Below are 144,179 nucleotides of genomic sequence, written 5' to 3' on the forward strand. Positions count from 1 at the left end.
GAGTTTATCTCATGATTTTTAAAATTAAATCTCTTGAGATTTAAATTTCATTGACTATAATTTTCCCCAGAATTTTTATTGGCAATTTTTTAATACCCAATTATTCTTGCTTTTTTTCTGCCTATTTTGTATTTATGATTTCTTTTTTCTCTAATGCAATTACTTATTTGTCTTTTTAAACATGATTAGAACACTCAGTGTTTTTTTCTTTTTTTGTGCAATTTCATCAAATGCCATGGCACAGAAATAACATGAAAGGACTGTGAGAGTTTGGTCAATGGGAATCTCAGTGAGAATCAGTGGAGACTAGAAATCTGAAGCTTCCTGAAATATTTAGCTCTGAGTAAAATCTCTGGTTCCTTTTTTAGCCTGGCATGGAGGCAGGAATCAGACTGGGGGGAAGGCATTAGCAGGCATTTAGTAATGCCTGAGATTGACTTTCCTACTAATCCAGTGGAGCAGGGTTTACAGTCAGATTTATTTTCATAAACAAAATAGAGAAATGAGTTATATCTTGAGAAAATGAAATTATGGTTGTCACTTTGTACCTGCTCTATGTGCCTTCTCTAAGAAAACAAAAATGAAAGGGTAATTTACATACCTTTTATAACCTGCCATTTCCACTGCTTCTTTCCATCCTTACATATTTTCTTTTGCTTTTGTTAACTTTTAAAAATTAAAATATAGTTGATTTACAATGTTGTGTTAGTGGGTTCTTTATACCATCTGAGCCACCAGGAAAGTCTGTACATATACTCAGTTGCTTTAGTCATGTCCGACTCTTTGTGACCCCATGAATTATAGCCCACCAGGCTCCTCTGTCCATGTGATTTTCCAGGCAAGAATATTGGAGTGGGTTGCTATTTCCTTCTCCAGGTGATCTTCCTGACCCAAGGATCGAACCCACGTCTCCTGCGTTGGCGGGTGGGCCCTTTACCACTGAGTCACCAGGGAAGCCCATATATATATATATATATTTTTTTTTTTCAGATTCTTTTCCATTATAGTTTGTTGCAAGATATTGAATATGGTTCCCTGTGCTATACGGTAAATCCTTGTTGTTTATCTATTTTATGTATAGTAGTCTGTATATGCTAATTCAAAACTCCCAATTTATCCCTCCCCACTCTTTCTTTCCCCTTTGTTAACCATGAATTTGTTTCCTATGAGTCTGTTTCTGTTTTGTAAATAAGTTCATTTGTATCATTTTTTAGATTCCACATATAAGTGATATCATATGGTATTTGTCTTTCTCTGTCTGACTTACTTCACCTAGTATGATAATTTCTAGGTCCACATGTTAATTTTATTCTTTTATTTTGCTCTTTGTTCAGATCAGTTGCTCCTTTATTTCCCCATTTTCTTTTTATCCAATTATCTTTGTTTCATTGGTGAACTACTTGTGGGCACCCTAATTTTGTCCTGTGGAGAAAAGATGGAGAGTGTGCTCCTTCAGGCCTGTCTGTTGTCAAGGAGACAGAGACCAGGAGATGCTGGGGGGTGTTGTCAAGTGGAGTCAGTGCCAGCCAGGGTGGCAGAGGAAACTATGGCTTGCAAGAAACGATTCTAAAGCTGTCAGATTGTCTGAGTTCCTAGAATACTCCTCAAAGCTGGCTTGCATTCAGGAAAGGGCTGACTGTCTTCTCCTGGGCAGTGACAAAACAAGTGGAAAAGCTTGGGGCATTCTGTCTCACACACTGGAGAGCAATGTGGAAGAATGTCTGGGCCAGGTCAGGGGGGAAGCTCATACAAGAGGAAAAAGACAAATTTTCTCTCCCAACTTGGCTCCATCACAACAACCAAGGCGAACTTCCTTGAAGTAGCTTTACTGGCAGTGGACAGTAACGTGGGATTGTTGGAGCAATAGAGGAAGAATATGATGATTCCAGATGGTGACTGATGCTGACAGATTTATCAACACATGAGGACCGATTTGGGGGCTTCCAAAGTTACCTGGAGGAGGGGTCTGAGGAAAGGGAAGCTGAGATTGTGCTCTCAAGCAGGCGATAGTTCAAAGCGTTATGATCTGGCCATTAATGTAGATGTACCATTTTTTATACTTATACATGGAGTTCATTTGGGGGCCTTCACCTGGGGTTATTTTAAACCCTAGTGAATCTGTAGCACATCTGTACAAATTAATTACCTAAGAATATGATACAAGGGGCACTTGCTAAGGGAATATGTTATGGCCACTCAGAAAAAAATAGTATGGATCCCAATCCCAAATTTGATTGGGATGTTGAAACTGATGATGCCACAGACAGATCAGAAAGGCATGAAAGCACTTCCCTGGTGGTCTAGTGACTAAGACTCTGCACACTCAATGCAAGGGACCTGGGTTCAATCCCTGGTCAAGGAACTAGATCCCACATGCCACATGTCAGATGTTGCAATGAAGATCAAGTGCAGCCAAATAAATAAATAAAAAATTTTTAAAGGGAGCATGAATAGGTTTATTACTCACTGGGGAGAATAGGGTGGCTGTTAAACAGGTCTGAATAGCTGAGAGAGCAGGGAAAAGAGACTGGCATGAGGGTACTCTAATGTTTGGAAGTAAGGCCAAGGTAAGGATTCTGTATGTGTTTGAACTTCCTGCTGGTAGCAAAATGGGGAGCACCAGACTCATGAGCGAGATGTGAGACTTAAAAGCTGTCAGAGAACTTAAAAAAAAAAAACAAAAAACCAAAAAAACAGGAGTCAAGCTGTTTATTACAGTATATGACCTTGTTAACAGTTATCTTGCTGCCAGCTAGTTGAAGCTGATGTTGATGTTTTGCCATAATATACTTTCATGCAGACAAAATAAACCACTAGAGTTGTCTTTTTAAAAAGGGGGCTGAAATGCTGATGAGACCGTGGAGCAGCTGGAGCTTTCATCTGTTGACATGGGCAATGAAAATAGTATAGTGACCTTAACATTTGGTAGCTTTTTATGAAGGTAAACATATGTATGATTGGGCTTCTCTGGTGGCTTAACTGGTGAAGAATCGCCTGCAATGCGGGAAACTGGGTTTGATCTCTGGGTTAGGAAGATCCCCTGGAGAAGGGAATGGCAGTCCATTCCAGCATTCTTGCCTGCAAAATCCCATGGACAGAGGAACCTGTCAGGCTACAGTCCATGGGATCGCAAAAGAGTTGGCCATGACTAAGCGACTAAACCACCACCACGATATATGCTTACTGTAGAACCTAGCATTCCTACTCCCAGGTTTACCTAGTGAAAGGAGAGTTTATGTCCCTTTTTAAAGGTAATTTTATTCATTTATTTTATTTTTGGTTGTGCTGGGTCTTTGCTTTGGGCAGGCTTACGCTGGTTGCTGTGAGCAGGGGCTACCCTCTCGTTGCCGTGTGTGGTTTTCTTATTGCCATGGCTTCTCTTGTTGCTGCGTTGCTCTGCAGTAGGTTTGATCTCGGACTAGGGATCAGACCTCAACCCCCTACATTGGCAGGCAGATTCTTATCCACTGTACCACCAAGGAAGTTCTCGATTTCTTTTTTTTTGTAAACAGCTTTCAGTTCAGTTCAGTTGCTCAGTCGTGTCTGACTCTTTGCAACCCCATGAATCACAGCACGCCAGGCCTCCCTATCCATCACCAACTCCCAGAGTTTACTCAAACCCATGTCCACGGAGTTGGTGATGTCGTCCAGCCATCTCATCCTCTGTCTTCCCCTTCTCTTCCTGCCCCCAATCCCTCCCAGCATCAGGGTCTTTTCCAATGAGTCAACTCATTGCATGAGGTGGCCAAAGTATTGGAGTTTCAGCTTCAACATCAGTCCTTCCAATGAACACCCAGGACTGATCTCCCATAGGATGGACTGGTTGGATCTCCTTGCAGTCCAAGGGACTCTCAAGAGTCTTCTCCAACACCACAGTTCAAAAGCACCAATTTTTCAGCACTCAGCTTTCTTCACAGTCCAACTCTCACATCCATACATGACCACTGGAAAAACCAGTCTAGCCTTGCCTAGACGGACCTTTGTTGACAAAGTAATGTTTCTGGTTTTCAATATGCTGTCTAGGTTGGTCATAACTTTCCTTCCAAGGAGTAAGCGTCTTTTAATTTCATGGCTGCAGTCACAATCTGCAGTGATTTTGGAGCCCCCCAAAATAAAATCTGACACTGTTTCCACTGTTTCCCCATCTATTTCTCATGAAGTGATGGGACCAGATGCCATGATCTTAGTTTTCTGAATGTTGAGCTTTAAGCCAACCTTTTCACTCTCCTGTTTCACTTTCATCAAGAGGCTCTTTAGTTCCTCTTCACTTTCTGCCATAAGGGTGGTGTCATCTGCACATCTGAGGTTAATAAACAGCTTTATTGAGATATAATTCACAAACCATATAATTTACCTCTTAAGGTGTACAATTCAGTGGATTTTAATACATCTGCAGAGTTGTGTAACTATTAATGACAATCAATTTTAATCCTTTTTAAAAAAATCACTCCAAAAAGAAACCCCAGATCTATTAGCAGTCACTTTCCTTTCCCTCCCCCAACTCTGGGCAATCACTAATATGCTTTTTATGTCTGTAGATTTTTTTCATGTAACATAATGTTTTTGAGGTTTATTTGTGTTGTAGCATGTATTAGTACTTCATTTCCTTTTATGGGCAAATAAGATTCCATTGTATGGTTATATCAAATTTTGTTTATTCAGTCATCACTTGGACATTTGGGTTGTTTCCACCGTTGTGCAATTATTAACAATGCTGCTATGAACATTTCTGTACAAATATTTCTGTGGATATATGCTTTCATTTGGTTTGGGTATAGACCTAGTAGTGGAATTGTTGGGTCATATGGTAACTCCACATTTAACTTTTTTAGGAATTGAAAAACTGTTTTCCAAAGTAGCTACACCATTTTACATTCCTATTAGCAATGTATGAGTATTCCAGTTTCTTCACATCCTTGTCAATACCTACTCTTTTTTATTACTATAGCTATCCTAGGGGCTGTGAAGTGGTATCTCATAGTGGTATTTCATTTACATTTCCATAATGATATAACAGAAACTTGTGTGCACCAGGACCCGGGAGAAAGGAGCAGTGACCCCACAAGAGACTGACCCAGACTTGCCTGGAGTGTCCAGGAGTCTCCAGCCGAGGCATGGGGCGGTGGTGGCCTGCTGCAGGGTTGGGGGCACTGAGTGTAGCAGTATATGCATGGGATCTTTGAGGGAGGTCGCCATTATCTTCAGTACCTCCACCATAGTTTGGCCCCAGGTAAATAGCAGGAAGGGAACACACAAAAACAGAAAAAAAAGGGGGGGGGGCTGAACCATAAACACTAAAGAACACCCCACTCTATCCCACTGCATCCCTGAGCCTCACTTCATCCTGTAATTTTTTTCCTTTTGATCATCTCCAGGAAGTTGCTCCTGCTGCTGCCTCCAGCAACAACAATAATGATGCCACCGTGATGGACAGTAGGTTATCAATTGTGTCTCTGGATTGGGAGGCCAGGGAAGCAGGGCAGCATGCACAAAACTGCATACAAGGTGTGTTAAATAAGAAAATGCTTCACTATGCATGAATTAATGTGATAGTCACATCTAGTTGAGATTGCAAAAAAATTTTGCTCACAAAAGCCATTTATTCCACTTTGATAAGATTCAACCAAACAGGGACTTCCCTGGAGGTCCAATGGTCAGGACTTCAGCTTCCAATGCAAGGGATGCAGTTTGATTCTTGGTCAGAGAGCTGAGATTCTACATGCCTCAAGGCCAGAAAACTATAACATGAAAAACAGAAGCAATATTGTAACAAACTCAAAAAAGACTTTTAAAAGGGCCCACATTAAAAAAAAAAAGATTCAGCCAAATAAAATCATTCATTACTGGCTCAAGCAAGCTTCACAGGGCTGACAACAGACAATGTTGGCCCAGGGAAGATTCTACCTGAGTGGAATGAAGACCTTCATGGAAGTCATATTGCTCAAATTCTTAATGCTGCTCTTCTTGCTTATGTAAATATTGAGCAGGGAAATTATTTTCTTTTTTTTTTTTAAATACCCATTCACTTCATTTCTTTAATATCCAAACGCTGAGCAGGGAAATTCTTAAAGCTCTATCTACATTTTCCAATGATGCTTATCAGGATCCTCAAAGGCAGTGAAAACTGCCAAAAATGAAGCAATGAAAAAATAATCTCATGAAGGAGAGGCCAGAACCACTGTTAGGACCAGCAAAACCACGGACTTGACTTCAGTGGTTATTCGAGAGGGCCACAGAGTGTCAGGGGAAGATGTCTCACACGGCGGAGCACTGCTGACCTCCCTGAGAACCTCGTCCTGGGGAATCACCAAGCGCTTCAGCCAGGAGTCAACAGTTTCCCATTCCCAAGAGGAAATTCTGAGAAGAACATTCAGAGGGTGTATGAAGAGTTTACACTGGCTTCTCTGATGGCGCAAACTGTAAAGAATCTTCCTGCCAATGCAGGAGACGTAAGAGATGCACATTTGATCCCTAGGTCGGGACGATCCCATGGAGAAGGGCATGGCTCCAGTATTCTTACGTGGAGAATCCCATGGACAAAGGAGCCTAGCAGGCTATAGTTCATGGGGTCTCACGGAGTCTGACACGACTGAACACCAGGTACATAGAGAGTTTACAGGAGGGAGACTAGATACAGTGGTCTCTTGGCTGGCAAAGGCTGAGCTGTGAGATGTGTGAGGGGAATCTGCCCAGATATTTCTCTCTCTCTGGGCGTCCATTCTCCATATGCACCTGTGTAGACACCAGCCAGGTCAAGAAATAGAATATTACCTCACTCCCCTTCCAGTCACAACCTCCCACTGCCATGACTAATAAAGCTGCAGATGACTTCTGCCTGTTTTGTATTGGAGTTTGGCTTCTTTCGTGGAACAGCATGGGATGAGAGTCATTCACTCTGTTGTGCATAGCAGTAGGTGCGTTCACTCTCAGTGTTGTAAGTCTGACTACGTAACTGAAAGTGGGGTCTGGCTGCTCGCTGCTCAAAAGCAGATAAAAGGCAAGGCTGGTGGGAAGGCAAGTTTGCTTTATTTTGGATTCTGGGAACCAAGGGTGTAGGGTGAGGAAGGGTGGACTCTTGTCCAAAGGCCTACTCCCCCCATCCCCACCCCACCGCTGACAACCACTGGGCAAGAGCTTTTATAAATGGAAGAAGGTGGCTACATGTGGAAATAGCACAGCCAGCTCCGACAGTCATCTTGAAACTGGGCATGTCATCTTGATTGTTTTAAGTACAGTTAATCTTCAGTTCTAGGGTTGGTTTGTTCCCATTTTCTTGAGGAGAGTTCCCAGAATTCTGGCAGCTTATGTCATGGCTACCGTCTGGTCATTACGTAGTTAACTTCTTCTACCTGGTGGGAGGTTTCAGCATCCACAAGCCAGCTCACAGGAGACAGCTCAGATTATTATCTATGGCCCTTGAAGAGGAACTGAAGATTTTTTACTATACTTAGTGACTAAACTGTTATTATTTAGTCTTGTTGGACTGTTTTTCTTTGTTTCTGCGTTTTCTCACTTCTCTGATTAAACTTATTTTTTGGCTAACTTTTTCCACAGCAAAAGGCAGGTAGAGGACATGGTGGGAAGGACCATGGGGTCCTATTCCATTTCAAATACACCACAATTTATTTCTCTCTCCTGAGGCTCATGGACATTTGGGTTATTGACAGTTGGGATATTATGAATAGTGTTGCTAAGAACCTTCCTGTATAGCCTTACATGTATTCAGGAAACATGTATGCGCATTTATGTTGGGCATCTATCCAGGAATGCACTTACTAGGCCACAACATATGTGTATGTTCAGCTTACATAGATGACATCAAAGGATTTTCCCAAGTGGATTATGAGAGTTCTAGTTGCTCCACATCATTGGCAGAATTTGATATTATTAGTCGTATTCTAGTTGACATTTTTAATGTGTATTTCTCTGATAACTAATAAGGCTGAATACTTTGTTATATGTTTATTGTTCATTTGAATATCATTTAGGAAGTTCAAACTTTTGCCCATTTTTCTTTTGGGTTGTCTGACTATTCAAAAATTGATTTTTAGGAGTTGTTTATATATTCTGAATATAAGTCCTGTATCATATTTCATATATTGCAAGCATCTTCTCTGACTCTGGTTAATTTTTTTTACTCTCTTAATGGTATCCTTTGATGAACAGAACTTCTTAATTTTAATGTGGTCCAACTTATCAAGTTTTTCTTGATGATTAAAGCTTTTAATGCCCTAAACTCAACAAATAGCATTCTAAATATTCACTAGAAGCTTAATAATTTTACCTTTTACATTTAGGTCTATGATGCATCTTGAAATGATACTTCTATGCAGTGTGATATTAATTTTATTTTATACATTGATATCTCCATAAATGTGTTTATAGGTCCTTGGACAAGAGTAAAATGAAGATAGGCATATCATGTGTCTAAATATTTACCAGTTATAAACCAACCTGACAAACTGTTAAAGGAAATATAATCTATTCTTCTACTTTGACAGAGCAAACTTCCTAATGTCAAAATTGAAAAATATATTCATAATCATGTTTTTATGTGACTGACGTTTAGTGAAATACCAAAGATGACTAAATTCAATTATTGAGCATATCTGGATGTTCTGTTGGGTTGGTGATGTTTGTATGAGCAATAAAGTAATACATTCATAATTCATAAATTATTGTATTTTGTTCATAAAGATCCCTCCCCGCCTTGTGGCTCAACTGGTAAAGAATCTGGCTGCAATGCGGGAGACCTGGGTTTGATCCCTGGGCTGGGAAGATCCCCTGGAGAAGGGAAAGGCTACCCACTCCAATATTCTGGCCTGGAGAATGCCATGGACTGTATAGTCCATGGGGTCGCAAAGAGTCAGACACGACTGAGTGACTTTCACTTCACTTCACTTTGTTCATAAAGATATTTAAAAACTTTATTTTAACTAAATCACTAATTTTATTGTCATAATGAATCTTTTTACATAATTTTTCTTCTGTTGACAGTAATGATCAAGAGTTAAAAGTAATGTGTAGCTTTAGCCAAAATGAACAAATTTTGAACATATTTTTATTGAATGTTTCTGGTGTTTTTTAAAAGCTAATTCTTTGAAAACATTCAATATCACTTATTAAAGTTAAAAATAAAACAAAACTCTGTTTAGTAAACATAAAATTTGTTAATTTATTTAAATAAACTGGCAATTCTAAATTTGATTTTTGGGGATGAATTAATGGACCCTAATGCTGGGAAAGATTGAAGGTGGGAGCGGGAGGGGACTACAGAGGATGAGATGGTTGGATGGCATCACTGACTCAATGGACATGAGTTTGAGGAAACTCCGGGAGTTGGTGATGGACAGGGAGGCCTGGCATGCTGCAGTCCATGGGATTACAAAGAATTGGACACAACTGAGCGACTGAACTGAACTGAATGGAATATAATTTAATACTTTCATACAAACAATATTCTTCACAGTTCTAACATTCACTGCTAATTAGCATCACATTTCGCCCATGTGAGTCTAAATCCACATAGGTAGAAATGTAACTTAATTAATTTAATTTAATAATTTAAATTTAAATTAATATTTAATTTAAATTAATGTTGCAAAAATATTTTAAGCTGCTATGAGCAAATGGCTGCAAATAGCTTACCAATTCCTGGTGCTTCAAAATGATATTTGAAACATAAAGAGAAGCAAGAAAATGGATGCCTGGGACTACTGAGAAGTGATATTTTGTTATGCAAGAATTTATTGCATTCCTGCCACCTAAAAGGAAGAATTTGAGAGGTAATAAATGTGTCTTATCTGATACCCAAGCTTGCTACTACTTAAGCCCTCCCAGCACTTGTAAGCTTTGCGTCTCTGATGCTGGCAATGACAACCCACAAATCTCATTGCTTTGGCACCCAGCCACCTTTGTACACTGAAATGTGTTATGTGCTAAATTTTAACACATTGAAAACTAATGTTTATTCATGTGGCCAACTTAACTTGCTTTGTGTAAACCTCAGAATAAGAAGTTCAGTCATTACCCACAAAGGGCATGGTCTCTAGGGTCAAGGAAAAGTTCTGCAGGTTGTGCCCTGAACAACGCTAGGTATCTTCTAGTCACAGGGTAGTCAGTTTTAACATTTCAAAATGATAGTTTTCCAGCAGATGGCAGTAAATTATTTGGAAGAAAAGAAGCTTAAAAAAAAAAAATTCTCACAAAGGTGTTACATGGACCGGCAGCAGTGTTGGGTCATTCTCCTCAGGGGTAGCGTCTGTTTGAAGTTTGAGGCTGCCCTTCTAGACCATACATCAATATCTATATCTATATATAAAATTAAACAGTTGATCTAAGAAAGAAATGGGAAATTTTCATTCAAGCCAAATCTGAGGACTAGAACCCTGGAAGAACATCTCAGAAATCTCTGAGAACTATTCCCCTATCAGGGCACATGGGACTTTCATGGTGGTCCAGTGGTAAAGAATCTGCTTTCCAGTGCAAGGGATGTGGATTCGATCCCTGGCCTGGAAATTAAGATGCCACATGCTGTGGGGCAACTAAGACCATGCTCCGCAGCTAGAGAAGCCTGTGTACCACAGCAGCATATATATACATATACATACATATACATATACATATACATATACATATATATATATATGTCAGGGCACAGTTATACAAATATTTTGAGACAAAGGACTATACATTAAATGATGCATATTATGGATGGTTTACACATCTTGATCTAAGCCCCTAATGATATCTGGAAGGAACGTTATCTTTTAAGGAGTTGTCTTGTTGAAGTAGGAGAATGTCCAAAAAATGGGGCAGATTAGTCTATGCATAACGCAGACACACACTGCACAAAAGGGGAGAGAGAGGAATCCAAAGGGCAGAGATTTTTTATGTTAAACTTTTTTTATGTCTTGCCATAAAATATGAATTTTACCACACACTAAGTAATATTTATGAAGCTCTTTTTTATTCTGTTGCAGAACTGGGCTAAGTTATTTATATATTTTATCTCCTAGTTCTAACCTTGTAGGGTGGATCCTATTTCACAGATAGGAAAATTGAGGTTGGGAGAGATCAAATGATTTGCCTGAGGTCAGTTGGCTACCAAGTAAGAGCTTTAGAATTAGAACTGAATCTTTGACTCTGGAGCCCTAACCACTGCACTCTACTATCTCGACATGGCTATTGGCTGTAATGCACCCATGATCCAGAAGTAGTGCCACAGATGTAAAATAAAGGCTACCATAAGTGCAGACAGGAACCTCTAACTGCTTCATCCAAGACGACGGACTTCTCCACTGGCTCTTTGGTTGAGGTTGGTGGTAATTACACCATACTGCAAAGGTGATTCAAAGGCCTAGAAGTTAGATGACTCAGGCCTGGATTCATGTCCAGGATATGCTCAGTAATGGTACACTTTGTTTCTGGCCAGTTTTAACCAACAAATTTGTTATTTTTAGTTTGTAATAATGAAGTAAAATCTGCCATTAAAACCAATGCTTTTATTTATTTATTTGGCTGCATTGGGTCTCAGGTGTGGGATCTTTAATTGTGGCATGCAAATTCTCAGTTATGGCATGTGGGAGAACCCAGACTCCCAGCACTGGGAACTTGAATTAATTTCCTGACCTGATGCTATTTCCCTCGTAATTCAAATTTCCAGAAGAGTCTGATTAGCTCACTTGGGTCTCAGATCCTGCCTCCCCTACCACCCTTGATTGACAGTTCCACCAAGACTGTGCATTTCCTGCAAGAGGAAGTCTGGTGGTGAGATAGTTCACTTGCAAGTGATAAATGAGTAGCAGGACCAGTCATTCTGGTATAAACTATAACCATAGGGCAACCACTCATTGTTGTTCAGTCGCTCAGGTGTCTGACTTTTTGTGACCCCATGGACTGCAGCACACCAGGCTTCCTCGTTAATCACCATCTCCTGGAACTTGCTCAAACTCATGCCCATTGAGTCGGTGATGCAATCCAACTATCTTGTCCTCTGTTGTTCCCTTCTCCTCCTGACTTCAATCTTTCCCAGCGTCAGAGTCTTTTCCAATGAGTTAGCTCTTTGCATCAGGTGGCCAAAGTATTGATTGAATCCTCAGCTGCAGCATCAGTCTTTCCAATGAATATTCAGGGTTGATTTCCTTCAGGATTGACTGGTTTGATCTCTTGGCAGTCCAAGGAACTCTCAAGACTCCTCTCCAAGCTCTTATTATTTACAAATACTTCTCAGCATAGAGTAGAATTTTCTCAGTATTGAGCAATCGAATAGAGAAATAAATTGGATATTGACCCTGATAGGAGACTCCAAGAGTCATTCACAAACTTTTGATTTTGGTATTCAGCAAAGCAACTTCTGGGAGTCATTGATTTTTTTTTTTTTAATGATAAACTGCTGCTCCTGCTAAGTCGCTTCAGTCGTGTCCGATTCTGTGTGACCCATAGATGGCAGCCCACCAGGCTCCCCCGTCCCTGGGATTCTCCAGGCAAGAACACTGGAGTGGGTTGCCGTTTCCTTCTCCAGTGCATGAAGGTGAAAAGTGAAAGTGAAGTCGCTCAGTCATGTCCGACTTTTCACGACCCCATGGACTGCAGCCTACCAGGCTCCTCCGTCCATTGGATTTTCCAGGCAAGAGTACTGGAGTGGGGTCCCATTGCCTTCTTCGTATGATAAACTAATGTTACAAAATTGAATTCTTCTCATAAATGTATAGTAACGAAATACTGGTTTCACTAGTTTATAAATGAGGTTCTTGTGAAGAAAATATCCTGTTGCTGAAAATATCCTGTTGCTAAAAATATTTGAAAACTACTTAATCAGGCCACTGTAAATGATGCCAAAAACTCAGCCTCTGCACCAGCGCCAAATCGAATCTCAGAGACAGAGCTTTGGGTGAAGTAGAAAAGAATAGTTTTATTGATTTGCCAGGCAAATGGGAACACAAAGGGTTTGTGCCTCAAAGACCCAAACTGGGAGGATTTGGTGAGGAGTTCTATAGCAATGGTTCAAGAGTGGAGTTGCAAATAAGGATCTTGGTGTTTGCAGGGCCTGCCCTCCTTCAATCTGGCCTCAGGTCATCTCTTTTCATGTCTCAGCATATCCTCTCTTCCCTGATTAGCAACTGTTCCAATCTACCCTTTGAAACTCAAAGAAGGTCTTGGAGGCTGGAGTCTATTCCCTGCAAACAAGAAAAACAGAGGCTACAGGAACGAGTCCCACAGGGTCCAGCTTAGTTTAATAAGGAGGCTATTGCTGGACTTTGTGCTGAGGGTTTACACACGATAATGGGAAAGCAGAAGGTAACACCAAGATCTAACTGAGAAGAAATGTATAGGACTTGGACCTGAGTGAATCAGGGGACGGGAGTGGGTCAAAGGTAATGGCAAAGTTAGTAGGTCTGGGGTGTTAACTGAGAGAACAGTAGTCAATAAACACATAAGGAAGATGGAGGAGTGAGTAGATGGAGAAGTCTAAACCCCTTTACCTTACAAGTAAGTAAGCAGTCTCAAAACTTTTTTCTAGCCTTTTTTGGGGGGGACGGATGCATAAGAGAGGTCTTTTGAAAAAACACATTAGATTGATTATGATGAAATACAAGCTCATATTCTAAGGCAAGTTAAGGAAAATTTAAACATAAAAAAATTTCTCTGGCCTTTGGCCTTCTTTTCCCACTCTACTGTGCATTGTGTATCTGCGTTATACATTGACCAGACCTCCCCAGCAGCAAAAATGCCTACTCAATCATAAAGAATAACATTCTCCTAGCACCAAGAAGACAACTCCTTAAAGATAACATTCCTTCTTAATCTTGTAAGGCGCCATGATGACCCACTACTTGGTACTTGCAGAGACAGATTGTGCAAACTATTATTAGTTCATTTAAGGTACAGCCCTCTGTCTCAAAAACCTGTGTAACTATGCTTTGACCTCTAATGGGTGGAACAGTTCTCTGAGTTTCCTGAGAGGCTGTTTCCAGGTTATAATCCTCAATTTGGCACTAATAAAAGTTTCCATTTCTTTCTTAGATTGACTGATTAATTTTCCATTAACAATAGTCAAGAGAAATTATGTTTATTCACATTAATCAGTATGTCTTCATATTATTGAAAAAAGATGGTGTAAAATGAGAAATCAAAATCCAAATTATTTGTTTAAATTATTTTGCTCACATCTCTTTATTAATTGTTTGATGAATGCTAAGACCATCTTTTTTACAGAATGAATATGTACCATGACAGTGTTTCTCAAGAAGGCAGGACCATTCATGTAAATTTTGGATAGTATAGAACAACTGTATTGTATCAGTTAATTATAACTGCAGAAGATCAAGTCCAGGCAAATTCTATTTTTACTGTCTTTGCATTTTGCAATTTTCCCAGGAGACAGATGGACTCTGTCTTCTTATTGATTCTTGAGTTAGAGGTAGGTGACACAGTTGGCTTTCCTTAATATGTCTAACTAAGGGCATTTGGAGATGGAAGAAATTAGAGAAGAGGATCGTGTTGTAAACAGTTATAATAATAAAAATTTATTGAGCACTTACTATGTTCTAGAGCAGTTCAGGAGCTTTACCTGAAATATTTCACTTAACCCCCACAACAACCCTACGAGGCTGGTGCTATTATTATCATCTCTCTTTTTTTTTTTTTCAGATGGTAAGACGAAGCCCAGAAAGTTTCATTATCCCAGGATCACATAGTGAGAGGTGATAAAGTTGGGGTCTGAATCAGTTAACTTGACCCTAGAAGCCAGAGTTGAGGTAGGATTGGGATTGGCAAGAGGATTTCTTCTTAATAGCAATTTTGTGGTTATTTTATTAGCATCCTAGGATTTCTTAAGAATCAGAGAGTCCAGTTTCTTACCTGATAGTATAACAAAAAGTCACAATCTAAAAACGTGGTGGTCACTTAGCCCAGTCCCCTGGATTCAGGTTGTATATTACAATTCTTAAACTAGAAACACCACCAAGTAGCTACCCTGATAGAGTGTGTTAAAATCCATTATTGCTTTATTCTATTTTGAATTTTTTTCATATTCTTCCTTTCTGTGGAAGTCAGATATTTAAATGACTCCTGTAGACTCTCCAAAGGTTTTTTATTTTATTTTTTAATGCTCTGCCCACATTGTAAAATCATGCTCTTGTTGATAATAAACGTAGAAATATTTTAATTCTGCAGAATCTCTTAGGATCTTAGACACATACTGCATTTTGTTTTCTAGTCAATGCTTTGTGCAGCATAGGGAAAATAAATAAAAAAAGACAATTTAACTTGATTTTCAGAAGTGATCATATTTACATTTACTTGTGTGTTATAGCTGGGTTGCAATTTTAGGAAATTAAATACAAGTGATCCAAGATTCAGCAATGAATCATTAGGATCCAAGGTGTTAAGACACAACATTGTAGATTTAGAAGTTTTCTTAAGTTAAGCCAATTTGAGTGTGGAATATAGACTTGGATATTTTCAGGTAAGTCTGGAATGGCCTGAATGATCAACAGGGCTGGCTGTGTCTAGTGGGAAAATTTGTGTTTAAATTATGAAATGTTAGTTTTCATTCCAATCCCAAAGAAAGGCAATGCCAAAGATGCTCAAACTACTGCACAATTGCACTCATCTCACACGCTAGTAAAGTAATGCTCAAAATTCTCCAAGCCAGGCTTCAGCAATACGTGAACCATGAACTTCCAGATGTTCAAGCCGGTTTTAGAAAAGGCAGAGGAACCAAAGATCAAATTGCCAACATCTGCTGGATCATCTAAAAAGCAAGAGAGTTCCAGAAAAACATCTATTTGTGCTTTATTGATTACGCCAAAGCCTTCGACTGTGTGGATCACAATAAACTGTGGAAAATTCTGAAAGAGATGGGAATACCAGAGCACCTGACCTGCCTCTTGAGAAACCTGTATGCAGGTCAGGAAGCAACAGTTAGAACTGGACATGGAACAACAGACTGGTTCCAAATAGGAAAAGGAGTATGTCAAGGCTGTATATTGTTACCCTGCTTATTTAACTTATATGCAGAGTACATCATGAGAAATGCTGGGCTGGAAGAAGCACAAGCTGGAATCAAGATTGCCGGGAGAAATATCAATAACCTCAGATATGCAGATGACACCACCCTTATGGCAGAAAGTGAAGAGGAACTAAAAAGCCTCTTGATGAAAGTGAAACAGGAGAGTGAAAAAGTTGGCTTAAAGCTCAACATTCAGAAAACTAAGATCATGGCATCTGGTCCCATCACTTCATGGGAAATAGATGGGGAAACAGTGGAAACAGTGTCAGACTTTATTTTTTTGGGCTCCAAAATCACTGCAGATGGTGATCGCAGCCATGAAATTAAAAAACGCTTACTCCTTGGAAGGAAAGTTATGAGCAACCTAGATAGCATATTAAAAAGCAGAGACATTACTTTGCCAACAAAGGTCCATCTAGTCAAGGCTATGGTTTTTCAAGTGGTAATGTATGGATGTGAGAGTTGGACTGTGAGGAAAGTTGAGCACCGAAAAATTGATGAGTTTGAACTGTGGTGTTGGAGAAGACTCTTGAGAGTCCCTTGGACTGCAAGGAGATCCAACCAGTCCATCCTAAAGGAGATCAGTCGTGGATGTTCATTAGAAGGACTGATGCTGAAGCTGAAACTCCAATACTTTGGCCACCTCATGCGAAGAGTTGACTCATTGGAAAAGACCCTGATGCTGGGAGGGATTGGGGGCAGGAGGAGAAGGGGATGACAGAGGATGAAATGGCTGGATGGCATCACCGAAGTGATGGGCATGAGTTGGAGTAAACTCCGGGAGTTTGTGATGGACAGGGAGGCCTGGCATCCTGGAATTCACTGGGTCACAAAGAGCTGGACACGACTGAGCGACTGAACTGAACTGAACTGAACCAAGACTCCTATTACAAGAAAGAAAATAGGCCCAGAATGGAGTCACTTACGGTGAACACTTACAGGGTGTACTAAGTTGCTTCAGTCATGTCCGACTCTTTGCTACCCCATGGACTGTAGCCCACCAGGCTCCCCTGCTCATGGGACTCTCCAGGCAAGAAAACTGGAGTGGGTTGCCATGCCCTCCTCCAGGGGACCTTTTCAACCCAGGCATCTGACCTGCTCTCTTATGTCTTCTGAATTGGCAGTTGGGTTCTTTACCATTATGGGCATCTGATGAGACATCACAAAACGGGAACTCAGTATCAACCTGGTCAGCAGTGTGACTGTCTCTCTGATAGACCCCTATCTTCTCCTAGAGAAAAGTGATCTTGCCATGACCAATCCGATTTTTGCTAGGATGCCTTCCTTGTCTCCCCACCTTATGTCTGTAAGAGCCTTTTATTTTGTACAACTCCTTAGCGCTTCTTCCTATCTGCTAAATTGGATGCCTACTAGTCATGAATCTTTGAATAAAACCAGTAAAATCTTTAACATTTGCTCAATGGATTTTTTTTTAAACACTGCCTTTGTTATTCTTTCATGTAGTCATCCATTAGCGGTTTAAGTGATTATTGCGGCTTTCCACGAGAACAAGTGGGTCAGATGCAACCCAAAATGTCACTTGGAAAACGGTTTACTGATTCAGCCACCTTGACAGACCTCATTTCTTTCCCCCCAGGATGTCTTGTGAAAAAATTCAAACATACAGAAAAGCTGAAAGAATTTTTCAGTAAACACCCATATGCCCACCACCTAGGTTCTACCATTGACATTGTACCATTATCAGTCCATAACTCTTCCCATTCAACCATCCTCTCCATAAGTAACTAAGGGGGCGGGGAGGGGTTTGCAAGCTCCTGGTGGCTCTCAAGTGGCGCCCCCCAGCGGCCGCACAGCTCTCCCCAGCCCGGGGGCAGAGGAGAGCTTCCAGGTCCGTGGCAGGGAGGGGCAGGCCCCGCGGGGCCGTACCTGGGTTGGGCGGTGCGGTGGCCGCGAGAGCGGGCGTGGAGCGCGGGCGCGGGGCCGCTACGTGCACGGGGAGCGCGGGGCTGCGCTCGTGTGCGCTCCTAGGCGCTCGCCGCCGCCGCCGCGCCTTTGAGTCAGCAAACTCCGCCACCCGCTGGCCCGCTGGTCCTGCTCTGCCCGGCTCTGCCTGGAGGTGCCGCCCGTAAGTGACAGGCAATCTGCCGGGAAGGCCTCCCCCGCGCCGCCGGGTGGGGATCGCGACCAGGGACGAGCCGGCCGCCCTTTCCTTTCCTTCGCGGAGGCTTGGGGCCCTTTCCTCTGCGCCCAGGTGCCTCTCCCTACGGGCTGGGAAGATGCTTGGGTCTCCTGGGGCTGGAGCCGGGCGTTGCCTCCTTTCCTGCCGGGGAAGAGGAATCGGTCGGCTGGTTTGCCAGGGGAGGGCACGGATCGAATTGATCCGGCTAAAAAGACACTCCGGGGAGAAGGTGGGGCAGAGGTGGAATCCTGGACGCCGGCGGGGGGGGCGGAGGGGGGGCGGGGCGCGGGAAATGTGCTGAGACACCTTACACCAGGCCGGGTTGGGGTGGGCATTTTTAATTCACAAAAGGATGGCTTTGAGTTTAGAAACTGGGAGGGGTAGGCAGGGGGTTTTCGTGGGATTGTGGGATTGAGGGAAAAGGCCCGAGTGAAAATCCACGTTTGACTGATTATTAGGTCTGGTGCCACAGGAAAGCAACAGCCTGTTTTTCAGTTCTGATGTATCATACTTGGGTAAGATGGTCCGCGGGGGATTGAGGGGAAGGGTCAGGGGGACGTAGAACCACAAGTCCTGCTTGCCAGTAAGGGCTTCTATTTCTGCAGGACACGTTTATGTATCAGAATAATGGATTTAGAAATTTAGATCAGGCAGGAGGCTTTCATGTGATCTCCTTCAAACCTCTCATTTTAAGGCTGGGAAACTAAGGCCCCAGGGAGCAGAGTCATCCAGCTAGTGAGAGCGGAAACAGGCCTAGACTGTGGTGGACTTCTGACTCCCTCCGTCCGCAGCCTTCTCCACACCTCTAGGGGCATGGGAGTGGGGGTAGGCTGGGAATGCATAAAGTCCCTCTTCGCCCCTGGAAGTGGGCTGGGTGGAAGGGATGAATGCAGCCACAGGGGGGAACTGGCTACTCCATCCGATGGACCAAGCTCCAAGGATGCAGTGGAATGAGATGCTTCTGCTGTTTCCACCATCCCTTCCAGTGATCAGTGATGCCTAGTTCTAAGCACTGCACCCCCCCCTCCTTTTTTTTAAAGGCATGGTAGATTTAAGATTGACTAATGGGACTGTTTTGAAAAAAGTCAAAAAATACAATACACCCAGAAGTAAATATATAGAAGATGTGAAGAAAGGTGATTAGCACTGACCTGTATTTCAGTGGACCACCCTGTTTCTCCCACTGGTCTATTTCATTCTCATTTCCGAGGTGACTATATCACTAGGGAGGAAACTGGTGTTGGAGGAGTGGGGTGACTCTCAGGTGACACCACCCTTCACCAGGGGTCTCTTGACTGACTGGAGAGTCTGCTTCTCCTCCTGCAACAGTGGGCTGTGGTGGGAACTTCCTCTTATTTTACTTAGGGGAAGGCCTCCTGGAGCTTGCTATTGGCAACAGACGTAAACACCTTCATTCCTGCCTGCATAGAAGTTTGTTGTTTAAAAAAAAAAAAAGTTTGTTGTTTAAAGACTAATGTTGTGTTCTACTGCGGCATTTCTATGTCATTTTGGAGCATTCTTAATAATACTTTTCCAAGCCTTAGGGTCTCTACTTGCATTTTAGAGAACTCAGTTTGTTTGTTCAGCTATTATGGGAAATGGCTTCTTTTTCCTCTTTTGATGTGAGGGCTGTGGTTTAACAACCACTTGCCAGGGGTTTGAAATCTATGAGACCAGGGTCCAGCCTTTCCAGGCTTCCATTTCTAAGAGTAGCAAATGAGGGCTTTTGGCCAGTCATGACTGACCTCCCTGGAAAATAAATACCCTGCATTTTGGATAAAAGACTCTTATCACCAACAGCCCCCCCCCCCCCCCGTTAAAATTAGTAGGTATGAATCAGCTTTTCTGTTCTCTAAGCCCTGTTCAAATTAAGGGGTTGTGTGTGATAGTGGTTACAACTTCTGGTTTCAGATTCGTTGGAGTTGGAATTTGGGGATAATCATTTACTAACTGAAGTACTGTCAGTAGAACGCTTAAATTTCTGATTTATCCTTTCTTCAGAACTAAAAAAAGCTACTGATAATCCTTGCCTCCCAGAATTGTTCATAACAATAGCTGACATTTACTGAGCACTGATTATGTGCTAGTCATTGTGAAAAGAGTTTTTAACATGGCAGGCTCATTTATAACAAACCTCTGAAGCAGATTTCTGTTTCCATCTGAGGGAAAATGAGTTATCAAGATATCTATGGCTTCCTTAAACTCTTCAGCTCAAGATCTTAACCACCCAGCAAATGTGTTCCAGATTTCTATAATGTGGAATTGTTATTTAGGGCTTAGTGTCTGGCAGGCTTGATTTCAAGTACCGTATGTATATTAACAGTCCTTGAGATATGTATTGTTTTTTGTCTGCCCTATTTTTTCTTTTTTTTTCTTCCCTTCTCTCCTTTTCAATAACAGAAGAAGAAACAGGCACAAAGCCTAAGTCAATTAATAAACGATGGAGCTGAGATTTGAACAAGGCAGCCTGGCTCTGGAATGGGTTCTCTCAGCCAGCCCTCTGTGAATGTAGGTAAAGGGCCTAGCCAGACCTCAATCAAGGGCAGCCCTTAATTGGCATTTTCATTTATTTTACCCTAAGAAACCACTTCCTCCTCTCAGTCTCTGAGGAGGAGAAGATGCTTTTAGTTCTGGAAATGATTCAACTTTGCTTAAGGTTTTCTGATTCTACATACATTTCTGTTGTATTCTGTGTTATTTTTTAGAACTTTGTGGTAGGTCTCAGTGATCTTGACCCTGGGAATACAGAGATAGGCTTTAGGGAGTCTGTAAACTCCCTGAAAACATATGATTTCATACTCTTGTACAAGAGTATATTATTCTAGAGGTGAGAATCCAAAGCTTACTTTAGATTCTCTTTTTTAAAAATACTTTTTCATTTATTTATTCTCTTTTTGGCTGCATGGGATATGGGATCCTAGTTCCCTGACCAGGGATCTAACCTGTGCCCCCTACAGTGAAAGTGCAGAGTCTTAACCACTGGGCCACCAGGGAGGTCCTTACTTTAGATTCTTAAAGGGTCATTCATGGTAGAAAGAAAATTTGGTAATGACTATTCTACTATTCTATTCCTATAATCTAATTTTACAAATAAGGGAATAGCTTAATCTGAGCTATGCAGCTACTTAGAAGTAGAAAGGGGACTATAAAACTCAGGTTTCCTAACTTCCAGTCTCATATTCTTTCCATCACACCCCAGTATTTCCCTTTGAAATGAGTGGTGCCAGGTGAGTGAATTACAAAAAGCCAAAAGACTCCCAGATTTCCCATCCTCTTCCCCAGTGTGGGAGAGGCCAACAAAGTTTCCTGGAAGCACTATTAAAATACATCATCTTTTGGCATGTCATCTTGTTAGCTGAACCACTCTGCAGTGATTTAAGATGGGAATCTACAACACTGTACGATAAGAGCCAGGAGGATAAAACTTGTTTTGAGAGAAAGCAAGGAAGGAGTCAGAACATGTATTGGTTAAGGCACAAGGATGCTGTTCAGGCCTCTTGATCGAATTGTAGTGTTGGACAGTTATTGCTGAGGGATTTGTAAATTCAAGTGAAATTCCACGAAGTCTGAGATTTCCATGTAGGGTGTGAATCACTGGGAAGTCAGGCCAAAGCTCGATGCTCCAGTGACTAAATAAGACTAATAGGTCATGAACCTGCTGTTAGTTTAGACCAGCACTTTAAAGTCACTTAATTTTTACAAATTGATAAAGTTTTCCTGGGATAATATCAATACATTGTACTACTAGGCAATATATTCTGAAATGTATTGTTCAACTGGACATCAAAATATGTTACTTCAGACCAGGAGTAGCAAGTCAGAACTAGTTCCCTTGTCAAGATAGGAATTCATCATGTGATTAAATTTACTGTAGTAAAGTTTATTGGGACCGTTATCGGTCCAGTTAGGAAAAAATGAGATCCAAGCCTCACACCATTCAGAAAAGTAAATGCCACTTAGAATAAAGATTGAATGTCAAAACCAAAATTATAGATATTAAAATATATATACACATACTTGAGATTTTTAAAAAAATATTTGTTTGCACTGGGTTTTCGTTGCGACACGTTGGATCTTCTAATTGTGACATGTGGGAATCAATAGTTGTTCATTGTGAACTCTTAGTTGTGGCATGTGGGCTCTAGTCCCCTGACCAGGGATCGAACCCGGGGCCCCTGCATTGGGAGCTCAGAGTCTTACCCACTGGACCGCCAGAGAAGTCCAAGCCCATTTCTCCATATTGATGGGGAAGTCTTTGACTGATTGAGAAATGTACCCCACCATGTGCTCTGCTGGTTCAGAAGACCTTACTCGGCGAGTAGAGCCGTCACTGTGGGCCCCCTGATCTTCCACCGTCCCCTGGGTCCCTCTCTTGGTCTCTCAGCCCTGCCCCTCACCCTGCTCCCTGACCCAGGAGCTGCAGGGCCTGCTCTTTATCTTTATGACTAAGGATGCTCTCTGGTTCCTCTCAGACTTACAAACCCTAAGGGCTCAAAGTGCAGAACAGAACAGGGGGCATTGTATGTAGGGACCTGCTGCTCTTCAGAGATTATGAATGCAGCACGCAGGAAGGAGGTTTCTATGACTGATCATTATCCTCCCCTGCCTCACTGACACCACAGCCCTGTTTACTGTACACTGGCATTTGGGACCGCGGAGGAGGAGGCAGGTGTTCCCACAGCCCTAGATTCTAGATTCTAGTGTCAAAGCAGGGGATGTGGAGCCTTTCTGTCGGCTCTGTACGTGATCGGACCCTGAGAACTGGGACTGCTTCTGCCCAGGTGCACCTGAAAATTCCTACGCCGGAAGATCAGCTTTACCTTTTATGGGGAAGTGCAGACCCGATGCTGGCTTTTTGTAGCCAGCACTTTTCCCTGATGGTTGGGAAACCTTGAAAAAATGTGACCTCTGTTTGAGGTGAGACCTTTGCCAGACTTAATCTGTGGACAGATCTTAGTCAGATGCTTTGGATTGCAGTCAGTGCTTTGGGCATCTAGTTTAAGGAATATTATTTTTGGCATTTTACCCACTATTAACAGTTATTAACACATAATAACTTTATGTGTTATCTCATTCTTCTTGGGCCAAGGCCAGTGCCAGGAAACTGTGGGTAAGTTTGTGCCACAGGCAAGGGCCAAGGTGTGCACTTCATTGTGTAGGCTGTTTCAGAGCATATAGACTTCAAATGTTCTGCTTCTGTAAATATTCCTGTCCCATCTCACAAACCAGATACTTGAAGGGGATATTTTTAAAAAGGCACAGTTGCTCTGTGATAATCAGGAAGAGACCTCAGCATTTTCTCCCTCAGGGGTCTTAGAAAACTCTAGAAAGTAATGATCAGTGACAGTAGCTGATGCAGTAGCTGAGCTCCACATTTACTCATGTGATCGTTACAGCTGATGCATGAAACAGGCCATTATCCCCATTTCACAGATGATAAAACTGAGGCACAGAGATGTGAAACAATCTCCCCAGGCAAGGGGCAGAATAAGGTTGGGAGTCAGGCAGTTTGGCATTCACACTGTCCTTCCTCCTCTTGATAGGGGGTCATGCGTGCTAAGTTGCTTCAGTCATGTCTGATACCCTGTGTGATGATATGGACTGCAGCCCATCAGGCTCCTCTGTCCATGGGATTTCCCAGGCAAGAATACTGGAGTGGGTTGCCATTTCCTTCTCCAGGGGATCTTCCCGACCCAGGGATCAAACCCAGGTCTCTTAGGTCTACCTGCATTGGCAGGTGGGTTCTTTACCACCTGGTGCCACCTGGAAAACCTTGTTAGGGGGACACTGTTTGCTTAAAAGTGAAATCTCCCTCTTTCTCTCCCTCAGATGACTTCCCATCTGGACTGATGTCACTTTGGGCAGAGTTGAAAGTGACTAGTGTATCACAACCCCTGGTGCTGCTGTATTCCTTTGTAGATAAACTTGCCTTCTCAGCAAGAGTTCTTTGCGACAGAGTGGCAAGTGGGAAGACTATTTCCTGTGTGTTGCAATGATTTTCCTTTTTGAAAGACAATTTATCACTTTAAAAGAGGAACATGCTCCAACTAATAAAAATAAATGGGGAAAAAAAATAAAAGAGGAACATGTAGTGCTTACTTTTGTTTCCGGTTTGCATGCTCTACCCTTTTCTTGCCTGAGCCCCAAACTGTTCTTCAGGTGCCTGAAGGCTGTTCTGTGTGGATGTCCGCCATCATCCTGGCTTGTTCCCAGCTGAACTCATCTTTGTTCTCACCTCTAAAAACAGACCTCCTTTCCAGCTTCCCCATTCCGCCTGTGACCCCAGTCTTCTTCCAGTCACCTGGCTGGTGAATCACTCTTGATGCCCTTCTTCCATCATGCTGTCTCCAAGTTATTCTTGTTATATACATCTTTTTTTAAAAAAAAATTATTTCACTGTGCCGTGCCTTCCTTGCAACATGCAGAACCTTCAGTTCGGCCTATGGAATCTAGTTCCCTGACTATGAATGGAATCTGGGCCCCCTGCTTTGGGAGCTCAGAGTCTTAGCCATTGGACCACCAGGGAATTCCCCATACATCTTTTTTAATAAACCTGTTTTTTTGGGGAGGGGGGGTATGCAGCTTGTGGGGTATTATTTCCCTGACTGGGGATTGAACTGGGACCCCCTCCAGTGGAAGCACGGAGTCCTAACTACTGTACTGCCAGGGAAGTCCTAATAGATTTGATTTTTAAGAGCAGTTTTAGGTTCACAGCAAAACTGATGGAAAGTACAGAGATATCCTATGTATTACCTGCCTCCCCTCTCCTGTTATCAGCCTTGGCATCAGAGTGGTACGTATGTCATTATAGTCCATGAACCTGTATTGACACATTGTCACCCAAAGTCTGTACTTTCCATTGAGGTTCACTTAATTCTTAGTGTGGTATACTCCAGGTTTTGACAAGTATATGATGTGTCCACCATTGTAGTATCACACAAAATGATTTCACCCCTCCCCAACAAATCCTCAGGGTTCTGCTTCTTGTTATTTTCAAATGTGCCTGGCCATCTCCTGCCCACCTTGAGTCCATGATCTCTTCTGTTGGTTGGTACATTCCAGCAGCTCTCTGATGAAGCTCACAGCCTATCAATCCATCCTCCATTGCATCCCCAGATAAGTCATCACCATCATGGCAGGCTTCCGAGTACTACATCCCTGCCTTCTAAGAGAAGTCAGCGTTCCTGCTCTCATCATTCAGGACTTCCCCATTCTAGGATGCCCATTAGAGCTCTTCCCAGCTTACCTCCTCATGATAATCTGTCAATGCAGGCCCTCCACTGCTGGGGGTGCTGAACACTTAGGTCTACTGAAAGTGATGCTGTTGCTTCTATTTTTTTTGGCCACACATCACAGTTGGTAGGATTGTAGTTCCCCGACCAGGGATTGAACCTGTGCTCCCTGCAATGGAAGCATGGAGTCCTAACCACTGGACCACTAGGGAATTCCCAAGTGGTGCTACTTCTTAATCCCCCCAGGCTGGTCCTGTTTTCCCTGCTTGTCCTGAGGCAAGTGTTGAGGCCTCGTCAGGTCCTACCATCCTTCATGAAGCTTCTCCCTTTGCACTCTCCTCCTTCCTGTAACCCTGTTACCAGTGCTATTTCTTTTGGCACATAGAGTGAAGTTTGCATTACAAGTAGACTGTTTCACGTCTGTATCTGGACATCTTTACATCTTAGAACTCAGGGCGTGTGCCTTAACCATTAAAAACAGCCCTTGTCAGGACCAAACCTAGAACTCTCACATAGTGGGTTTCAGTAATTGCTCATTGAATTGGATCCTTGCTGCCCTGTAGTTATTCTCAGGGGTCCTCTTTTATAGTTAATGACCCTATAAGAGGTCTTTCAGAGGAAGACACTACACTTGTCTCAATATTACTTCCTTTCTGGGAATGAAAAAATCATTTCTAGAAGTATGGCTGTGAACTTTCCCAGTTCATGTACAGACAGAACCCTGCCCCCAATCTCCACATCCCTGAAGCATTTGACACATAAGTAAGTCTATTTATTGGTTAGTATTCTCCTCTCATTGCTCTCTTTTTAGCATTTATTTCTAAATATGTAACTTGGATGCTGTGTTAGATATAGGGGATACTGTGTGGGGAGGACGAGGCTTTCCTGGGTCTGGCTAGCTGGGTTTGGGTCCTGGCTCCTTCACTTACTAGCTCTATGACCTTGCACACTTTTTCATTATTTGTAAAACTGAGGTTAGTGAGACTTGCCTGGGGGCTATCTTGAGCGTTAGATGAGATGATTCATATTGCGTTCTTCACACAGTGTCTGGCCCCATCATTAACAGTCAGTTATTTTTAGTTGGTGAATAGTGTGACTTTAACACCATTCTCCTGTCTCATCTGCCACAGTCCAGTGGAATTAGACCAGAAGGAAAAAGAGAAAACAATGGAGGAAGGCGTGTGATCTTCAAGGCATTCCACCCTAGTCAGTTGCTTGCTAAATTGCTTTCTTTTTTCCCAAAATGATTGAGGAATCATGAGCAGAGATGGCCAACGGGAGGGGCTGGGCAAGTTGTCCAATGTCCATCCTCCCAGCCCATGTGGTTGGGGCTGCTTAAAAACTTGATGGTGATGCAGAAATGGAGAGAATTAGCTAGGACTAATTCAGTCAAGTGTAACTGACCCATATTTTAACGGGCACTTATATGCCAGAAGTGTTGCTCCATGCTAGGCTTATGGAGTGTAAATGACATGGACAAGGTCCCTGCCCTTGTGGGACTTTTGAGAGGACAGACAATAAACAAGGAAATAAATTAATAGATAAAAATAATACAGACTGACACGTTCTAAGGAGAAAATAAAACGATGGAGCGTTACTGGGGGGAATTTGCTTTAGTGGGCGGTCAGGAAAGCCTCCTGAGGAGGTAGCATTTAAACCAATACCTGCAGCGTGGGAAGGAGCCGTCTTGGTGGGCTGGGGAGGGAAGGTGGTGAGGCGGGTGTCAGAGGAAACAAAAGGTACTAAGGACCTGAGGGGGGAATTTCAGAACTGACCTGATTAGGGCAGCTGGACACTATGGCAGAAGAGTCCAGGCTGGTGGGAGAACCAAGGCCGTGTGGTAGATAGGAACTATGCAGATACAGACCCTGTGCTCTGGACAGTGGTTTTCAAAAGTTTTCTACCATCAGTACACTTGAGGGGGCAAGTGATATGCTCCTGGGGGGGATACCCTTGGGGGGGATGGGTGATGAGAAGGCTGGGATATGTATCATTTGAAAAGAGCCCTCCATAGCTTAAGTATAACTCACCACAAAATGAGAAGCGCTGCTCTTGATGATCCACTCAGAAGCCTTGGGATCTGGGGACATTTACATCTCTTAATTTTCATTAAATTTTGCAGGGTTATATAGGCACACTGTAGGAACACGGAATTCTGCCTGTTCTTGATAACACTGGCATGGGCATTTGAGGATGAGTCACTGTTGAATTGGATCACTGTGTGGCCCATTTAAATAATACTGTAGGTTGTTTTTTTTTTTTAAGTCCTTGGCATGGCATTCAAGGCCTTTAAAAAATTTTTATTTTATATTTTGGCTGTGCGGGGTCTTCTTTGCTTTGTGTGGGCTTCCTCTAGTTGTGGCGAGTGGGGGCTTCTCTTCGTCGCAGTGCACAGGCTTCTAGGTGTGTGGGCTTCAGTACTTGCAGCCCCTGGGCTCGGTCGTTGCCGCTCACGGGCTTTGGAGCACAGGCTCCATAGCGGTGGCTCACGAGCGTCCTCGCTCCTGGCATGTCGAACCTGTATCCCCTGAGTTGGCAGGCAGATTCTTATCCACTGCGCCTCTGGGGAAGTCCAGTGCTGTCTTTTAAATAGAAAAGTTGTTCACATTCTTTTGAAGTTATTTAGAAATGCCTTTGGCGATGTCTTTTAAGATTTTAGTGAGTATAGACGTCCTTTTCTAAAGAGAGGCAGTGGAGGGGAGAGGAGAGAAGAGCTTCCGGAGTCCTCGGTGTGAGTCTGGACCATACTGTGTGGATGTGGATGGGAGATTAACCTCTTTGGGTGTTGGCTTGGGAAGCTATCTTCTATAAAACAAGACAGATAAGTCTTGCACTGCCTGTCTCACTGACTGTCGTGGGACAGTGCTTTTATAAACGGCAGAGTATCAGAATACAAATTTACCTTATAAAATTAAAATTTGTTTGCATATGGTATGGCCAGAAGCACATGATAGCCAGGGTGTAAATCCATGACCATAGAAAAGAACTTTTCACTGCTCATAGGTGACTGATCTCTAGAATAATCCAAAGGAGAATATTTTTATGACTTTTCAGTAGGAATGGGCTTTCTAAGTGTGCTGCAAAACTTAGAAGCCATAAGGAAAAAATTGATACAATTCATTACTTAAAAACAGCATAGCAAAACCCCTGTAAGCAAAACTAAAGACAGATTACATAATGGAAAAATATGTGTTTCATATTATGCATTAAGGGTTAATTTCCCTAATACATAAAGAATTACAAATTAATAAGGAAAAGAACAGACCGGTGTAGGAAAATGGTCGAAGGATATGAACAAAAAATCCATATAAAGTAGTTTAATGACTCCTAAACACATGAAGAATGCTTGACCTCACACAATTTTAAAAATAATTGAAATGCATTGAAACATGCTACACTTCACCTACGTGGGGTTGGCAAAAGTAAAAAATTTTGATAACCATCCATGTTAGGGAGGATGTGGGAAAACAGAACTCATACATAAACACTCTGTGAATGTGTATTAGTTCCCTGCAGAGGGCATCTGCCAGAACCTGTCAGAGTTAATTGTTCACATTGCCTTGCTTGATTCAGTTCACTTATAGAAATTTATCCTTCAGGCAAATTCACACAAACTTTCTGAGCACCGTTTCTAATAGCAAAAGAGTATCTGTCAGTGTGGGGGCTGGTGAGCTGAATTTGCTCTGGCTGCACAGTGGAATGGTACCCAGAAGAGAACCAGGATGCCCTGTGGGCAGCTGCGGAGCAGTCTGTGTTGTGAAGAGTGAGGCATGGGAAGGACTGTAAGTGATGTTAGCATTTACAGAAAAGGGAGTAGGGGGTAGGAAATAAATAGGAATATATCCTACTTGCAGATGCATAAAATGTCCCTGGAAGGATACCAAAAAATGACTAAGAGGCAGAAAAGAGAGAAGGAGACTGTTTATTCTTGACCTTTTGGCATTATTTACATTTTGAAACAAGTGTTAAGCTCTAAAAAATAATAAAAGTAAAATACAGAGCAAAAAATAAAAAAATAGTGGTTGAGGTAGGAATTGATGAACTGAATGCAGTAAACTCCTTAGCAGTGTGTTTGATCCCCAGATTATCAGACATCTTGATGTGTCCACCATGTATTATCACTAATCTCTGTTTGGGGGTACTCCTCCAAAGGGTTCTTGGTGGATTTGGCAGGTACAGAACTAATGTCCACCTCAATCAGAGGCCATGGAAGGGCCATATAATCCAGCCTGTGGGGATTGGTGCAGCTCCTGAAGTTCAGTGGGGCCACTGTGTTCAAGGTTTCTGTACAAAGAGTGTGGTAGGTAGAATAACAGCCTCCACACTGGTCTACATTCTAACCCTTGGAGCTGGTGAACATTTTTCCTTGCATGCCAAAAGGAACTTTGCCGGTATAATTAAGTTAAGGTCCTTGATCAATGAGGAGATTATCCTGGGTCATCCAAGTGAGCCTGATACAGTCACGCGAGTCCTTAAAAGCAGAGAACCTTTCCCGGCTGTGTTCAGAGGGAGATGTGACTACAGAAGAAGGGTCAGAGAGATGATATGTTGTGGGCTTTGAAGATGGAGTAAGGTGCCGTGAGCCAAGCCTGGGGAACCGGGAGAAGGCCAGGAAATAGATCCTCCCCTAGGCTTCCAGGAGGAACACAGGCCGAGGACGCCTTGATTTCAACCTGAAGAGATCTGTGTTGGACTTCTGACCTACAAAATTAAGGTCATAAATTTGTGTGGTTTCAAGCCACTAAGTCGATGGCAGTTTGTTTCAGCAGCAACAAGAAACTAATACAAAGATGATGTAGAAATACCCCAAGGCCTTTGTCAGGGGCTTTTTAGTCTAAGAGGGGAGAGAAGACAAGAACCTAGCCAGTCCTCACACCAGCCAGTGTGGAAGGTGGTCTGGAGATTTGCAAGGAGCTCTGCACGAGGTGTCTGGGGAGGCCAGGGGAGACCTGGGGAGGAGGTGGCAGTCAGAGTTGTGTTGTAAGAGGCACTGCAGCTCCCCCGTTGGGAGCAGGGACTCGGGTGCTGCCTGTGGGGCCTTGAGACAGTCATGTCATCTCTTTGTGCCTCAGTGTTCTAATCTGTAAAGTGGGGATACTAATAATGCCTCCTGAAGGGACTCTCATGTTGAGGAAAGGAGTGGATGTCTGTAAAGGACTTGGACTAGTTCCTGGCATTTCCAAGGGCTGTGGGAGTGTTTGCAGGTGATATTTTGTCCTAATGAGGGGAGAGTAGGGCGGGGCCAGGCAGAGAGAGGTGGGGGAGCATCTGGGGACAGCAGGCCTCTTGCTGGGGAGACGAGGAGGGGGCTCTCACCTCAGTGGTGGGAACACTGGTGAGGGGGGAGCAGAAAATGAGGCGTTGAGGAGTGTGAAGCTGGAAGACGGTGGCCTTGGAAGCTGGGCTGAGGCGACCACCTAGTGCCTAAGGGTTTCAGTAGGAAGGGTGACAGTGGGTACAGTTAGGGCGCTGGTCAGGTTTCTTTAAGAGGGGAGGCTGGCTTCGGTTCTGAGCCCTGACTTCAGAATCTGCTTCCCCCGCTCCCTTGTCGTCTGTCTCCTTACCCTGAACAGCCTGACCTCTAACCATGGTGATCACACGGCATCCCCTGGCTGACCACTGGGCCACCCTGGAGGTGTATCTGGATCAGGGGCTATTACCTAGTACCTGGGCTGGTGGTGGTGTTTAGGCCCTCCGTCCTGCTCAACTCTTGGAGCCCCATGGACTGTAGCCCGCCAGGCTCCTCTGTCCGTGGGATTTCCCAGGCAGGAATACTGGAGTGGGTAGCCATTCCCTTCTCCAGGGGATCTTCCTGAACCAGGGATTGAATTCACATCTTGTGCATTGCAGACACAGGGGAAGCCCTGGTACCTGGTACCAGACCCAGGACTTGGTGTCTGGAGAGAGAACACCCTGGTGTCTGCAGTGGCTCTCCTGGGTCCCTGCAGAGAGAGGAGCAGAAACCCCAGCTGTGTGGCTTCGCAGGTCCCCAGGGGCTGATGGCTGGTTGTCTTTCAGACTCCCTTCCGGCCTTAGCCATTTGGGGGCTGTGGCCTCTCAGCATGTAGAATGGCTTCTTGAGCAGAAGAGTCACAGGCTGTCTTGTGGAGACAGATAGCAAACAGGAAATAAAAGCGTATGTGATTTTGACTCACAGGTACATGGTAATGTCTGTGACAGGGCTGAGTTGTGATTTGAAATGGTGGTCTTTGGTTGACCAGGACCAAGGCCTCCCTGTGAAGCTGCGGCCTGGGCTGATGGTCTCCTTGGTCCTGGGTGGTGGTGAATGGGCGGTTGAGAGCCCTGTCTCTTCCTTTCCCTCAGTTGGTTTCTCCGTCTGGAGCACAGGATGTCGCATGGTTTCTGTTTGAGTCGTGTGTGTACCATGTGTGAAGTGCCTGGAATGGGTTGCCTAGTCCTTGACCACTGGAAGACGATCTATGAGGGTTCTCTCCCTCCGCCAGGGCTGACAGGTGACAGGTGAGCCTGATGCTCAGCTGTGCCCCCTGGATGTGGGGCTGCTTCCCAGGCAGAGGGGCTCAGCTTCGCAGCAAATAGCAGAGACTTTGGGCATGGTTGACTTCATATTAGACTTAACAGGAGGAGAAAGTGGAGATGTTGCTGTTGTTCAGTTGCTTCGTCGTGTGCGACTCTTTGAGACCCCATAGACTATACACTCTAAGGAATTCTTCAGGCCCGAATACTGGAATGGATAGCCATTCCCTTCTGCAGGGAATCTTCCCAACCCAGGGATCCAAGCCAGGTCTCCCCCATTGCAGGCAGATTCTCTACCAGCTGAGCCACCAGAGAAGCCCAAGAATGCTGAGGTGGGCAGCCTATCCCTTCTCCAGGGACCTTCCCGACCCAGGAATCAACCTGGGGTCTCCTGCTCTAGCAGGTGGTTTCTTTACCAGCTGAGCTACCAGGGAAGCCCCGTTCATCTAAGAGATCCGTGATCTTGTTAGTAAAGAGTAAGTAGAGTCGCTCAGTCACGTCCGACTCTTTGTGACCCCACGGACTGTAGCCTACCAGGCGCCTCTGTTCATGGGATTTTCCAGGCAAGAGTACTGGAGTGGGTTGCCTTTTCCTTCTCCAGGGGATCTTCCCGACCCAGGGAACGAACCTGGGTCTCCAACATTGCAGTCAGACGCTTTACCTTCTGAGCCACCAGGGAAGCCGATCTTGTTAGATCCTGTAAATGAATTCTTTCCTCCCCAAGGCTATAGTGTCACTCACCTGAGGCACTTTTCTTGGTTGGAGGTTGCTTAACTGGACTTTTCAAGATTGTTTGGCCTGTCTTGTGGGACCTGCTATATCTCTAAATCTCTGAAAAAAAATGTGCAGAGGAATTACATGCCTACTGAAAAGGGGCAGATAGTTTAGGCCTTATGTGAATTTAGGGCTCTGCCAAACCAATGTGGCTAAGTTCGTAGTTTTCCCTTTTTTCCTGAACATTCATGTAGCAAAACTCCATCTGCTTTTCTCCACTTTTTCTCACCTCTTAAAGTTTGTTGTTCACTCGTGGTAAAAAAAATGAAAACATTGTGAAATCAAGCCTATTGTTGAGTGATAATCAAAATCCTGAAACCCTGAGAACCTCACTCTTTGACAAGTAACAAATATACTTTTCTTTTTAAAATCTTTTTAGACTAAAATAGCTTGCCTGTGGATGTTTTCCTTTCTCATAAAGAACTTATTGCTTCTACTGGTTTAGTATTTTTACATTAGGAGTGAGTGTAATGTGGGATGGTGCTGTATGACTTGCTTAAAAATACAATATTCTGAAACACTTGGGCTTTTCCTTGTGACAGTGACTTGTGGAGAAGTACAGAGATTTGGTAACTTTGTGTGTGTGTATATGTGTGTATATATAGTTTCCTTTATTTCAGTTGTTTTCAGTTTCACAATTGAGTGTTAAGATCCTAATCTGTGAATGACATGTGATTCTGCTTAAAGTATTTTAAGAAAAAAGATATTCAAGGAAGGGATTGGAAAGCTAATTAAACTAGCAGGAAAAATAAAACAGAAGGCCTGTGTAGTGAAAAAATCACTCGGAAGAATCAGAAAAGCAGTTTATTGTTAATAATGTGTTAACCGGGCTGATGAAGAGTCCATACCTCACACTGCCCTCCTTCACCTGCGAGGATGCTGCCGTGTCCATCTCACCTCTGTGAGGCTTTGTACCTGAGATCCTGTCCAGTTCCGAAGAAGACCTTGGTCTCAAGTATTACGATGCCCATATGTCCGTGAACACTGGGCGGCCTGTGCTTCCTTCGTGGGGTGCCCGAGTGGCTGAGTGATTTCTGAGCACTGTTTTCTCCCTTTTATTTCTTCAATCAGTATAAATGTATGTAGAGAACCCATTACGTGCCTGGTCCTTTAAGGCAGAGATCTCCCTTTAGGCCAGAGATCCTATATAAAGAGCAGTGAGAGCTGTGTTGTCACTGAGCCTACAGTTTGGTGGGGAGATAGACGTTAACTCAATGCCTAAATGAATAAGGGTAAGAATCTCGCTGAGATCAGAACCACAGAGGAAGAGCTTGGTGCAGGGGAAGTATAACGAGGGGGATTTGACTCTGCTGGAGGGAGTTAGGGGAAGCTCCCCAGAGGTAGTGAGACGGGAACAGAGATCTGAAAAGGGAGTAGCAGTCATCTAGTGACAGATGGGTTTGAATTGCAGCATTGCCCCTGAGCAAGTGGGTGACCTTGTGGTGGTTACTTTGAGCAAGTTACTTCCTCTTTCTAAGGCTTAGTATCTTCATCTGTGAATTGGACGGTTGTGAGAATTAAATGAGACAGTGCACAGAACATACTCAGCATGCTGCCAGCATGCAGTTGACACTCATAATGAGAGCTGTTTTATTTCTCTCTGTGCTTTCTGTTCATTTTTCTGGACACTTTGAAAAGACACTTAAATCTTACCTTGTTCTGGTTAGCAGGAGCTACTAAATAACTCCAGAATAGTTAACTTGGAAAATGGAAGCTAAGAGAGATTTAATGATGGTTTACAAATAGGCCAAGTGTCCTCAGCTTTGAAGATAGGGGAAAGGCTTTTTATAGAGTCATTGGTGTGAAGTCACATTCAGGATGGGGCTACTTTGGAAGCCTTTGAATATACCAGGATTTTAAGATACATGAATTATTAGATCACATCTCCTCCATTTCTCATGGCAGTCAACCATGAATAGCTAGGCTAATGTATGTTTTCTGTTCTAATACTGTATTCTATTTGTATTCTATTTGTCCAGTAATTGTTGCCAAGATGTTTGTAGTTATTTATGGGTATTTCTTATAGCTAAATGTGCAAGGGCCTGCCTGCATCCTTTGAGAGAGGCAAGTCTTACTTTTTCTCTGATCTTTGGAGACCCACATGTATGTACATATATCCAATCTAGCTTTTTACTCAAGTAATGCAATTTTTTGCACTTTCCATTGTTTTTACAAATATTTTGAAAAAAAAAAAAAAAGGTACTAAGAATTTAGCCAGTGATCAAACTTAATTTTTATTGCACATTCTCTCAGTGCTTGAATTACCTAAATAGTTCTCACAGTACCCTTATGAAATAGGCACTATTAAGAATGCTTTCCGCCTCTTCTATAAGAACATGTAGGCTCAGAGAGGTTAAGTAGCTTATCCGAGGTCATACAGCCATCAGTGGCATAGTTGGGGTTTGAATCCAGATGTGAGTGGCTTCAAACCTGAGCTCTAAACACTTTGTTGCTGCCTTTCAAGCTAAGCTTTTGGAGATGATCTAACTGCTGTGTCAGCAAGGTAGGTATGTGTCAAAAGATTTATTATACACTATATAGTTATGAGGAAGGCTTATGAAAAATGTTAGTGGCCTCTGAAGAGCATTGAGGAAGCTTACTGAATTTAGATTTATTCAGTGAATCAGAAGTGGATATTCTGCCCCACATGCATGTGCATATGCAATGTCTTTCTAGGTTATTTTCCTGATAGTTGTAAACTTTGCTTTTGCAGTACAGGCTTTGAGGAGCATTAGTGCATAGCAACCAAAAATTAAATATGCTTATGAGTGGTAGGACTTTATACTTCAAATAACATTTTCACTTTTCCCTCATTCTTACCTCAATTCCTATGTTAATAACTTTATTGTCGTTAGATCAGCTATTGTTTGCTGCCTTAAATCTATTGGAGAACTACTTCACATTCATTTGGAAGCAAAAGGAGGATGCATTATAAATAAAAAATATAGGGAATTCCCCAGTAGTCCAGTGATTAGGACATCGAGCTTTCACTACCAAGGGCCTGGATTCAATTCCTGGTCAAGGAACTAAGATCCCACAAACCGTCTGATGTGGCCCCCTCAAAAAAAATTCAGAGATGGGTGTAGACTCTGGGTGGAGTCAGACAGGTGTATCAAGGAGACATTCGGCCACAAAGCTACTGGCTGTCAGAGCCTGATACTGCTGCAGACTGGGCAGAGCTCACTTCTGAACCGATTTGTTCTGCACTTCTTATTTTGTTCTCTGCTAGTGCAAATCCTGCTTCAAAAAGTATGTGTGGTTCTTGATCAGAACTAAATAAAAATACAACCTGATGTGTCAGCTAAGGGAGGGAGAAATACCCAGCAGCTGGTGGAGAAGGGGGGCAAGCTGGAGCGGTCCCATCTCCAGTCTTGCTTTCCATCCTAGTGACTGGTTTTTCCTGATTCAGCAAGAGGAATAACGATGACTGGGGTGGTGGGGCTCTTGTTTATTTTATATATGCTTTATGTCCTTACAGGTTTATTCGATCTATAGTTTCAAATCACAAAGGCAATATATTAAAAAAAAAAAGTTATCAACAGTCCAGGAGTGTATAAAGTAAAAAATAAGAAAAATGGGTCCTTCTCCCCTGCCCCACATGCATGTGTATATATGCATGCATATGCTTTGGCGTGTATCCTTCTGGAATCTTTTTCTGTGCATCCCCATGCATATCGGTGTGTGTATACACGTTTATGTCCATACTTAAACAGTGGAATCACCCTGCCTGCTGTTCTGCAGTTTGTTGTTTCCCCTTGGGTTGTCATGGACACACCCCCTCCCCTCAGTACTTCCAGGTTCCCCTGTGTTTTGAACAACAAGGTTTTTGTGAATGGGTTCACTTTGTTTAATCGCTCCCTTAGGAATGGACATTTGGGTGGTCTCAACTTTTTTAGCAATAAACACGGCCACAGTGAGCAGACTCAGATGTGTGGCTTTGCACATGGGTGCTGGTCCTTCTCGAGGATCCCTTCCCAGATGTAGGGGTGCCAGGTCGAAGGGTGTGTGATTACTGGCTTTGGAGCCAGTAATCCTGTGTTCTGGACCAGGTGGAGTGTGAGCTCTGGCCTGACTCGGATAGAATCCCGTCTTGGTTTCCACCAAGGCAGGCAAAGTGGCGGCACCTGGAGCCCCTGAGCCTGGACAGAGCTAGTTAATGAGCATGATGCTTCTGCCTGCTGTTTCACCCTTTTCCAAACTTTATGCGGGTAACAGTTTTCAAATCTTGACTTCTGCCTCACTCCAGGATGCCCAGTCTGCCAGTCATGGTTTTCTTTCCCACTCCCCAGCTGCCTGCATTTTGTTTTCCTTCTTGGTGTTTTGTTAACCTTTGGACTTCTAAAAATTGCTGACAAGATCACAAGATTAGCCTTCTTTGAAACCAATTCCCACTGCCTTAATTTGGTCAGTTTTGTGATGCCTTGCCCCAAGCTCATTCCTGGCCAGACTACCTTGGTCGTGAATTCACCATGGCCTTTGAATTCACGGCTGCCACACTGACAGCTTCCCACGATTTTGGTCACATGCCGGGACGCAGCGAAGGAGGCCGGCCGACCACTGGGCATACTCGTGACTTCATTGTCCTCACTTCTCTGGGGTCAACAACAACTTCTGTTAAGGGGCTAGACAAGTCACTTAAATTTTTCACTTATGATTTTCCAGGTAGTTTTTATATTATTTGCTTGTTGTTTAGTCCCTCAGTTGTGCCTGACGCTTTGCGACTCTTTTTACTGTAGTCCGCCAGGTTCCTCTGTCTATGGGATTTCCCAGGTAAGAATACTAGAATGGGTTGCCATTTCTTTCTCCAGGGGATTTTCCTGACCCAGGGATTGAACCCCCGTCTCCTGCATTGCAGGTGGGTTCTTTACTACCGGGCCACCAGGGAAGTGTGGTTTTAATATTAGGCAGGGGTTATTTTTCTGGATGCATTGTGCATGCCAGTCTCCCTCAACTCCATCTCCCATCTCCTGCCCAGCCTTCTCCCTACCATGATAGATGTCACTCATTGATTGAATGATTGATCCTGCCCTTTCACCGTAGAGCCCGGGGCCCCCTGGCGCTGCAGAATTAGAGCCAGTACAGAGATGGGAATACCAGACCACCTGACCTGCCTCTTGAGAAGCTTGTATGCAGGTCAGGAGGCAACAGTTAGAACTGGCCACGGAACAACAGACTGGTTCCAAATAGGAAAAGGAGTACGTCAAGGCTGTATATTGTCACCCTGCTTACTTAACTTATATGCATCATGAGAAACGCTGGGCTGGAGGAAGCACAAGCTAGAATCAAGATTGCCGGGAGAAATATCAATAACCTCAGATATGCAGATGACACCACCCTTATGGCAGAAAGCCAAAAAGAGCCTCTTGATGAAAGTGAAAGAGGAGAGTGAAAAAGTTGACTTAAAGCTCAGCATTCAGAAAACTAAGATCATGGCATCTGATCCCATCACTTCATGGCAAATAGGTGGGGAAACAGTGGAAACAGTGGCTGACTTTATTTTTCTGGGCTCCAAAATCACTGTAGATGGTGATTGCAGCCATGGAATTAAAAGACGCTTACTCCTTGGACGGAGAAGGCAATGGCACCCCACTCCAGTACTCTTGCCTGGAAAATCCCATGGATGGAGGAGCCTGGTAGGCTGCAGTCCATGGGGTCGCGAAGAGTCGGACACGATTGAGCAACTTCACTTTCACTGCTCACTTTTATGCATTGGAGAAGGAAATGGCAACCCACTCCAGTGTTCTTGCCTGGAGAATCCCAGGGATGGGGTTGCACAGAGTCGGACACGACTGAAGTGACTTAGCAGTACTCCTTGGAAGGAAAGTTATGACCAACCTAGACAGCATATTAAAAAGCAGAGACATTACTTTGTCAACAAAGGTCTGTCTAGTCAAGGCTGTGGTTTTTCCAGTGGTCATGTATGGATGTGAGAGTTGGACTGTGAAGAAAGCTGAGCACCGAAGAATTGATGCTTTTGAACTGTGGTGTTGGAGAAGACTCTTGAGAGTCCCTTGGACTACAAGGAGATCTAACCAGTCCATCCTAAAGGAGATCAGTCCTGGGTGTTCATTGGAAGGACTGATGTTGAAGCTGAAACTCCAATACTTTGGCCACCTGATGAGAAGAGCTGACTCATTTGAAAAGACCCTGATGCTGGGAAAGATTGAGGGCAGGAGGAGAAGGGGCGACAGAGGATGAGATGGTTGGATGGCATCACCGACTTGATGAACATGGGTTTGGGTGGACTCCGGGAGTTGGTGATGGAGAGGGAGGCCTGGCATGCTTCGGTTCATGGGGTCGCAAAGAGTTGAATATGATTGAATGACTGAACTGAACAACTGTGGGCTTAGTAAAACCTCCAAGGGCCGCAGTTGAGAAAGAGTATGGGGAATGCAGAGATGAATGATACCCAGTTGTGCGGAGTTCTTGGGTTTCTAAAATGATAGAAGAAAGTTACGGCCTAGCACAGGATCGCCAACTTTTTGCTTTTTACATAAAGGGCATAAAAACCTCCTCAAAACATATCAGATACAATTATTGTTTTCTTATAAAAGAGAGGCTTATTTTGATACTCCAAAAGTAGGAAAGACATAATCTAAAAATAAAGCAGAATACTTTACAGAGAAAGATTTTAGCTTTCTAGAAATTCAGTGCATTGTTTTCTTTTTCCCATTTTACTGTGGACCATTAAAAACTTGGTCATGGACCTAAATGCCATTTAGAGACCCCTGTTATTTCAGACTGCTGGAGGTTTTCTTTTTTATATTTTGGTGGAGGGTACTACAAAGCAAAAATTTAATTCCTTTAATCCAGGTAATATTGTATATTGGTGTTGATGTGTTCTCAGATGAACATTTTATTTCATTAATTTCACTATTTCTGCATAATAGTACTGGTTGATCATTTTGCAGAACAACGTACTTTGCAAATTGAATAGGTACGTGTTCTCATGGTGACTCTCTATCCACTGTCATTCATTCTTTCTAGTTATATGCTCTCCATCTGCTATTATGGGCTGGCTCTGGGGTGCAGCAGTGAACTAGCCAGAGTCTCTGCCCTCTTGGAGCCCACATCACAGGGACAGATACACCTATAAACAAATAACATAGATTCAGGTTGTGTTGAGTGCCATAAGGAAAATAAAGTAGTGTTAATTGGAAAGAGAATGACTTTGGGAGGAAACTTTTGGTTAAGGTGTTGCAGCAAAGATTACTCTGGTGACATTTGAGCTGAGGACACAATCAGAAAAGATCTAGAGAAAAATGTTCTAGAAAGAAGGACTAGTAGGTATAGAAGCCCTGGGATGGAATGAAGTTGGTACATATAAGAGATGGAGAGAAGGGCAGAGAGTAAAGGAGAGAGAAGTAGGTAGAGTAGGAATGCAGGCTGGGATCAGCCCACAGGGTCTGTAAGTCGGGGTCGGGGGGCTTGTAAGTCATGGTCTGAGATTTGCAGTTTATTCTCACTGCAGTGGCCAGTGTGGGTGGACTTGAGGCAGTAGAGGCATTTGATCTGAATTTTGTATTGAGAGGTTCGTTCTGTGTGTGTGGAGCATGGGTTGTAATGGGCACAAATGGAAGAATCACACAGGCATGCTGGAATTGAATCCGGCAGCCCTTTATCAGGGAAGAATGAAGAAATTGCTTGGTCTAGAGGCAAACAGGGGACTCCCCTGTTCATAAAATTGGAATTAGTGAAATTCCTCCTAATTACTATTTTGTTTGACTCTTCCTCACTTAGGTTGAAAGTTCTCTTGAGATTTATCCATTGGCCCTCTAAGTACCCCACAAATTCATTTCCTTTAAAGCTATCTTGCAGCCACCTAAATGTTCAACAGGGGAAGAAAGGTAACATTTACTCAGTGGAATGCCGTGACTTACTATCTAAGAACATAGAATGCTGTTTTTTTTGCAGTGAAAATTGGAAAGATTCAGGTTTGTGAAAACACTTGATTATGATGATGAAAAAAATGCACGTAAGAAGAAGTCAGCAAAGAAATATACCAAAACTGTGATGATTCTTTTTAACAGTGGATTATGCTGAAGCTGAAACTCCAATACTTTGGCCACCTCATGTGAAGAGTTGACTCATTGGAAAAGACCCTGATGCTGGGAGGGATTGGGGGCAGGAGGAGAAGGGGATGACAGAGGATGAGATGGCTGGATGGCATCACCGACTCAATGGACATGAGTTTGAGTAAACTCTGGGAGTTGGTGATGGACAGGGAGGCCTGGTGTGTTGCGATTCATGGGGTTGCAAAGAGTCGGACATGACTGAGCGACTGAATTGAACTGAATTGATGCTAGGGTGACCAGAAATAACTTACCATTTAAACCACAATGCTTTTGAGCACTCTTAAAATGTGTGTGTATGTGTGTGCATGCTATTAATAATTACAGACTGGCCCGTATAAGCCAGTACTGATTTGACTAACCCAGGCCATATGGTCATCCTAAGTATGGGTGGTAATTTTACGTCTCTGTTTTTCAAACTTCCTGAATTATACCACTTTAAATTTAATTTGAACCAAAAAATGCAAAATAGTTCTTTTGCTTTAGAATATTTACTTTTAGAGGTCAGAGAGCATTTCTTTGGGCTCTTTTACTTAGTCTGTCCTCCCGACCATGGGGAAGGACCATTTTGGTCTCTTTCAAGCTGGGAGGCTTTGATGCTGTGATCATTTTCCCCCCTGAAATTTTCAGGAAAGAAGGAACTAGAATAGCACTTACAGATTCCAAGATGACCTTTTCCTGTGATTGATGGATTACGACCCCAGTAGGCTCAATAATGACCCAAGGACTTGTTTGGATTATTTGGCAGACCTGGTCTTCTTTATTTTTTTAGTTTCCCAAAACAGGTTTCAAATTAAAAGTTAGTTTTGGGGATCTTCCTTTTAGTTTTTTCTACTAAAGTGTTCCTAATAGAAATTTGTATTTGACCGACTTGTGTATAACCTCATAATAGTGAGGTGTAAGGGCTTCCCTGATAACTCAACTGGTAAAGAATCCATCTGCAATACAGGAGACCTTGGTTCGATTCCTGGGTCAAGAAGATCCCCTGGAGGAGGGTATGGCAACTCACTCCAGTATTCTTGCCTGGAGAATCCCATGGACAGAGGAGCCTGGTGGGCTACAGTCCATGGGGTGGCAAATAGCTGGACACAGCTGAGCGACCAAGCACAGCACAGCACAATGAGGTGTAAAGATGACAATGTATTGGACACTTATAGTACCAGGAAATAAAATCAGAGAGGGATTTTTTAAAATAGAGTAGTCTTTTCAAACTAAATATGTATTAGGAATCAGTGCCACAGCTTCCCTGGTGGCTCAGTGGTAAAAATCTGCCTGCTAATGTAGGAGACATGGGTTTGATTCCTGATCCAGGAAGATTCCACATGCCATGGAACGACTAAGCCTGTGCACCACAAGTATTGAGACTGTGTGCTAGAGCCTGGGAACTGCAGCTACTGAAGCCTGCGTGCCCTAGAGCCCGTGCTCCACGACAAGAAAAGCCACCACAGTGAGATGCCCACACAGTTCAGCGGGAGAGTAGCCCCTTCTCTCTCTGCAACTAGAGAAAAGCCCACGCAGCAATGAAGACCCAGCACAGCCAAAAATAAATAAAATTATTTTACATAATTAAAAAAATCAATGCCAAGGGATCATGGCACTGATATTTATCTCCATGGACTATGGGAGAGGTTGTGCTGTCTAGTTAATGGTAAAACCTTGAATGAATCAGTTATTCCTTTGCCTTTTCCACGTTCAGATGCAAGAAAATGAAATACCTTGGTTAAGAAAATGGTGAATGTCCTCCTCCAGCTGCTCACTACCTTGTGGAGGAGGGAGGAACTTGATCAGACAAGACAGGCCAGCACCCTGGACCAGGTGATAGGAAACCGCCTGTCCGGTCCCACCTTTCCCTGGAGTCTCACTTTGCACCACCTCTTGATCCCAGCCACAATGAGCCACTTCCTGTTCCCCAAAGTCATTTGTAACTTCTTGCTTCCCTGGGTAATCAGACCATTCCTCCCACCTGGAACCCACCTCTGGCATCTCACCTCCGTCATTAGGGCAACGTAACGTAAGGTTAAAGGAATGAGCAGCATGGACATGGCTGCAAGACCACTTGGGCTCAAGTCTCAATTCTTTTGCTTAGTAGCTGTATGACATTTGACAAATTACTTGTTACCTTCTTGGTACTTATGTTTTCTTAAGTCTAAAATGGCACTAATATTCACATCTATTTTTTAGGAGGATACATGTAAAGTGCTTAGCACAGTGACTGTTGGCAGAAGGACTCTCTGGGTGTTGATTATTATCATTATCTTTTGAAGTCTGGCCCTTCCTATAAGCCTGTGCCCATTAACCAACATGGGATTTAAGGACTGCTGACCTAGTTTTGAGTCTGAGCCCTGCACCTATGTGTTGGATGGCCTTGGGTGGTTATCTTTCAATAACTTCTTTGAATGTCGGTTTCCCCATCTGGAGCACAGTATATCACATGGTTTCTGGGTGAATCATGTGTGAAGCACGTGTGAAGTGCCCAATTTCATCCTTGACACCTGGAAGACAATCTCTATATTTTCCATCCCTCCCCCGCTATAGCACTATGTCACCTGATACCTTGTACCTGTTTGGTTGCATTTCTTCCACTCTTATATCTTTTTTAGTTTTCTTTGTTTCTACACAGCAGTCATTGATTCTTTTATTTGGTTTCCTCACTCATCTGTTCACTCAGTCATTTTCTTTATTTATGCATTCTCTTTCATTTGTTCAAAAATCATTTATAAGCACTTGCTAAGGGTGACCAGCCCAGGAATCTACCATTGTTCCAGCTCGAGTCCAGGAGAGAAGTGTTGAGAGCCTGAATTAGGCTGGAGACATTGGAGGCTGTGAGAAGGGAATGGGCTTAGGTGGCATTTAGAGAGAGAGAAGATGGTCAGGGCTTGTTGACCAGCTGGATTTGTAAAGTGAGGGAAAGGAAGCAATCAAAGATGGTCTCTGGGATTCTTGCTTGAGTCAGTGTGTGGATGCTGACACCATTAACTAAGATGGATAGCATAGGAGGAGGGAGAACCAGCTGCGTTTTGAGGGGGGGCAGGAAGAGGTTGCTTGCGACAGCCAGCCTGGATGGGACACAGTCAGTTTGAGGTGCCTGAAGGATGTCTGGACAGGGACGAGCACAAGGAGGTTCTGACTGTGGCCTCCTTTGGGTGTGAGATGGGGGTGGTGGCTGAGACAGAGAACAAGTGTGGAGCAGCAGAGACGAGGCCGTGGTGACCCTTTGGGAATTGCCCTGATTAAAGCGGAAGGTGAGTGTGAGTCTGTGGCTTCTGCTGGGAAGCCATGCATAGTGCCTCACCACGAAAACTGCTCAGGTCCCCCACCAAGCACAGGCCACTCACCATCTGCAAGTTAAGACCAGCCTCTGGTGTTAGTGTGGAGGTGGGGAGCCTTAGAACACCCTCTTCCCCACAAGGACCTCACTCATCACCTGCAGGGCCTGAGCTACCGTGAGTGTCTGTCTGTCTTCTTCCCCCGCAGCATGTCTCACAGAACCCTTCTCTTTAAAAAAAAAAAAAAACTTTATTTATTTATTTTAAAATGCGTTTATCTATTTTGGCTTCACAGCATGTGGGATCTTAGTTCCTTGATTAGGGATTGAATATGTGCACCCTGCCTTGGGAGCGCAGACCACCAAGAAGTCTTGAACCTTTCTGGAATAGATAGATGCCGTGGTCCTTTTCTCCTAGCAGCCGCGGGTCGTTGCTTACTCTCTTGTCCAGCTGGATATGCACAAAGGAGGAAGAACACCAACAGCGCTTCCGTTCATACCTCTCTCTGCTGCTGCGCTGTGTCTGGGCCACCACCACCTGTGGGCTGTACCATGTCAGTAGCCTCCCAACAGAGCTTCCTGCTTCTGCTCTGGCCCCTGATAGTCTGTAAGTCAGATTATGTCTCTCACCTGCTGGAAATGCCCGCAGAGTTTCCAGATTCTTCACTAAGGTCCACAGGGCACCTGCCTCCCTTTCTGAGCCCCTCTCTGTCTCCCACCAACTCCATCCCCATGGCTTCCTTGGCTCCAGGTAAGCCAGGCTTGTTCTGCCTTGGGACTTCCGCACACGGTGATTGCTTCTCTTGGAGTATTTAAAAATGGAAGTACAGTTGATGTACAATATTATATGTGACAAGTGTGCAATGTAGATTCACAGTTTTTAAAAGTTATGCTCCATTTATAGTTATTATAAAACATTGATTATATTGCCTGTGTTGTACAGTATATCCCTGTGGCTTTTATATTTTGTACCTAATGGTTTGTACCTCTGAATCCTCCTCTCCTGACCTTCTCCCTTTCCTCTCTCTAGTGATAACCATTCATTTGTTCTTTATATCTGTGATTCTGTTTCTTTTTTCTTATTTTCACCGTGCTGTGCTAAGTCACTTCAGTTGACTGGCTCTGCCACTCTCTGGACTATAGCCCGCCAGGCTCCTCTGTCCGTGGGATTCACTGGGCAAGAATACTGGAGTGAGTTGCCTTTCCTTCTCCAGGGGATCTTCCTGACCCACAGGTCGAACCCATGTCTTTTGTCTCCTGCATTGGCAGGCGGGTTCTTTGCCACTAGCGCCACCTGGGGAGTCTGTTATATTCACTGGTTTTGTGTTTTTTAGATTCTGTGTATAAGTGATATCATACAGTATTTGTCTTTCTCTGTCTGACTTATTTCACTAAGCATAATATCCTCTGAATCCATCCATGTTTTGCAGATGGCAAACTTTCATTCTTTTTTATGGATGAGTTGTCCATTTATTGGATAACTCTCCTTCTCCCACTCTGATGTAAGTAAACCCAGGACCTGGTCATTGTCCCATCTCTGATGTCTTCCACAGTGCCGGGTCTTTCCTAGATTGATGGACTAGCTAGGGCTGCCATTCTACACTGGAGTGAGAAGATCCTGAGCTTGCTTGTTGGGGAAGGAGAAGGGACTAGTGAAAAGAAAGCTGGAGTTACTAAGGAGGTGGGATAATTGATGGACTGACGTATTGAAGAAGGTAGGGAAGATAAGATCATGAAGACAGGGAAGAGTTTTATGTTTTTCTTTTGAGACTAAGGGAAGTGGGTGAATGTATGGGTAGATTTCAAGGTAGCAGGACCAAGATGAAGAGTATAAACCCGATGGTCTTACTCTTTGATGAAGTGGGAGGAACAGTTATCCGATGACAGAGAAGTAGGCCAGGAGGAGGCAGGAGGCTGCTGGATGAGATATAATGGTCTGAAGCTGCTGGATGAGTGGAGGGACTCCTGAACCCTGGAGGATCCCTCCTAGGCTGGAACTCAGAACCTCTAGATGGAGCCTGTCACAGAAATGACTGGATTTTTCTTTGATAGTGAACAGGACAAGAAAGAAGTGGAGGAGACAGAGGCTATGTTGATCCATGTTTGGGGGACTGGCAGATAAAAGGGGCTGTATGTCAATGGAACAGGAAAACAAGGATGCTGGAGGGAAGAAAACTTGAATGGTAAGAAAGTGAAGTCCAGAGCAGGAATAAGAGGTAGGATCAAAACTTCTGGTGGCTTTTCATTCAAGTGGAAGAGCAAATTGCATGACAATGAGAAAGTGAGAAAAGGAAGGGTTGGCTGTGATGATCAGAGACTTTTAGTGTTCTGTTTCAAAGAACAGTTCCTGGTTGGGGTGTGGCCACATGATTGATAAATTATTGATAAACAAAGGATTAAGTTACAGGAATGAAGAGGAACAGGCTAATAAGGTGAGATCAGGGAACATTAGGTCATACTGTGAATGATGTCCTCCTTGGAGGGATCAGGAAAAAGTGGTGGGGAACTCACAGAGGAGGTCTCTAAAAATGTAGAGATGAGGAGCAGGAGTCTGGGGAGAAGGAAATGATGCTAGGAAGTGAGGAGAAGGGAGTTGGATCCCATGCCTAGATTCTGGGTGCTTCTTGGTAGTTATTGTCTGGAGATGACAGTGACCAGGGAAATTTGGTTTCTCCTCATCTTGAGAAATGGGAGTGCTGAGGTAATGAGCAGCCTCAACTTGGGAGGGTTACAGGGAAGAAGAGAGTGGAGAAGCCAGGACTAAGCTAAGCTAAAGCTGCTGAGATAATGCAAGTGTGAGACATTTGCTGGCTTGAGGACTGAGGGTTCCTGGGGCATGGTGGAAGGCAGGGTTAGAAGAGATGGCAAAGGTGGCAGGGGGTCAGAACCAGGTAGGGATGGGGGAACCACAAGGGCTGGGGAGAGATGATGCCTGGAGGGCCTTTCTCTTGGCAGATGTGGTTTGCAGGATGATTGTCACTAGGGGTATGAATGAAGGGTTTTAGATTGTACTCTTTTTTTTTTTTTTAATGGCTTTGCTGTGATATCTGCATACTGTACAATTTCCCAATTAAAATATACAATTCAGTGGTTTTTAGTGTCTTCATAGATAGGTGCAGCCATCACCACAGTCAATTTTAGAATATTTTCATTACCTCATTTCATTGTCTTTTAGCTATCACCCTCTGTAACCCCAATCTCTATTCTTTCACTGATTGTCCCCCGCCCCAAGCCCTAAGCAGCCCCAAATCTCTTCTGTCTTTATAAAGTTCTCTATTCTGGATTTTCATGTGAATGGAAGTTGTATAATATGTGGACTTTTGTTACTGGCTTCTTTTCACGTACCATGATGTTTTCAAGGTTTATCTCTGTTGTAGCTTGTGTCAGTATTTCATTCTTCTCCACATTATTGCCAACATTTCTTATTATCTGACTTTTTTATTCTAGCCAGGCTAATGGAAATGAAGTGGTATCTCACTGTGGTTTTGATTTGCTTTCCCCAGTGATTAATGACATCTAGCATCTTTTCATACGTTTATTGTCCATTCGTATATCTTCCTTGGAGGAATGTCTATTCAGGATCCTTTGCCCATTTTTGAAGTAAGTCTTTTTAGTATTTTTTTTAACAGCTTTATGGAGGTGCAGTTGACAAATTTTTAAAATGTACAATATGGTGGTATATGTATACATTGTGAGAGGATTCCCCCATTGAGTTAATTAACACACCCATCATCTCACCTATTTACCTTTTATTTTTTGGTGAGAACATTTAAATTCTATTCTCTTAGAAAATTTCATTTATACAATGCCTGTTTTACTTTAGATCCTTAAGTCTTTTTATTACTGAGTTGTAAGAGTTCTTTATATATTCTGAATACAAGTTCCTTATCAGAGAAATGACGTGCAGATATTTTTTCATTCTATGCTTTGACTTTCACTTTATTGATGGTATCCTTTGAAGCACAAAACTTTAATTTTCATGAAGTCTGTTTTTTTCTTTCGTTGCTCATACTTTTGGTATTATATCTAAGAATCCTTTGCTAAATCTGAGGCCATGAATATTTACCTGTTTTCGTCCAAGAGTTCATAGTTTTTGCTCTTAACATTTAGGTCTTTGGTCCATTTTGAGTTAGCTTTTATATACAGTATAATGTAGGGGTCCAACTTAATTCTTGGCTAGCCTCTTGTCCCAGGAGTATTTATGAAAAAGGCTGTTCTTTCCCCATTGAATGGTTTTGGCACCCTTGATGTAATCAGTTGATCAAAGAGGTATGGGTTTATTTCCGGACTCTCAGTTCTGTTCTGTGGATTTATTTGTTTATCCTTGTGCCAGTCCCACACTGTCTTGAGTACCACTGCTTTGTAACAAGTTTTGAAATCAGGAAATAAGAGTCTCCCTACTTTTTTCTTCTTTTTCAGGGTTGTTTTGGCTGTTCTGAGTTCCTTGCAATTAGATAGGAATTTTAGAATTGGTTTGTCAGTTTTTACCAAGAATTCATCTGGGATTCTGATATAGATCGAAGTGAATCTGTCGAATAGTTTGGGGAGAATTGACATCTTAACAATATGGAATTTTCCAATCCCTGAACATGGGATGTTTTTCCATTTATTTAGATCTTTAATTTCTTTGAATAGTATGTTGTAGTTTTCAGAGTATATTTTGCACTTTTGATACATTTAATTCTAGGCATTTTATTCTTTAAAAAAAAAATTTACTTATTTGTTTGCCTGTGCCAGGTCTTAGCTGCAGCACAAAGGATCCCGGGTCCCCTGCATTGGGGAGTGCAGAGTCTTAGCCACTGGACCACCAGGTATTTTTTCTTTTGATGCTACCAGACCACCAGGTATTTTTTCTTTTGATGCTGCCTGTCAGGTAGTATTTTGATGGGAAGTCCTCTTATCAAGTGAAGGGGTAGTGAGTGGAGAGTTGAAAAAATGCCTCTCCAATTGTTGACAGGAGCAAAGAGCAGGGCATTTTCTATTGTTCTTCAGGAGGCTGTGTGCTTAGGTCTTTCATGGTCCTGTGGCAGGGCACCAAGGGATACATCAGCCTGGAAAGAAGTCCATATAACCAAGAGCGCATGGTTTTGTGCTGTGGGGGATGGGAGTGAGTATCTGAAGACTGATCGCTCTTGGTTAATATAAATGCAGTCCAATTGGACTAACTCACATTAAATATTTAAATTACTAATACCCCTCCCCGAACTTCTGAGATTTATCAGCTTTTTGTAAAAGGGGAAAATGAGTAGCCCAGATGAATCACTAATTAGGAGAAACTTAGTAGCATTAAAAAGGAAGGAGACCATTTGGGAAGTGTGAAAAGTATTTTTGGATTTGATCTGGGAAGTTAGGGTTGTTTTGAAGAGAGAGGATGTCACAGCACAAGTTAGTAAGTATTACCTGCTTGTCTGCTCTAGTGGTCACCTCCTCTCTCCTTCATCTACTTTATATGGCTTTCCCCCTTGAATTCTGTTTATCCAGGTTGTTTTGCTATCCCCAGTGATTCTCCTTAGCATGTATATGAAGGCAAGGGGAGGTCATGCACATGCTTGTGTCTGGAGCATCCGTAAGTCGAAGGTAGCACTTGTCCTAAAGGCCTCCAAAATAGTTGTGAGGCTAAAATGTTATATGTATGTATATTTTTTCTTGTTTCTGGATTTCAGACCCTAAATTTGGCCTAGTGTCATTCTTATGACCATAAATGGAACCCATTGTAGAGATTATGTCTTAGAGATTAGCAACTTAGTAGTTTCATTATTTTATGTGTTATGAACCAGTACTTTTTTTAGACTGCTCATTCTCTTTAGACTCATTAGAAAAGACTCTGATGCTAGGAAAGATTGAGGACAGGAGGAGAAGGGGGTGACAGAGGATGAGATGGTTGGATGGCATCAACAGCTCAATGGGCATGAGTTTGAGCAACTTCTGGGAGATGGTGAAGGACAAGGAAGCCTAGCGTGCTGCAGTCCATGGGGTTGCAAAGAGTCGAACATGACTTAGCGACTGAACAGCAACCCTTTTTAATATATTTGTGAGTATTTGTGTGATGAGTACTGGGAAAATTTAATGGGTAATTTTGTCTTTCCAGACCAAAAATGATAATTTTTGACTTTAACTGAATTTCACATTTCATCTTATTTTTCCATTTGAGTTTTGCCTTTATAAATAAAGCTCTAAGATCAGACTGAGGAAGAACAACATGGGTCTGGTTTACGGATGGCTATGCACACCTTGCTGGCCCTCCTCAAAAGTGCATGGACGCCCCACTTCTGTCCATTCTCATGTTTTGGTGCAGCTCTTTTTTTCTTCTTTGTTGAGCTCTTTTGGTTACATGAATTGGTATCTCCCTCAAGCTCGAGCACGTGGTTGTTTATCGTAAGGATGCTGTGCGTGGGAGCCCAGGAGACGCTGGGCACTTAAGCCACTGGGGAAGTAAGTCCTCTGAGTCACGGTGCCAGCAGCCGCTGAAGCTGGCTTCGGCAACCCGGCTTTTCTGGTGGCCAGTTTCTGTCATATCTCAAGAGATGTTTTATCTCCATCATGACTTCTGTTTAAGCATAAGCTCTGGTCTGCAGAACTACAGTTAAAGCTCTGTTCTCTCTCCATGTTCTCACCATCATTTCTGAGCTTCAGGACCCAGAGAGCTGCCAAGTCTTGGTCCAAGTCCTAGTCCAGATGCTGAGAGGAAGCTGATGCCAGCCCTCCCTGCTTTTCATGCCAGGCCACACCTCTGGCACCTGGCTAACCTAGGGATGGGCTTCTCTGGAGTCCGATGCCCATCCCTGATGCTGTTTTCTGTATCTGAGGAGGGCCCCCCCAGGTGACAGAAAACAGGATACCTGTAGAGCCACCCCCTGAAGCAAGACCCTGGCCAAGAACTTCCCCCAGAGGAAGGGAGGACTGTGCCCTCCAGCCCTGCCCCCACCCGCAGTCCCCACCACAGGCCTGCAAAGGATGCCAGTAGGTGCCAACGAGAGTTGCTCTGGGAAAAACTGGCACTATATTGAACCTTTCATTTTAAATAACCCCACTGATGGTGTATCCTTAAATAGATGAAAGTAAGAAGTCAGTGATTTTTTTTTTTGTTAATTTGAATAGAAAACTTGCTGAACATTGTAGGAGGAAATGAAACAAACACAGAAAGTGAAATTAACTGAGCTGTTGTGTTCCCCCCCACCCAAGGGGAAATAATAAAAGTAATTGAATACATTGTTTTATTTTCTTTTTAAAAGTATATAATTTTCTTTTTTCGTCCCACTTTATTGATGTGTAATGTGTTATAAAGGTAGCATCTCTTCCTATATTTGAATCTGTTATTTATTTAACATGAAGTGACAACTTCTATAATTTGTGTTTGAGTCATTATTTCTTCTGTAGAATAACAAAAATGCAACCAAGTATTGATAGATTTTACAGATCTAATTTGCATATTGAACGATTCATGAATCTGTCAGCATTCCATCCAGCGAGCAGAGAGGAGCTCCAGAGGCTTGCAGAGAGGGAGAGGTTTTCAAAGGCAAGACAAAGAAGCTATAAACAAACAAAAGGATTATTTCTGGTTTAGGTAACCTCCCTGTGGGGGACAGAAGGGATTACCTCATCTTCCTTTGGGGGATCAAAAGAGTGACCTCATTGGTGCTAACTAGAAAATTCCACACTGATTAGGATTGCAATCTTGGGAAAGGTTGTAATGGCATGGACTGTACCCCGCCAGGCTCCTCTGTCCATGGGATTCTCCAGGCAAGAATTCTGGAGTGAGTTGCCATTTACTCCTTCAGGGGATCTTCCTGACCCAGGGATCAAACCCGAGTCTCCTGTGTCTCCTGCATTGGCAGGCGGGTTTGTTTTTTTTTTACCATTAGCAGCACCTGGGCAGCCTTGTAATGGCAGACTGGTTAGGAATTAAGTCTTGGTTTGAGCACAAGTGTCTCCATGTTGGGCCTGTCATCTCTTTTTTTAACACTTCTGATAGAATTATAGTGTTTATTTTTAAATGACTATTACTTCATAAAGTGTAAAATTATGGAAAAATTCAAACAATATGAAAGTGTATCAGTGGAAAATAAAGCTCTTTGCCCTTCTAACCCCACCCCCATCCCACTATCCAGATTTAAAATATTGAAGCTTGACCATGTGTTCTCTGTGATGTTTTGGAACAGGTTTAAACTTCTCAGCTTCCTGTTTTTACAGTTTGACTCCAGTGCCCCATGGGAATTGCAGAGTCCCTCTGCCTTGGCTGGGAGAGGTTGGAAAACTCAAGTCCTTTGGAGAGAATTAAATTAAGACCCAAACTTTGAACCATTTGTCTGCATCACACAGTTATGAAGGCAGCCTTGGGCAATGGATTTGCCGTCTCTCCCTTCCTTTGTGACCCGGGGCAAGTTAATCCCTCTGATCTTCTGTTTTCTTACCTGTAAAGTGTGTGCTTAGTCGTTCATCCATGTCCAGCTCTATGTGACCCCATGGACTGTAGCCCACCAGGCTTCTCTGTCCATGGGATTCTCCAGGCAAGAATACTGGATTGGATTGCGATTTCCCTCTCCAGGGGAATCTCCCCAACCCAGGTCTCCTTCATCGCAGGCAGATTCTTTACCCTCTGAGCCACCAGGGAAGCCCTGTAAAGTAAGGACATTTAAAGCTCGTTCACAGGCTAGCTGTGAAGTTTACACAAGGAAACACAGAATGCTTTGTTGGAGAAATTCGGTCAGTTGGGGAGACAGAGAATATAAAAAGGTTGTGATGCAAATGAGTTAATGCCAGCAGGGAATCGCATAACTCACTGTGTAATGGGGGCCAAGAGCTGGGGCAAGAGCTGGTAGGTGATTTCTGAGCAGCATTGTGAAAGAGGAGTGGGACTTGGCAGGAGGATCTGGAAGGGGTCAAGAACCCGCCCAGTCATTGTTTCAGCCAAATCCCCAGATGGATGCAACCCATGGCCTACTTCTCAGGTGATGCAGAGATTCTTTCAATAACTGGAACTCTTGGAGCTGCTCCTCCTTCCAGCCTCTGCCCCTTTGCTTGTCCCAGTCCCTCTGCTTAAAATGCCTTTTTTCTGTTTCCTTCTGGGCTAAATCACACCACCCTTTCGGCCTCAGCTTCAGTACTTTCTCAGTAAAACCTTCCCAGGCAGCACTCGCCTACCTCCCCATTTAGGTTTGCTCTCCTCCTGCGGGAGCTCTTTCCGCTGCCTGCTCTGGGTTCTCTCCTCCCCAGCACCACGTGGGACTGGAGGCCAGAGCTGGTGTTCTTGCTTCCTTGTACTCCCTAGGGTTCCAGGGACGTTTTTAGAGATTCAGGAAATACTTGTGGATGATAATCATCTGGAAAAATAAGGTCAGACGTACTTTATCAAAATAAAGGCAAATTGTGACTTTGTAGTCATAGCCACCTTTCCTTTGTAAGGTACATGTGCATGTCTATAGCCAGGGGATTTAATTTTTTGGGAGGGATGCGGGAGGGGGCAGGGAGTAGGTGTTAACTCCAATGAGCTGTTGTAATAAATGAAGGTTTAAGGAATAATAGACAATTCTTGGGACCTGCAGGGTCTGGAATCAGCCGATAGGCTACCTGCATCGACTGTGGGTCAGAGTCAAGGTTCCAACCTTTGTCCTTCTTGAGGCCACACCACACCAGGTTCTCTTATCTGAACTCTGGAGTAGTTTAAATGTCAAAGGAGTGGGCTGTTGCTAGTGATACTGGGTTGACAGTGAAACCGTCAGGGCCATTCTCAGTGGGGATCTCTGGGTGTCTTTTTCATCCTCTCCATCTCGGTGCTAACCAGCATGCCCTGCTGTGCCTCACGGCCCCTCTGCTCCCTGGCATCACCAGCCCCTCTGACTGTCCCAAGATTTCGACTCTGGCCTGACTCTGCCTGATCTTCAGTTTGAAGGCCTGCCATCATCCAGCTGCCTTGGTCTTGCCGTGTCCCAAACTCCCAATCCCCAGGTGGACTGATCTTCATTCTGGTGTGGTCTGCAGGGGATGGGGTCAGGGAGGAGGCAGAGGTACGCTTTGCAGAGACCCAGAGGGCAGGTTCTCAGTGAGAGTTTGAGGGCCCCATCTACTCCTGTATGGGGGTTCCAAATCACCGAGTGTTGTATCTTATTTTTCAGATTGATCGTGTTCTGTGTTGAAGATGTTTCCGGAACAGCAGAAAGAGGTATGTCTTAGGAAATCAGAAAATAAAGACTTCACGTGCTTTGACTCACTCCAGCTTAGTTCTTCGTTCTCTAACCGTAAATCTGTAGAGGAAAGTCAAGATACCATAGGGCATCATAGACGGGAGCTAGTGAAAGAACAAAGCATTTGTCTTCCTGCACCCCACCCCCTCTCCCCAGCATTGCTGCAGCCATCTTGGCCCTTATTCTTTGGTTCCAGTGGCTGAGCTTTCTCTCTGCTCACTCCCATCCACTGCTTCCGAAAGTATCGTTTTCCATGACTCAGAATTCTTCCAGGCTCTGCTCCCCACTTTGCTTTGACCAGCCTCCCTTTGGCCTGCTGTCTCGGGTTTTCTGCTCCGTTGCTTAATTCTGAATTCCCCCATCTTTGGTAACCGCCCGGGGTAGCTGTCTGCCACTAGTTTCAGTTTTGTCCTGAGTTGTGCCTCTTAGATCTCTGGGATTGGTTTCACATAATATGGGGAAGGCTGTCCCTTCCCCACCCCAGCCTGGCCTCCCAGGCTTCCAACTGCAGCTTCCCGAGTTGCTGTCTGGCTGGGAGTTGGGTAGGAGGATAACCAGCACACCAGCCCTGGGTTGAGCGGTCTCCCTTGGAAGAACCTGTTTGTCCGCCCTGCTGATTGTTGTGGTACACACGTCGTTACCAGGTGAGCTGAATGAAACTCAGTCGTTTCGTTGGACCTTTCCAGGTTCAGTCACGTGTACACACAACCGTTCCGTGTATACACACATAGTCGCAGACACAGTCAAACACGGCTGCATGGTCCTTAGTTTGCTTTGCCCAAATGTAAAACCCTAAACAATCCATTTCAGAGAATCCTCCCAGGAAACTTCTTTGCTAGATCTCTCATTCGTTCTTTCAGTCCCATGTGTGAGTTCAGGGTCTCTTCAGGAGTCCAGCCCACTTCCACACTTGTAGTCCAGGCTGCCCCCCACCCATTTTCAAAGGCAGTGTTTTTGTTTTCTAGCTTTTAAAAATTGGTATAACACATGTAAATTGTACCTTATCTTATGTATGCAGCTCAGTAGGTTTTCACTTATGTGTACAACTGTGTAACCACCACTCAGCTCAAGGTATGGATGCTTCCAGCACCCCAGAAGGTACCTGTATCCCTTTCCAGTCAGTCTCCCTGACATCCTCACAGAGTGAGCTCCACACAATGCCGTGACCAGGGATGCTTTTTACTTGTCCTTGTATTAAACAGTACTGGGACCAAGCTGCTTGCTTCAGGAAACACCTCTGTGAAGCTGGCCAAACTGAAGTCCTCACACTGCTGTCTGTCACTTCCAGTAGTGATTTCACGTTCAGGGGTTCCCCAGACCAGCTTCAGTTTTGATTATTCACAAGAAAGATTCACAGAACTCACTAAGGGCAGTTATATTCACGGTTATAGTTTATTACAGAGCAAGGATACCAGTTAGGATCAGCTGAACAGAGGCTCAGGCTGGGGAGGGGTCCACACGCAGAGCTGCTGGGTGTGACAGTAGCTCTTCTCTGTATGATGATGCCTAAGAGAAGCTCCCCGGAGGCTTTGGTGTCCAGCGATCTCTCTTAGGCTGCTCCTGCCTGCTGGAGAAGACTCTTGAGAGTCCCTTGGACTGCAAGGAGATCAAACCAGGATATTCAGATATTGATCTCAATCCTAAAGGAGATCAACCCTGAATATTCCTTGGAAGGACTGATGCTGAAGCTCCAATACTTTGGCCACCTGATTCAGAGAGCCAACTCATTGGAAAAGACCCTGATGCTGGGAAAGATTGAAGGCAGGAGAAGAGGGCGGCAGAGGGTGAGATGGTTAGGTAGTATCACTGACTTAATGGACATGGACTTGCACAAACTCCAGGAGATAGTGGAGGACAGGGAGGCCTGGCGTGCTACAGTCCATGGGGTCCCAGAGTCAGACACGACTTAGCAACTGAACAACAACAACGACATCCTGCCTGCGTGGCCAGTCTTTAGTGTCCAGTCCTCCTGGGATCAGGCTAATACCTTTAGTCTCCAGTTTCTCCAGAGGTCATAGCTCATAGAGCGTGACCTTAAGCCTCCTCCAATATATTCACATTGTTAGACTGTTCAATGGTCAAAGCCCAGGCAAAAAAAGATACTCTTGTCAGTCAGGACATTCTGGGGGCCTAGAGATCACCTCCCAGTAGTCAGAGGCAGAGGCCAGACCTCCCTTCAGGTAAGCTGAATGCTTCACTACACACCTGTATCGGCCTGAGCCCTGGGCAGGCTATGCCAAGGGAGCAGGGCTGTGTTGACAGCCAGCGTCATTCCAATGGCACATTTTAAAAATTAATCTCTTGGGGGGCAAAGCTCCCCATGAAAGCAACAGAGACTTTTTTTTTTCCAATTAGAAGAAGCGTTTCTTTTTCTTTTTGACTTGGCTGGTTTAATCACTTGATGTTAATTTTTAGTTCATTTCAATTCATAAAAACTAGACACAAATTTTAACCAACTACACAAAGAAAGCATTTTATTGACCTTGTGAAAGTCCTTTATTATAAATAATCATGTCATATTATAACATTAAGGTTATATAACATAACCTTAGTGATATTATAACATTAATGTTTCTCTGGTGGCTCAGTCAGTGAAGAGACCACTTGTAATTCAGGAGACCTGGGTTCAGTCCCTGGGTCGGGAAGATTCCCTGGAGAAGGAAAATGCAACCCACTCCAGTATTCTTGCCTGGAGAATTCCATGGCCAGAGGAGCCTGGTGGGCTACAGTCCATGGGGTTACAAAGGGTTGGACATGACTGAGCATGTAGCACACAGAATGTTAGTGCATAACGTTAAAGAATTCTAAACTGGAAAGTCCTTCAACTGAAAAGGAAAATACCCATAAGGAGAAAGAGGTATAATGTCTAAAAATTTACTTTGGCCTCTGTCAGCAAGAAACCAGCACAGCAAAGCGAGATTCTCAATGTGCTATAGCACATACATGTTCATCACATATCAGTTCATTTTCTGCATGTGGTCAGAATGACTTCCTGGTTTCTAACATGTTGCTCTTAGAATGAAGTGCACATTCCTCAATGTGGTTTCTAAGGCCCCAGATGATCTTACCCTGCTTCTTTCCCCAGGCTCGTCTCCCATCCTTCCTCCACCCAGCGCCCATCTCAGTCCTTATTTCAGAGACTTTACTGCTCTACCAGCCCTGGGCTTCTGCGCTTTCACAGATGTTTTTCCCACTGCCTTCACACCACCTTAGCCGGCTGACTCCTCCTTATTTTCCAGGCCTCAGCTGATAAGTCAAGAAGAGGCTTTCCTCAAGCCTCAGTTACCAAGGTATTTTTATGTCAGCACCTACCCAGCAGCACCCTGGAGTTAGTGCCAGTTAGCACTGGAGGAGGTTTTGGTGGAGACTTTAAATATCCTAGTGGCTGGTGGCTGTTTAGTGGAAAAGAATTCAATTCCCCCACAACTGGGTATGTGAGGGCTGAGTGCAGTATCCCTAATTATTCTAGAATCCGGACCCAGGGGGCAGTGTGTGTATAAGCACTTTGTACTCAGTGCCCACAGGAGATGTTGCTAATTAATCATGAGGTTGGCACATGAATTGAGACCTAGTTACCATCCTTGTTCAAGATGCACACTGGAGAACTCCCTGGAAGTACAGTGGTTTGAACTCCATGCTTTCACTGCTAGGGCCTGGGTTCGATCCCTGGTTGGGGACCTAAGATCCCACAAGCCATGCAGTGTGGTAAAAAGAAAAAAGAAAGTTTAAGAGGCAGACGGCCCCAGACTGACATCTTGGTTCCACCTAACTGATAGTGCCAGCCTAGAAGTTTGGTAAATTTTTCTTTTAAAGATGGTTGGGGGGAAGTGGGGAGTCAATTGCACTCTCTCGTTAAAATAGCTTTATTACTGCAATAAATCTAGAGAGAGGAGAGCAGGGAGGGAGAGGCTCCCTTGTTAGTTAAACATGTTCCATTTGCACATTGGTTTGAATTCCCACGAGAGCAGTATCTGTGCTGATGGATCTTCCCCATAAAAAGGCCTTGGCACTGGGCCATTGTAAAATTAAAATGAATTCAGATTCATTCATGCATGCAGCTTTAATTTACAATTAAAATATTATGGTTACATATTTTAATAAGAATAATTAGATGGACCCAACTGAATCAACTCTTCTGTTTAATGAGACAGAACCCAGAACCCTTATGAAAAGGCAGGTGGCTGTGACAGGAAACACGTTTCAGACGGTGTCTTTTGTGGAGTCAGGCATTTTTGGTCTCTGTATATTCTAATGTCCAGAATGAACAGTTTGAGTTTTCTACATTACTAAGGCCCTTTGGCTCCAGGTACATGGAGCTCATCTTATGTGATATGTAAATAAGCAGTTTACAGTCTTTCATTGAGCCTGACATTCTAGCCCCTCCAAGGAACTGGGTTTGTTCCTCTGCCCAGGGCTTTCTTGGTTTAAGTGAGACAGTCTTGTGTATGTGATGTGACAGGAAGGGTGTGCTGAGACCTGTTTTTGTGTGTGTGTGTGTCTCCCAGCTCTCCTGAATCGTGATGACTGAGTTAAACTTCTAGAGATTCATGCCTTTTGGATAAGAGTTTTTATCCCTTCAAAATGTGCATACTTTATGTTGGATATAATGTCAGTTACCGTTTATTAGGGCTTCGCTGGTGGCTTAGATGGTAAAGAATCTGCCTGCAGTTCAGGTTCGTTCCCCAGTTGAGAAGATCCCCTGGAGAAGGGAATGGCTACCCACTCCAGTATTCTTGCCTGGAGGATTCTGTGGACAGAGGAGCCTGAGGCTACAGTGTGTGCTGTCACAGAGAGTCAGACACAGCTGAGCGACTAACACTTTCCACTTCACTTCTCCGTTTATTGACACTTGAGTGACAATAAATCCACTAGCTCTGTGGCAGGAGGTTCCCTGAGCAGAGCAGAACCAAAGTGTGTCTGGGAAAGTTCCAGGCACCATGAGGACCCAGACACTCAGGCCCCTACAGGGGGAGTTAGGAGGGAAGTGCTGCTATTTTGGATGTTTTGGCTCTGAGCTTGAAACTTAGGTGTCCAGGATACACTTAGGCTGATTGATGGTAACGTTTTGGGCTTGCTCTAGGAAAGCATTTTTTAATGTTGATTTCTGATTGGAAACTGACTAAGCTGGAACCCATGAATAATATTAAAGAATATCCACAAGCAAGGCCTCTACCTGGTGTCCTGCGATGCTGGGGACTTTTGAGGGGAAGTGACAAAACAAGACATGACCCTTTCCCAATCGCCAGAAATCAATTTGTTTTTCCTTCCTCCTTTCCTCCCTATATATGTGATATGGTGTAATAATCGGGGAAACTGGTTGTATAGTTTCCATATATCCTGTATAGGATATATGGGAATTCTCTGTTATCTTTGAATAGTTTTCCTGTATGTTTAAAACTGTACTAAAATAAACAATTTGTTTTAAAACAAATAACATTGAGTTTTATGTGCTCACACATAAAGATTTCTAAAAGATTGTACAATGAATAAACCAAGGTACAGTGTGCTCCCATTTGCATTAAAAATTATATATTCATGTATATATACATACAGGTGGCTTCCCAGGTGGTGCTGGTAGTAAAAAGCCTGCTTGTCAGTGCAGGAGATGTAAGAGACTCAGGTTCAATCCTGGGTCGGGAAGATCCCTTGGAGAAGGAAATGGCAACCCTCTCCAGTATTCTTGCCTGGAAAATTCCATAGACACAGGAGCCTGGAGGTCCACAGTCCATGGGGTTGCAAAGAGTTGGACACAAATGAGCACATACAAATATAGACACATAGATATGCTACTTATGTATATAATATTATATATATGTGGCATATATATATATGCTATATCCATATATATGCCAGTTATATATATATAATATTAAAAATATGTAAAAGTCCTATATAGGTGGCAGAGAAGGCAATGGCAACCCACTCCAGTACTCTTGCTGGAATCTCACATGGATGGAGGAGCCTGGTAGGCTGCAGTTCATGGGGTCGTGAAGAGTCAGACACAACTGAGCGACTTCACTTTCACTTTTCCCTTTCATGCATTGGAGAAGGAAATGGCAACCCACTCCAGTGTTCTTGCCTGGAGAATCCCAGGGACGGTGGAGCCTGGTAGGCTGCAGTTCATGGGGTCATGAAGAGTCAGACACGACTGAGCGACTTCACTTTCACTTTTCCCTTTCATGCATTGGAGAAGGAAATGGCAACCCACTCCAGTGTTCTTGCCTGGAGAATCCCAGGGACGGTGGAGCCTGGTGGGTTGCCGTTGGGGTCGCACAGAGTCGGACACGACTGAAGTGACTTAGCAGCAGCAGCAGCATATAGGTGGACAAGAAACTGGGAGTACAGTTCGAGGGAGACTTCATTTTCATGGTGTTATCATCTGAATTTGCAATTGTATCTCTCTCTAATTACATAATATTTTACTTTTATAATAATGAAAAAATCTTATTTTCTAAAAGTAAATAAGTATTAGGATGTCATTATGTTAATGGTGTCAGTACAGGCTGAACTCATGGTTAGCTCTTTTAGATTCACATTTCTGACTTACTTTCACTTTCAGATGCCATATGTCTCTCTTCGTAAAGCAGTCTTCTTGAGATGAGTTCCATCCCTTTTCCTCTTCCTCTCTTGCTTCGCTTCTTTTACTGGTTTTAACTTTTCATTATAAAATTTAAACATATACAAAGTAGAAAAATATAATGAACCCTTATATGCTTAAAGGTTCAACAATTAACATATTATTAATTCATGACCAAGCCCCACCTCCACCCATTTCCTTCTGCTACCACCCGATGAATTATCTGAAATGAATTTTAGGCATAGTATAATTTCATCTGTAAATATTTCAGTATGCATTTCTAACAAATGACCCTTCTTAGAAACACACCATATTATCACACCTTAAATAACTAACATTAATTCCTTTATACCATCAAATATTCAGTGTTCAAGTCTCCCTGATGATGTTGAAAAAAATTTTGTATATTCGGTTATTCTAATCCTGATGCAAATAAGGAATACACATGCCATTTGGTTAATATATTGCTTAAAACCTCTTATTCTGCCCTTTTCCCCCCTTGTGCAATTTATTTGTTGAAGAAACTGCATCTTTTGACCTGTAGACATTTTCATATTCTGGATTTTGCTGATCTTTAATGTTCTTGTGGTGTAGTTTAACACAGGTTGGCAATTATTTCTTGTTGTAAAAGGTGAGTCTTTTTCCACTGGACTTTTCCTAATGTCTTATGAGATGCATAAAGGTAACTATACTTAATTCTGGACGCTGCTTCTGTAGAGAAACTTGTAAAATCACAAATTATTATAATTCATGTAAAAGGCAAAGCTCACCCACAGTTATATATCCTGAAGTAATAAAAGCTTTCTTAAAAGTCATCATTCAAAACTGCCAGAGCATGGCATTTAAACCTACTTCAAGCTATAAAGTGGCAAGTAACATCCCTTGTAGTATGTCTTTTAGGTTATTTATTGTAATTGTTATCAGGAAATAAAGGAAGGTTACTTGGTACATTTCTTCTGCCTTTCAAGCATGTTATTTGTAAAAGAATGTGGTTTGTGTGAAACGGGCTAAATTTTAGTTCTGAGATTGTTATGTGGGAATCCTGGCTAGAACCCTGGTGAATAAGACGTTGGGTTAAAGTCTGTTCTTTGCTGGCACTGAGCCAGGGCTCAACACATTTTAATCGAATGAATGAGTCTTCCAGTTCAAATACGTGAACATATAAAATGGTATATACTTTGGAATAGGAAAAAGATGTTCTGAGAAAGGGAGTACAAAATGAAACAAGTTTTCATTTTTGTGATAGAAAATTCTCATAAAGGCTATAAAAAACTGAAACTCACTAGCACCTAACACCTTCTGCTTTGGGTATTAGCTTTTGTCTGTATTCATCTTTTTGTAATCTGAATAAATGTTTTTTCAGTTAACACAGTTATGTTTACTGTACTATAAAGATTAAAGCTAGACTACAGTAAAGATTTAAAAAGTATACCTGTCAAGATGGCTAAAATAAAAAGTGATAATACTGTTAGAAACTGTGATAGGTATGTAGTGACATATCATTGTGGTATTAATTTGCATTTCCCTAATGGCTTCCTGGGTAGCTCAAATGGTAGACTCTGCCTGCAATGCGGGAGACCTGGGTTCGATCCCTGGGTCGGGAAGATCCCCTGGAGAAGGGCATGGCAGCCCACTCCAGTATTCTTGCTTGGAGAATCCCCATGGACAGAGGAGCCTGGCGGGCTGCAGTTCATGGGGCCGCAAAGGGTTGGACACGACGAGTGACTAACACACACGCACAATGGCTGATGATGTTGAACGTCTTTCCATGTGCTTCTTTATTGTCTGTGTGTCCTCCTTAGTGAAATGTCTTCATGTGTTTTGCCCATTTTCTAGTTGAACTCTTTGTTGTTTTTTTTTAAAATGTTGGGTTTTGAGAATTCTTTGTATATTTTAACTACAAATCCTTTGAGGAATGAGTGTTGCAGATATGTTCTTCCAGTCTGTAATTTGTCTTCGCAGCCTCTTTGCAGGAGGTACAGAGCAAAGGCTTTTAATTTTGGTGAGGTAGAATTTAGCTCTCTTTCCTTTTTTTCTTTTTAAATTTTAAAGGATTTATTTATTGTATTTTATTTTTCTGTCTGAAGTGTGTGGCATGCAAGATCTTAGTTTTAGTTCCCTGACCAGGGGTCGAACCTGTGTCCCCTTCACTGGGAGTGCTGAGTCTTAACCACTGGGTCACCAGGAAAGTCCTTAGCTCTCTTACCTTGTATGAATTATACTCTTGGTGTCAAATCTAAGAGCTTTTGGTCTAACTGTAGGTTGTAAAAATTTTCTCCTATAATTCTTTTCTAAAAGTTTTATTATTCATTCAGTCACTGACTCATGTCCAACTCTTTGCGACCCCGTGGACTGCAGCACGCCAGGCTTCCCTGTCCATCACCAACTTCCAGAACTTGCTCAAACTCATGTCCATTGAGTCGGTGTTGCCAGCCAACCATCCAATCCATAAATATATACAAAGAAGTATATACTTCTTTGATTTTTTTTCAACAGCATCTTATAATTTTCAGCATATAGAACCTATACATCCTTTGTTTTTGAATCTTCTAGGATATCAATTGGTTAATTAATTCTCAAGCATTTCATGAGCACTTACTAATGGGTGCCAGTACTGTGCTTGATGCTAGAAATATGAAAATAAAATATAAGGCCTTTGAGAGGCTAGTGGGACAGAATTTCAGAAGAGCATGCTGCTTGAACTGATGCTGTAGCTAATAGCAGAGAAAATAATTTTTTCCACTCCAGAGTAATGCACTTATATGGGATTGAAAATACAGTGAAATTGGAGATTTATTATTTATTGCTTAAGAACCACCAGATAGAATGTGTTTAAGGCACAGGCTTTGGAGCAAGGCAGACCAGAGTTTGAAACCTAGCTGAGCCTATTGGCCATTTGACTTTGAGCCAGTTGTTTAAGCTTTAGAAGCCAATTTTTAAATTTTTTTTAGTCTGTAAAATGGGGTAATAATATTACTGACCTCTTAGGATTGTTGTAAAGATTAAAGGAAAACATATGTAAAACACCACAGTGCATGACCCATATGCATGCTCTGTTCAGTACGATGATTTTTACTGTTGATTTCATCTCATGTAAGGACTATGGGAAAAAAGACAAGGTAGATGGATACATGGATAAACGTTGAACCTGGAATGGGGCTGGGAGAGGGAATGGGGTGCACTGAAACCAAGGCGTGGTTATTATAAGACGACATAGGAATTAGACTTTCAAACAGTGCAGCAGTCTTTCTTCAGAAGCCTGTTTTCACATGGAGAACAGTAGGGATCAGTTAGCTTAAATTTTTAATTTTACTCTGCCTGACTTCTTCCTTCATACTGGAAATAATCATTAGGCCCAAGAAGTCATTAAAGTGTTTAATAAGGTTATTAAATTGACTAACTGCTCCTGCAAAAGCAATTTTCATAGGAAATCCATATGATTCTAGGTATGGAACTTGGGGCTGTCCTTTGTGGCTGACAGGCTGTCAACATTCCCTTGAAGGATGGTGGGCAGGATCATGAGGGATGCGTCTAATTAAGAGATTATAGGTGAACCTTGGCTTCCTGGGTGTGCTGTTCATAGCTGGAAGTATCCTGAAACTTCACTAATTCCTACTAATTGTGGAGTGGGGGAGGGGAGGCCCATCTGAATTATGGAATATTTTTAAATAAATGTACTTTTATTACTTTCAAGTACGTATTTTAACTCCAACTAGGCAAACAAATTGTCGTCTGGTAGAAGTCTTAGGGGACTCCGGTTATTGGAGCTCTCAGGATGATTTTCAATTATTTCTATGTAAATAGGTGCTTCTGGAGTTCTTTAGGGTGCTCGAAAAACAGTTGATTCTCATAGATCTTAAACATTATTCTTGTAGCCATGTGCTGTTAATTGGCACACCCTTAGACGAGGGGGTTTGTTAAATTCAGATAAACTTTAGACCAGCTGCTAAATAACTTATCATTAATTCATGAAGTCCAAGAACCCAAGTGGATGAGGTTTTTATTTCAGTTGAAGTTTGATCTCATCTTTATTTTTCCCCCTGAAGGCAGTTCATTTACTCCTACAGGCATTCATTTATTCATTAAGTGATATTAATGGACTGCTTTGGATGTACCAGGCACTCAAGTTATACTGCAAAGCCTAAGCTACCCTAAAGGAGCTTAGCATCTAGTGAAGGAGGCCGGCAGGTAAGTACAGTGCAACAAGGCACGGTGAAAAGAGAGGATGCCCAAGGTCTGCTCGGAGGCAGTAGGGGCTTGGAGAAGAGTCAAATTAATCAGACTGAATGAATCTGAGGATTTCCAGAGGAATTCCAGAAGGATTTCTAGAGACTGAGTTACATTTTGAAAATGGATTTGAGTTAGCAAAAAATAAAAGAAAGAACCAGATGATGACGATAAAGGAAAAAGCAGAAAGCGGCATGAGGACAGCAGTCCAGGTAGAGAGAACAGCGTGTTCAAAGGCACGCAGGTGTGAAATGACCTGCTATGTATGGTGACCCAAGCTTCGCCTTTGGAGATAGGTAGAGTGAAAATCATGAAAGGCTGTATTGTGCTAGCTACAGAGTTTGAACTTGATCTTGAAGGTCATGGGACAGGTTTGGTAGGATTTTCAGCAGGAAAATGACATCATCAGATGTGTGCTTTGGAACTGTTCTTGTTTTAGTATGGGGGATGAATTGGATACAGGCCCAGAGATCAATTAGCAGCACTTGCATTAACATTGGGCATGCTATCCGTCCTTGGGTCAGAGCACTCACAGAGGGAATAGAGTGGTGGGTGGATCAAAGGAGGGTGAAACTGCAGGACTTGGTCAATGAGTCAAAGACAGAAGTCTGGGGACTCTGGATTTTTGGCTGGGGCTGCTGAGGATGAGATGAGGAGGAGGATGTGGGAAGGGTGTGGACTCTGTGCACTAGTGGGATTTTCAAGTGAGCCTTCTAGGTAGGAGGCTGGATATGTGGGGAGATGCCTGGACTGAGATGCAGAGAGAATCATCAGTTCGTGCTGAGTGCTTGAAACCATATGTTTGGATGAGGTCACCCCGGAATGGTAACAGGATGTGAAGAACAGCAGCTTGGGATGGCTGTCAGGGCCACAGAGGCATGGAAGGGAATGAGAAGGAAGGAAGCTTACCATTCAGCACTTCAGCCAAGTTAAAGATTTTCAGGACTGAGAAAGTATTTGGAGACTTAGCACCATAGTTAATTTTGAGTGTGCATTTAAAGTCCATTGCTCTGTTCTTAGGAGATTTTTTTTTTTCCCAGCATAGTTTTAGAATCTGTTTTCAACATATCCTTCCCTACATAAAGATTAGACGTAATGAGTATTAATAAAGGTAGAATCTGAGAATTCTAGCCCATTAAGATGAGGAAACTAGGTTCCTTACTGTAATTTGTCATTATGATATTCATTCCTTCTACAAATATTATGAGGGGCCTGCTCCAAGCGAGTCCTGTGAAGTCTCTAGGTCTCTGTGCCTTTTACTGAAAAATTACAGTATTAAAGTATTTGCTACTAGGTTCTTAAATTAATAAATTTGTACTTAAAAAAGATAATCGGGTTAGCTTTTCTGAAATGCTTATTACCAAGGTCTATGGAAAGACCTTCATGCTTTGGGTTTATAAGCACTTTCCTTTCTATGTAATATTTGACTTCATGTAGCACAATAAAAATTTTCCTGGCGCTTTCACAGGTATTTTGTAATTTGGTTCTCTTAATGAACAGCTGAGATAGGTTGGATAGGCATCATTCCTATTTTCCTGATGTAGAAACAGAAGCTCAGTGAATAAGCACATAATTTAGGAAGTAAGTGAACAAGAATTTACCCCTGGTCTTGTGACCATAATTTCAGTGTTCTTTCCATGAAAAGGGACATATTACTCAAAGTTTAGATGTTAGTAGTTGAGCAATAACAAACAGGCGAGAAAAGTTCCGATTTTTTTGAGAAATATTTGTTATTACTACCATCTTCAATTAATACTATGTTGAGTGGTAAAGGAGTGGTGATGCTGTAGTAACTGGATTCTAGAATTTTAGTCCAGAAACCCTTTTTAAAATGACAGGTTTGTAGAAAGTTGACAAATGCATTTGTTTGTCTTTTTGTTTTTGTTTAACCTGGGTAAAGGCTCACTATTTCAGTAATGGGTACGGGTCTTCTACTGTTAATATGGAACACTGAACTGTTGGAAATATTTAATTTCTCCTGTGGGATTTTCAATAACTTCTGCTTCTCCAGTGGAAAAGTGGAGCTGCCAGCACCCTGTGAGGGAGTGTGGCTTACATGTGACTGGATGACTGGGAGCCTTCTCCCTTAGTTGGGCTGAACAGGGGGCAGGATAACCTTCTTAGCCCTTGTCAATATTCTGTCTTGCCCTGAGTGTGTGGGGACAATGTAGAGGGTTAGATGTGGTCTACCCTGGACTCTGGTCTTCTCTCGTATTCTTAACCTATTTGTCCTTCTGTTTATTGATTCACTGATGATTGATTCATTCCTTCTAAGAACTACGGGTGTGTGAAAAGCACTGCGGGAAAATGAGTTATGTCCACACACTCTGGTAGGAGATGGAAGTGAAATGTGTACTCAGGGCAGGGTGCCTGGTTTCTGTTTCATTTCTGCCCCTGGTCAGGATCCGCTTTACACTGAACCAGTCACACTTTATGTAAGAGGGGCTCTTATCAAGAATTGTTTTTATAATCCTTCTTATAATTAAAAATGTGCATTTAAGAAATAATGGCCAAAATGTTTAGAACATTGCTGTATTGTTGTCTTGTTTTTATTGTCTGTCTTCCAAACGATTTAAAAATACATAATGAAAAGATTTGAAAATAAGTCTTTTTGGAGCATTAACTCATCACCTCTGTATGCATATTGAGGACAAGCAGTAGGGCAGAAATCTCCAGTGCAAGAACAAAGTATTACTTTAGAAGGTGAGACTTACAGGTAGCAAAAGCTATTTAAGGGAATGTGGACTGTTTTTCTCCTTTTCTGTTAATTTTCTGTCTTGCAAACTCTCATTTTATTATCTGCATAACAGAATGGAGGTTCTTTGTCCAGAAAACGTCATAATATTTCTTCTTCTTCTGCTCTGGAGGATTGACATCCTGCTTCACAGATGTGCCAAAGCAAAGCAGTAGAAAGGCCTACAGTTTCAGTCCTGAAGTCTTTTTTTCTTTTTTTCAAAACAAAAGGTTAAAAATATTTAAAGTGAAATTGAGTTAACAAGTTTATAATCAACAAAGAATAAATGATACTTTCAAAGATTATCATGCCAAACATAGCACTTTTTTGTTGTACATGTTTTCATATTTTAAAATTAAGCTGATGTAGTGAAGAACACTTTAAAAAAAAGTGTTTTAAATTTGACTCTGTATTTCCTGTTCTTATTATCTTTAAAAAGGAATAAAATGATCTACTCTGTATTTTTTTAACTTCTCTAACTTTTACCTATAACGTGAGGCTGTTATGAAGAAGTTGTTTACTACATGGGAAAGTATATTTTAAAAATAGAGATGTATGTCAAAAGTACCCATCTTTCTGTTCATATTACTAAGTTAGTATTGCTTATTCTCAGGGCATCGGGGTGCACAAAAGTCATTTTCAACTCTCCTTGCTTGCTTTTGACATGACCTTTGTTACTCTTTCATATTAGTGTTCTAGCAAGTAACTTATCAGGCAGGGCCTGTAGTTTTAATGCAGAGAAATGAAGAAAGTATGAAATGACCTTTTTTAAAACTTGATAAAAATGTGAACCTATTTTTCATGATTAAAAATTGAAAATCTGTTTCAGAATACTGTGTTCTTATTGTCTTCATATAACCTGTAAAACCAAATCATGCCCAGCTTGGTTTTGCGTTATTGTAAAATTCCATTTGTGGCAATAGTGTTTCTTGGACTTCCTGTGGTGCTTGATTCATTAACTTCTTGTTTTTTTAAAGGATTACAACCACATCAGTTAAAGCTCCTTCCAGTTTTGTTCTAGTACAGTCATTTCTCTCAGCCCTCCCGAGCCCTACTTGCAATTCTGAAACATATTTCTTTGTGATGCCCTTACAGGAATTTGTAAGTGTCTGGGTTCGAGATCCTAGGATTCAGAAGGAGGACTTCTGGCACTCTTATATCGACTATGAGATATGTATTCATGTAAGTATGCCATCAATAGTACATAGAAATCATAGTAATTTTTAGGTAGCATACATTTGATGGATACTACAATATAAGTGAAATTTATAAAAATGTTTCTAATTCAAAGAACTGAAGTTGAATGATTGCAACTAATGCTTGTCTCTTAAATGAAGTAGTATGATGGTTCCTAAAGTTGAAAAATTGACTTATTTGAATTCCTCATTGTACCTTTGTTAATATTAATATTTTAATGTTTATTGCCTTCATGTTGAAGATGTAAAACATCTAAAATTCACAAAGAGTTTTTATAGTTCATTAATGGTATTTCTTTATGATCTGTTATGGCATATTTCTGCAGACTATATTACCTGATAAATCTTAAGTTCTGAGAGGATGTAGAGTTCTCTGGAAAAGAGATGTGCAGTGTTTTATATGTAGAACAGAAAAGTGGGAAATGAATATGTGCAACTATTTTTGCCTTGGTCTCAATGCTGAGTAATTAAGAGAAGTAATTAACTAGAAATGACTTATTTTATTTGGAAATAATACTGTATCATAATCTTTTGAGGAGTATTGTGTGTTGTGTGGCCTCCTATAATTATCTTGAATAAGGGTCAGCTATCTTTTTCTGTAAAGGGCCTGGTAGTAAAAATCTTTGGCTTTGTGGGCCATACAGACTCTCAGAATCACTGAAAACAGCCTTAAACAATACATAAGTGAATGAGTATAATTGTGTTCCAATAAAAATTTATTTGTGAAGACAAGTGGTGTCTGGATTTGGCCCACAGGTGTATATAGTTTATTGGCCCTTGATCATGAAGATAATCACTTCTTTTGTCTGATTTAGTCCAGACTTCTCTTGAGAGCATAGAAATGGGCTCAGATTTTATCTGTGACTGTGTAGTATTATACAAGTGAGATAAAATTTAGCCACTCTTTACTCTTCCCATTGTTAATAGCTAAATTGTTATATTGGGCACCTCAATGCCACTAAACTCTTTTTTCCCCTTTCTTCCCTTTTTCTTTCAAACTTCCTCAACTTCGAAAATACAGTAAAAACTCAGAATGCTTTTTTTAGATGATGGTGTTGAAGGCCATTATCAGGGTATGCCTTGTATTTTGATTTTGTTTTGGTTTTACTCATAAGGTCACACTAGATATGCATTCTGTGTGGAAAATTATAACACGAGTATATAAGACTGAGCATTTGAAAATGAAATTCTTTAGTTGCCTTTTGACTTCCTCTAAAAAATTTGTGGGTCAAATTTTGACATATTTATTGACACACTTTATAGTAGGTATGAAATTTAATTATCCTCAGGGAGTTAATGAAAGTATAGATCCTTCTTTTCTACATAGATGATGATGTGAGTTCAGAAATGTCCATTAAAAGCCAGAAATAATGGGTTCCACAAGTACTATTTGGTGATGCTCCGGCATTTTTCTGTGGTGGTAGTGGTTGGCCTTTCTCTGAGATGCTAATAAATTGACAATAAATACATGTTCTTGGCTTGGTAGATAGCAGAAACCAGCAACTAGATTTAGAGGAACTTAATAAATTAGTGATCTCAGTGTAACCTGATCCTGAAGAGGCTTCCATCTGCTATATGATTAGGAATGGGTGGGGAGCCTGGATAGTTCTAGTTAGCCTCGCTTAGACACTGCATCCATAGACCCATAGAGCTTTGCAGGTAGAGGAGCTGGTGTTTAACCCATTTAAATTAGCCTCAAGGGAAATAATACCAGAAAACTCTGAAGTCGTAGCGTTTACCTGGAATTTTAAACTAATGTATGGTCAAGGTGAGTAGCCCTTCATGTGTTCTCTCCTGAGCTTGTCCTTCAAATGAAGGACTTATAGAGAGACCTTTGTCTGGTGCGGGCACGACGTGGATCTCCAGTTATTCCATCCACTGTGGTTCTGAGCAGAGAAATGAAGGGAGCTGCCCTGGACCCCACCTACGCCCGAGGCTCAGGAGGGTCTGCAGTGGCCTGGTCCTCTCCAGGGAGAGAGCACTGAAGGATGCCCACCAGACCTCACTAGGGCACGGATCCTGATGTAAATAGCCTGCTGGCTGAGACCCCAAGGGTCACATTAGAGGGAGGCCCACACACACAATGTTGTTATTGTCCCACAAACTCCGTCTAGCGCATTTTGCTGCCGAATTGTCCACAGTGAGATTTAGACCAATAACTACTTTGTGGACAAGTTTCTTAACCTCTCTGCATCCTGAGACTCTTTGAATTTTATAAAGCTCAGGAATACCAGGAACTGTGCTGTATATCTAACGGGGACCGTTAGGAACTAATCCTGCTATCACTGGCACTTCCCAGAGAAAACAGCCTTTGGGTGCATATTAAGCAAGTTGATAACAGTTTTTGAAGTAATATCAATCTCCGGGGTAAAAAAGTTTCTCCTTTGGCAGTATAAAGAGTATGAAATAAAATGTTGAAATTAATAGGCAGAATAGAGCTCTTCTTACAAAACCAATCCCTTGTTTTACACAAAGGAGAAACAGCCTTGGGTAAAACCCACAGGAGAAGCATCGAGGTTTTGCCTCAGGTAGGGACTCAGGGTGGCTTTTCCTAAATCTGCCTTAAGGTAGCAGAAAGTACCAGTTATATCTAGTAACTAATGATAATATTAAGAGAGAACATTTGCCATTGCATATTGTCAATCCTGACATTGACCCTGGGAAGCAGGAATGTGCTATTTCATCCCCATTTTCCCATCCAAGGAACTGGAGTTCAAGTCACTTGCCTTACGGCAGAGCCAGTACTGGACTCTGGGTCCTCCACACACATACTTGTCCTGTGCACCTCATGCCTCTTTCCCTCGATCACACTCTCTTGCATACCTAGTAGAGATGGGGAATGCTGATCTCTTGTTTAAAGGTGATTTCAGGATCCCAGGTGATTTGTGTGGTCTGTGGTGATGGCCGTATCAAGGACGTGGCCTTCTACAATGTCATGTTGAGGACCACGAGAAGGTGTCTCTAATCCCCAAAGGCTTCTCCATGGATGGATGGCTGGGGTTAAATGCAGTGGATGACCCCGAGCTTTTACTGATCATTTATGCTTCAGGATTTTGTCTAATGTTTAGGATTTGTCTCTTAAAGGAGTGCTATAGATGAGCAGGAAGCTATGTCAGGACTCAGGGAAAGTCAGGTTCATGCCTTTCCCCAGGACATCACTGCTCATTAATGTCACCCCAGCTGTTTTCATGGATGCTATGTTGGTGGGTTATATGCAAGATTTGAGTCTGGAATAAATGCAAATCGATTTTTGATTTTTAAAATCCTACTTTAAATGAATATTGGGGCATATAGAGTGTTATAGATACAAGAAAAGCATGTTTTCCTCAAGTGAGGCTTATGCTTTTTGTTTTCTTTAAACAGACCAATAGCATGTGCTTTACAATGAAAACATCCTGTGTGAGAAGAAGGTATAGAGAATTTGTGTGGCTGAGGCAGAGACTCCAGAGTAATGCATTACTGGTGTAAGTGATTTAAAGAGTATATTGAGAAGACTTTATTATTATATTCAGTATTTAAATATTTAACACAGTACTGTATGTAAAATAAGCAACAATGATTTACTGAACAGCACAGGGAACTATATTTAATATCTTGTAATAACATGGATAGCAATCTGAAAAACAGTGGAAAACTCCTGAAACTAACATAATAATATAAACAATATACATCAATTAAAAAATTGACATGTATTGATATATATAAAGGATTTTGTAGGCTTTCTTCTTGATTGCAATATATAGCTTTATTTTTTTGGCTGTTGCCTCTGAATTCAAAATTTACCACTTGAATTATACTAATTTATATGAGTATTGATCATGAAAGACCTCAAAAATGTTTAAAAATATTTTTTCTTTAAGTTAACTGATTTTTTCATACCCTTATTGTATAATGTAACTATAAAATATGTGTATAATTATATAATAGTTGTGTGATAATTATCATGCATGATTTGCTTTCATTTTGAGGGATTTCTGTAACTAAATCACCTTGATTTGATGATTAAAAAAAAATTTTTTTTTCTTTCTCATAAGACAACTGCCAGAACTTCCATCTAAAAACCTATTTTTCAACATGAACAATCGCCAGCATGTAGATCAGCGCCGTCAGGGTTTGGAAGATTTCCTCAGAAAGTAAGTGTGCAGACGCTCTGGTGGCCAGATGGGAGATGTGAGCACAAGGCTCTGTAAGAATTGAGGGTCCTGTGGTCAAGCTGGAGAGAGTGCTCCTGTTTCTAAAATGCTGATAATCTGCTTTGGAGGGATGCTCAGTAATTCATTTCTTATATTGTTAGTCATTCAGTCGTGTCTGACTCTTTGCGATCCCATGGACTTTAGCCCACCAGTCTTCTCTGTCCAAGGGATTCTCCAGGCAAGAATACTGAAGTGGATTACCATTCCCTTCTCCAGGGTATCTTCTCAACCTAGGGATTGAACTTGGATCTCCTGCGTTATAGGCAGAATCTAGGCAGATTCTGAACCACCAGGGAAGCTAGTTTAATCCCTGCCTCCATCCTCACATGTCTTTCTTTTCTCTGTGTCTCAGATTTCCTTTTCTTTCTCTCAAAATAACGTCAATCATTGGATTTAGAGCCCACCCTAAATCCAGGATCATCTGTTTTGAGATCCTTAATTTAATTACACCTGCTAAAACCTTATTCCAAATAAGGTCATCATCATAGGTTACTGGGATTTAAGAAGAACATCTCTCTCAAGGAGACAATGCAATCCTCTACAGTAACTTTCAGGTATAGGCCAATAGAAGCCAATGCTAATCCTCCTCAGAACTGTAAATCCATTAGTGCGCTGTATGCTGCGCTCATTCATTTCCTATATTAGAGCGCCATCTTGTGGCTCACCTCACACGGTGCATATTCAGGACCAAGCCTTCCAGAAAGAAAACAATGAACTAATTGAATCAGATAATAAATATATACTCCCTTAAGCTATAAAGCAGAGCCAAATTGCTTTGAGAGTTTAGCTGACAAGAGTAAAATTTTCCGGGAAACAAATGTACCTTATTAAAAGGCACTTCTTAGAAACTCTCTTTATTTACAACGTTTAGGATCAACATACCAACATCAGCTCTACGGTGGGCTGCTAACACTGCTCTGAGCTCCTTTAAGTGAATAACTTGTTGCTGCTCTTTGGAGGGAATGTTTATAAGGGAGTATTTATTGGTGTTTGAATAGTCTTAGTGGGTTATTAGGGCTTCCCAGGTGGTGCTAGTGATAAAGAATCTGCCTTCCAGTGCAGGAGATGATGTAAGAGACATGGGTTTAATTCCTGTGTCAGGAAGATCTGCTGGAGAAGGGAATGGCTACCCACTCCAGCATTCTTGCCTGGAGAAGCCCACGGACAGAAAAGCCTGGTGGCGTTGCAAAGAGTTGAACACAACTGATTGTCTTAACACACACGCACACAGTGGGTTATTAACTCTGGAGCACTTGGTAATGGTTGGTACTGCAGTGAAAGTGACTTGAATTCACACTGCTATGATTACCCCCCCCCCCGCCTTTTTCCCACTCTGTAATACACACTGATCTGCACACAGACTCTGAGGTCAGACTGCCTGGGTTCAAATCCTGCTTCTGCTACTTATTAGCTGGGAATTTAGGCAAGCCTTTTACCTCCTCTGTGCTTGTGTTTGCCCACCTATAAAATGGGGTAATAATAGTATCTACTTCATAAGGCTGTCAAGAGGATTAAATCAGTTAAGGAATGTAAAGCACTCACAACAGACTGAAATATAATGTGCGATATCCAAGTATCAGCCATTATTTTAATGCACTTAGACATGAAATAGCTTTGAGCTAATTTTTCTATCTTCCTATTTATAGATAAGGGAATAGGCTGAGTCCGATGACTACTAGTTAGTGGCAGGGCCCAGTCTCCTGAACTCTTTCTGCTAGCTTCAGGATCTGAAGCCATCTTTTGAGTTTTCTACTCGACACCTTCGAGCTAGCCTGAAATAATATACTGCCCTCTGGCTGTCTCTCTCTCTATGGCTCACTCATCAAAGGCTTGGGTATTAAGTATCCACATGAATATTAATATTTATTTCTATTAGATTGGTATCATGCTTTTCCTTTGAAGGGGTCATGGAGACAGAGAAACAGCCAAGGTTATAAATTGAGGGAGGGCTGGAAGAGAAAAAGAAAACAGAGGAATAAAAATGACAAGAGAACAGAAGAATCTAACTGAGCCAAGTCCTCAGAAATCCTCACAGTGGTGTTCTTTGGAGTCTCATAGGCATGACAGAACAAAGACCTGCTCAAGTTTTTCCTGCCCTTTCCCTTTGGGGATAGCTCCAATTTTAATTGTCTATATGAGACCCAGGTGGTTGATGGCCTCTCCCTAAAGACCTGATCCCCGCAGACAAGTTTGCAGAGTGGCCTGTCACTCCAGATGCTGCTGGGGGATGCTGCAGACTGGCCATCGCCAGTGAGTCCCAGACAGGGCTAGTCGTATCCTGCAGTCTCCATAAGCATTTGGGGAGCTGTGTGTTTTCTGTAGAGAAGTATCCTTATTTGAGATCAAAGGACACCATGTGTCTCTTTGCTTATGTGGCTTGTTAAGCACAAGGCATGTGTTTTTTGACCAGGAATTACTTCATTGTTTTGAACATGACCTCTCCTTGCACAATTGGGCAACCAAATGCATGCCGGTGTGTCTCTAGGCTGTTGAGGGGTTGAGCTCACTTACTGTAGGTTATTCTCGCATGCTGTATTGTTTGGCAGCTTGCTGGTGGAATTTTATGCAGAGGTCATAATGGAAAGTGTCCTGGGTCAGGAGCTCCAGGGATTGGGTTCCAAGTCTCCTGTGAATCTTGGTTCCTGGTTGTTTTCTGGCTCTGTAACCTCAGAAAAGTCATTCATTCCTGTGAGCCTTGGTTTGCTGGAAAGTGCAATAATGTAATACACACATCACGACCTCATGGGTAGTTGTGTCATTCAGAGGAGGGTTGGGAAAGGACTCAGTGAGCCAATACATGAAGTGACTGCTTTTGACCACGCTGGGTACTGAGGATATAGGACTGCACGAGACGGACACATATCCCTGTCCTCTTGAAGCTTCCATTCTAGCGGGGAGGCAACTGCATGCTTATCAGGGATGTCTTGATTCACTAAAGTCAAGACAAATCTTGATGTCATCCAGAAGTCAAATCATGGAGCAGACACCATTGTGATGTTATTTGTCCCATTATGGTCTGTGCACATAATCTCCAAAAGATGAATTTCACATGAAAAATGGAAGCTGGTGCTTCTATGTGGTCTGCTCCTGAAGGAAACAAGGAGTCTAATACCACACTGTTGGATTCAGTCCTCACCTAAATGCCCTAAATGCTGTGGCCCCTGCTATCCTCCCCACCGTCTTTTCTGTGCCCCTCAAACCTGATACGTAGTCCAGTGTGTGTAGAAATAGCAGCCTTGCATGTCTTTGCCTCTCGTGGACCCCTCTGTCTCCCCAGCCTAAGCCCACTTTGGGAAATGATGCAACGTGCATCTCAGCCATCTGTGTCCTGACCCCACCTTGATGTCCTCTGAGGCCCGTTGGTTACCCATTAAATGAGGCCACTGTCGGTAGCCTGTTCCTTGTTTGTAGAGCACTTTTGGAATTTAAGGAAAAAACACCACAATATTAAAGTACAAAATATGCCTGTGTATAATAGATTTTTAGCATGTATTTTTAATTATTGTTGGCTGCACCACACAGCATGCAGGATCCTAGTTCCCTGACCAGGGATTGAACCTGCACCCCCTGCGGTGGAAGCACAGAGTCCCAACCACGGAACTGCCAGGGAATTCCCTTTTTAGCATGTATTTTTAAGACTTGGTTTTTAAACTGGTGATGATGAATGGGAATGAAATTAGGGGGCTTCCCAATAAGTGCCCCAAATAAACATGTTGCTTTTTGAATTCTTAAAAGACTTGGTTTTTATATAAATTTTGAAGTTATAAACCAAGAGTGTTGTATATGTTCAACCTCTTTGAAACAAAACTACTGCTGTTTCTGTGCATAGGTATGTGTCTATAATATAAATATGTATTTTTTCCATTTTAAGGTTATCTGTGAAGTAATACATATTTGATAGCAATGTATATAGCCTGGCAGTCTTCATAGAGAAACTAGAAAGTTGTTCCTTTGCTGAGGTACCAAATAAGAGGAATTTATACCATTTTATCAGAGAAGGCAATGGCAACCCACTCCAATACTCTTGCCTGGAAAATCCCATGGATGGAGGAGCCTGTTGGGCTGTGGTCCATGGGGTCGCTAAGAGTTGGACACGACTGAGCGACTTCACTTTCACTTTTCACTTTCATGCATTGGAGAAGGAAATGGCAACCCACTCCAGTGTTCTTGCCTGGAGAATCCCAGGGACGGCGGAGCCTGGTGGGCTGCCGTCTATGGGGTCGCACAGAGTCGGACACGACTGAAGTGACTTAGCAGCAGCAGCATACCATTTTATTGAAGACTGGCTATGTTTAGCTTTTTACATGTTTTATCTCAATACCTATGACAATATTAGGAGTCAAGTTTCATCTCAGTTTTATAGATAAGGAAATTATAAGCAAGGTGGAGGCACTATATTAATCCCAGGAACTGGCAGCTTTATATTTGGAACTCTTAAATGCTAGCTAAATTAGTTAGTATGATTGTGAAATTTTTCAAATATATTCATTTTTTCTCTGTCTTGGGCATAATCTCCCTTTGGGATTTCCTCCCTGGCTAATTTTAAATTGTAAGTCACTTTTACGAATAGTTATGAACAAAGAAGTTATAGACTAAATTATAAGCTCTGTTGGTAAGTCTCCAGCTATGAAACTGGCATTCCTACTATTTTTTTGCACTTTGCTATCACAAGTGGGCGCCAACTTTTCTTCTTTACTGAATTCATCCCATTAATATAACTACACATACCTTACAAGGTAGACTTTCATATAACAGTTCTGTATGTCTTAAAAATTTAATGAATTTATATAAAAATTTTTTATGAAAGGATATCATGGAAACACTACAGCTAGTTTTATACACACACACACACACACACACACACACACACACGCACTTTTTATAAGTCTTTATGTTCAATAGAGGGCACCACAGCACAGATCATGAATATCTTCAATGAAGATTTGTAGGTTTTATTTTTTTCTCATGGTAAGCGGTAAACAGGCTGAATTAATTTTTTCCCCTACATCAAACTGGTAAACTTCCACCCGCTATACAGATGTGTATGTATATCATTATATTGGGTTCTGTAGACTCAGGGCATCCTTAGTTAGGGTTACATGGTTTGCATAGCTATATATATTCTCAGCTGAAGCAATATAGAATACACCTAATAAACTCATGTTGAGGAAAACCAGATTTTCAAATGTGTTTAATTCAAGGAAAAACAGGTTTTGCTTTGTTTAAAGTTATTAATGGAGAAAGGAATAACTTTTGACTCATGTAATAAATAGCTTGTGCTTAAAATTCCTTTAAAATTCTAGAGGCTATTTTTTTTGTTCCTTTTATAAGGGCTTGAAAATTATATGTTTATTTTTATGGAGACTTACAAAGGTGACATTTTACTGACTGTTTTACAAAGTACTCTTTTAAGTTTGAAGTTGATTTTATGCTATTAAATTTGTGGAAAATGTGGTACAAGTATGACTAGGGTAAAAATAGGATTTAATATTATGATGGCAGTCACAATACTCTGACATATAGTAAATCGGATATTACTTAAAATGAACTAATTTTGCTTACTGAACCAGATGGGAAAATACTGTGAAAATTTTGTATTTTTAATTTTGGAATGAAACACTTGACTGAAAATAAAAATCATAAATATGATTTAAAAATTATTTTTGCTTATTTAAACATTATCCATGGAGTATGGTGGCATAAATTTAGCCAGCCAGACAGAGGAAATTCACAAAACCTAAAATGGGCAGATGTTTTTGCACTCAAGAGCCTGTATGGTTCTTCAGAAGTTCCCAGCCACATCCTTCTCCCCTTTCAGAATTGCGAACTAGGTGTGCTAAGCTCCCTCTGACTGTTCACCTGTGTGTCCTCCAGATGGCAGTATTAAGCAGAAAAGACAAGACTGGGAAATAATGAGTCTAATGTACAGTAAAATTGGAAATTGAATTATAGTTCAAGAAAAAAGACAGTAGCCTCGAGGTCCTGATCAACCTGGACTCTGATCACTTTTGTTTGCTGTACCCATGTGTTAGGTTACTAGCAAGTTAATAACAGTGTGTGACCAGTTCAAGGCTCAATAGAATTGCTTTAGACATGAAATAAAGCTAAAATGAATTTGTGTCCAATATCATTGGCATTAGTGCTCATTACTTTCGCGGTGTAATGCCTCGAAGCATCCAAAATCAATTTTAAAGATTACCCATTATTTTATAAAGAAAATAAAACACATTTCCAACAGAAACAAAGCAGTAAGTATAATCCCATGAACAGTTACTTGTAACATCGTGGGCAGGAAACCGCTGACAAAAGGACACAGGAAACACTCAGTTCAAACTTCACAGTGACTGCAAGTTAATATTAATGTGTCGTTGCTATATAAATCTTCTCTTGATTTGAAGCATTTAAAACAAGAGTGGTAAACATTTATAAATGTAGAAAATAAATCTCAAAGAGTAGTAAAAAGGATTTACTACTTTACTCCTTGTACTTGGTAAATTAATCTTTATCATGTGATATGGTCATTTACTGAGGGAACTCAGGGCAGAGGACATGGAAGAGTGGAAATATTTAGCTATTTTGCTTGAGGCTTTGCCTTTTAAAAACGCACCAAGGTTTTACTTTTCATGTTAGTAGGTCAGTAAAGAATGTTTGCTCAAAAACCATTTGTAAACCTATCTGAAGCAAAGAGGACAGCCAGATTTTGGTTTTGATACTGTGTATTTCTCGATGCTTGCCTTCTTTAAGAAATAACTGTCTTATTTGAAAGAGAAGGAAATATTCCAGTGACCTTGATTTTTAAGTAAATTGATATGAATGATCAAAAGAGATTTGCTTTTCTAATTAACTTGTTTACTTTTCTAATTAACTTGTTTTCTGCATCTAAGAATGCAGAATATAAGGTAAGTTTTGTTGGTCTGAAATACTCTGTTTCTCATAGATCTCCATATGAAAAATCTGTATTGAACAGAATCACACTTGAGTTTCAATGTTTCAGGTTTGTCCCCAACATCTGGTCTTAGTGGCTTGTGTTATATCATTGTTGAACTATTAACAGAGACTAAGTTATCATATGTCAAAATCGTTCCTAAATAGAGAAAACCAGTTTTTATTTAAACATAAGGGTGTTCTTTGATATGCATTTCAGAAAAGACACATTAACTGATTAGATGAATTTGAGCATGTGTACCTTTTGCTACAGGGCACTTTTTCATTCTCCATGTAGTTTCATTCTGCATGATGTACTAGCTGAAATCTGTTCTCCCTTTGTAAACTTTGATCTTGGAATGTGGGAAGGCTAGTATGTACTTATTACAGACTTATCATACTTTAATTACATAAATGGTAAAACTGGCTGGGAGCAATTTTTATTTAGTGACTCATTTAAAAATACATACACTGCTGAAGATTTTGGAGAAATTTCTAGTCAATCTTAAGTATTCAAAAAACACTCCCTCTCAATTGAGCCCTTGTGTACCTGTATATAAGCATCTTTGTAAAGTTTGAAAATGTAAGACATGCTGAGAAATGTATTGACTTTTTAATATAGTTTTTAATAGTCATTGAAAGTTTTGATGTTTCATGACAGCCTAACCAATAAAGATCACAGAACTGACATGATGGTTGGCAGTAAATTTTTTAAAGGCAGAATAAATTTCTCTGACTATCTCAGCAAAATATTTCCATAATTAATCCACATGGTCATAACAGATGGTTAAATTGAAGAAATGTCCTTGAAGTTATTCTTTTAACAGATGTTCTTAACTATTAGCTTCATGTTTTTACTCACCTAAATTTCCAAATAATTGAATAAAAGTTAACATATGCTTTCATCCTTTTAATAGGGAGACTCTGTAATTGATGCCGAGTTTGCCATAGTAGAGAAATCACTTCAGTGGCATATTTCTAATGTTTTTCTCTCTCCCACCCTATAATTGTCCCTTCCTGCACGCTGATCGTGTCTTCTTTTTTCGTTTACATAGGGTTCTACAGAATGCACTTCTACTTTCAGATAGCAGCCTTCACCTCTTCCTGCAAAGTCATCTGAATTCAGAAGACATCGAGGCGTGTGTTTCTGGGCAGACTAAGTACTCTGTAGAAGAAGCAATTCACAAGTTTGCCTTGATGAACAGACGTTTCCCTGAAGAAGAAGAAGAAGGAAAAAAAGAAAACGATATAGATTATGATTCAGAAAGGTATTTCCTTGCATTTTGATTTAACGTATACGTATTTATATAACACATCGTACACATATGCGTGTGTATAGACATATACACACACTCCACTTTTTGTTGATGTAATACTAAGATAATGAAAAAATTAATTGACTGAGATTTTATTGAGCTGTGACAGCTCATCATAGTAGTCTTCACACACACCTCCACACTGAATTAATGAATGCAGTAGAAATTCAATTATCTGCATTCTGATTATGTGACTTTCATTTAGTCAGACTTGAATTATTCGCGTTTAAATTATCTAGCTAAAAAAATATCCAACTGCACTCCAAATGGCTAATTAAAAGTCCAAATTTCCTGTCTCTCTTTGTGACTGGAGATAATTAAAGTTCTCCTCTGTTACTCAGGCTTTGAGTGTGTTGTGAAAACCAATTTCCTCTTTTTATTATTTTCCCCCCTCTCTTCTTTTCCAGTTCATCCTCTGGGTTTGGACATAGTAGTGATGACAGCAGTTCGCACGGATGTAAAATGAGCACAGCTCCACAGGAATCCTGAAAAATAATTCTAATGTTACCATTTTAGGAATAGCAAATTGTGTCCAGTCATAGAGAATAAAGCTTGCGAATAATATATTCTTACCTAAAGCTAACTGTCATATTAAGTATTTAAATTCGTAAAGATGTTGTGTTGTTTATTAGTGGTATTTTTATGTTGTCTTATTTTGGCTAAGCTTCTGTGAAAAGCTAAAAGCCTGTGAATGCAGCACTCTCCTTGATCAGCGCACGCTATTGGTAAAATGAGATCCTGCCCTCAGATGAAATGATTTATATGTTTAAACAAAATCTAGTTGGCTTTATTGCATTTTAAAAGATAGGTAAATAGGTAGCATTTCAAATCCAGATGGAGCATTTCTCCTTGTATTACTGGGGCAGTGTTAGCATAAACACAGCAGGTATGTGTATGACTTACGGCACAGACCAGAATGCCTCTTTCAGACAGGCAGCTGGAATTTTGTGGGTACCTCCTCTGCACTGGAAAAACACTGAGCTTTGGAATGGTTGATTGAAATATTTTAAGAGTGTTTAACCTTTTCATTATTCTGTTTCACACTTAGATGGAAAATGTATCTTACGAATAGAAACATGTTAAAACAATGTCTACATCTTTAAAAATAAAAAGCCCAGAAATAGCTCTAGTCATTTTGCTTATATTTGCAATATATAGAGGGCTTCCCTGGTGGCTTAGCAGTAAAGAATCTGCAATATATAGATTCAGAAATACATTTTCATTGTCCAAAATCAGCTTTAACACATGGTTTCTGGGAACAAACCATTTGTTTTCATTATCTGTGTGTAATTAGAATTAGAGGTTCATGATTTATTTTCTGACTTAATGTGCAATTTCTTATCACTAGATAACTTTCAGTATCAGTGACAGTTGCTTGTTACTTTAAGTTAAAAGTAGGATCTTATACAAATTAATAAAATTTGCCAGTAAATATTCCCATAATATAGAAAAGGATATGAACTTGCTAATTTCAGAATTATTCATTTTTTTAAAAGTCCTTTCTTTTAAGGCATCTGCCTAAGGATTGGTATAATTTAACAAAATGTCTTTTTCTATAGTGGTCAAAGATAAAATATCTTAGATAAACTACATTGAACGTCAAATTTCAGATGAGGCAGCATTTTCTTGAGATAACTTCATATTTCTTTCTTGTTGAATGGTATGAAATATCTCTGAAATTAACAAGAAGATATCTTTATATAAGAGGGATAACTTGTTGCTTTAATTAAATGTTACTTCACCCTCATTTTAACTAGGAGTTTATTAAAAGTTAATGTATTATTTTAAAAAGTCTGTGAAATGCTTGTAACTGAGACTCAACAGAAAAAAATTAAATTTAGGATACGAATGATTTCCTTAATTTTGCCATTTTGTTTTCTGTTTGGTCTAAAAGGTTATTGAACTTTTTGTAAATATTTTTATTTAATGTATCTTGGATCTTACTACTTTTATCATCTACGACTCATTATTTTAATACTGGAGAAAAAAGTCTTATCAATTTCTTTTTATCTTGCTGACATGTGAAGTTTGCCATTAAGTCACTTCAGTGTGGTCACCAGCTCCTTGGCAACATGTATTTGTATTCATGTTCTGTTTTACAGTAGTTTTGAAAAGCATATATTGTGCCACCAATTGTAATGTAATTCTTAGATGATGAGACTATAGCTGTCAAAATTGATATTAAGTAATGTGTAATACTGTGGTATGTAAACTTCATGAGAGCATCATTTTCACATTAAACATGAAAAAAACAACTTGTTTGTTGCTTATTTTGTACAATATATTTCTTCTGACTTAGATCTAAATTCAGTATATTTCTGAATCATCAGTAATTTTTAATGGATAATTTTGGTAAAATTTGATTTCATATTCACTGTAGTTGTATACATTTAAGGCGTTTAGCCTTGGTTTGGTTGTTTTGATATCTAAGTACTGGCTTCTTAAAACTGATTTCCCAACAGCTGAGAGATTTAAATGAACTTCAACCCCTAGTGGCTTTCTTGCTTTGTTCAAGTCTCTTATTATTCTCTGGCATATTTTTATAAAGCTTTCTTTAGAGAAAGAAAACAGTTACTTACATAACTAAATAAAATAGATGTTTATTTAAAACTATTGAAAATGTAACAAATTTAAAGAATTCTTATCCTGGATGCTTTATGATTTGTATACAGCAAAACTATATTTCTCTGGCTAATTCTGAAAGGGCATGCTATTCACCTATTAAACTAGTTTATGTGTTCTGTTTCAGAACTGATTTTATGTGTAATCCCAAAGTGTCAACAATGAAAGTCAACAACCTGTTACTTAGGGCTTCTTTCAAAGTCTCACTTGGAAGAAAGTGATTAAAGAAACTGAGTTAAAATTTCAAGTTTTAAAAATTACTAAGGAGAAACAGAAATGCTACTCTTGAGTTATGTACCTTAAGATAATAAATACCCTGCAGGAGCTTTTAAACTCTAGTTCACATTTTACTAAATAATTAAATACAAACAAGTGATATGCAATAACCTTACTATAGTAAGACAAAAAAAATTCTCTTATGGCTGTTAAGAATTTAAACAAATTCATTTCGCTTAGCCACAATTACCATTATATCCCAACATTAAATTGAATGTTGTTTTGAACTCAGTTTGTTTTTTGGTGCCTTGAGGATTCATCATTATTGAGCAGCTGTGGTACAGATAAGGTTTTCAATATTTCAGCCATAAAGGAAGACCCTTTTCCATGAAAGGCTTCTAAAATTTTAAGACAAAAATAGCAAAAGCTTATTCTATTTCTAAGTAAGTTTTCTTCTTAATATTTAAGTCACTTAGTTGATATCCTGTGAATATAATGCAGCATCTTTTCAACAGAGGGACAATTTATTTCAATACAATTTTCTGCTTTTGTTTGGAATATAGACCTTTATTATATATATAACATGTATATACAGATATTTTCAAATACACAAAGCTGTCTGAAATTAGTTATTGTAATTAGACATTCAAAGCATAGGTACAATTTCCTTTGCACATAAAGGTCATACGAAATTAATACATTTTAGTAGAATAGAATTCAAAAATTTTAGGATGTACATAAGCAACAATTTCTTTAAATTTGAAATATTTACAAAGGAATCTGGCTTTCTTCTTTGCCATATGCAGCTCACAAACGAGTCACCATTGTTCCTTTAAGTCAAACACAATTGCTCTTCACTCTTGATGGAAACTTTTCTAGATCATTGTTAGGAACGGTGCACTGGACGCTAATTTATTTTAGCTGCGCAAACTGGTAGTTGACCCCTTTTCTCCAAAATTCCAAAGACTTCCTTTTAAAATAATAGGAAACGAGAAAAAAAATTAAGCTACAATTTTTCTGCGGAATTTAAACTCTCAAGACACTACGCACATGGTTTATGCTAAACAGGAAAATACCCTTTCTCCCCCGACGAGAAGTGTAGATGCATCCAAAACCCCACACCGCTCGTCTTTGCTGCTAGAGGCACAGCACGGGCATAACTTGTGGTTGTGTTTTTGCTTGTTTCTTACCTCCGGGCCTTCTTTATAGCTCTGCCCCCCACCCCACCGGCGGCGGCGCCCCCGCTGCGGCACCCAGGCCGCCTGTTGGCTGCGGCGCCCGGCCGGCTCGCGCACACTCCCCGCGCCGCTGCCCGCACACGCGCGCTCCCGCTGCCTCCCGCCCGGGCTGCTCCGCCGGCGGCGGCGACTGGGTGGCAGGTAGCGAGCCAGCCGGCCTCGGTCCGGTAACCCATGGCAACCGCCCTGGTAACCCATAGCAACTGCTAGGCGGAAAGAAAGAAGGAAAAAAAAAAAAAAACCAACGCGGGTGGAGGGGGGCGGCGGGTGGTGAGTGGAAACAACAACCGCAAAGAGACAGGATTTACAGCACCGACCTGCAGTGCCCCCTCCCCTGCCCACCTGCCTCGAACGTGGGTACCGCGAGGCCCCCTTCCTAACTTTAGAATGACAACTTGGCGGCTTGAAAAAAAAATAAAAAAATAATGCAGAGGGGCTTGGGGTGACAGGTTTGGTGCGGGAGGGAGGTTTGAATACCGATGACCCCCGGGGACTGCAGGTTCAGTCGTTTCCGGGGCCCGGCTGGTTTGGGAGCGGGCGTGGAGCCGGCTGCCGCCAGTCGCTCGGGTGGGTTTCGGGCTTAGCTGGGTCAGGGCGGCCGGGCCGGAGCCAGGGAGGCGGCGGCAGCAGTTCTCACTCTAGGGCTGGACCGTCTTTGTTCTACAGAAGCTCGCGCGGCGCTGCCCTCGACCCCGCCGCCGGGCCTAAGAGAGGGCGAAGACGCGCCGCCGGCTAGGGTGTGGTTGCGGCCTGTAGGGGCCCGGGAGCGCTCCGGGGTCGCGATGGAGCTGGGGCGAAGCCCACGCGTTCCGAACGTTTTATCTGCACCCGCACCGCACACGTTAGTTGTCCCCTCTCCCCTGGAGTCTCCCCAGAGCCCTAAATAAACCCTGCGGTGGGAGCGCCTTCGCGCTAACGCGCCCGCTCCCTTGTGGGTAGGGAGGGGACAGGTGCGCTTGGCTGCGGGACCGGGTCGCCGAGGAAGAAGCGCGTGCTTCTGGGTCCTGAAACGGCCCTGGGCCAAGGTTTAATGTGTGCGCGTGTGTGGAGGGAGTGTGGGGGGAATGTATAGGGAAAGACAAGTCCCTCACCCGACTAGGGCCGGGAGCCCAGAGGCCGAGCGGCTTCCTTAACCCTGGAAGGAAGGGCGCGGCCGGTGGCAGACCCGGTGCAAGGCTGCAGGAGGACAGAGGGGGGCGCTGCCAGGCCAGCGTGGTGGCCCGGCGATCCGTGGGAGAACGCGCCGCCTGGGGTCTGGCTAGCTTTTGCGTGGTGGTGTGGGGTTCCAAGTGGAAAGAACCCACGCCCTACACAGGTTTCCGTCGGTACTTGGGAGCGTCGTCTGTTCCTTGTTCTCCGAACAGCCAGTTGTCAAAAGGATGATGCAGGAAACATAACCGGCACTGGTTCCACTGGATACAGAGCAACTAGGTGCGTAAAGAGTCCACTCCACCAGAAGTGTAATGCAGTGAAGAGAGAGGGCACTCGGAATTTGGAACTTGGACGCCTTATAGTTCTAGGTCTAAATCTAACCAGTTGTGATTCCAGGTGCATTTTGATGTTTTAATAAGGATTAAAGTCTGGATAATTTTTAAAGTCTTTCGAGATCTTCAATCCTCAATTGTTCGCCCTCTGTAGGTGTGTGCCAGTTACAAACAGGAAAACCATCAGCAACATTCAACACAATTACCTGAACAAGTATCACTCACATCTGTACAATATATGGTCCTGAAAAGGTGATTAGATCAAGTGTTTTATATATCTAATACTTGCACTGGTAAACAAGGGGAACTGGCTAAAGAATCCTATTTTAATCTTTTCATAAAAGAATCTTCTGCATATATGTTTCTGTTGCCACCGATCTTAGGGAAATTTGGTTTATTTTTCATAAACGTGCACGTTCTGGGCTCTGCTGCCTACCGGGCACCAGGTAAAAAGGAGACTGTAAACTATCACACCTGTGTAAACCATAAAAGATAGCTTGCCTGCCCTGGGATCCATTCAGTACAACCCCGGCCCTCTATGTAGTGGTATACTGGGAGCCCTGTGCTGTAATTTAATTTTTTTTTTTTAACAAAAGCAATTACAGAAAAGTGCAAATTTAACGGGTGACATTTAACATTTTGCCGTGGCAGGCAGCCTCCACTTAAATGGGGCCTTTCTGCAGAACAACAGGAGCCAAAAGGCCTTGTGTCATGGAGTAATGTAAGACACAATCTGGGCTGCAAACGCACAATGAATCGGGAAGGATTTATGTAATTAATTGACCAGTCTTAACCTGTTATCGTGATGTAAGGAATTTGGAACTCATTAATTTGGGCTCTGACAGATTTCATATTAGAGCTGGCAAATATGGATTGAGCCTCTTATTCTTGTAGCAGCTGGAATTTCCATGACAGTGAGGATTAGTGAAGAAGACCTATTGCTGGAGTCAAACTGCCTCTTTGTAATCAGTATCCCTGCTCTGCATTAAAAGGAAAATGAAAAAAAGAAAAAGAAAAAAGGAAAAAGCATATTACCTGGCTGAAGGAATGAAAGGGGCTGATTTTCACTCTGCTGGTATGGGTGTTGAGCTCAAGCATCTGCAGTTGAATAAAAACATTAATTTCAGTCATAAAGTTAGGTGGTTTCTCAAGCACCTTGAGAGAATGAGAAGATAGAAGGGTCTCAGGGTCAGGTTTACTATTGTCAAAGGTAAAAGGGATTAAAAGATGGAGCCTTTGAATTTCCTCTACGTGCACACAAATGTATGAAGAAGGACATAGACGTCTTAGAGGAAAATGGCAAGTTTTGAATAGCATATCCACAAATAAGAGATTCAGAACCTTGAAAGAGAAACTGGTTTTCTCAGGAGCCATTGACTGTCTCCTAATCAGAGCCTCTTTGTGGATCTCAGGAAACCCAGAATTCACATAATGAGCCATTCGTCGATAGTCTAATTTGTGTCCTTTTCACAGTATATGATGTTAATGAGTCACCCATTTGGAAATGTCTAGTTTTTTCTTTGAGATTTTAAGAAAACTCAGTAAAAATCTAACTTTCATTTTCACCCTCCTTGACAATCAAAAAAATGCTCGATTGGAAAAAAAAAAGGTTCTAAGATTAAACTGAATGCTTTTTCTTTTTCTTCTTTTCACAACTGGTTTCCCCTATTGCTGTGCAATGTGATAAGGTTAATGTAACAACTGCCATAAGGATCATTAATACAGGAAGATAAGCAAAGTTGCACGTTTAAAACATTTTCAGAGTATCATTTGCCTCCTTCTGCTGATAAAGGGGACTTTGGTAACAAATGCAGAATACAGGCACTGAATATTTAACTTTTTAGACAGAAAGCCCAATTGACCTTTTCTAGTATGTTATTATTCATAAATACTCTTCGAAGTTGAGTACTGACTGCTCTTGAAATATGTTTTAAAATTTGTACGTTACTTTAAAGAATTTCCAAACAACTTTAATTTTAATATAAGAAATAGTGTTATAATGTGAATCTTTGCAAAAACAAAAGGATTTCCAATCTCCTCTCCCACTTTTTTTTTTCTGTCTTGATTCCAACCAGATTCCAAAGTTGGTTTTTTTTTTTTTTTTTTTTTTTAGTTAGTGATAATGGAATTTAATCTAGTAATGAAGTACTTGGTACAAAGATTTGTTTTGTGATTATCTTGTTAAGAAGTGATTTCTTCAGCTTTGGTTCCATTTAAGTGCATGCATAAACACTGGAAATTTGCATCAATATATTAATGTTATCCTTCACATTGAGAGCAAAAAAAAGAGCTAGTAGTTGTTATTAGTATTATTATTTCTGTGGGAAGTCTGTGAAGATAAACAATTGATATCAGTAAGACTTGGATAACTAGTATAAACCATGACAAGGGCGATTAATAGTGTGTATAAACACACTTCAAATTTGTATACACCATCTCAGCTCTCACCTAGGGATTTCTTTGTATTTTTTTAAAAAGAGTAATTTGTAAGTTGACAATTACAAGGTTATCAGCTCTTGTGCTGTGTGTACTGTTTATATATTGGAGGTATGGAATGGACACTTTGAAGTGTGATTTACCCAAGTGAGTGTTGACAGGAGGGAAGTCTGTTGAATTGGGTTCTGACTCTGCCATTAACACATACCCAAAGGCAGCTCCCACCCTCTGTAGACTGCAGTATGCTCATCAATACAATAAAAAGACTAAATACAGAATGTCTTTAAAGGTGTTAATAAATGTTATTTTAAGAAAAGAAAGAAAGAAAGGGAAAAAAGGAGGTAGGGTGGAAATTTTCATGGTCTATTACTTTCGCAGGACTTCTCAGTGCCTTTCATGTGTTGAGATACTGTATGTGTGTGTGTGTAGGGGGATACCGTTTTACAAAACTGTATCCAAAAAAACAATAAAAATTTCATGATCTTTTGAGTCTATAACACGTTGGATCTTTTTCCCAGAATGATTAAGGGACACTTGTGTTCATCCTTGGGTTTCCCAAGTGGCTTAGTGGTAAGAATCTGCCTGCCAATGCAAAGAGATGCAGGAGATAAGGGTTCCATCCTTCGGTTGGGAAGATCCGCTGGAGGAGGAAATGGCAACTCATTTCAATATTCTTGCCTGAAGAATCCCATGGACAGAGGAGCCTGGGCAGCTATAGTTCATAGGGTCGCAAAGAGTCAGACATGACTGAGCAACTGAGCATGCACATGTTCATCCTAAACGTTCTTTTTTTTTTTTTCCCATTTATTTTTATCAGTTGGAGGCTAATTACTTTATATCATTGCAGTGGTTTTTGTCATACATTGAAATGAATCAGCCATGGATTTACATGTATTCCCCATCCCGGTCCCCCCCCCCACCTCCCTCTCCACCCGATCCCTCTGGGTCTTCCCAGTGCACCAGGCCCGAGCACTTGTCTCATGCACCCGACCTGGGCTGGTGATCTGTTTCACCCTAGATAATATACATGTTTCGATGCTGTTCTCTTGAAACATCCCACCCTCGCCTTCTCCCAGAGTCCACAAGTCTGTTCTATACATCTGAGTCTCTTTTTCTGTTTTGCATGTAGGGTTATCGTTACCATCTTTCTAAATTCCATATATATGTGTTAGTATACTGTAATGGTCTTTATCTTTCTGGCTTACTTCGCTCTGTATAATGGGCTCCAGTTTCATCCATCTCATTAGAACTGATTCAAATGGATTCTTTTTAATGGCTGAGTAATATTCCATGGTGTATATGTACCACAGCTTCCTCATCCATTCGTCTGCTGATGGGCATCTATGTTGCTTCCATGTCCTGGCTATTGTAAACATTGCTGCGATGAACATTGGGGTGCACGTGTCTCTTTCAGATCTGGTTTCCTCAGTGTGTATGCCCAGAAGTGGGATTGCTGGGTCATATGGCAGTTCTATTTCCAGCTTTTAAAGAAATCTCCACACTGTTTTCCATAGTGGCTGTACTAATTTGCATTCCCACCAACAGTGTAAGAGGGTTCCCTTTTCTCCACACCCTCTCCAGCATTTATTGCTTGTAGACTTTTGGATAGCAGCCATCCTGACTGGTGTATAATGGTACCTCATTGTGGTTTTGATTTGCATTTCTCTGATAATGAGTGATGTTGAGCATCTTTTCATGTGTTTTTTAGCCATCTGTATGTCTTCCTTGGAGAAATGTCTGTTTAGTTCTTTGGCCCATTTTTTGATTGGGTCATTTATTTTTCTGGAGTTGAGCTGGAGGAGTTGCTTGTATATTTTTGAGATTAATCCTTTGTCTGTTGATTCGTTTGCTATTATTTTCTCCCAATCTGAGGGCTGTCTTTTCACCTTGCTTATAGTTTCCTTTGTTGTGCAAAAGCTTTTAAGTTTCATTAGGTCCCATTTGTTTATTTTTGCTTTTGTTTCTAAAATTCTCTAAACGTTCTTGAGGATATGGTGTGAGAGATGGGTGCATGCACACTCCGTGATCCTATGTGATCGTTGTGATCTTTGTGATCCTATGGAATGTAGCCCCCTAGGCTCCTCGGTCCATGGGATTGCCAGGCAATAATATGGGGATGAGTTGCCATTTCCTTCTCCAGGAGATCTTCCCACCCCAGGGCTTGAATCCACGTCTCCTGCCTTGTTGGACGGGTCCTTTACCACTGAGCCACCAGGGAAGTCAATGTGGATATCATTAAATGAGAAGGATTCCCTTTCAGTGGCCAGGTTCTGTAAAGAGGCAAGGAGTATGGTGCGAAGTTTAAATCTTAGATTCACTGCCTAAAGATGAGTGGCTTGGGGTAGGTCGCTCAACCTTTTGGAGTTTGTTTCTTTATATACAACATGAAGATAATAATACACCCTGAGGGCAAGTTGTGAGGTGCTGATGAAATCAGCGCGAGTTCCCTCTGCTTGGAAGGCTCTCTCGCTTTCCTTACTCATGCCTTCTTGCCTGGCTCATTTCACCTAGTTATTCAGGACTCTAATGAAATGTCTCCTGGTACAGATGCCCACTCTGACCACACCCGCTGCAGGGCAGGGACGCTCCTGCTGTTTCCGCGCAGGACCTACTTCACATTCGCACTGCCTTTCTGGCAGCACCCATGCCTCTGGGCTGCACGCTTGGTCACCCATCTTCTCTTCAGGCAGAAGCCCCTGCAGGATGAAGAATGCATTTTATCTCTGGCCCACCTCAACCCCCCAGCACTAGCCACAGTTTGATACAGAGCGAGGTCCAGAGTCAGAGACGAGTTACACTCCTATGCAGGCAAAAGGTATACAGACCCTTCTCAAAGCCCCTTTCCTGTGGTGGAACTAGCGAAAGTAGCAGTAGATCAAATTCAGGAATGGTGGTAGGCGATTCAGAGAGATCTGCCTCCGGGAACTGGAGAACGTTGGCTGTCTGGAGGGTGTAGAAGAACCTGGTGTTACAGTCACTCATGTCTCATCTCTCTCTGGCAGAAGACCTTGACATGGTAATGTAGTTGTCCATTCGTGAGGTCTATGTGGCAGTCAATCAAAGCTTTGCTTGAGATTCCTCTTTTTGGTTATCGAAGAAACCATTCGATGAAATATTTTGGTGAAATAGTTCTTTTGGTTAATTTGTTTCTAAGACACTGTGCCTAGCTCAGTGTGTACATTATAGAGCAACGGATATTCAATAAATAGTGGATGATTAAGTTGGAATTATTTGATTTGATGGACAGACTAGTATTTTTTCCAAATGTAGTCTGCTATGTCATATAATCCCATTTAAAGCTGAAGCCCAGTCTGACTTTTAAAAAGCAACTGAAAAATAATTTAAATAATTTAAATAAATAATAAATGTTTTAAATAAATATTTAATAAATAAATAATTTAAATAAATATTTAAATTTAAATAATTTAAAAAATAATTTAAAGCCTTACTGAATTCTCTTTAAAAAATACCAAAGGATTCTGATACTCCAAAGCTTTCTTAAAAGCCTCAGTCCTCTTCTCTTTCTGTCTCTAGATAGATATACACAGATAGATATAGATATTTACATCTCACATTTCTTGTCAGCTTTTTTTGAACTTGTGATAACTTCAGTCTCTTTCCAAACTTCCGGATCCCAGCCCACACTGGCTCTTGTCTTTTCCTTGTTCTCTAACCTTATTTACTCTTCTTAATGTAAACCCAATCCTCTCGAATCCTGCCCACACTTACTCCAACCTCTAGTTTGGCAAAGAGGGAATCCTCCTGAAGGGTGTGGGCAGGAGGACTGGGAGGGGAGTGTGGAGTGTGAACAGCGCTGGGGGGCTGAGGGTGGGAGCAGTCGGCTATACTTAGAGCTGATTGTCTTTTTCCCCGTGAGCAAAAGTGGATAGAGTGAAACCTGCAGTCTAACCCTGGAAAGAGAACTTCCCCAAACTCCTCCTTTTGTTTAGTTTCAATGAATAACAAACATTAACTTGCATCCTGTTTTTGCTTTTCTCTTTGTTGGCTTACCTAAGTTCATCCTCTGACCTTCACGGGACCTCCTCTAAAAGTCATTCTGTGAAAATCTACTTTATTTCTAAGGACCTTTGGAGAAAGAGTCTGTGACCTTCTTTGGCAATTCATCACAAGGATTAACAACTCCTTTTAGAAAATTATTTTAACCCACACACCTCATGCTACACATGTTAAGCCCAATCTATGGCCAGGGTTAGTGTGGAAGAGGCTGGTGTGAGGCCACAGGAAGGACAGAAACTTCTGGACTGGGGAGCATTTGTCTTGTATATACACTGAAATTCAAAAGTCCACGAAAGCACTGTGTTGGATTGTGCTGGACTGGGGAGGTGAGAGACAAGACACTGGTAGATCAGATGCAACCTACACAGTGGTTTAGAATGTGTGTGTGTGAACACTCACTTTTAGTTGTGTCCGACTCTTTGCGACCCCATGGACTGTAGCCTGCCAGGCTCTTCTGTCCATGGGATTTTCCAGGCAAGAATACTGGTTTAGAATACAAGCATATTTTGTGTAAAGAAAATTAAATTTCTTCTTAACCTTTTATTATCTGATTGAGATGTTCTCAACATTACTACTTCATCCTAAGTTTTTCTATAGTAACGTATAGTTCTTTTCTAAATCAAGTTTGTCTGTAATTGTATTAAATAGTAGACTTCCAGACTAAAAAGTGACATTTTTGTAAGGGTTTTGACAGTGAGTTGGATTGTGAGCAATTAGTTTAAGGTAGTCTTGGTGCAACCTAGGTGTTTGTATGGCTTGTGGTTCAGCCTGATCTCCAGAGGAACAAAAAATGTAACCATAGTAAATGTTGATTGAGTTCTAACACCCTGCCGACCAATAAGAGAGCCCAAGAAAAGTAGAGGAATGGGGAAGATGAGTGAGATTAAGCTGGCTGTTAGAGTAAAGGAGACTGTCTGAAATTTGTTGTTGTTCAGTCTCTAAGTTGTGTCTTACTCTCTGCAGCTGCAGTACAGCCAGTCTCCTCTGTCCTCCATTGTCTCCTGGAGCTTGCTCAAATTCCTGTCCATTGAGTCGGTGATGCCATACAACTGTCTCATCCTCTGCCGTCCCCTTTTCCTGCTCTCAATCTTTCCCAGCATCCGGGTCTTTTCCAATGAGTTGGCTCTTCACATCAGGTGGCCAAAGTATTGGAGCTTCAGCTTTAGCATCAGTCCTTCTAATGAGTATTCAGAATTGATTTCCTTTAGGATTAACTGGTTTGATCTTCTTGCAGTCCAAGGGACTCTCAAGAGTCTTCTCCAGCTCCAGCATTCAAAAGCATCTATTCTTTGGCACTCAGCCTTCTTCATGGTCCAAAGACCTTCTTTATGGTCCAGTATGTTTTGAAATAGAATGTAACTAAATAAGGGGCTTGAGTTATGTAGAGAATTCTAGCTATCAGAGACCCCACAGTGCAATAGCTCAAATGAGCAAGAAATCAATTTCTCTTTCAGGAAGTCTACAAGACAGGTGGACAAGTCCTGCTCCAGGACCCAGGCTGGGGGGTGGGGGGGTGGGGGGCTCTGCCATCCTCCACAGGTGCTTTCCAAGTTTGCTCCAGTCATTTCTATTTCCAGCCAGTGATAAGGAAAGGAGACAACACAACTAGGGCCAGCACCTTTGAATTTACTTTTCAACAGAAAATTCCAAATATATTGAAATGAAAGTGGGGATAATGTAGTATAATTCACCCCCATGTGCCCATCACTTAGCTTCAAGTTAGGGTCATATGGTAGAACTTGTACCATTCTGTGCCCCAGATATGTCCCTCTTTGCCAGATTCTTTGAAATCAAACCCCAGACATCCTTAAACAGATGATCTGGTAGTTGTAACCATTACCACATCTCTTGATAAGAACTCAGGCTCATGGCCATGTCTAACTTCAGAAAAGGCTGGGCAATCTCAAGCGGGGTGGCTATAAACCCAGAAAGAAGGAAAAGAGGCAGTACTTGAGATTACAGGCTTTGAGGAGACTCCTTGAGAACGGCCAGAAAGATGGAAATTAAATGACTCAAGGAAAGACTAAGGTCATTTCTACACTGCAGTGAAATCCAAATGATGAACAACTGCACGCTAACAGTCTTAGGCACTCGAATTTTCAGCAAATATAGCATTTGCTGAACAAAAATAGAACAGCAAAATGAAGTGACTTAGAAAGGCACCGCAGAAGCTTACTCTTTCTTACTTGTGTAAAATTAACTGAAGAAATGATTTTAGAGGAGAGTCAAAATATGTGTAAATTATGAACATAGGTTATTTGCTTCTCCTGTTGAAGTTCTGTCTTTGACAGTGTTAGAAGGTATTTAACAGTGTTTGAGATTTTATGTATATCCATGAAATAAAAAGAACAAGACACCACAGAACTTAAAAAACCTGAAGTGGTCTTTTAGCTTAAAAGACTAGTTTAAACTAGTTTACTGAAACAATAATGTCAAAAAAAACATTTATTGAGTGTATCCTACATTCTAAGGATTGTCCTGGGTCCTTCAAGATACAATGATAACAGATATATAGTTCTCAGGGGCTGTCCATCCGAGAGCAGATACACATGAAAACATCTAACCATAATACCAGACAGAATGAATCAGGGGCCATAGCTGAAGGACAACTAGTAGACACAGTAAACACCCATTGTTTCACCTACCCACTGTCCCTTCTCTTCTCACAAGTCTCTTGATTTTCCTCAGGCCACCCCTTTAGCTCTCTGTTCACAGTGGAGCTGGTTCAACCTCCATGTCCAGGTTTCTTTACTTGTAAATTGGGTATAATGCTGACCCTACCCTGAAACATAATTTTGAGGATGAATGGAATTACTATATGTGAAAGGGATTTGCAGTGAGTAGAGTATACATATAAGAATGAATGAAGTCATGAAATTTTCTATTACCAACAGTGAGAATAATTGATTTCAAGGCAAAACAAAATACATGATGATTTTTGCTGTCATTTTCAAACACCATGTATATTCATTTGACAGTGAACACTTTGTATTTATGAATTTGGGGGCATTTTCTTCATCGTGCCTCTTTTTGGTTTCCCATACCCCTTCTTGCCCAGGCAGCTTATGCACATGCACAACATGAAGCCTGGAGGCAACCCTTCAGTCCTCTGACAGTTTGGCTGGAGAGTCACTTGCAACAGATCCCTTCTCCCACCCCCTCCCAGGGCATCTTTGTTTTTCTGCTCTCTGTGGCCAGGAGGTTGCATATCTCATGTCTTTCTAGAAAATCATTGATTATATTTATGCATTAGCCTTTTATGTAGTAGTTTTTGAGTTAGATTTAGTCTCAGTGGCTAAAAGTTCAATGTTTCCTGAATTTTCCCCTTGAAATCCACAACCATGTTTGGCAGTGAAGAGACTGAGGAATGAATAGGCTTCCATGTTGCTTGGTTATAGATAGGGAGATGCTGGCAGAAATTTGCAAGCATTTGCATATATACAATTGTCTGTCTGATGTTTGCTTTCATGCTTGCTCTCCTCCTCTGCCCCTGTTCTCTCTGTGCAGTGAATTACTAATACAAATACAGATAATGAAATTTCTGATCCCAGCCTGCAAAAGCGGATGCACAGTTTGGAAGGTATCTGGGGAAAATGGATAGGTTCTCTTGATCTCGTTGCTTTATCCAGACAAGGAAATGAAGGGGAGAAAGTAATTACAGGGACTTGTCTTTGAAGGTAGAATGAGTGGCACTGACAGCATTTCTTTTCAGAAAATCTTGTAGAGATGCTATTTTCTTGTTAATACCAATAGGTATTTCCCTGGAAATAGAGTTCACTTATTAAAATGTGTGTTCAGCAGATGGGACACTGTCCATAGGAAGCAGAAGAAGTTCCGTCCTTGTGGCTTCAGAACAGAGCAGGTCTAGAGGTAGATGAAATGTGCCCTCGGGATGGAGGCATTTGCCCGGAAAGCCATGATAGTGCAAATCCTACAGGCAGGAGGAAAGCAAATTTGATCTTTTGGTAAACCACTGCTCCTGCACACTCAGGAATCACTAGTTCCTTAAAGCAAGAACCTGACTGTCCTGGCAGTTGGAGTTGGTAGCTCAGTGACCCTGATTAGGTGGCAGTAATATCAAGAAATGTCCAGAGTATGTTCCTATTAGCAATTAGAAAGTTCTGTGGAGAAAAAGCTGAAAAGCAACTTTAATTGGGAACTTTTCAGGTAAAGGCTTTCTTACACCTATCCCTGCAGTGAAACAAAAGTTAATACTCTGATAAGTAAGCAACTAAAATTAAGCCTCACATTTTCTTAAACAAACAATGAATACACAATGAAGTTTTAATTGTCAATGTACTACATGAGTTATGGCATAATGTGATCAACTTTGGTTCCACAAATGCATGTCAACGCTTTCTTTCTTTTTCGATAATCTTTGATTTTACCTATTGTTGACCTTTTACCATATGTTATGTGGTAAATGCCAATTCTGTTTGTCTAAACAGGTTTCTAAACAATGCAAGTTTGTGCTGACAGCTTGTATGAAAAGAACAAATATTTGCTTTATATTTCATGTAAATACGTGCATGCTGTCAAACAAGACGGGCTTAAAGAGGCTTAGATTTTGTCTTTCATGGTTCACGAAGGGACAGCTAATCTATATCAGAAATAATTTTAGATGTTGAACTGCAGCATGGAAAATATAGATCTCCCACTGGTTGAAATGACATTAGTAGAAAAAAAATTCAGCTGAAAAAGGTTATGAAATGTTTATTTTGTCATATAACTTAAAATATGTTGGGCTAGAATAAAAAAAGAGAGAAGTGGTTTAGAAGAGTGTTCTCGAAGCTATTATTCTATTGGAAATAGTTTAGTGGTATTATAATACTTTAGACATACGGGAAATGATTTAACTTTACATTAGAACAGGGTTAAGTAAGAAAGTGATAGCATTATTTTAGATAAAGTAGATTGATTCCTTGAAATTACTTGTATTAAAGAAGTCACTGGGCAATAGTTAAGCTCTTTGCTTTCTTTCAGTTCTTGCGTGGCATAGCCTTTATAGTCCATAATAAGGTAGGAAGAGTTACACTGTTTTAGCTGCAGTTTTCTAGTAAAGAATGAATGAAAGGAAATTTCTCTTAAAACAAAAAATCATGTTTATCCTAGTGGTGCTATGGAAGTTTAACTGGTATATGAAATTTGTTTGCAGATATAATGGGTATCAATCTGAATATGAAATATTCATTATGTACCATATTGCTTCTGTTTAGATTCATGCTTTCTGCCATCTTAGGTGGGATTGTGGACTGATTTTCCCCTTTGATTCATTTCTTCTCTGACGATGGCCACCGTGCAATATTACTAGGATATGTCAGCCACAAGCTACCTTCTTGATATGACTGTTTTCTTCACTTTCCTTTATACAATGAGGAATGAACTGTTCAGGTATTGCCATCTGCCTTAAACAACACACTTCATAACACTGAAGGAGAATTTTAATAAGACCTCCAAGGGGTCTGCTGCCATTTTTAAAGGGAAGGTTTCCTACAAAGGAAGTGCATGGAAACTCCCAAGAGAAAGCTGTTGAAAACACCCCCGGTGAGAGGACCCAGTGTCATCCCATTTTATTGTCTACCTGTCACCACCGTCCTCGTGTGATTCTGACAGGCTGCTCTTTTCTCTTGTAGCCAGTGCTGCTTAATGTCATTTTTCTTGGTTGAACATCTTTATTTCTGACTTGTTACAAACCATTAACTAGTTTCTAGGTTTCAATGTCCTGGCTACTTTTGACTAGTAAGTCAGTTAGCATAACAAGATTTCCCTTTATTTTCTCGCTATGGAAAAATCTCTACATGAAATGATCAGTGTTACAATTTTTATATATGAGTCCTAGCAGATAGGAAGCGTCTGTCATCGGATGCAAGCTTCTTCTCTGAAAACATATTCTAGTTCATATAATAGAACCTGACACAATAGGTAACCATGATGCTGTTTGTAGAAGGCTTCAAGCAGTTTAGGTGAAAAGTAGGAAATTTTATAAGTTTACTTACTTGTGATGCTTTCAAATAAATATAACCTTGCTTTTAATTGGATTTCCTAGATGAAATGTTTTCACACATAACATTTTTTTAATATATTTTGAAAAGCATTCAGTGGTTTAACAGTTGTCAATCTCCATAAACATCCTTAGTTATGGATAGCACTGCTGAAATGAAGACTGGCTGCTTTGGACAATGATGTTAAAAATAATATATACAGACATGTGACTTGATGACATATTGCTAAAACACTGGAAACAACTTTGACTTTAGTCTGCTTTTGCAGAAAGCTACTCACATATGAAATTAATGTAACTAAAACATAATCTTTTTCCAAAATTACTCCATACTCTTAAAGTTGTAAAAGTATGTATTTAAAAAACTACACTTACATATTACAAGCGAATCTATTAATGAAATGTTATAATATTTAAATCCTAAATAGTAATACTTATTGATTCTTACGTAATTGATGGGTTAAAGAGATTTAAAAGATTAGTCACTGACCTAACAATTTCACTTCTGGAACTCTGTCTTAGCGAAACAGTTAAGCAAGTACATAGTATATATGTTCCCGTGTATGTGGCATTGTTTTTCAATTGTGAAAAATCTGGGACAGCTTAACAATCTATTAATAAGGGGATGGATAAATGAGCCATGGTATTCTATAAAATGGAACACTATGTTGTTGTTTAAAAAATGAACTACAGCTGGTTAGAAGCTGCTATATAACACAGGGAGCCCAGGCGGGTGCTCTGTGATGACCAAGAGGAGTGGGACTGGGGGGAGGCAGGGAGGCCCGAGAGGGAGGGGATATGTGTATAATTATGGCTGATTTGCATTATTGTTCAGCAGAAACCAATACAACATTGTAAAGCAATTTTCCTCCAATTAAAAAATAAATGAGAAAAAAGTGAAAAAAAAAAAAAGAACTACAAACATATGTGCTGATCTGGGAAATGTCTTAGATATGTTGTATGAAAAAAACAGACTGCAGCACAGTGTGTAGAGTGTGTGGAGGGGACCCTCTCTCCCCACCCCCACTATCTTTGTGTGAGCACAGAACACAGTCTGGAAGGATCCACCCCAGACAAGCTTGGATGTGAAGGAATGTGGGGAGTAAGAAAACCCGAGCTTCTGCTTTCTGTACCTCCATATTTCTTGAGTGGAGACTCTAATGTTTATAGACACCATGAGTTCACTTGGCAAGCTGATTAAATAATTTAATAAGAAAATTTCATGGCATGGAAAGGATAGGATGAAAAGACACAAATATAGCTACCAGAGATTTGTAACAAAGAAGCATGGCTTCCTTCCATTCAGTTAGCTCTGGCACTTAGAACGTTTGTGTCTCTCTGCATATTTTAACAACAGGACCTCAAAATCTGGGTGCACATGCTGTCAACCTCGAGTATATGTCATTCCAGGCAGCGGCAGTGGTCCTCAGTTGGTTTCTTGATGCTGTATTTCAAGTCAGCTCATAAATTATTAATAGTACATGTGTAGGTCAGAGACACACTAACCCTGACAATCATTCCATAATATTCTCTCTTTAGCTTGAGAAGAGAGAGTAATCAATATGCAACATCAGAGGTACATTTCACATAGATATGGTATATGCACTTAGGAAAAAAGAGTTAGATCTTTACAAAAACCTGTCAGCCTGGCATTAATCTTCTATTATGAATAATGTGGCTATCCATGAATCTTTAACATTTTTTAAATGATGAAATTGTATGGTATGCTCTACCAAAGCAAATTTGATGGTATGTGAGAAAAGATTGATCAATGAAGATGTTGATATACACGAATAATAAAATTTAAACCTAGCTTCTTAAAAGCAGAAAAAGTAACAGCTATACATTTTAATCTCAGGGTAAAATTTCAGCCCCAATAAATGTAGTAATTACCATTATCCACAATGTCTAGAAATTATTCTTTAAACTAGTTATATAATTATTATTTGGCTAAACCCATCAACTCATAAGACAGGAAGCTCTGGTAACATGCTACTAAGAACCAAGATGGTGCTGGTTCCTCGTTTATAATAAAAACTATATTTGAAAATTCCTAACAAACACAAAGATTAATGTTTCATATATAAGATGCAGCAGTGCTTGAGAAAGATTATGAATCCCATGACTTGTTAAAAATACTGCTATATTTATTTTTTTCCATGAAGTAGTTCTGAAATAATTTGACCCAGGTTTAATTTTTAGAGAAGGTAAGAAATGTAGACCAAGAACTTTGCTTATGAAATTTGCCTAATGAAGACATTTTAATCAGTGCTTGTTGAACTGAAGATAAAAATATAGTTTGTTTCTACAGATTTGAGGAGAATTAATATGTATCTGATTGTTAATATTTGATTCTTATTTAATTATTTATGATATCAAGGAATGAATCTGTCAAGTAAATAATGAAATGCATACATGCAGCATATGTAATTAGGTTAGGTGCATAAATCCTAAGTGTTCACTTTATAGTTGTCAGTGTAAAATTTATTAATAATGAGAAATGTTAAGTGAAGAAAATTCTTAGCACAGTCTACCTCATTAGTGTGGATTATAGCAGTTGTTGGTCAAAAAGGAAGAAGAGGAGGAAGAGAAGGTGGAGGAAGAGGGGAATGAAGAGGCTTCATTTTCTTAGCTGTGCTTTAGTTGTTAAAAAAATATTAGAGAGTTAGAGTACATTTTCCTTCCTCCTGTTTATAAGTGTATGAATTGAACAGATGAGTTGTGGATTTAAATAAATGAAGCAAATGGAATAATTTCATATTGAAAAAATATAGACCCTGGGATTTCTAAATCCAAATAATTATTTAAGGGGGAAAATTCAACTAGCATTTGAGAACAAAAAACCTACTTATATGATTGAGCTGTCAGATTCTAATCTTAAAATTTGGCTTTAAATTCACTGTGATGGCAAGGAGATGGCAAGAAATACACTATCAATTGCCTTCTTCCTTTCCCCTTTTCCTCACTAACTAAAAAACAAGCATGGAAGAGAGAAGCACCTTATCAAGCACGTTCCTTGTACCCTGGTTTTTCCTGGGCCGCTAGGACATGTAACAAAACAGGGATCTTGGGTATCTGTGAGTGGGGCTTGATGGTATACACAGTGGTAGGCGGGCTCTCTGGGTGTGATGGGCTGGAGGATAGAGGATAAGCTCTCTGCCCCTGAGGACAGAATGGAAACCCTGCCCCCTGCAGGAACATGACTGAGTGGGCTCCACCAACTCTACATTAAGGAATCTGACTTGATAACCTGGTTAAACTTAGCTCTGTTCTTAATGTTAATCATTAATAGTATTATGTGGTGTAAAGAGCAGTCAACCAGAAAACAAGATAATGAGATCTCACACTACCACTAATTAGCCTGAAAACTTCCAGAAAATTCTTTAAGTTCTTTCTTCACTCATCAAATGAGAGAGCTGATTCTGGGGCTGATTCTGGCTTTAATGGTCTATGATTCACAAAGATGATGTTGAAATACATTCAATTTTGTTCAAGCACTGCCATGGGTTTCTTGGGCACAAAAAAGGGAGAGAGGTAACATTAATATATGAACATTCATCACCTGACTGGGTATTGTTATAGCGACAGTTATACATTTATAAGAAGATGGAAGATACAGTTACAAAAGGAATACCATGTATTATTTTAGTAAATGATATGAATCTAACTATAGCAACCACTTAAGAACTTTTTTTTTTTGCCTCAGATATATAAAAGTTACAAGAGAACTAGAAGGCCTATTTACGATAACATGATATTACAAAACAAAGACTGTATGTTGCAATTTTCCTACCTGCCCTGATTAAAAGAGGGGAATGATTACTTTATTATGTCTTCAAAAGCTTCTGTGGTTTACTGATTTTCTTTTTTTTTTTGATTTACTGATTTTCAAAAGGGTAATATTCCCATGCTTAGTAATTCCATTATCAAATTATTTGCTAAATAATTTTTTGTTATTTGTTATTTGCTATTATTTGTTATTTGTTAAATATTTATTTGTTATTTGCTAAATCAAAGGGGTTACTTGCTATCCTCCTGATCTTAATTCTTAGATGTCTGCAAGCTAAAGATTTAGGGAAAAAATTACTTCATTCATTTAAGCATTATTATTTAAAGGAAAACTTAAGATGTGGAGTCCATTATGTAGCTAGTTTTTAGGAAAAAAACAAAGGAAAAGAGTAAAAATGATTCTACCACCCTCTAAGAAAATTGCTGGTTGAGTTTAGCCAACTTACTACTGACTAAATCAATATACAGTTTTTTTTTGTGTATATTTTCCAAATATACAAAATGTATACCATATTTTGTGTAAAAGACCAATATAAGAATAATCTGGGGGCTTCCCAGATGGCTCAGTGGTAAAGAATCCATAGGAAGATGCAGGAGAGGTGAGTTAAATCCCTGGGTTGGGAAGATCCCTGGAGAAGGAAATGGCAACCTACTCCAGTACTCTTGCCTGGGAAATCCTGTGGACAGAGGAGCCTGGTGGGCTACAGTTCATGGGGTTGCAAAGAGTCAGACACAACTGAGCACACACACACACACATACTCACAAGAATAATTTAAACATAAGGATATTTGATTTTCAAATCATAAAGCATAATAAGTTGCAGAGAAATACTTTTAAATACTTACCTAATAATCTTCCCTTCTTTCCTGGGAATCACTCCTTTCTCCCCAGCCCAGATTCTTCAGGAAAATATATATATTTTTTAAGACAGTAAGCTTTGTGATAGTTTGTATGCAGGAATAGATGACTGAGATACTGACTAAAATTCAGCTTTTGTTTTGATATTGCCTTAGTTCTTGCCTTTCCCCCACTCCCTCCCCACCAATATAACTCAAAGATAAATCCTAATTTGTTATCAGTGATGATTATCCCATCTCCTTTGCTAGTGAAATTGTAGAGAGAGGCATGGGGTCCTGTTCTGGCCAAATAAATAGGAGGAAAGATCTTCTGAGGGGTCTTCTGGTATAACTGACTCCTTTGTAAGAAGAAATTTAAAGTAAGACTAGTGTCATTTTTTTGGGCTGAACTTTACCATGTCTTCAAGTGATGCCTGGAACTATGGCAGCCACTTTGGGACCCTGAGGAGAACTACCTAAGGACAAGGTCAGTAAGCTGAAGATGGAGTAGTGGAAAGATGAGAACAATCTGGGTCCTTGACAATATTAAACATGAATTAATTAACCTCAGCACCTGCTATCTTGAGAAATACTACAGGAAACACTACATTTTGTTTGCTGTTTAATCTAGTAGAGACAGGTTTTCTATTACCTGTATCAAAGTTATTTTAACACAAACAAGGTGAAAGAAGCTTTAATGCCTTCATGAGAACAGCTCATCCTTAAACTGGGAATGAGCTTTATTATACAGTCTGCTATAATATTTATAACCCATTTTACTTGTTATGTTGAAGTCCTCTGCTATTTGGACACTGGAATTATTTCTAGAATACTGGGTATCAATAAACACAAAACATGTTACATTTACTGAGAACAAACAATAGACAACTGAGTATTTTGTGCCATTAAATGCGAGGAATGGGAAAGGCTTCTTGCAAAAAAGTGGTATTTAATCTGGACTTGGAAAAGTTGGAGATGAGGTTCAAGGGCATTCTAGAGAATGTGGATACCCTACCTACTGAAGTACTATGTCGTGGGAGAAGAAGTGCACCAGGATGACTTAGGGATCTACTACCCCTATCTACCACTGTAGATAATAAGGCTGGAGCTGGTTATGTGTAGACTGTGAATTGTCTTGAATATCTTGTTAAGGAGTTTGGGCTTCCTTTCCTTGATGGTGGGAAACATCAGAGGGTTGAGCTGGTTACCAATTACTGATTCCGGATGAATTGTTAAAGTATATAGTATATACTATAGTATATATATAGGTTTTTTTGAATATTTTAATGGAAAGTGTGCATGACTTTAATGAAAGAAAGAAGATTTCCATTCTAATTTGATTCTATATTTTAAAGCAATTGCCAAGGGAACCAAGTAAGTGACTGGTTAAGTAGCCATTGTTTTCCAAAACGCTTAAAACCAGATGCAAGTGCCCTAGAGAGACTACTTGAAGGCTAGTAAACAACATTTTAAAGGCAGTCAAGCTCAGACACCTGGATGTGCACTTGAAGCACAGTTAGATGGAGGGTCTGATGCCCTGGGAGGGAAGAGGTGACTTGCCTGTGTAGGCAAAGAGAAATCCTGCTGGAAAAGGGAGCTGGGGAAAAGCTGTTGAGAGCCTTGAGGCCGAATGAGATTGGATGTGCGTGCCCAGGAGAAGTTGGGATTGTGAGGTTCCATTTGAAGCGCCCAGGAGCAGAAGTTCTTCCGTCCTTTTACAGATGAAGAAACAGAAACAGTGGGGAAGAGACATGGCCAAATTACTCGAGTTTTCATTTGTTAATTTCTTTATATTATCTCTTGTCCCCAAAAGGAATTAACCTTAAATAAAATCCTGAATAAACATGAAACAGCATGATTTCACTGTGATAGAGAAAGGACTAGGACGCCACTTTCCTAAACTTCAGCCCTGGCATTAATTGCGCTAAATCTTGCAAATTTGTCTCTGTTGACTGTAGCTCTGTTGCTGGTTACCAGGTGGTGCGTGCGTGCTAAATCTCTTCAGCCGTGTCCGACTCCGTGCGACCCTGTGGACTGTAGCCGCCCCCCTACCCCCTCACCGGCTCCTCTGTCCTTGGGATTCTCCAGGCGAGAATACTGAAATGGGTTGCCATGTCCTCCTCCAGGGGATCTTCCCAACCCAGGGATCCAACCCGCATCTCTTCTGTCTCTTTCATTGGTAGGCTGGTTCTTTACCACTAGCGCCACCAGGTGGTGGACACCCGGAATTACACACAGCGCTCCGATATCCCGCAGGGAAGCATTTCTCAGACCCGCCCCCACCCCGCAGAAGTTCTCCCAACTTCCGCGTAGGCCAGGACGGGTCACGTGCTTTTTTTGCTGAGCCAGTTCAGTTCAGTCGCTCAGTCGTGTCCGACTCTTTGCGACCCCATGAATCGCAGCACGCCAGGCCTCCCTGTCCATCACCAGCTCCTTTTCTGAGCCAAGCCCTGGACAAAAGGGACTGATCTGATTGATTGATACTATTTAGGGTTTACCCTTGAGCCACAAGGGAGGAATGGGGTGGGGGTGGGGGAGCAAGGGGAGAAGGACGGGGGCATGGTACAGCAACGTGAGCTAAAAGAGAGGCCCAGAAAACTGCAGAATGGTTGAGAGCACAGGCTCTGGAGGGAGGGAGGGCTTCTTTCTCACCCGTGATCCACCGCTTCCTAGCTGGTTTACCCTGGGTTTCTTGCAAGGCTTGGCTAAGCCGTGGTTTCCAGGAGAGCAATAGGGTTGTTGTGGCAAAAATAAAATAATCTCGGTAAAGCAGTTGGCATAATGCTTTGTGCATAATAAGCCTTCAGTAGATGTTTACTGTTATTGTTATTGCTGTTACTGGTGTTATTAATAAAAACGACCTCAGGAAGTTCGCAAGGAGTCCACACGCAATAACCGCAGTTGTCCAAAGCAGGAGGTGACTGCTTGACAGGGAGTGAGCCCTCCCCTCTTTCTCTATGCAAAGGAAGATGAGAGGCTCTGGAAACACCGCTTTCCTTTCTGCACAAGACTTGCCTCCATCCCCATATGGACTGCAGACCTGGACCAGGAGTTTGGGAGGGGGGCTCTGCACGGTGACTGAACAACGCCCTGGTGGCACGAGGACCCGAAAGGTTGGGAAAAGGGCGTCGCACACCCCCTCACCTGCTTGCTCAGTGGGCAAAGATGGGCACTGGGGATGCTTTCGTCCAACTTATTCACCTCGGGCGTGGTGGTTGCGAACCAATGAGGTACAGCCTCCTCTTACCAGGGTTCAAGCTTAGGAATCCCGCGCACAGGGTAGTTTTTTTTTTTCTGGCATTTTCACACGTTAATTCAACGACAGTTAAGAAGCAGGGCATTTTCTTAACATTCACGAGCAAATCTAACTAGAATAGCAATTCCCGGCCGCAGCCACCGCGTTCCTTTCCTAGACCCATGGGCTGGCTGGGCTCCGGCGGCGCTGCGCCGGGCCCGGGGCAGGGGGTGGGGGGCAGGTGTGTCCGGCGCGGGGCGCGGGGCGGGGGCGGCGCTGCGCGGGGCCCCGCCCGCAGCCGGCGGCCGAGCGGAGGCACGCAGCGAGACGGGCTCGCCATTTGCATTCGCCCGCAGTCATTTTTATCCGCGGAGGTAATGAAGTTGTCAGCGGCGCCCCGAGTGTGGCAGAGCCTGATATTCAAATGGGCCTGCCAGGCGCAGGCCGCCCCCGCCTCCCACGTCCCGCGAGTCCCCGGATGAGCGCGGCGCCCGCTGCCCCCCTGACAGCCGCCGGCTTTGTCCGCCGCCCGCACCGGTAGCAGCGCCCCGGCCCGTGTTTCTTCCCTACCCCGCATCTTTGTCGCCGTCTCCCTCTCCTCGCGTCCTTGCTTTTTGTGTCCCTGGGAAGACTCAGCCTCAGACCCCAGCCACGCCGCCGGGGCCGACTCCCCGTGACCCGCAAGCCCTGCTGATCCGCAAGTTTGGGGGGCGGTGTAGTGTAGCAGGGAGGCTGCCATCCTCGCCTTGGGCGCCGTCCCCGCTCCCCTTCCGCGCACCCAGCAGCCCCTCGCTCTCTTCATCTCCACCTCTAAGAAAGAGGACCGGACCCTGACTATCACTTTGGCCTCAAGTCGTTGTGTCCTGTTTCTGAAAGCGTATTTGTGGTCCTTTTTAGGATTTCAAAGCCTCAGACATATTCACCCGCAGAAGCGGCTGGGAAAAGGCGGCTCGGCAGGTTCCGCGCTGTCAGGGGAGGAGGCGCAGGCTAGACAGACCCCTGCTTTGAGACAGGTAGTCGACGGGGCGCAGCGAACGTTTAAGCTCCTGGGATGGGTGCGTTTTCCTAGGCCTGAGTAGCTGTGCGGTCCCTGGGGCAGCCGCTGGACACGTGGGGCTGTTGAGCACTTGAAATTTGGCTGGTCCAAGTGGACATGTGCTGTAAGTGTGAAATACAGTCTAGACTGTGAAGCCAAAAAAAAAAAGTAAACTATCTCAGTCATTTAAAATATTGGTGGGACATTGAAATGACAATGTTTTGGATATAGTGAGTGAAATAAGATATATTGTTAAAATCTATTAAGGCTGTTTCTTTTTACCTTTTAAAAATGTGACCACAAAGAACATTTACAATGACACATGTGGATCACATTATATTTCTGTTGGGCAGGTATTAGTCTAGAGGCTTAAGACCCAAGGCGCTTTCCTCTAACCCTCTCACCTTACCCCGCAGGTGCTTTGGAACAAGACAAGGGAGAGAGAGAAGGTTCTTAGTTCTTAAGCATCAAATACCCAGGCAGATAATTAGGAAGTCGTCAGTGTTATACTGAAAACCTTGACAGCACGGAGTAGAGGCAGTGGCTTCGATTGCATAAACTGGCTCTTCTTATCCCCTTGTTCACTGTAAAGAGAGACCCATGCTCCCACCGCAGTCGTGCCCCAGTCCCCTGGACTAACCGTCTGAGTGTGAAGTTGGGCCTCTAGGAGCCTTTTGTGCCTTTTAGGAGTTATTTGTTGCACACTAAACTTGCTGACATGCTGTTTGGAGGAGTGAATACTGTGTATGTCCTGTAGCAGCTATTTCAGAAGCATTTGTGGTGTACGCGGTTCCTCGGCATGCGCAGGGCTCCCGAAGTATGCATTGACACGATGTGCTGCCAGTGATGCGGACCTGGAGGAGTCCCTGAGTGTGCATTGACTGCACGCACGGCCACAGCTCCTACAGGGCTTTTATGGCGCAGCTTGCCAATGAGCCGTGCATTAAAGACTCCCAGAATACACGTTGACACGATAGACTGGAGCTGTTCGGGTCTACCGAGTCGATGATCCGGAGATAATTGTGGTGTCTTATGCACTTTCATTGAGATTGGAGTGCCCGTGGTTCTAATGGCAGAACCAGAACTGCCCCAGTTAAGCCCTGCTGTGACCCCCTGAGTCCATGGATCTTTGACCTCCTGCATCAGGACACTGTGGTGTTGCTAACGCTGATGTTTTAACTGACGCAATTGAGTTAGCATTTTCTTCCCCCCCAAGGTCCCTTTTGTAATTCAAAACCTAGATTGGAGGTCTGTGTACTGATGGTTTCATCTGGTTAATCATAAGCTAAAAACCTTGGGAGGGTCATATTTACAACAGAAAAAGTAGTTTGGAGAGAATAAGTTTGGGAGATGCGTATGAGTTGAAGAGAGTACAGAATCTGTAACCTTAGTCTTGAGAAAACCTAGTTGGTTAAACTGAAATAGATGAAACAAGGAGATAAGAAGATGGAAGACACTTTTAGACATCATAGAATATATTCAATAGGAAAATAATTCAAATATGACAGAAGTGTACGAAATAAGTAACTCTGCTCTTCCTTCCTTTCTTTTATACCATCAACCATTACAATCTGTTAATATATTTTTGTATATTTTAGTAATTTTTATACATATAAAAATAAGTGTATCAATTCTTTGTTTATACAAGTGGGATAACACCAAACCTTACTCTCCAGTGCCTTGTATTTTAAACTAATAATATATTGAACATCTCTCCTCAGGGCATTTAGATCTGTTGCATCCTTTGTAATGATTGCGTGGGTATGGATCCAGGATATGGATTTAATTTTAAAAATTAATGCTATTTCAACCATCCTACTGCAGTGAATATCTTTATATATTTGCAGATTTGTGCAAATCTGTTCACAGGATAATTTTTCAATAGTGGAAATGCTGGGACTAAGAGATGTACATTTAAAATGTTGATGCATATCACCAAGTTGATAACCAGATTGATTGTCCTGCTTTATACCCCAACTAGCAATATGTGTATGCCTATTTCTCCACTCCAGGCCAATGTATAGCTTTTTCATGGGGACACTTGTGTGTGAGTGAATTTTTCCGCTATGTTCTCTGCACAGCTTTATGGTACGAGTCCAGCACTGGAGGCTGTGATAAATGCAATGAAATGAAGGAAGTTAGACTACAAAGTAGGAAGTCTCGTTAATCAAGATAAAAAACGATGGCTCCACAGAACACCCTGAGATCGGTTGAATTTTGGTAATAGCTTGTCAACACGGGAGAATTGGAATTAGATCACATTAATTCATCATTCAGCAGATATTTGTTAAGTTATAAATGAATTCTCCACTGGATTGTAAGCCCTTTGAGAGGAAAACCTTTGTCTTTTTAATCTCTGTGGCTTGAACGGAATTATGGAAATTATGGAATGGGGCTTGACCTACAGTTTTTTCTTTTAATTGTCGTTGTTGATTTGATTGTTTTAACATGGCCAGTTATTGTTCACCATATACCTTGCTCTGCCTGAAGCTGGATGTTCAAGATGGCTGACAGTCATTCATTGTTCCTCAGCTCACAGTGGGAGAGACAGGGGATGGAAACCAGTCTGAAAATTCCACAGTATGGGCAAAGTGAACATAAGCAACTAACCGTGATGGAATAAATAATTTCCCTGAAGTCTGATATTTGAGCTGGAAGATGGTTCGGGAATGGTTTCCAGCCTCACAAGGAAGGACTTCTAGACAGAGGAAGTCACAATAAAGGGATGGAACTTTGGAGGAATGCTGATGTGACGGGCTCACAGGGAATGTGTTGGGAGGAAGGGAACTTGAAGGGGAGGCACCACCTACTTACAAGGAGGCATTGAGTTCCCATGCTGGAACATTAAGGGAGTGACATATAAGGAAGGAGTGGGCTTCTCATTCAGGCTGTCTCTATTGATTGTTGTGGGGTATTTGGAAGTCCTAAGAATCCTGTAGCTTTTAAGTGCCTCATTTCTAAGATGGAACATACAGACTAGATAATTTCTAATATTTTTATCACCTCTAAAATTCAATGGCCTTTGAGCATAGGACTTGAACTTGCCTGCAAGGACTTTTATTTTCTGTTTTGTGTGTCAAGGAGCACTGCATGATATCTTTGGGTATTCCTTTAAGATGGTAGTAAATGCTGGCTATAATTTGCTGGAACTAACTACCATGGACACTTATCATAATCCCAAAGTCTGCATACACGTTTTGCCCCAACTCCAACAAAGCGATGCTAATGAGAATGAAGAAAAAAACCAAAACAATAGCAGACAGTGTAAATCTTTTGATAATTTACTCTTCATAAGCAACTAAATCCTATCTTTACTGAAAATTGAATAGACACGACTTGAGTGGTTTTCCTGAGAAATATTGCAGAGTTGAATGTCAAGTGTCCTGTTTCTTGGGATACATATGCTGAATGAATTTCATTGGGTTTGATAAGCATGCCATCCATGTCCTTGTCTGGGGCAGAGGGAAGCGTTTTGATTGAGACAATGTCTAAGGACAGAGAGAACCCTGTGGCCTATTGATTAGAGACCTTCCTAAAAGCTGACAACTTGAGAATTATTACCCAGCCCATCTTGTCCCAAAGCATGAGAGACTTGCTTAAAGTCTGTGCTGACTTCCTGATGAACTTTATGTAATTCCCCCAATTTTTAGGCTCAGGGTTTTCCAAGTTGTATTGGAGGCTATCTAGAAGCAAAATAAACACAAGCAGACTGCTTGGGACCAAACAAAACACATGTCATGATAACAACTCTTATGACTAATGAGTCGTCTAAGATATGGGAATTTGGTGAAATTATTGAATTATTGAAGAAGGATGCTTTGCCATTCCTCTTGGTCACAGCTCAGAGTCCTGAATTATACTAATGCAAATGGGAGATCCGAGGGGATTTACTGAAACCTCACAGAGTGAAGCCATCTACCGCACACATTGATATTGGGGATTTCCAAAATAGCTCCCTATGAGATCATCTTGTATGTGAAATCCATGGTAATGACTTCCAAGGGAGACCCCTGATGGATCCCAGCTTGATATTTTTTTTTGTGGGGGCCATGGAGCAAGGTCTGGACACAGAGAAAATTTTTAATTTTCTCAGAAATCAAGCAGCAGTACAAGGTTGTTGAGAGATGAAGAGGGGTTTTTTTACTGCCTGGGTGAGCAGGTGCCAGTCCCAAATCATTATCAAGACTTTCAGTTCAGTTCAGTTGCTCAGTCGTGTCCGACTCTTTGCGACCCCATGGACTGCAGCACGCCAGGTCTCACTGTCCATCACCAACTCCTGGAGATTACTCAAACTCATGTCCATTGAGTTGGTGATGCCATCCAACCATCTCATCCTCTGTCCCGTTCTCCTCCTGTCTTCAGTTTTTCCCAGCATTAGGGTCTTTACAAATGAGTCAGCTCTTCAAATCAGGTGGCCAAAGTATTGGAGTTTCAGCCTCAGCATCAGTCCTTCCAATGAATATTCAGGACTGATTTCCTTTAGGATTGACTGGTTGGATCTCCTTGCTGTCCAAGGGACTCTCAAGAGTCTTCTCCAACACCACAGTTCAAAAGCATCAATTCTTCAGCACTCAGCTTTCTTTATAGTCCAACTCTCACATCATGCATGGCTACTGGAAAAACCATAGCTTTGACTAGATGGACCTTTGTTGGTAAAGTAATGTCTCTGCTTTTTAATATGCTGTCTAGGTTGGTCTTAACTTTCCTTCCAAGGAGGAAGCATCTTTTAATTTCATGCCTGCAGTCACCATCTGCACTCATTTTGGAGTCCAAAAAATAAAGTCTGTCACTGTTTCCCCATCTATTTACCATGAAGTGATGGGACCAGATGCCACGATCTTAGTTTTCTGAATGTTGAGTTTTAAGACAACTTTTTCACTCTCCTCTTTCACTTTCATCAAGAGGCTCTTTAGTTCTTCTTCACTTTCTGCCATAAGGGTGGTGTCACCTGCATATCTGGGGTTATTGATATTCCTCCCAGCAATCTTGATTCCAGCTTGTGCTTCCTCCAGCCCAGTGTTTCTCCTGATGTACTCTGCATATAAGTTAAATGAGCAGGGTGACAATATACAGCCTTGACGTATTCCTTTTCCTATTTGGAACCAGTCTGTTGTTCCGTGTCCAGTTCTAACTGTTGCATCTTGACCTGCATACAGGTTTCTCAAGAGGCAGGTCAGGTGGTCTGTTATTCCCATCTCTTTCAGAATTTTCCACAGTTTGTTGTGATCCACATACTCAAAGGCTGTGGCATATCAGGACTTTGGAGACAAGCAGTTCTTGTTCAGACAGCAGTCTTTTATCAGTCCACTCTCAGGGACTTCTCTGGTGGTCCAGTGGTTAAGAATCTGCCTTGTTATGTAGAGGACGCAGCTTTGATCCCTGGTAGGGGAACTAAGATCCCACATTCCATGGAATTACCATGTTGGCACACCACAACTAGAGAGTTCATGCAATGCAGCTAGAGTTCCTGCATGACGCAGTGAAGATCCTGCAAGCTGTGAAGATCCTTCCAGCTAAGACCCAAACACAGGCAAACAAGCTAATTAACTTAAAGAGTCTTCAAGTGATCCACTCCCAGATTGAAGGAGAGTAAATTTTATTTTGGTAGAATGGTCGTTGTGAGTGTGTCCCTCAACTGGTATGATGTAGAGCAGCTGGCAGAGCAGTGTTATATACATCAGTGGGTGGAAGGACACTTGAGTATTTCTACATCAGTGAAGACTGCTGCTGCTAAGTTGCTTCAGTCGTGTCCGACTCTTAGCGACCCCATAGACCGCAGCCCCCCAGGCTCCCCCGTCCCTGGGATTCTCCAGGCAAGAACACTGGAGTGGGTTGCCATTTCCTTCTCCAGTGCATGAAAGTGAAAAGCGAAAGTGAAGTTGCTCAGTTGTGTCCGACTCTTAGCGACCCCATAGACTGCAGCCTACCAGGCTCCTCTGTCCATGGGATTTTCCAGGCAAGAGTACTGGAGTGGGTTGCCATTGCCTTCTCTGGCAGCGTAGACTAGGAGATCCAAAAGCACCCATCTAGCGGCCATGAGCACTAGGTGAAAGTAATGCTAGTTGTTAGTCCCCCATTGGTAGACATTACTCCAAACTTTTTTCATGGCCATTTACCAAGATTATTGAGACTTCCTTCATAGTAGTTGTAGAGTTTATTTTCCTGGAGCTATGTTATGATTATGGAGTTTGGCTCCTTTTGGGGGAAGCATGGGAAAGAAAAAAATTATGTAACTCAAAATTAGTTTCCAAAATTCTTATATGCTTATGATCTAGCAAAGTAATCAAACTTTATCTTGGTACTCAGTAAGACCATAATGATTGAAGAAGGATGAAATGAACTGCTAGATAAACAATAAAGAGTTAACCGTTGTTTTTATCTAGTACCATAATACCTATGTATGAGGAGAGAAATGACTGCATTGTGGGTTATAGGACCTAACTACTGTCACTAAAAGTTGAAAGAAGAGAAAAAACAATTAGGAAAAAATGATTAATTTTTAAGGCCTTCAAGTCCTTTGAAAAGCCCAATTATAGGAAGATCTTTCAGAGTAGATTGCATTTAAGGCTAGACATGCCATCAATTGACTTAAAATGTTAAGTTTCTAATCTAACAAGGTGCATGACCTTCAGTCGTGTCTGACTCCTTGCGACCCCATGAACTGTAGCCCACCAGGCTCCTCTGTCCAGGGGATTTTCCAGGCAAGAATACAGAATTGGGGTTCCCTTTCCTCCACCAGGGGATTTTCCCAACCCAGGGATCCAACCCGCATCTATTGTGTCTCTTACATTGGCAGGCGGATCCTTCATCACTAGTGCAACCTGGGAAGCCCCAATCAAACAAGATAGCTTTGAATAAATCACACATACCTAGTGAACTGTACTAGTATTAAGTATTGAGACACCTCAATACTTAAAGCCTGTGAAGATCCTAATATTGAAGTGAAAACTGGAGAGGAAAAGAGGAGCCAATAGAAACGTATAAAGTTCATTTCCAAGTTTATGAAAAAATCAGATCATCAGGATGAAGCAGGAAAGTTCCGATAAAGAAGCAGAAGTGTTTTTTTTTTTTTCACCTTAGAAAACATATGTGACATCTCCAGCAAATGAAGTTCAGATTGCATGCAGAAGATTGAATTCCTGTAGGAGTCATTTAACTGGGGAAGACAGACCTCCCATTACTTCACATCACAGAGCTGCAGAGAGTTTAGTGTCATACCCCAGAATTTTTTCCTGGCCTAAAATGTAAGCCATCTTGAGGATAAACCTAGACAGTAAATTTCATCTGGCACCAAGATTCCAGCATCAGGTCTTAAGAGGCCACCAAAGCCACAAGACAGAAAGCAGCTCTTCAGTGGGCAATGTAGCTGCTTGAAGAAGCACTAGATATTTCTGCATCTCCTGGTAATGTGGAGATAGTCTCAGTGTACTTTTTTTGCAGGATAAAATGTCCTGTGATTGTATATGCTGCTATAGTTTTCAAAGTGAGGTTAGCAGATGAGACACATAAAGATGCTTGTTAAACTTTATTATTTTTTTCATTTATTTTTATTAGTTGGAAGCTAATTACTTTACAATATATTCTTCAGGGCATTCAGCTTTGAGACCCTCTGTGGTTAGGTTTCCAATGGTATGATCTAAAGTTTACTGGTTACTAAAGTTTTTGGTTCCTTTAAATATTGGAAGCTATATGCTGGAGGAAATAGGCATGATTAAGCAAATACTTCTTTTAAAAATAAAAATAGCTTTATTATTTTCTTCAGTAGAAAAATGTTGTATGCTCATTGTAAAAATATCAAGCAATGTGGAAAATATAAGGAAAGGAGTATTTATTTTTAAATTAAAGACATTTTTTATGGCTGCACAGCTCAGCATGTGGGATTTTAATTCCCCAACCAGGGATCAAACCTGCATTGAAAGCACAGTGTCTTAACCACTGGACCACAGGGAAGTCCCAGAAAAGAGTATTTTATATACTTTTTAGATTAGTGATATTAACTCTAAAAATTGTATTTGTTGCAAATATTTTTATTATTTGCCTTTTTGTAAATTATAGGGAGTTTACATTTTTTTATAAAATAAAATTTATTAAGTTTTCTCCTTTTCATTTCTGGCCTCTGACTCATGATAAGAAAGACTGCCACTTTTCCCAGATAATAAAAATCTTCTTTTTCCCTCTATTGCTTTATAGTATTAATTTTTATATTTAAATTGTTGATCCCTCTGGAATTTAACTCAGTATAAAGAGGCTAAAATCCAGCTCTGTTTTTTTTTTTTTTTTCCCAAATGGCTAGCTAGTTTTTTTGAGATCATTTCTTGAATAATTTATTTTATTACCACTGATATAAAATGCCACTTTTATTATGTACTAAATGCCCATATACTTTCTGGGCTCTACCATGGTCATTTGATCACTCTGCATTTTTGTGCCAGGACATACTTTTTAATGTCTGAATATTCATTTTTTAAATTTTCCTGGCTATTCTTGAATATTTATTCTTCCAGATGAATTTTACAATTATTTTTCAAAGTTTCAAGACAGATCCTGTTGGGATTTACATTAAAATCACATTTAATTTCTAGATTAATTGGTGGGGGAGGGGGAGAATTGGTTTCTTTACAATTCTGAGTCTTACAAGAGAATGAATGAGACATGATTTCCCAATTGTTCAAGCCTTTGTTTGAATGTCCGTCTGTGTGTATGTGTGTGTATGTATCACAAACAGATTTTGCCTGTTTCCTGTGAAGTTTATTTCTGGATATGTTACGGGGTTTTGTTGGTTTTATGATTAACCATATGGTTCTTAGATATGTGCTTGAACAAGCTACCCTCTGGCACAGGATATAAGCTTGGAGCTGGATTGCTCTTTTAAGAGGGTCAGTGCGCATTAGAAACCTATGTTTTGGAGACTGACCTGTATGGAGCTTTTTTTATCTTCTAGATTGCCATGACACTTTGGGGAGTGTCTCGTCTCTAAGCTTCTTTTCCTCATCTGTAAAACAGAAACCTTGGAGGAATTTGTAAGCATCAGTAATAATACTTGAAAACACCTAATGTAGGGCTTAGCACCTACTGAGTCCTCAGATATGGGAGCTGTTTGAGGGTCAGGCTAAGGAGTTCATTTCAAAATTTCTCACAAGGTTGAGATTCCTTGAATCTTTCAAAAATATATTTGTAACCCCCCAGATGTTTAAAAAGTACTCTGAATAAAAGCACTGTTTTAATAGCCTTCCTCCCCACCCCGCTTCTTCCCATGATAGAAATATTTGATGTGAATAAGAGATCTCATCCAGTGACTGGTTCTAAACACCATCACTGCTGAAAGGTTTAGTTCCAGCCACATCACAATGGGAAGCCTGGCTCTTTCTTCTTACACTGTTAATTAATGGTTGCTTGGGGAGTTTGGGGATGGGCTTCAATGTGTTAATGGCTTAGAAAAATACATCTGAGGTACAAAGACCATTTGGAGTACCCAGTTAAGAATGATTTGCCACATATAGGAGAGCCTAAAGAAAGCTTTCGCGAACATGGGCATTCAGCTCAACTGATAGTTAGCCCCACATTCTTAATGGCATAATCACCAACATAGCCAATTCAGCATAATGGCCTTTTAATACTTAAACAATTACTTTGGATAATAAAATAACACTTTTAATTTGCTTGACACCAGATTCGACCTATGTGGATATCATCTGGTGGTGAGGTGAGGGGAAGGAGAGTCTGTTGGGTTCTAAACCCATTATAAAGTGATAACACACGATGTGCATAATGTGCGTCAGGCCTGAGATGCTCTCAGTGGCTTAGTGGGAAAATAAAACAGTGAACAGAATATGCTGTTTGCTTGAAATTTAACAAATACTCTTAATTTATGTATCGATTTCCACGTTTCCTTAGGAAGAAACAGCTAAGCCTTGAAGTTGACCTGCTTTGATTAAATCTGTTCATTTGGAACACCTGCTGGGGAAGGTGCTATGGAAGATACAATCAGCAAATTTTTGTTGAGTAAAAAAATAATGCTGTGTCCTGGGAGGAAAATGTAAATGAATCTGTTGCTCCACTCTAGTAATATCTTTCTATCTGTCTTTTGGATATCATAAACTGTTTGTCATCTGTTTTAAAAATTTCATCAGTGTTTTCAAATTCTTTTTGGAAGTAGGTGAGTTTTAAATCCTAAATAATTCAAAAGCCTCCACATATGTACCTCCTAAGTGAGTGAACCAGGCAGCCAATTGTATTTTTGGTCTCATGGTTTGTTGGTGTCAGCCAGCACTCATTCTTTTCATTTCGAAGAAGAGCTGGGACAAGCTTGTGAGGCATGACCCATATAATATCAGGGGTTCCAGCCAACCTCATCTGTTACCTGATTTCAATTTACCTACTGAATTAATTCCTTTCAGCTAACTATATCTCCCATTAAAAGGCAAATGCTCCCTGGGAAATATTAGGAGTTATCAGTCATTTATACCTTAGTTGACTATGAATTTATAACAACTTTCTGTTTTTTTTCACTTGGCTCCGCCTTGTTGCTGTGTGATCTCAGTTCCCCAACCAGGGATTGAACCTGGGCTACTGCAGTGAAAGCCCAGAATTTTAACCACTAAGTGACCAGGGAACTCCCTATAACAACTTTCTTAAAATTAAGTGATATGAATATGTATGCTAAGGAAAAGAGTGATACTAGTCAGTAGCTAAAATATCTACTAAATTACAATTAAGGACAGGATATTTTACACAGTCCTTTCTTGATAGCAGATTTGGATGTGTTGGAGATGGGATCACATTAGGTAGGTAATTTTGTATGTTAATCTTGTTTTCTATTTAATATTAGATCTACCCCTCCAGTGACTGTGTGCTTTTCCAATGAATGGCCTTATCAGAATTATTTTTATGTTCTACTGTTTGACAAGTACATCTTAGCAGTTTATAATAATGAAGGATCCTTTTAGGTCTGTGAACTACCTTTTAATAAATGTCTTTGCTTCCCTTTTCCCCCCTTTTTCATTTGGATCTTTAAATGTTGGACTTTCCTTCTCTAAGATGTTCCTGTACATATAAACACCCATCACTGTCAACTGACCCTCTTGCCTTTTCAGGATTAGGGGCTGCCAGTTAAGTGTCCTGGGTCAGTGCTGTGCAAAGTGTGGTCTGTGGACCAGTGCCTGTCTTGAATTATTTGCTGCTGGTCCACAATGAGACAGTATGGAGACCGACAGGAAATGTTCAGAATGAAAACCTTCATAGTGATTTGACATTGACATCCTAGTAGTCAGAGGATGGTCTTATAGGGTATAGAGCAGGTTGGGTTATAAGTCATATGTGGTGGAGCTGTTCTATATAGGGATAGTAGAACTCTCTATCAACCCATGGCAGATTGGACAAAACAAAGCAATCAAACATCCTAGTCTTTCACTTTGGGTAAGCTATCCTAAGTCAGAGTAGAGAATGTAAGCACACACGGCCTTGAAGTTCTATAAATCCTCAACACAGGGAGTGTGGACCAGTAGTTAAAAGACAGACTGGGTTCAAATCTCAGCTCTGCCCCTTATTTTCTGAAACACTTGACAAATGACTAAAATGCTTTGTGCCCTGGTTTCTTCATCTGTAAAAACAAGATTAATAGTATAATTAACTTCATAATATGATCCTACAGAGAAAGGACTTAGCACACTGCCTGGCATGTATCAGATGCTCAATAAATGGAAGCCTCCATCATTTTGTCACTAAATAGCATCCCAGACAGAAATTTATGGAAGGATTCCTTTATATGTAATTATAGCAAAACATGCAGCTATCAAGTGAAACAGCACCCCTCCTCTGACTCCCCGCTTTTTGTCAGCTTATCTGTGATCACCGAGCTGTTTGTTTTTGTCATCTACGGAGGGTGGGGCCACATCCCTTGCAGGGCAGTCTGGATCAGAGCTGACAGGCCAGGAAATCACAGACCCTTCAGAGCGCTCATCTCTATTCCTTCCTGCACTGTCACCAACTCATCAAAAACTCTGAATGTTTATCTCACAGTTGCCAGACATCCATCTGTTTGGGATTGTTCTGAATTTTACTGCCTTGTCCTGTTTACAGTCCTCACGGGGCACACAATAGCCCTGTGTTGGTACCAGGTAGAGATATGTCTCCATGATGTGTTCATCTGATGGGATACCAGGATCTGGTAGATCTCTAGTTCTTGACCCACTGGACATCCTTCAGCCTTGATGTAGCAGGAGAGCTGAAAAAGTGTCAGAGTTGGTGTTGAAGATCTGGATTCTTATCCTGGCTCTGCCACATATGATCTCTGAGCCCCACCACCTTCTTCTGTAAAATGGGGCCATAACACCAAGCTTACCATGCAGCCATAGTATGAAATAGCCTTTGATTAAATGCCCTGATGCATAATAAATGCAACTTTCCTCTTGTCCTTCCAGGATTGGATGACTTTTCTCTGCTCACTTTGGGCTGTGCTGAGCATATAAGGCATTGCACGAAGTGAATTCCTCACTAGAATGTATGTTCATAAGGACTGGGATTTATCTGTTTTATTTATTGCTCATGCCCAAGTTCTAGAACAATGCCTAGGGATAGTGAATGCTCAATTAATATGTGTTGAACAAATTAATTAAAGTGAATTATACAGTCACATTTCCTGCTATCTCTTTTAGGATACTTCAGCTCTGGGCAACAGAAAGTCTTCACTTGCTAAACTGGCAAGGATATCTGTTATTTCCTTCACCTAGAGGTTTATAAGGAGAGAAGTTCTGTGGCTGGTTAATTTAATTGCTCACTAACACATGCCTGGCCCAGGTCCTTCTCATTTTTCTGCTCAATCATTTTCACCCTAGCTGATTCATGGTCATAAATGGCTGCCATGGTTCCAGACATCACATCTAGTCATAGTAACATCCAACAGAAATGGGGAGAGCCTCTCTGATCCTTGATTAACTTTGCATTCGGAAACTCAGAAACCCTCCAGCTGACTTTTGCTGAAAACCCTTCAGCTGACCTTTGCTCTCTAGCACACACTAGCACACAGGGATCAGTTAGGATTTGTCCTGAGTTATCTTGGGGCTTCCCTGGTGGCTCAGTGATAAAGAATCCACCTGCCAATGCAGGAGACATGGGTTTGGTGCCTGGTCTGGAAGATCCCCTGGAGAAGAAAGTGGCAACCCACTCAGTATTCGTGCCTGGAACACCGCATGGACAGAGGAGCCTGGCAGGCTACCGTCTATGGGGGTCTCAAAGAGTCGGTCACGACTGAAGCCACTGAACAACAATAACAACAACAACAGAATATGTGGGAGGGGTAGGTATCTGAACAGATTCTTGCTTTTTCCAAAAAAGGAAAAACAGCGGGCAGTCAGCTGTGTTGGATTTACCTCCTCTTTGGAGTCTTAGGAAAAATAGAATGATTAAGCAAAAATTAATTAAACAAGTGCATGAGCAACTAAGTGTTTATGTCATATGCAAAATAAGGGTCGGCACTAAGAATTGAAGAGAGAATTGCATGTTGAGAGTTGGAGGAGTGTAGCCCACCCAGCTGCCTGATTCAAATACAGATAGGTTCAGGATTGCCAAGTGGCTGTGACAAAGGGGGCGCTCAATGTAAGATGAAGTAGAACAAGATGCATTTCACAGTGTTGCAGCGTCTCACAGACTAGGTTAGACATGCAGACCTGCTGTTATTGTGGCAGTATGTTCTCACTAATGCATCCTCCATTAATTCAAAGTGTGCACTAGCTCAGGCTAGCATTTACGCTGGTATTTTCATGGGAGAAATGGTTCACAAAGAAATCAAATAGTCCAAGTAATATACTCCTTGGAAAGCGTTAACAAATGATTTTTAGGGGACTTCCTTGGGGGTCTAATGGTTAAGACTTTGCCTTCCAATACAAAGTTTTGATATCTAGTTGGAAAGCTAAAATCCCACATGCCTCACAGCCAAAAAACCAGAACATAAGTAATAAAAAAAATATTGTAACAAATTCAATAAAGACTTAAAAAATGGTCCACATCAAAATAAAAAAATCTTAAAAAATTATTTTTAATACTTCGGCATATAAAACTTCATATGCAAATAGTATTTATTTGCTTATTTAAGCAGGTCCTTGGAACATTCCAATCCCAAAGAATGGCAATGCCAAAGAATGCTCAAACTACCCACACAATTGCACTCATCTCACATGCTAGTGTAGTAATGCTCAAAATTCTCCAAGCCAGGCTTCAGCAATATGTGAATCGTGAAATTCCAGATGTTCAAGCTGGTTTTAGAAAAGGCAGAGGAACCAGGGATCAAATTGCCAACATCCACTGGATCATTGAAAAAGCAAGAGTGTTCCAGAAAAACATCTATTTCTGCTTAATGACCATCCCAAAGCCTTTGACTGTGGGCATCACAATAAACTGTGGGAAATTCTGAAAGAGATGGGAATACCAGACCACCTGACCTGCCTTTTGAGAAACCTGTATGCAGGTCAAGAAGCACGGAACAACAGACTGGTTCCAAATAGGAAAAGGAATACATCAAGGCTGTATATTATCACCCTGCTTATTTAACTTATATGCAGAGTACATCAGGAGAAATGCCGGGCTGGAAGAAGCACAAACTGGAATCAAGATTGCTGGGAAGAATATCAATAACCTCAGATATGCAGGTGACACCACCCTTATGACAGAAAGTGAAGAAGAACTAAAGAGCCTCTTGATGAAAGTGAAAGAGGAGAGTGAAAAAGTTGTCTTAAAACTCAACATTCAGAAAACTAAGATCATGGCATCTGGTTCCATCACTTCATGGCAAATAGATGGGGAAACAGTGGAAACAGTGGCTGACTTTATTTTCTGGGGGGCTCCAAAATCACTGCAGATGGTGACTGCGGCCATGAAATTAAAAGATGCTTCCTCCTTGGGAGGAAAGTTATGACCAACATAGACAGCATATTAAAAAGCAGAGACATTACTCTGCCAACGAAGGTCCATCTAGTCAAGGCTGTGGTTTATCCAGTAGTCATGTATGGATGTGAGAGTTGGACTATAAAGAAAGCTGAGAGCCAAAGAATTGATGCTTTTGAACTGTGGTGTTGGAGAAGACTCTTGAGAGTCCCTTGGACAGCAAGGAGATCCAACCAGTCCATCCTAAAGGAGATCAGTCCTGAGTGTTCATTGGAAGGACTGATGCTGAAGCTGAAAACTCCAATACTTTGGCCACCTGATTTGAAGAGCTGACTCATTTGTAAAGACCCTGATGTTGGGAAAGATTGAAGGCAGGAGGAGAAGGGGACGACAGAGGATGAGATGGTTGGATGGCATCACCAACTCAATGGACGTGAGTTTGGGTAAACTCCAGGAGTTGGTGATGGACAGGGAGGCCTGGTGTGCTGCAGTCTATGGGGTCGCAAAGAGTCGGACACGACTGGGCAACTGAACTGGAACCTAGACAAGAAACATTTAATGGCTTGTGGTTATGAGCACTATATGCATTTGGAATTAACCAAACCAGTACATTCAAAAATATTCTGTAGTACAAATTCCCTTAATTCGGCTATTGCTCTCCCTGCAGTTAGGTTGGATTAGTGGGGTTTTCTTCTGTCCTCCGCCCTCAGGTACTTACTGGTAATCAGATCACAAGTAGTCAGTTCTTGCTTCTGGTGCTGCTACTGTGGAGTTGCTGAGGATCAGTTGTGGACCCACATTCGGTGGAAGCCAGAGAGGGCCTAGAAGTCAAGTGTAAAAGCCTGGGCAGCCAGATTGCCTGTGTTCAAATCCTAGTTTGGTGACTTGTTATCTGTGGGACTTTGGGTGATTATACTGTCTCTCCATGTCTCAGTTTCCCCTGTTGTAAAGTGGAAAAAATGATAGCCCTTATCCTATAATGTTGTTGTAATATAGATTTGAGTTAGCATATATAAAGCTTTTATAATGGTGCCTGGCTTACAGTAAGAATGGAAATGTTTGCAATTTATTGTATGTGTGCTCAGTTGCTCAGTCGTGTCCGACTCTTTGAGATCCAATGGACTGTCACCCAACAGGCTCCTCTGTCTGTGGGGTTTTTTTCAGGCATGAATACTGGAGTGGGTTGCCGTTTCCTTCTGCAGGCTAACTTCCCAAGCCAGGGATTGAATCCATGTCTCCTGAGTCTCCTGCATTGACAGACAGATTCTTTACCACTGAGCTACCTGGGAAGCCCTTTCTATTTAGTTTCACGTATCAAATATATTAATTCAATAAGCATAGGGTGAATAATATTATTACAATGTAAAGGATAATGTTGGATGAATTACAAGACACTTTCTTTCATGGACCTTGAGATGCAACTTCTCAGTGCTTGGGCAAATTTTGTCCAGCATATTATAGCTGGGTAAATGTTTCTATGAATTGTAATACATTTTGATAAAATTACTCAATTCCCTCCTCACCACCTACAAGCAGTCTGCGATGATTTTATGCCAGTGTATACTGATGGGCACTCACACTTGCCTCCGACTGAGTTAAACACAGTAGACATTGAATATACACTTCCAGCACTGAACTAATGAAAATTCTTTTTTAGTCTTGAACCTAGTTGACTTACTTTTATTATCTGTTTAGAAATCACAATTTCTTCGTTATGAGAGCAAGTAAAAAATGCATTCAATAGAAACCTGTTTGAACATTTTAAAGTAAAATTCTTCTGCTTGAATTGTCTTAAAGGGGTTAGGATGTGTCTGAATTTGCTAATGAATCAAGTCATCCTTTCAATTTGGGTTCTTGGATCTGGTATTTCAACACCGCGTTAAGGCTGTTGATCTAATGTGGGTTCGTGAGTCAGAGATTGAATGATCTCCTTATAGTTCTGATTGGCTTGACACTTAGAGGCAGTGGAAAGATGCTTTATCTTGTGTATTCAAGCTGGGGGTAAAAGGAAAGAATTTGACTTCTGGTTAGTTCCTGGAATTCTTTCTACCCATCCATGCAGCAGGGAATTGTCTCATTTTAAGTTCTGGCTTAGTCTGCAATAGGAAGTTAGTCACATACAACACTATTTGTGGTGCTCCTACACTGAAATGTCTGGGAAAAGCCAGGAGCTCAGAATGGAAGACATTGGTGTAGAGGCTCATTTCCAGCTCAACACGGCCCTCGCCCTGTCTGTCTATGAATCATCCCTTTTATTGGTCCTTTCCAGGGTAAATTTGAAAGCAGGATCTCCTCAGAATCCTGCCTCCCAAGTTATAGTTGCCTCCAAGTTCTGATCTTATCTTGCTGTCTGCTGTAGGCCTTCTGTTGTAGATGCTTTCCTATCGTGCTTATCACAAAATTAGTTGTCCTTTGTGTTTCTTTTCCTGAATGTTTGCAGGAATGAGTCACATATCTCTTGTAATGTATGAGCAGCTTGGAGGAAAATGCTGTTATTTTAAGAGCCAGCCAGGAATTCCTTTTAGGGAGGAGCCTGTCTCCACCTTAATGGAAAAGTATTTGGCTACGAAGATAAGGTCCCCAGGAGATAGTCTGAACAGTCTGGAGCTAGGCTAAGAGATAGCAAATTGCTCTGTGGAATAAGTTTACAGGAATTTGGGGATGGGGGCAAGCAAAGGAGAAAGAAGAGAGAGAGGGATGAAGTAAGGCAGAATGCAAGATGGTGGCAACCGATGGGGCCTGATGAGAGACTTTTCAGGAAACAAAGCCTCCTCCACACAGATACTTTGTTGGAGTGGTATTCTGGCACAAATTAAGTAAAAGGGGATTACTTTCAAAATCTTGGTTGGTATGGGCAGCTATAAAAATGAGAGACAGTGAGAGCAAGAAATCACCCCAAAGAAGTCAATGGGGAGAGAGAAGTGACTATGAGAACACAAACTCTTGGGAATTCTCAGAAATCTAGGGGAGAATATTGAACTTGCCACAAGATGAGGGTTGGAGACTTGAGTAAGTTTTTATTTCAGTCTCAAAGGAGGTTAATTGTAGGCTTCCCTGGTGGCTCAGATGGTAAAGACTCTCCTGCAATGCAGGATCCCTGGGTCGGGAAGATCCCCTGGAGGAGGAAATGGCAACCCACTCCAGTGATCTTGCCTGGAGAATTCCATAAACAGAGGAGGCTGGCAGGCTATAGTCCATGGGGTTGCAAAGAGTCAGGCATGAGTGAGCAACTATCACTCACACTCAAAGGAGGGAAGGACCTCAGCTGATAGCCTTGTTACATCCATCTGTACCAGGGACAAAGAGTGTTTTAGAGGTAAAGAATTTTTGGAATACTGCTACAGAGATGAATAAACCTTAAAGTAAATGATATGACTTATGTGTCTCATAAAAAGAAAAGCATATCAGTAGCATTTTTAAAAGTTACTTTAAAGGATTTGTTTATTCTAATGGATAGAGATTGTCTTTGGATAATATAAATATTCCAATGATTTAATGAAGTTATCTGAAGCCATGTAGACATTAATTAGAGTTCTATAATTAGAATTATAGTTATAGAAGCTTCCTACTGCAAAATAGAAGGCAATATGTTAATATTTCAGGTTTACTGTGCTGTTAGAACACAGTACCTGATGCATTTTCATATACCATGGCTCTAATAATTCTTTCTAAATAACCATTGTGATAGATATTTAATAGTTTTTTAATTAATGTAGGACTAAAACCCATTTATATCTGTGCTCATCCCAGGCCTCTTCTCTCATAAGTGAACAGTCTGTCTGCTTCATGTGTGCGGAGCCACCCAAACTGATGATGACACAGAATCCAATCAGAAAAGCAGCATAAAGATGAAAGGTCTTACCAATGAGAAGTGAACTTGCTAAAGTACACCTTTCAATGAATTTGGACAAAACTGAAAAATGTTGTTGATATCAGATCCTTAGGCTGATTACTGAAGCGTTCGATTTTTCAGTATGTCAATTCATCACTGTCTACCTGGTTATATTTAACACTTTCTCCTGTTTTCCAGCATGTCTGCTGAGATAGGCAATTGCTGTCACATGATATCTGCCTCTCAGGAAGGTCAGTAGACCATTTGGGAGGCCGCGGTTTCTGTCCCCCTGCTGCCTTGGTTCTTTCTCACGTAGTGCTGACAGCAGATGGAGCCTCACTGTCTTGCAGGATCTAAAATATTAATAAGATCAGGGCTTTTATCCTTCACACAGTTGAGCCTTTCCGTTTAGAGGCTCTGCAAAATGTCGAATCTGCTAATTTATAACACTGGCCCTCCAGGAAGACCTGCTACCACTTACAGGTACCCAAACATCATTTCGTACCAGCGTCCTTCCTCTTCACTTCTTGGAAGGGCTGGTTCACATGTTAAATCACTCACATCTTTCAGAGACACTTGGATGAGTTTAATTCCATTTTGAGATGAGAGGTCTTGGGGTGCGTTTTAATAAATATTTGATGGGAATACTTGCCATGGGGTTGTGTTCATTTACAAAATTAGAGATGGCATCTCTGAGGCAAGCTTGACTTTGTGGAAGAAGCGATGTTTATAAATGCACACAGTGTTTTCATGCCTGGTGTTCCCTCTACTTTTTAGAATACTGTAGTTATCCATGGTTTCATTTTCAGAAGCAGTGATTAAATTGCAGAGCACTGCTGTGTGGTACAAGTTTAACCATTGTCTACTCAATAGACTTTTCTTTTTTTCACTGAAAGTAAAATTTACTTTTCTGCAAAAAATATGCATATCATATGGTGTGCAATTTAGATCGTTTTAAAGGACAGTAAAGACATTAGTTTAGATATCCCATCCCAGTTGGACAATGAGCATCAATTTGGTTAATTAAGAATCTCAGGCTCTGCAAATTTATGGTACAATTACAATTTACTTCGTATGGAAGAGGGTCTTTACCCCATGCCACCATTAGCAAAATGTCCACTTTTATTATTTGCTGACTATTTCAAAAGCAGATGAATTTTAGAGGAAGAGTTAACATTTCTTTCTTTCTTTCTTTTTTTTTTTTGCATTGAAATTTCTCACTGAATGTCAGTTGTTTTTCAGCAGAATGCAACTATGAAGACTTTTGACTTAAATATTTTTCCTCTTTTTTCTTTCTTTTTTTTTTCTTAAAGAAAAAGCCAATTCATCAGGTAGGAAAGGACTGCCTTTTGCAGTCTCAGGTCCTGCCAGAGACAAATGACCGTAAAAATTTAAAATCAATCATTAACAGATTAGCTGTTGGTCCAAAGTAAATAGCAATCAGCTTATTAGGCATCAGGCAGAGTGAGATAAAGGGGAAGAGTTATTGAAAATGAGGATGTTGTCTGGGGCTCTGCTGTGGGGTCGCACGCGAGGAGGCTGTCTCTTTGTGACTATAATTACAAATGGAAGACAAGGTAGCCAGCTGAATAAGTTGAGCCCCTGGTTGTGTTAAACATAGTGCTGCAGTTTTCTCATCTATGTCACGGCTTTATTCCCCTTGGTTAGCATGAGACTTGGGTGTAGTCCCAGTTGTTTTCTTTGCCTTCTAAGCAAGATCTGTCAGCTACTTTTAGTTGACTCTGCAAAGCAGCCCAGAAATTGTGCCGGAGACCTTTGTTTCTGGAACTGGACCTTTTTTACCCCTTTGCACACTTAGTTCAAATCTCATTACCGGTTAAATAGAGGTTGGAAAGTGAAGGGATGGTTCATTAGCTGCTTCCCTCTAATTTCAGGTGTGATCTGCCATTCGGCACATGCCACAGCCGTTGTTGCAACAAGATCTGCTGATGGATGCTGACATCAGCACTGAAGGTTTGAGGAGAAACAGGATATTTGTACAACTTCAAAGTAGCTTTCTCAATATATTTATTAACTATAAAGGAGAAATAGTAACTTTACAGTGGTGAAATCCAGCAGATACCCTCTGCTGTGATCAAGTGATGAAGGTTAAGGCTACTATCACTAGTAATAAGGCAGTTCCTCCTCTGCCCGGCACCCCGTGCTGCACTGAGAAAGGCACAGCATCACCGTATTCTTACTAAAAATGCATAACCTCACTCCAGTTATGAAAAAACATCAGACAAACAAACCCATTCTGAAAAATAACTGCCCAGTAACCTTTAAGAGTGTCAAGGACATGAATGCCGAGGAAGACTAAAGAACAGTTATGAATTGGAAGGGACTAAGGCGACAAAGCATTGTGGGAGTCTGTGTTGGATTCTGGAACAGAGAAAGAATGTTAGGAGAAAAACTGGTGAAATCCAAATAAATGATAGCATTAGAGGAAGCTGAGAGAAGGGATTATAGGAACAATTTGTACTATTTTTGCAGCTTTTCTGTAAGTCTAAAGTTATTCCAAAGTAACAAATTATATTTAAAGAAAAGGAATGGTGCACTGAAAGGAAAAATAATTGCCTGAGTTCCAGAAACTTCCACTGCAGAGCACAACTTGTAGTCTGGGCCAGTTTTAGCTTTTGTTCATAGTTGTGCTTTATTTTGGCCAAAGCTGCAGTAAATCATTGCTTTCAATGAGAGAAAAATAAAACAACATTCTTCAGGTAGGGCTCTTCTTTACAGTTCCTATTGTGAAAATACAGTACGGTTATGGTGTTATCAATTACCAAGGGAGGCAGTGACAATCCCAGTGTGTGGAATGTTGGATTCTGCAATTTGTGTGCTTGGGTTACCAGTTTGTGTGAATTATATTATGTCACTTACTCTCCTGGATCTGCAGGCTGACTGGATTGGCTCTGCTTCATCCTGCGAATCTGGGTCTGGCCTGACTTGGACCAAGGGGCTAACTGGGACAGTGTTTTCTCCAGATGATGGCAGGAGTACAAGAAAGCAGGCCCGGTTGCACAAACACATTTTAAGCTTCAGCCTGTGTCTCCTTTTGGTTAAAGATGTTTACTTGGCCCACCCAAAGTTGAGGGGTAGGGAAGCACACTCATCCCATGGAGGTTGGGGGGATATAGTGCATATTTCTGATGAAATATCTAATCAATCATAAGGACCTTAAGTCACTAGTCAGATTGTAATATCTTTGAGGTCTGAGCCCATGCCCACTACTGCGTCTGTATGCTCCCTAACAAGAAATATGAATTTAAGCACACAGTAGGAAATCAAAAAATTCATGATCAGTTTCAAAATTTAAATCAGAAAATAAGTCCTTTGTGTTTTTCCTAAATTAAACAACAAACAAAAGCTTAGAAAGAAAATAAAAAAAGCCAGAAGAACTCACATCAATGTGCATTATAAAATATTTTTGAAGAATGAGTAGCTTTAAATTAGAAAGAAAATTAGTATTTTGTTGAGGAAGAAGGCATTATTCACAAAGAAAAAGTTATTTTAGATTTATTTTTGGCAGATGATGTATTAACAGTAACTATTCCAAACTCTTATCTAAATGTAGTAATAGCTGCTATTTCCCCAGGATTTTATAGATGAGTGAAGGCACACATGATTTGTCTTCTTCCGTTTTATAGAAGGATAAGAAATCGAGGGTCAGAGCATGTGTATGCTTTGCCTAGCGTCACCAGCTGCTAAATGACAGAGCAGGCATAAGTTGTCTTCTGGCTTCAAGTCCAGGGTTCTTCTCACCACCTACATTACAAATTTCTACCTGTTGAGAACGAATCCTTTCCTTCATTTCCTGGGGCTTTTGTCAAAGATCTATCATTCTGAAGATGAATTGAACTATCAGGTAAACATTTAAGGAAAGGAGAAGAACTAAGTTGGAATGTAAGTGAATTCTGGTGTTGGTGGCTGCCTGGCATTATAACTGATGACATAATTATTTCCCGTGACATGGAGCACCAATCACAGAGTAGATGTTGTAGACAGAGGTTCTTAGGTATTTACAAGTATGGATAAAGTGACTGCCCTTCATTAATAAAGGCAGGTGCTGGAGTCTGCATTCCACTGTTAGCTGGGATGGTATTCAGGTAGTAAGTTTCTAGACCAGTCATCATTTAGGTTCCCTGTTAACCCCTGTGACCTGCCTTTTCAGCCAGCTCTAAGATCCAGTTCAAAAGGCACCTCTTTCAGGAAGTGACCCTGTTCTCCTGGTGGGAATCAGGCACCCCTGTTTCTAAATCCCCAGGCACTTTCTTTGCCTACACTTCCCTTTAGCAATCATCGTGTAGTTATGCACTGCCTTTATAAGATTAGCGGTTTGTTTCTCCTTTATGACTGCAAAATCTTACAAGAAAGTTTACCAGATGCTAACATAGAGCCCAGCACAGGACAATTCTCTCTGTAAACAGGGCTTGGGAAGATGAGCAGATGAACAGGAGATCTAGTCTTTTCTAGCCTGCTAGTTGGAGAGGCTTTTGATGCATCTTTGAATCCACCACAGCTCTGTACTTGGTGTCTTACATATGGGAGATGCTTGGTATGTTTTTGTTGAAAGGAAAGCATTTGTGTAAATGAACAAAGGAAAAAATAATAGATGAATAAATAAGTGATTGAGTAGATGTCTGGATACCGAGGTGGAAAATCAAGAGGAACACACGTCAAGTCAAATATCAGAGTTCCTTAAAAAAGATGAATAATATTTGAAACAAATGAGTAATGCTCTAGATGTCAGAAGAAATCTCTTGAAATTTCTGCTCTTATTCAAAGTATAGGAACAAGAAATGTGAATGCCACTCCCCCCCCCCCCCCCCCCCCCACCCCCCCCCCGCCGTGATGGTAATGCTAAGTGCAGTACACCAATATTCTATAGTCTGTGCTGTTTTTAGAGTAAAACATACTGAAATCTTCTAGCACCATAATATTTGTGTTATTTAAATATGGCATTTAAAAATAATTTTACACATGGTGTTAAGACTTTATCCAGGCTCACACCCCTCCCCTGCTGGACGCCTTTCTAGGGCAGCCTATTGTACTTCCCGTTCCCTGGGTTGATAGTGAGGTTGGCATTTGCTGTCTGGGTCATTTTTACCCTCCAGAGCCAGTCACAGTGCCTGATTCCTGATTGAAGCTGAGAGACGGAACACCTGAGGGTTGACCCTGATTCTCTCTGAGGTAGAACAGAGGGGTTGTGGGTTGTTGTTCAGTTGCTGAGTTGTGTCCAACTCTTTGAGACTCCAAAGGCTAATATCTTGGAATTTATTCCACCTAATGTATTTTGTAATATTTTAATGCAAAAATTCATATTATCGTTGCAGTCACTACTCTTCTCTTAGAATATGGAAAATAATTTACCCAGATTAGGCTTTTTCCTCTGTCCAAAAACTTCCCTATGCTAGTAATTAAGAACATCCAATGGAAGAGGGAAATTAACCAAATTGAGGGTTACACTTATTAAGTACTTGAAAAGGTCCTGTAATTATATCTTAAGACTCGCTAGTGTAGAAATAGGATTTTAAAGACACTGCGTGTTGCGCATTTTCCCATGGATACTTACTGATTTCAATAGTGGCACCAAATGTGGAAATGATGTCACCTTGGGAATCCTGCTCCTTCTCTTGTGAAAGACTTCCCCCAGGTGGTCAGCATGCCTGCGTTTCTTCTACAGTGTGCTGGTATTAAAGCAGCTTTGTCCAGTAGAATGCTCTAAGATGATGGAAGTGTTCTGTGTCTGCTCTGACCACTAGGGTGGCCACTGGCCACGTGTGGCCACTGTGTTCTTGAGATGAGGAACTGAATTTTAAATCTTATTTAAAATTAATTAATGTGTGCATAACCATATGTCCCTAGTACCTATAGCATAGGACAGGTCAGATTGAGAGCCTCGTGGCCTCTGTCGGCCTTGGCCCTGAGAAGCAGCCAGAGAGAAAGGGTCAGCTTGTACTCCCATTGAGACAGGCAGGCTGGGAAATCCTCGAACTTTGAAGCCTACTTCCCTTCACTGCTTGAGGCTTCCCCACCAGCTCAGAGGACTGGGTAAGAGCAAGAAGGAAGAGCCAGGGTTTGGTCTACCTGTTTATGCATTTAGTCTCTTTAGTCCAACTTTTTATTTCAAGACTATTGGGCTTACCAGGTGGCGCTGGTGGTAAATAACCTGTCTGCCAATGCAGGAGACTTGAGAGACGTGAGCTAGATCCCTGGATCGGGAGGATCCCCTTAAGGAGGGCATGTCAACCCACTCCAGTATTCTTTCCTGGGAAATCTCATGGAAGAGGAACCTGGAAAGCTATAGCCCTTAGAGTTGCAAAGGAGTTGGACATGACTGAAGCAACTTCGCATGCGTGCACGCTGAGTATCAGTAACAAGCCGAGATCACAACAGCCCCATCTATGCTGTTTTTAAAGTTAATGTTTACAGTGTCTTTAATTCTCCATGAAGGTAATGAGTCTGCAGAGCATTTTTTTTTTTTTTCTTTTTTGAAGGAACTATTATCAAGCAGAGATTCCCTGTAAATGACTGTTATCCAAATGACATCCTTTCCACCACACAGCTCTTACCCCTACTGCTCACACACACAGTTTTGTTGGGAGACCCCCTCCCTCCCTTTTTAGTGAGTTGCCACCACTTTGTTCTATGGGTCAAGACATGCTCACTCTCATATTGTAACTGGTGTAACTTTACTGATATTCTGAAGCAGAACAACCTCTTACTCCTCTCCTAAAGGTTCCTGCTAATGAGGCCCACACAGGTGGCAAGGTGTTGGCATGAAGAAATAAGCCCACTAAATAAAAATTCTGTGAAGTGGTGAAGCTGGGAGAAAAGGCATACTGTTTCTTGATGAGGGTAGGGGTGCCTTGGAGCCTCTCATAGAAGCTTTATTCTGATGCATGAAGCTAGAAATTAGAATGAAAAATAAGGAGAATTTGCTTTAGAGCAGCTGGTTTAAATTGTGCTGCTTCCAGGCCCCTGAGCAGAACGCCAGCCATTTCCCCGGAAGCACAGTGGCATCATTTCATTGTCCTTCTGCTCGGGAAGAACAACCAACAGCTCTCCTGCCCTCAACTTCAGATGCCACACACATCCCAGCTTTAACTTGCTAGCAGCCCGGGCACCATAGCATCTAGGAAGACCACACTGCAGTCGTCACTCGTTTGGGGGCAGGGGGTGGTGCTAATTACCAGCACATGATTATTTTATTCTGTCTAAATTATTTACAATGGAAGGAAGCAGTTGAGGGAAGGGAAAGTTAGGGAGTGTGTTCAACCCCACTTGCATTGATTCCACCCAGAGCAAGAAGAGCAAACCTATTAAGAAGAAAAATTGCTTCCTTTGCTTCCTCTCTTTCCTCCCCATCCCTGAATCTTAGAAACAAATACGTGATGCAAAGAGGAGCCCTGGGTGGCTGGGGAGGGGCCCACGGTGGGGGTTGGTGGCCCTTGTCCGTGACTTGTGCCCTTATTGCAGGTGTACCGCGGGCCCCAGCTTCCAGCGTCCCCCCTTCTCTCCCCAGCTCTGAGCTTGCGTGTGGTGCCTAACGAACACCGCATATGAATTTAAATCCCACTTAGAAGATGTTCAGTTATGGAGCTTGTAATCAGGAGGGCTGGGCTTTAATCCCAAAGGTGCCATTCCCCTCATTGTTTTTTAAATTTAAGATTTATAACTCTCCTACCTCCAGAGGAGCTTGCAGATGGTTTATAGAGGTAGTGTCTGCAGGCACCTCTGGGGATCAACAGAACAGAAGCCCCCTGAAGGAAGCCGAGTGACTGGCACAGTTGGGTGGTAGGACTGTGGAGGTTTGTGCCTGCATTTCTTCTTTACCAAACAGGGAAAGCAAACCCACCTCCTGCCTGTGAGGCGATGGGCAGAGCGATGTTTGTGAGATGAGGTGTCCATGTCATTTTGGCATAATATTGAATTCTTCTGTTAAGAAAATAAAAATGTCAATAGAGGCAGAGTATCTTTCTAACCAGACCCTACTGCACATCCCTAACCTGGTTCTCTGAAAGACTGTGGGCAAGAAGAGAAGGGGGCGATGGAGGATGAGATGGTTGGATGGCATCGCTGACTCAGCGGACATGGGTTTGAGCAAACTCAGGGAGATAGTCAAGGACAGGGAAGCCTGGCGTGCGGCAGTTCTTGGGGCCGCACAAGCAATTGGACTTGACTTAGAGATTGAACAACAACAGAAGAATACCTGCAGCAGAGCTCCCCAGTGCACTGAAGAGGGGAAACTGGGGCTGGTTTAAGTTTGTGCTGCCGTAAGTGTTTGTGGGGCTTCCCAGGTGGCACTAGTGGTACAGGACCTGCCTGCCAATGCGAGAGATGTAAGAGACTCTGGTTTGATCCCTGGATTGGGAAGATCTCCTGGAGAAGGAAATGGCAACGCACTCCAGTATTCTTGCCTAGAAAATCCCATTGACAGAGGACCCTGGGGGTTTGCAGTCCATGGGGTCACAAAGAGTCAGACACGACTACAGCAGCTTAGCACACACACAAAAGTGTGTGTGGAGCCCCACAGGAGAGAAACAGGGGGGGACCCTAGCAAGGTGGTGGCTTTATGTTTTCTTTGTGGAAGAGCTTTTGAATAAAATGTTAAAATACAAATTTTATAATCTGTGTGAGTTATAAAACTTTGCAGTAAAATGTCTACATATCTCCCACCCAAATTAAAATACATTATTACTACCATGGAGACTCCAAGAACACCCGTCTTGCTACCAAAGGTAAACCACTATCATGATTTCATGTATATCATTCTCCTGCTATTTAAAGACAAATTTTCCAATGTTTGAACCCTATGTAAATGGAATCTTACAGATATATTCTTCTATGACTTTTTTCACTCAATATTATATTTGTGAGATTTCTCCAAGTTGATACATGTAGCATAATTTATTCATACTCACAACTGTTTGTTATTCTGTTATATGAATACTCTAGGCTTATTTATCCATCCTTTTGTTGATGGCCATCTGAATGTCTCCTTTTTTTTTTTTTTTGTTATTACAAACCGTGTGACTGTGAATATTCTAATCCAATCTAGTCTGTTGGTGCACAGATCTAAGAATTTCCTTATTGTATATGCCTGAGAGTAGCTTTGCTGGCTCATAGAGAATGAACATCTTCAGCTGTATTAGATCATATCAAGATCTTGGTGGTTGTCCAAGCTATACTCCCAACAACAATGTTTAAGGAGGTACCCAAGAATTCCAATCAGTTATGAGCTGATTTAACTACTCTTAAGTATCTGGAGTTAAGAGAAAGAGAGACTGCATGGCTAAAATTAATCCACAGATGATGGTGATGATGATGACGTGACGAGGACAACAAACCCAAATATAGTGCTTACTATGTGCCAGGCACTGTTCTGAACACTTCAAACACATGGACTTGTTCCATCTTTATGATTACTCTGAGAGGTATATATGGTTATCCTCACCTGTAGGTAAAGAAACTGAGGCAGAGAGAGGTGAGTAACTTGCCCACATCATTATGGTTGGTAAATGTGGGATCTGGAATTTGAGATGTTGCTCTGAACCCTATGCCTCGTTTCAACTGTTAACCTGTGAGTTCATGCTAAATGAGACAATAAGAAGGGCAACCTCATGATTGGCTGGCTACCCTGCTTTGGTAAAGGGTGGGACTTACCTTTCCAATCATACTTATCACACACCCCCTTTCACAGTTAAGAAGCAAAAGAAAAGCCTTAGGTAGCATGGAATTTGTATGATTTCTGGCCAAATATGTAATAATAATATGTGAGAAGGAGCTCTTAAGCTAAAACACCCCAAATCTTGACCTAACACAGCCTCCTTGAAGATGATTCTGTGGTTATTGGCATTTGACTAGACAAGAAGAGAAATAACTGCTCCTCCTGGCCCATCCTCAGGGAGCTTAATGCTGGGTACCATAATTTGTGTGGCAAAGTGATGGCGGAGGATATTGACTATTTCAAAGACTGATCAAAATGGCTAAAATATGACATAATCATACTGTCACGAGGCATTGCTAATTTTTGTCATGAAAACATCAGCAGAAATGAAGAACCATACATAAATTCATACCTCAAGATCAATAAAGCTATATTTTTTTGGTCCAAATTATTCAGGTTAGTCTTTTACATGGTATCTTCAATCCTCAACTTTCTACTGCCCTTTGTCTGTAAACAGACATTTGTACAGGTTAGAAAAGTGGTGTTACTAAAATGTAATACATGGTATCTTTCTTTATGATGTCTTTAATAGTAAACACATTTTTCAAAGATGATTAATTGCAATGTTCTCAAGACAGTAATTTCTTTATTTGTTTAAAATAGGGATGTTCATGTGAAAACCCAATGCAAGGTCCAAATCATTAAGCTCTTCCTAAGTCAAAGTAGGTATATTTCACATTGAAATATGTCATTTTAATGGTGAAAGAAAATTTTGAAATATGTCATTTTAATGTCAAAAGGAAAAAAAAAGAATGTCTTTAAAGATTTGGCCTATAGAGTAAATTTCAAAATGGGAAACAACACTAGTCCTGTAATGAGATGTAAATCATAACACTGACATTTATCTTCTCTTGGTGAGTTCAATTCCCTGTAGCAGCATAGAGAGGAAAAGAAAATATTGGAACTGAGAGTAATAAAATGAATACAGCAGGCTTCTCGTGTATGAATGACACTTTCTTCACATAATGAGAGTAACTGGCAGGCATCTCTAGGACACATTCCCCTTCTCTGAAAATATTCCAGGCTTTCTGACTCTTCCCAGTTTACTATCTTGAATCTCACCAGTGGGAGGATCACTAGGCTATGGGACAAGCCCTTTAATAAAGCAGATGTCTTGAGTATGAAGAAGCGGCAGACTATTCTTACGTGAATTTAATTGATCAGATGGTCTTCCTTTTGGCAGTCAGCTGCGAGGTTCTACATGCAGGTGTTCCAAGTTCTAAATTTGGGGACCGACATGATTGGGAGGAGGGAAATGAGGCATGAGTGAGGCACAGAGGTGAGGGGTTTAGGCAACCGTGAATATGCAGAGCATGTACATTGTCAAAAGTGGGTGAGGAAAGTGAGCTGGCAAGACACACTCAGTTTACTTAAAAAGTGTGCCTGCATCTTGTACACACTTGATTGTAGCTACTGTTGTTATTCCTCTTGGCATTAAATCAGTGTTGGTGAGCTAAGATGTTAGGCTACAGCTAAATTTTTGTTTTTATGGGAAAATGTGTTCAGAATGTAGTGAGTTGAATGACTGGCTCTAGTGCTTCACCCTCTTGTTTTAGCCTCATGTAGGCAGAGTGCACTTTCCTACTCCTTAACTTTGGGCTTACCCTTAAAACTTGTTTTCACCAGCCATGTAAGCAAAAGTGTGCCAGATCTAACCCTAGGACTTAAGAGGCTTTGTCTTTTCCTGCTTACCTTCTGTGCCTTTCTGCACTTCTGGTCTCTGTGAGATGAACTTTCTGTAGATAACTGCTTACCCCTTTAGCTGACCTGCAACTTGAAGCATAACCAGTGTAAATTAGCTGACCTCCAGCTGACTTGTAGATATGTGAGAATAAATGATAATTGTTTTAGGTCAGTGAGTTCTGAGATGGTTTGTTACACAGCATCTTTGTGGCAGTAGCTAACTTATACAGAGGTTTTTTTTAAGAGCCATCTTACAAGTGGATTCTTGAAATTTAAGGAAAATTGGGGTTTTCTGCATTGCAGGAAGATCACTGTTCTCCTTTAAATGATAATTTTATCTGTTTTTATTTAGTTGTAGCCCAGTGACAGAACAAGAGCACAATTTCTTACCTGATGAGACAAAGATTAACCGAGAGCATGCCTTGCTTCTATAGATAACCAATAACAGTCACTGGGTATAGCAGTGGTTTTCAAACAACTCTGATATTCTAGGGCCTCTGAGAGTTTTCATAAAGGCTTCCTGGGTGAGGGAGTTCCCGCTCTCCCTCCTTTACTTAGCTCAGCTGTTGTAGAGCTCATTTTCTTTGATTTGCATACTGGGCTTCTTTGTAAGATTTTATCTAATTAAAAGGCTCAGATAAGTTTGAACATCTCCAGTGAATGCTTTCCTTTTCTGGGAACTCATGGTTTTTCACACCTGTCCATGCTGTTTCCTCCGCCTATACTCCTCTAGATTCTCTTTCTTTCTCTCTTTTTTCTAAGCTTCTCTGTAAAGAGCTCCTATTCATTCCTCAGTACTCATGGTGATTGAAAACTATATCCATGAGTTCTTTGATAGTTTTCTCTTCAAAAGATGGGGTCTGCACATCCCAGAATATTAGAAACAAAAGCAAAAATAAACAAACGGGACCTAATGAAACTTAAAAGCTTTTGCACAACAAAGAAAACTATAAGCAAGGTGAAGAGACAGCCTTCAGATTGGGAGAAAATAATAGCAAATGAAGCAACAGACAAAGGATTAATCTCAAAAATATACAAGCAACTCCTCCAGCTCAATTCCAGAAAAATAAATGACCCAATCAAAAAATGGGCCAAAGAACTAAACAGACATTTCTCCAAGGAAGACATACAGATGGCTAACAAACACATGAAAAGATGCTCAACATCACTCATTATCAGAGAAATGCAAATCAAAACCACAATGAGGTACCATTACACTCCAGTCAGGATGGCTGCTATCCAAAAGTCTACAAGCAATAAATGCTGGAGAGGGTGTGGAGAAAAGGGAACCCTCTTACACTGTTGGTGGGAATGCAAACTAGTACAGCCGCTATGGAAAACAGTGTGGAGATTTCTTAAAAAGCTGGAAATAGAACTGCCATATGACCCAGCAATCCCACTCCTGGGCATACACACCGAGGAAACCAGATCTGAAAGAGACTCATGCACCCCAATATTCATCACAGCACTGTTTATAATAGCCAGGACATGGAAGCAACCTAGATGCCCATCAGCAGACGAATGGATAAGGAAGCTGTGGTACATATACACCATGGAATATTACTCAGCCATTAAAAAGAATTCATTTGAATCAGTTCTAATGAGATGGATGAAACTGGAGCCCATTATACAGAGCGAAGTAAGCCAGAAAGATAAAGACCATTACAGTATACTAACACATATATATGGAATTTAGAAAGATGGTAACGATAACCCTATATGCAAAACAGAAAAAGAGACACAGATGTATAGAACAGACTTTTGGACTCTGTGGGAGAAGGCGAGGGTGGGAGGTTTCAAGAGAACAGCATCGAAACATGTATATTATCTAGGGTGAAACAGATCACCAGCCCAGGTGGGATGCATGAGACAAGTGCTCGGACCTGGTGCACTGGGAAGACCCAGAGCGATCGGGTGGAGAGGGAGGTGGGAGGGGGGATCGGGATGGGGAATACATGTAACTCCATGGCTGATTCATGTCAATGTATGACAAAAACCATTATAGTATTGTAAAGTAATTAGCCTCCAACTAATAAAAAAAAAAATTGCCTCAAAAAAAAAATAAAATGATGGGGTCTAGTCGCTATCCCTTTAGGTGTCTGTACTTGGTAATGTTTAAGGAAGAGAATATGTAGAAAGTGATGGTGTGTGATACCCAAGATTAGGACCTGTCTTTCTGTTTCCATCTTTTCTCAGCTCACTCATTCTTGGGAAATTCACCTGACATTTCATGAGCGCACACAAGCAGCCCCACATGGAGAAGCCCACCGAGAGGAACTAAGTGAGGCTGCCTCCCAACAGCCATGTGCGTGATCCTGATTGCAACCTCATGAAAAACCGTGAGCTAACTCAAATTCTTGATCCACAGGAACTGTGTGAGAAGAAATTTGTTTTAAGCGGCTATGTTTTGGGGTCTTTGTTATGCAGCAATCTATAACTAATAACCATATGCAACTGAAAAGATTCTTGTTTTGTGATACTCTCCTGAAATGCCTGTGTGAGTGTTAACAATTTTCTTCTTTTTCATAGCCTTTAATATATATCTTGTTTGCAGAATTTATTCCATTGCACTATTTATTTACATATCTGTCTCCTGCATTAGGCTGTGAGATATTTGTATTCTCAGATGCCCAGCACAATTCTTGGCATCTTATATATTGAATAAAGAACTGAAAAATAGCTACAGCCCAAATTTGGGGGAAAAAAAAGAAAAACCACTCAAAGAATAGGAAAAAAGATAAAAGAAGTCATCTTTATGTCTAATACAGAAATCCTCAGTTTTGACCAGAGATGGTAAATAAGCAGAAAAATCCTCAGATGGAGTCAATACTGTATTTTCATAACTTGTGAGCATATACAGCAGTTCTCTGTGCTCTTGTTTAGCGAATGATAGGTGTTCCTGCTCAGCTGGTGTGTCTAGAATCACGGGGTCCGTAAAAAGCCAGGATCAGTGTTTTGACTAGGTTTATAGGTGAATAAGTTAGAAATCTATCACCGTCCAAAACAAGCCTTGAATTTATGGCTTTGACCAAGTGTAACTTGAAGATGTAATTTACCAAACTACAGAGGGTGTTTATTTTCAATAGCTAGAGTTACATAGCCACACTGAAAATGGCGGAGATGGTATCTGGTTAATTCCATGTGGGTATGTCAGACTACACAGGCCCTGCATAGAACAATTAGATATATAAAATTGAAATTTAGTGATGATGATGATTTGTGTTTTTATTTTAGTGATTATCTAAACATTGGTAAAAGAATATTCCGGATCATTGGAGGGCCAGTCTAATAACTTAGGCATGCCATATATTAATAATTTCAGGTCCTGCTTTTATGACTGTGGCTCAAGGGGCTTGTTAGGTGACAGGGTTTAACTGCAAGTGGACTATTTCTCACACTGATGTCTGTGGGCTTACAGTTTCAAGGATCCACAAGTTCTTACATTTTGAAAACAGTGATAGAGACAATAAATGCTTCCTCTGAGGCGAAATTATTGATTTTTCATCTGTGTAGTCAAGGGAAGGTTTTATGAGGCGCTGGCATCTGAGTTGGCCCTCAAGGACAGGCTCCGTATGCTTTCTCTTAACAAATGACATCAAGTATCCATTTAAACTATCTGCTTGAGCAAATACCCTACTTCCAGGGGCCATTCATTACTTCCTGGTTATTCTTTGAGAGCTACTGTGTGTTAGTTATATTTAATTATAGAGTGGTCCAGGGTGAATATGGACTGGAAACACCGTGAAAGAAGACAGAGAGAAAAGGAGAAGGTGGAGCTTGAACAGGGAGCAGAATGGTTCATGTTGACTGAAGTTCAGGGCAAATGTAGGCCACACTCTAGGGTACAGTGCTGGCTGAAGCCTGTTGTAAAGGTCAAGGCTTAAGAGTGTGTACTTTTTCTGTGACTAGGCAAGGAAGGAGGTATTTGTACTTTTTTTTGTAGAGGTTGTTTTTATACATTGATGGGGATGACTCTGATAATATTGCAACTAATATAAATTCATGGTTGTATTGTTCAATAACCATCTCAGCATCCTTTTTAAAATTTATTTTATTATTATATTTTAGAAGCCTTGCTCACTGGTGAAATTTTTGGGCATGTGGAGGATTTTCAATTTATGTGTCATCTCTAATCATTGTAGAAGACACAGAAGACATGTTTTGAGTATGTTGCCCTTACTGAAGGGGTGGGCTTGGTCTGTCATATTTAAATTGCATAACCATGCCTGCTCTTATGCCCACTCTGGCTGGTTAAATCCACCTGGGCACCTGACCGTGGGAGAGCCAATCCATTGTCTGGGCTGAGCTCATCAGGCTCTGTCTTATGTGGATTTGAAATTCAGACATTGGGAAACTGAATTAGTAACATGAGGGTGGTGCCAGACTGAAAGTTTGTGCCAGGTTAAGTGACACTGAAAGCAGAGGAAGCTTGCCGAAAGAGAGATAAAGAATAAAAACATGGTAGAGATGAAATATATGTATAGAGAGTAAACCCGGATTCTGGTTTTCCAATTCCAGTTTTTATTTTACTTGACTTGCAGGTGGTGTGTTTCCTGTTTATGCTGTTAACCCTTTTCAAGATTGTCTGTTGTGTCTTTACAATAAAACCCTTTTCAAGATTATCTGTTGTGTCTTTACAATAAAATCCTCTATGCTTAAGCTAATTGGAGTGGGTTACACTTTCATCCACATAGAACCTTTCTAAAATAATGCTGGATTTTCAAATGAAGTCTTTGGTTTTTAAGAGACCGTGAGGCTGAAGGGAATATTGTCAGCTCACCAGTTTAGGAGCTAAGCCAGCTTCCACCCATGAAGGTGGTGAAAGACATGGATGGCTTCGGTTTATTAGTGAAAATTCTGAGTCTCAAATTGACAAGTGCAACTTGACCACTGCTTGGTGAGATTCCACCTCTTGATGTGGCCAAGGATAGACCAAAGACCTCAAGTAGTCACTATGGCCTACACTGACCAGAGACAACAATATTTTGATAAAAATCTGAGACAAGTTACCACAGTGACATATGTTTATTTTTTTTTACACTTAATTTTCCATTCTTGTGAGTAACAAGATCTCACAGCTAAAGAAGAGTCATTGTCATTCTTTCAAGTGTCTGATGAAATCGAAAGATCTCTTCATACTAACTGCAGGATTTAATCAGGAGTGGGTAATATGATTGCATGTATTGTAATGAATTTCAAATACTGCAACCTGCAGGGGTTGTCAGTAACTGAATTCCTGGGGTATGCAACTTGTAATTGAAAACCTTTATGTTTTAGTTCCACTGTCATTTTTCTAATTCTATTCAAAGAATGTCTATCAAAAGTTATGCTTTAGTAGAAATGTATATTATGGGAAATTACTAATTCCAACATGTAGATAATTTGGAAAGCTTGATATTTTTCAGGGTTGTTGAAACTGTAGGAAGAATTTTTATCCTGATAAGCAAAACATTTAGTAACTATGAGGTTGCAATGAGAAGTATTAACATTATTTTATGCAATTTCCTTTAAGATGCTGAGAATCTTTTTTAGGTACGCATGCAGCCGGAAATATCAGGGACTAAACCAACAGGGGATGGAGACCCTGGGAATCTTCTTTGCACTTTTTCCTGGAAGAACCTTTGCTCTTCTGCTCTTCATCTCTCCATTTGTGAGAATTCTGTTCTTCAAGTACAGAGATTAATGGCAGCATGATGAAGTTTTGCTTATCCTTTCTCATGCTAGATTTGTTTGGTCATGGAAATTTTACAAGAAACAACCAAACTGCACCACAAAATGATATTGATATTATGGGATTGCTTCAAT

At 41.4% G+C, this 144,179-nt stretch overlaps 1 protein-coding gene and 2 long non-coding RNA genes across 6 annotated transcripts; 2 read left to right on the forward strand and 1 right to left on the reverse strand.

Annotated features, from left to right (window-relative positions):
* Window positions 1-17,889: 17,889 nt before the first annotated feature.
* SNX10 (sorting nexin 10) lies at window positions 17,890-83,596 on the forward strand. 4 transcript variants are annotated; one of them, XM_020915742.2, is made up of 7 exons: window positions 17,890-18,101; window positions 54,106-54,152; window positions 68,808-68,894; window positions 72,272-72,372; window positions 72,943-73,041; window positions 81,081-81,293; window positions 81,749-83,596. In XM_020915742.2, exons 2-7 carry the CDS (start codon window positions 54,129-54,131, stop codon window positions 81,828-81,830), a joined length of 606 nt encoding a protein of 201 aa, XP_020771401.1. In that variant the 5' UTR covers window positions 17,890-18,101; window positions 54,106-54,128; the 3' UTR covers window positions 81,831-83,596. The 4 variants fall into 4 exon arrangements, with proteins under 4 accessions (XP_020771401.1, XP_070323837.1, XP_070323833.1 ...); XM_070467732.1 differs by lacking the exon at window positions 17,890-18,101 and adding an exon at window positions 18,117-18,227; XM_070467733.1 differs by lacking the exon at window positions 17,890-18,101 and adding an exon at window positions 18,276-18,384.
* LOC139035186 (uncharacterized) lies at window positions 51,102-53,262 on the reverse strand. The gene is made up of 3 exons (XR_011487781.1): window positions 53,135-53,262; window positions 52,405-52,608; window positions 51,102-51,523 (listed from the first exon to the last, which is right to left on the reverse strand). It is a non-coding gene; the product is annotated as an uncharacterized lncRNA (long non-coding RNA).
* Window positions 83,597-107,529: 23,933 nt separating the features above from the next.
* On the forward strand, window positions 107,530-110,642 carry LOC139035188 (uncharacterized). Its single transcript, XR_011487782.1, has 2 exons — window positions 107,530-107,753; window positions 108,114-110,642. It is a non-coding gene; the product is annotated as an uncharacterized lncRNA (long non-coding RNA).
* Window positions 110,643-144,179: the final 33,537 nt, after the last annotated feature.

Source organism: Odocoileus virginianus, chromosome 1 (genome assembly GCF_023699985.2).
Source record: "Odocoileus virginianus isolate 20LAN1187 ecotype Illinois chromosome 1, Ovbor_1.2, whole genome shotgun sequence".
In the NCBI taxonomy this organism is placed as follows: domain Eukaryota; kingdom Metazoa; phylum Chordata; class Mammalia; order Artiodactyla; family Cervidae; genus Odocoileus; species Odocoileus virginianus.

Excerpts from the sequence above, each read along its gene's own strand:
- SNX10 (XM_020915742.2), top strand. The coding sequence starts at position 54,129 with ATGTTTCCGGAACAGCAGAAAGAG. Across the intron at positions 54,153-68,807 it reads TTCCGGAACAGCAGAAAGAG|GAATTTGTAAGTGTCTGGGT; the intron begins GTATGTCTTAGG and ends ATGCCCTTACAG. Across the intron at positions 72,373-72,942 it reads CAGAGTAATGCATTACTGGT|ACAACTGCCAGAACTTCCAT; the intron begins GTAAGTGATTTA and ends CTTTCTCATAAG.